At 39.2% G+C, this 144,179-nt stretch overlaps 4 protein-coding genes and 1 long non-coding RNA gene across 5 annotated transcripts; 3 read left to right on the top strand and 2 right to left on the bottom strand.

The window, feature by feature from the left end:
- Nucleotides 1-26,993: 26,993 nt before the first annotated feature.
- Nucleotides 26,994-32,251, top strand: DEFB116 (defensin beta 116). The gene is made up of 2 exons (XM_010811637.4): nucleotides 26,994-27,099; nucleotides 31,927-32,251. The coding sequence occupies exons 1-2, from the start codon at nucleotides 27,042-27,044 to the stop codon at nucleotides 32,169-32,171; spliced, it is 303 nt and encodes a 100-aa protein (XP_010809939.1). The 5' UTR covers nucleotides 26,994-27,041; the 3' UTR covers nucleotides 32,172-32,251.
- Nucleotides 32,252-47,558: 15,307 nt separating this feature from the next.
- LOC100296742 (beta-defensin 29) lies at nucleotides 47,559-58,625 on the top strand. The gene is made up of 2 exons (XM_002692281.5): nucleotides 47,559-47,701; nucleotides 58,320-58,625. Exons 1-2 carry the CDS (start codon nucleotides 47,644-47,646, stop codon nucleotides 58,547-58,549), a joined length of 288 nt encoding a protein of 95 aa, XP_002692327.1. The 5' UTR covers nucleotides 47,559-47,643; the 3' UTR covers nucleotides 58,550-58,625.
- A 9,541-nt stretch (nucleotides 58,626-68,166) lies between these two features.
- Nucleotides 68,167-78,941, bottom strand: DEFB115 (defensin beta 115). The gene is made up of 3 exons (XM_025001373.2): nucleotides 78,820-78,941; nucleotides 76,145-76,311; nucleotides 68,167-68,699 (listed from the first exon to the last, which is right to left on the bottom strand). Exons 1-3 carry the CDS (start codon nucleotides 78,911-78,913, stop codon nucleotides 68,523-68,525), a joined length of 438 nt encoding a protein of 145 aa, XP_024857141.1. The 5' UTR covers nucleotides 78,914-78,941; the 3' UTR covers nucleotides 68,167-68,522.
- A 14,274-nt stretch (nucleotides 78,942-93,215) lies between these two features.
- Nucleotides 93,216-141,282, bottom strand: LOC112449323 (uncharacterized). The gene is made up of 3 exons (XR_003037866.2): nucleotides 141,205-141,282; nucleotides 140,198-140,259; nucleotides 93,216-93,296 (listed from the first exon to the last, which is right to left on the bottom strand). It is a non-coding gene; the product is annotated as an uncharacterized lncRNA (long non-coding RNA).
- Nucleotides 117,560-123,705, top strand: DEFB125 (defensin beta 125). The gene is made up of 2 exons (XM_025001183.2): nucleotides 117,560-117,645; nucleotides 123,331-123,705. The coding sequence occupies exons 1-2, from the start codon at nucleotides 117,588-117,590 to the stop codon at nucleotides 123,636-123,638; spliced, it is 366 nt and encodes a 121-aa protein (XP_024856951.1). The 5' UTR covers nucleotides 117,560-117,587; the 3' UTR covers nucleotides 123,639-123,705.
- Nucleotides 141,283-144,179: the final 2,897 nt, after the last annotated feature.

Here is a 144,179-nt window from a genome sequence, read left to right as displayed (position 1 = left end):
AGATTTATTTCCACTTGGGTCTTACAAACACTGTAAAGAACCATTTCCCAAGAATCTATAAAGTCACTGGAAAGTTTTTTAAAATGTTGTAATTGTTGCTGATTGCGGGTTTATGACTTTTGCCCCACGTTTGTTTGTGGCATATCGGTAGAGTTTTACGTGAGAAGCCATCAACAATGGCCTTAGAGAAGGATTCCCTGTTTCTGTTCTCCTGCAGTGAATGTTTGTAAGTTTGAGCACGGATTAGTGTTGCATTTTATTTTCCTCCAAGCAAATAAGTTTTCTTACTTTGTGAGAATACCCCTCTACTGTTGGGAAACAAAGTTTGGAGTACGGACCATCCCAGCAATGAAGCCCTCAACCTGAAATGTCGCCTGTCCTCAGTATTAGGGAACTGCTGCCCCCTAGAGGCCACGTTTTAATTCACAGGAAGCTCAAAGCAGAAAGTGAAGAACTAAAGAGCCTCTTGATGAAAGTGAAAGAGGAGAGTAAAAAAGTTGGCTTAAAACTCAGCATTCAGAAAACTAAGATCATGCATCTGGTCCCATCACTTTATGGCAAATAGATGGGGAAACAATGGAAACAGTGACAGATTTAATTTTGGGGGGCTCCAAAATCACTGCAGATAGTGACTGCTGCTGCTTCTAAGTCACTTCAGTCGTGTCCGACTCTGTGCAACCCCATAGACGGCAGCCCACCGGGATTCTCCAGGCAAGAACACTGGAGTGGGTTGCCATTTCCTTCTCCAATGCATGAAAGGGAAAAGTGAAAGTGAAAGTGAAGTCGATCAGTTGTGTCCGACTCTTAGTGACCCCATGGACTGCAGCCTACCAGGCTCCTCCATCCACAGGATTCTCCAGGCAAGAGTACTGGAGTGGGGTGCCATTGACTACAGCCATGAAATTAAAAGATGCTTGCTCCTTGGAAGAAAAGTTATGACCAACCTAGACAGCATATTAAAAAGCAGAGACATTACTTTATCAACAAAGGTCCGTCTACTCAAGGCTATAATTTTTCCAGTAGTCATGTATGGATGTGAAAGTTGGACTGTAAAGAAAGCTGAGCACCGAAGAATTGATGCTTTTGAACTGTGGTGTTGGAGAAGACTCTTGAGAGTCCCTTGGACTGCAAGGAGATCCAACCAGTCCATCCTAAAGGAGATCAGTCCTGAATGTTCATTGGAAGGACTGATGTTGAAGCTGAAACTCCAATACTCTGGCCACCTGATGCGAAGAACTGACTCATTTGAAAAGACCCTGATGCTGGGAAAGATTGAGGGCGGGAGGAGAAGGGGATGACAGAAGATGAGATGGTTGGATGACATCACCAACTCAATGGACATGAGTTTGAGTAAACTCCGGGAGTTGGTGATGGACAGGGAGGCCTGATGTGCTGCAGTCCATGGGGTCGCAAAGAGTTGGACATGACTGAGCGACTGAACTGAACTGAACTGAACTGAAGCTCAAAGCAGCTTTGTGTGTTTTTTCTTCTGAATAGATGTTCATTTTTTCCCCTTTTCCTTGAAAAATAGGAGTTGCTCTACAACATCCAGCTTGCCAATAATTTATATCTTCTTCTGTTGTTCGTGAGATTTTTTTTTCCCCCATATGTGAGATGATGTGAATTGAGAGACCAGGAGTGGAGAATCCAATAAGATTCTTTAATTTTAGAGTCTTTCTGATACTTTCTGACGCTACCTCAGTATGCACAGTTGTAGAAGCCACATATATTTAAATGCTGACGTAGATATGACATGACTGAGAAAAGAAGGAAGTTTCCTTTAAGATGTTAGACATTAGACAGGTGAGGTTGCCCAAGGAAGTTATTGGAAAGGGTATAAAGGTTTTTGTTAACACTGGGGAGGAAAAATCTATTGTGTTAAATCTGCTAGCACTTCAAGATAAAGCTCTCCAGCCTAGGAGAAAGTGGCAAGTGCTTGAGGAACTGAGACATCAGTTAAACCTGTAACATGTGGGTATACATTAAGTACATTAAATACTTACGAAATCTATCTTTGAGGACTGAATCTCATAATGGATTTCTTCTTGAAAATGTTCTTTGCAAGTGAAGAAATTAAATCATTGAGTTGTTTAAAATATTTTGGCCAAGAAGGATAATATACTGTTTCAGGAATAAATTAAAAAAAAAAAAAAACAAATAAAAATGTATGAAGAAATGTGCAAAATCACAAAGTTCTTAAAAATGATTTAAATGGTTTTCTTGTGTTCTAATATAAATACTTTCACTTAACTATGTTTTTGGATGAGAAAAGGGGAAATCTAATTTTAGTTAAATGATCTAAGTGTTCCTGCTGAGTACAATATTCGGAACAAAAGATATGCAAATTGACTTTAGCCTAATAATGAGTAACCATAAAAAGGCATTATGAAACCTTCTGTAAAGTTTTTTTTTTAGTTTAGCTAAAGAGTCTTTTTTCCAAGAGATTCTAATCTCATTCAAAGCAAAAAATTACGTCAATTCAAAATAACATTGGGAATACTTTGAATTATCCACAAAGTACAGTAGTATAATATCTTGCAATAAATCCAACACAGCGAAGGATATTTTGTAACGTGGAAGAGTTTGCTGTTTTCAGCTGAAATCAGTTGAAGTAGCTTGCCTATGTTTAGGAACTATGCTGTGAGAAAAATATCTATTATATTTGTATAAAGAAATCATAAACAATTTGCTTCCCTCCTCCCTCAGCATTACAAGATTCACCACCTGTAAAGTTTTTAACACTGCTTAGTTAAGAGAGAGATTTTTATAGTTACATCCAGTTCCCATCAATACTCCCAAGCCAGGAAAATATTTTTATTTTTTGATAAGTTTTGGTTTAAAAGAACTCAATACTTATTCTCTCTGAATTGTTTCAGTGGGAAATGAAAATACAAAAATGAAATTTTTAGTTTATCTAAGACTTTTTATTATTTTACTAAATACCTAAATTCCTTATACTTTGTAGATCAGTTTTTATTAATTATAATAACATTTAAAGATATGAAATGTAAACCTAGGTCTTCAATTAAATAAGTCATAGACAGTAAAGAATCTGCCCAAAATGTGGGAGACCTGGGTTTGATCCCTGGATGAAGAAGATCCCCTGGAGAAGGAAATGGCTACCCACTCCAGTATTCTCACCTTGAGAAGTCCCTGGACAGAGGAACCTGTGGGCTACAGTCCATTGGATCGCAAAGAGTCGGACATGACTGAGTGACTAATACTTACTTACTCATTTAAGCATATAGTGTTTATAAATTTGTCTTTTGTAAACTTAAGATAACATTCCATTTATGTGGATTGATAGTTTCACCACTTACAGCATCTGGGTATAGTTTATGATGTCCTTATTCCTTTGTCAAATTATGAACTATGATTTAAAGTTAACTTAAATATGTTTCCTGAAATCTGTTATTGAATTAGGATCTTTAGAATTATGGCAATTGGGTAGGTACCCTTGTTTATCTTGATACTTAAAAAAAAGTTAACATTTGGAGAGAGAGGAAATAGAGTCTATAGTTACCACACAGTTCTAATCTTTTAAAACTTATGTATTTTTACTGATATAAATAAATTTGTTCTTCAAACCATTCAAGTTGGGGTGGATATCATAATCAAAGTATTATATACATTGTTGTAAAATATACTTGATAAGATAGTTTGTTTTAACATTAGAGTACACATTGTCATGCAATGCATTGTTTGGTTAGGTATATACTGTATATCTACACATAAGTATATATTAACGTATATTAAAACTAATGAAAAAAGACATTTGAATTCAATAAAGGAGGAAGACTGGTAGACTTGAGAAGAGAAAGTTGAACTCCACATCCATAGTCTATTCTGAATATGAGTTAGCAAATTTTGCTACCTGGGTGTTTTGTATAGGTGACAGCCTTTCTCCCTTCATCAAATGTGTTTTCTCTGATTTCAAAAGAGCAATGACTCATTATGATTCAGAGCATCTTATGACTTAGACAATTGTAAAAATAATAAAGTGTCCCTCACTTCTGGTGAAGTTGAAATTTCCAAAGATCCTTCTCTTAAAAACCTATGCTTTTACGTTCAACTAACAAACCTCCTGTGACGGTGCTCACAGGTATTACCCTCGCCCAAATCAGGACTCAATTCAGACCTTCAGAAACTGACAGGCATCTTTTGTATGCACATCAGCTTTGGTATTTATAAGTAACTAACTGCTTGTTTGCACCAAAGATTTACTCTCTCACTTTGCTTATGTAATCTATAACATGATACACACAGAGAAAGAATATCTTAGCATTTAGTCTTGATTAGTATGTTTCAGATTTCTTTCAGAATTGCTCAACCGTATTGTATATTTATTTTATTTAAAACGTGGTTAATTTTATAGTTTTCAGGTAAAGAAAGCAGTTCATACTTACATTTGAAGTGAAAGTCTCTCAGTCATGTCTGACTCAGTGACCCCATGGACTGTAGTCTACCAGGCTCCTCTGTTCCATGGAATTCTCCAGGCCAGAATACTGGAGTGGGTAGCCGTTCCCTTCTCCAGGGGATCTTCCAAACCCGGGGATCAAACCTATGTCTTCTGCATTGCAGGTGGATTCTTTACCGTCTGCAGCACCAGGGGAGCCCCTACATTTGAAGGCCTATTGTTAATATTTAGACAGATTTTTAAAAATATATACATGAAGTATGGCCCAGATAAACATTTTTTTTTAATTGTACAAAAGCCTCTTTATTAGAATAGCTTTCTATTTTCCCTTTAATCAATCAATCAATCAATCAATTTTATTGAGGTATAATTGACATATAACCTTACCTTGTGTATGGCAGCTTCTTTCCATAGCGGATAAGGCCAGAGAGAGACTCAGCTGTTGGCAGCCAACACTCTTGGAAGCTAGGGGAATTATGGCTTCAGTCTTGATGGGGATTCTAGATGGTGCAACAGAGTATACACCAAGAGATGTATGCTTTGAGATCTTTCTGGACACCTCTGCATGTTGACCAGTTAAATCAAAAAAGCTGTGGGTAACCAGAGTTGCTAGACTTGTGCTGTCCAGGAGCCTGAAAGAAGACTAAGAGGAGAAATTGATTCTCAAAGATTAAACTCTATTTTCTTTTCAAAGGCAAACAGTAATTTATTAGGTAACAATTTATTGGCTGGACTGAGGTATCAGTCTTGCAGGTAAGAGTTAGCTTTGAAGCCTTAATTTATAAATTCTTACTCAAAATGGGTTTCTTGAAGGGGAATTGAGGCTTGCCATTCATTGATTTCTTGTACAAATTCATGTATAAATGATAGATAGCAATGACTCTTATCATTTGGTTAAGAGACAATTAAGACATTTTCAGAAACGTTTGAGTGTATAAAAGGGAAAGTGGAGGAGGAAAAGAAGTGTAAGGGAGCCTGAGTGAGGATATCTGGAAGTCTGGTAAAAGGAAAGTATATACAGAGGGTAATCCCTTAAAAAAACAAACAAAAAAAAAGACCCAATACTTGAAGGATGGTAATGGTGCTGAAAGAAACACTTTCTATTAAGCAACGACATTTATGGAATGTTGCATTATTTGCAACCTTAACTAATAGGTAACAAATGTTTTCACATGGATTCCAATACATTCTAGAAAAAGAAGGCCTGTAAAAAGATGCTAAGGCATTTACTGCAAATTCAAGGCTAGGGTAAATTTTGTGGCAACAGAGAATGGAATTGTGAATGTAAAACATTATATGCTCCATATTTTACTTATTAAAAAACTTCTTTTGTCTCTGTCTGTAAGTTTTAAACTTGCTTTTCCCTCCCTTCCTCAGTAATCACTGAGGTTCCAGCACTTGTCCTGGCAACCGTAAATCCTACTCACTGTTGGTGAAATAAATTTCAACAAAATAAGAAGAAAATGTTCCTTCCTCCCTCACAGTCTACTAGGAAAGCAGATAATATCCAGTTTGATAAAGCTATTCTTATGAGGATTAATGCTAACAAAGAAGTTTTGTAAACCACCCGGACTTCTAAGTTTGTTGCTATGTCCTGTGAAATTAACCGTAACCTCCATGAGGTCTGTAGTTCCAATTGGTTACATTTATGATAGAATTCCAGTTGAGCTATTTCAAATCCTAAAAGATGATGCTGTGAAAGTGCTGCACTCAATATGCCAGAAAATTTGGAAAACTCAGCAGTGGCGACAGGACTGGAAAAGATCAGTTTTCATTCCAATCCCAAAGAAAGGCAATGCCAAAGAATGCTCAAATTACTGCACAATTGCACTCATCTCACACGCTAGTAAAGTAATACTCAAAATTCTCCAAGGCAGGCTTCAGCAATACATGAACTGTGAACTTCCAGATGTTCAAGCTGGCTTTAGAAAACGCAGAGGAACCAGAGATCAAATTGCCAACATCCGCTGGATCATGGAAAAAGCAAAAGAGTTCCAGAAAAGCATCTATTTCTGCTTTATTGACTATGCCAAAGCTTTTGAGTGTGTGGATCACAATAAACTGTGGAAAATTCTGAAAGAGATGGGAATCCCAGACCACCTGACCTGCCTCTTGAGAAATCTATATGTAGGTCAGGCAGCAACAGTTAGAACTGGACATGGAACAACAGACTGGTTCCAAATAGGAAAAGGAGTATGTCAAGGCTGTATATTGTCACCCTGCTTATTTAACTTATATGTAGATTACATCATGAGAAATGCTGGACTGGAAGAAGCACAAGCTGGAATCAAGATTTCCGAGAGAAATATCAATAACCTCAGATATGCAGATGACACCACCCTTATGGCAGAAAGTGAAGAGGAACTAAAAAACCTCTTGATGAAAGTGAAAGAGGAGAGTGAAAAAGTTGGCTTAAAGCTCAACATTCAGAAAACGAAGATCGTGGCATCCGGTCCCATCACTTCATGGGAAATAGATGGGGAAACAGTGTCAGACTTAATTTTGGGGGGCTCCAAAATCACTGCAGATGGTGATTGCAGCCATGAAATTAAAAGATGCTTACTCCTTGGAAGGAAAGTTATGACCAACCTAGATAGCATATTAAAAAGCAGAGACATTACTTTGCCAACAAAGGTCTGTCTAGTCAAGGCTATGGTTTTTCCTGTGGTCATGTATGGATGTGAGAGTTGGACTGTGAAGAAAGCTGAGCGCTGAAGAATTGATGCTTTTGAACTGTGGTGTTGGAGAAGACTTTTGCGAGTCCCTTGGACTGCAAGGAGATCCAACCAGTCCATTCTAAAGGAGATCAGTCCTGGGTGTTCATTGGAAGGACTGATGCTAAAGCTGAAACTCCAATACTTTGGCCACCTCATGCGAAGAGTTGACTCATTAGAAAAGACTCTGATGCTGGGAGGGATTGGTAACAGGAGGAGAAGGAGACGACAGAGGATGAGATGGCTGGATGGCATCACCAACTCGATGGACATGAGTTTGAGTGAACTCTGGGAGTTGGTGATGATCAGGGAGGCCTGGCGTGCTGCGATTCATGGGGTCTCAAAGAGTTGGACACAACTGAGCAACTGAACTGAACTGATGATACTTGTCATAGCTTCCCTGGTGGCTCAGTTGGTAAAGAATCCACCTGCAATGCAGGAGACCCTGGTTTGATATCTGGGTTGGGAAGATCCTCTGGAGAAGGGATAGGCTGCTCCAGTATTCTTGGGCTTCCCTGTGGCTCAGCTGGTAAAGAATCCACCTGCAATTTGGGAGACCTGGGTAGCTCAGTGGTATAGAATCCACCTGCAATGTAGGAAATGCAGGTTTGATCCCTGGGTTGGGGACTATCCCCTGGAAAAGGAAATGGCAACCCACTCTTGCCTGGGAAATCTCATGGACAGAAGAGCCTGGTGGGCTACAGTCCATGGGGTCACAAAAGAGTTCTATTTTATATTTTCTTAAAGATAAAAAGTCAGAAGGGGATCACTGGATCTTCCAACTCCTCTCATACAATGAAACAAAAAAAATAAAATGACCCCACTGGTTTCTTACTAAACCCAAAGTTGGATATATTTGGATTAATGATGGCTATTAATAAAAATTGGCTTAGACGGTAAAGAATCTGCCTGCAAGGTGGAATATCTGGGTTTGATCCTTGGGTCAGGAAGGTACCCTGGAGAGGGAAATGGGTACCTACTCCAGTATTCTTGCCTGGAGAATCCCATGGACAGAGGAGCCTGGTGGGCTATATAGTCTATGGGATCACAAAGGGTCAGACATGACTGAGCTACTAACACACACATTAATAATTGATTCAGCAGTATCATTTTATAAATATCTCTTTCACTCTATCTCTATGAAGAAAATATACTTTGTTTAAGACTTCAGAAATATCTGCATTCTCATTCTTATTCTCAGGAGCTGATGACCTTGGGAAAGTTAATACCCGTCTCTGAACATCCCCTCCCTTATCTGTATCTACTGCACATGTTGTTTAGAACAAAACCTGACAAAAAATAACTGCTTGATAAATATTAATTGACCTTCTCACTTTCCCCCTTTCCTTTTTTTCCTTTTTCCCACAGTTTTAATTCCCGCCTCTCTGTCTTCTTGGCTCCTACGTGCCTAGCACGAGCCTGAGTACATATGAAGTCCTTTATAGCTCTCTCCTTTCAGGTGGACAAAGACAATTTATTATTAATACTTAAAATTCTTTTCTTTAAAAAATACTTCCATTATTATTTGTGTCTCACATAAAGGACAGATGGTTTCCATTTCTCAGTTTGCTTTAATAAGAGGGAGAGCCTCCTTTTGTTAGGGATGTTGGCCAATGTCCAGCTCTTTCCAAATGGGATCTAGCAAGGACATATATTAAATGTTGTCTGTCTGCTAGTCAGCCTCAGATAAGTTTTCTCCCTCTCTGTACTTCACTGACACAAACCCAGCTTGCTTCAGCAGTTAATAATGCCAGAGTTCAGCTTTTCCACAGAAACAATTTTCCATCCTTCATGAATCAGCCAACTACTTCTGGGGTCCTGCAGTCATGGAATTTCATATCCTGATTTTTGTCATGGAAAAGTCATGGAAAGTCATTTTTGTCATGGAAAATTGCCCATGAAACTCAAATAATATGGGACTGTCTCAGTAGTGCTGTAGTCCTGATCTGTTTTAAGATACTAGTCTTATATTAGGATGGCAAGCAACTGAAGCCTGGTTTCAGGCATCTTGATGAATTTCCCCCCATATTCATTACATGTTAGCATCTCTTTCTGATTCTTTCCTGCCAAATTAGATTTATTGGTGCAGCTGCAGTGGTGGAATGGTTGAAGGTTTGAGCATGTGTCAGAGTCAAGGCTAGCACTGGTGTGTCTGCTCTGCATTGCGGAGGGTAGCACGCTGCAAAACATTTTTCTCCTTTGCTAGTCACTTCTTTAAGCTCTGCCAGGAGGGGTTGCTAGAGGGACACTACCAGGTGGGAGAAGGAAGAAGGACTTGCTCCATCCTCTTTGCTTCCTCAGGGCTTCCTATGTATTTCCTGTTGCCACTGGCATTACCCTAGCCTTGCTTCTTCACCCCAACACTGGCAGGGCATTCCCTCAGCAGCAGCTGGACTCAGTTTGTAATTTCCAACATTTACAAAGCCAGTCTTATTATGCCTCACAGAGATATCAGCTCTAGCTAAGCAGAGCTCTTGCCTTAGAGGTTTGAGTTTCAGCTCTGCTCCAAGTTTCAATTTCTCCTCCAAGTTTCAAAGCTTTAATGCTTCCAATCTCCTTTCTTGTTATCTCATCCCTGGGAGTGGTAACGGATTCCTGCAGTTGCCGTCTCTGCAAAATTTTATCTTTTTAATGTTTTTCAATTTTTAAATGCTTAGTTAGCAATTCTGTATATTACATTTAAAATTAAATTAGCTAATATTAATGTTCTATTTAAGTATTACATTTTCTCTGTCAAAATAACAGATAGGACTTTGACTGATTTAAAATTTAATTAGATTTATGGTTCAGTTCATTCGCTCAGTCGTGTCTGACTCTTAGTGACCCTATGAATCGCAGCATGCCAGTCCTCCCTGTCCATCACCAACTCCTGGAGTTCACTCAGACTCACATCCATCGAGTCAGTGATGCCATCCAGCCATTTCATCCTCCATCGTCCCCTTCTCCTCCTGCCCCCAATCCCTCCCAGCATCAGAGTCTTTTCCAATGAGTCAATTCTTCACATGAGGTGGCCAAAGTACTGGAGTTTAAGCCTCAGCATCATTCCTTCCAAAGAAATCCCAGGGCTGATCTCCTTCAGAATGGACTGGTTGGATCTCCTTGCAGTCCAAGGGACTCTCAAGAGTCTTCTCCAACACCACAGTTCAAAGGCATCAATTCTTCGGCACTCAGCTTTCTTCACAGTCCAACTCTCACGTCCATATATGACCACTGGAAAAACCATAGCCTTGACTAGATGGACCTTTGTTGGCAAAATAATGTCTCTGCTTTTCAGTATGCTATCTAGGTTGGTCATAACTTTTCTTCCAAGGAGTAAGCGTCGTTTAATTTCATGGCTGCAGTCACCATCTGCAGTGATTTTGGAGCCCCAAAAAATAAAGTCTGACACTGTTTCCACTGTTTCCCCATCTATTTCCCATGAAGTGATGGGACCAGATGCCATGATCTTCGTTTTCTGATTGTTGAGTTGAGATTTATGGTTAGGGGCAAGAAATTGAGTCCAGGTTTCAAAGGGGAGGGATCTCTGAGAGATGATATTGTATATTAAGGGATGAATTGAGGTGGACAGTGGGTGGAAGAGCTTACAGTTAAGGGAGATAGAGTCAGGATGATTCTTAGGTGGGGAGCTGTATTAGGGAAGATAGGATTGGGTGGGGTGGTCTGGAGAAAGGATGGAATTTTAGGACAAATGAATCTGGGTGTAGGTGTAACAGGAGGGAAAGGGGCGGGGCACAACTTTGGAAAGAATGACATAGCCCAAGGACACAACATAAAACCCATTAGAATCAAATGGGACCAAGATGGCAGACAAGACAAGACCTTGATCCTCAATCAGCAAGTGAAATGACACACCCAGAGGTGCCAGGACAGTTCCAAGGAGTGGGTGGTGGCCCAAATCCTGGAAATCTCCACCCCTTCTCCAAAATAGTTGGAATAATCCTCCCACTCATTAGCATATGAAATTACACAGCCTATTAAAACTAACCATGCCAAACTTCAGGGCCGCACTCACTCTCTGTGATGGCCCACACTCTGTCTGTGGAGTGTGCTTCTCTCTGTATCTGAATAAATCCACTCCTTACCTATCACTGTGTCTCTCACTGAATTCTTTCTGCGATGAGACATCAAGAACCTGAGCTTCATTAGGTCCTGAAACCAGGCACTGTGTGTTCAAGTCCCAATCTGTGGTAAACGGTTTCATAAGGATTAGGCAGGGTAGTGGGTTGAATTGGGGCTAGATTGAAGGCAGGAGAAGGGGGTGACAGAGGATGAGATGGTTGGATGGCATCACTGACTCAATGAACATGAGTTTGAGCAAACTCCGGAAGTTGGTGATGGACAGGGAAGCCTGGGGTCAGACACAATTTAGCGTCTGAATGACAAGGGGATCTTCCCAACTCAGGAATTGAATCTATCTCCTATATTGGCAGGCGGATTCTTTATCCACGAGCCACCAGGGAAGCCTGCATTATGTTGAACACCTTAAACTAATGCAATGTTGTATGTCAATTGAATCTAAACAAAAATGGCGGGGTGGGGGGGTGGGGAGAGAGAATGTGCAGCACTAGATTGCCAAACTAAGTTTATTTTTTCACTCTGAGACCAAAGTTTTTCCCACTGGTACATTTTCATAAGTTGAGAGTTATGTACATGAATGGAGAAATGATGTCTTTATTATCACTAATCTCTAATTACAATATGAGCATTTCCTTGATTTATAAATATGGTCAACAATTTTTTTAGTTATTATTTATTCTCTTGACTCTATCACCAAAAGAAAAATAATTTTATATCATATTAAAAATATTGCATATACCTTGAGATATCATTTATGTTCACCACTATTTTGAAATTGCACTACTTATTAGACTTACTGTTTGGACTTATTTAAGACACTAATAAATATTTATAATTTTATTTCAATAAAAAAGTAAAGGGATCATTTAAGAGGACATAGGAGCCAGCTGGAAGAAATTTTACTTGTTAAAATTATGACGATTTGAGCTTCAAAAATAAAGCCAAATATAATGGGTTGAAATACATTTAATCAATGAAGAGACATGAATGCCTAGTGATGCCCAAAGATAAACCAGGAAAGCTCATATTTTATGATTTGAAGCAACCACGAAGCAAACTTCTTTGGAAACTGGTAACTAATTTGAATGAATTATGTGTTTATCCTGCCTCTCTAATAGGAGCTGTATTTCTAGTAAACAAATAGCTCTAGTTCGTAAGGGAAAGTTCTATTTTACTGAGTTTTATCTTGCAAATTCTAAAGAAACTATTGACTCCGTCAAGGACTAAAATTAGCGTTAAAACCACAAAGTGAATGATTGAGATGGAACCAGACATTTGTAAATACAAAAGTAGCACCATATTGATTATGTTGAATATAAAGGGAGAAACCAGCACTGTTCAATAAAAAAATTCGTTATCAATTTAATTTCATTGTGAATCTGAATATTAGATGATGTTCAGATGTCAAATCCTGATGAAGAACATAGCTTCATCTCTGATGCATTTTTGCCAAACATATTAACTTGACTTAATAAAGCCCCTAGAACTAGCCTCCAATTTACCTGATATATTGGTGAACAAGCTAAAGAAAAATAAATAAAACAGAAGGTGAGTCACTGTTAGGACAACTGGCCCAATGTTTTCAACAAATTAGTGTGTGACAAAATGTGCTAGCTTGAAAGAGATTGGAGGAATATGAAACTTACATACAGTGCTTTGGGCATGCCAACTTTACAGAACATCTTGCTCTATGATAAGCGAACATGCATAATAAGTATTAAAAAATACTTCAAAGAAAAGCGATCCATCAAGAGTAGTACTGAAAGAAACGCAAACCTGCATAGATCAACCAAGCATGAAGACATTGACGTGGTACGAAGAGGCCTCTTCTCCCACGAACTCCCATACCCATAAAGTATTAACATTGAGTTCTAGTTTGTTTTGCTTAGACTAGTCTTTGTTCACGCTCTTTTGCCCTGGCATAATTATTAATAATGGTCTCCTTTATTCTTGAATGTGTCCTGTTCACATTAATTATGGATGAATTTTACGGCCACCTCAGATCTTGCAAACCTGAAGGAACAGTCAATTCCTCTCTTACACAAGTTGTTCCAGAAAATAGAGGAAACATAAGAGTTGCTTGGATGATTTTAGGAGCTTAGTGTTATCTTGATTTCAAACCAGATAAGAATAACAAAGGACAGAAAATAGACCATATCTCTCTGTATCTCTGTATGTGCCAAAATTCCAAATAGAATTGTAGATAACCAAATTTAATAATGTGTTAAAATATAAAATGAACAATTCAGTTCAGTTCAGTCACTCAGTCGTGTCTCACTCTTTGCAGCCCCATGGACTGCAGCACGCCAGGCTTCCCTGTCCATCACCAACTCCCAGAATTTACCCAAACTCATGTCCATTGAGTTGGTGATGCCATCCAACCATTTCATCCTCTGTCCTCCCTTTCTTCTCTCACCTTCAATCTTTCCCAGCATCAGGGTCTTTTCAAATGAGTCAGTTCTTCACATCAGGTGGTCAAAGTTTTGGAGTTTAAGCTTCAACATCAGTCCTTCCAATGAACACCCAGGACTGATCTCCTTTAGGATGGACTGGTTGGATCTCCTTGCAGTCCAAGGGACTCGCAAAAGTCTTCTCCAACATCACAGTTCAAAAGCATCAATGCTTCAGCACTCAGATTTCTTTTATAGTCCAAATCTCACATCCATAGCTGGAAAAACCATAGCTTTGACTAGTCAGACCTTTGTTGGCAAAGTAATGTCTCTGCTTTTGAATATGCTATCTAGGTTAGTTATAGCTTTTCTTCCAAGGAGCAAGTGTCTTTTAATTTCATAGTTGCAGTCACCATCTGCAGTGATTTTGGAGCCCCCCAAAATAAATTCAGCCTCTGTTTCCATTGTTTCCCCATCTATTTGCCATGAAGTGATGGGACCAGATGCCATGATCTTCGTTTTCTGAATGTTGAGCTTTAAGCCAACTTTTTCCACTCTCCTCTTTCACTTTCATCAAGAAGCTCTTTAGTTCTTCTTCATTTTCTGCCATAAGGGTAGTGTCATCTGCATATCTGAGGTTATTGATATTTATCCAGGCAATCTTGATTCCAGCTTGTGCTTCATCCACCCCAGCGTTTCTCATGATGTACTCTGCATATAAGTTAAATAAGCAGGGTGACAATATACAGCCTTGACGTACTCCTTTTCCTATTTGGAACCAATCTGTTGTTTCATGTCCAGTTCTAACTGTTGCTTCATGAACAATTAGGGTATATCTAAAAATGTGAGGATGATATGTTAATCAGAAAGTCTAGCAATGTAATTCTTTATGTTAATAGATAAAAGCAGAAGGACTATATGATCACATTCAATGATCCAGAATAAAGTGTTTTATAAATTTCTAAAACCGATTGTAGTAGAATATCTTAAGAAATTGGGAGGAGAAGGGGACTTACTAAATGCATTAAAGATTATATGCCAAATTCTTGGGACAAATTGTTGTTATTTACTCAGGGAACTTTTAGATACTTTCTCTTTAAAATTGGAAGGAAACAAGGATTCCTACTAACATTGAAAACATTGTAACAGTGGAAGGTCTGGCTCATGCTGTTGGGGAAAAAAACCATCACAATATTGTAAACTAATTATCCTCCTATTAATATAAATTAATTAGTTAAAAAATAAGAAACATGTGCAAGGACTGAAAAGGTGGAGATAAAAATTGTCATTACTTGTGGATGATACAATCATTTAACCTGGAAAAACCATAGAATCAAAAGACAAACTAATAGAACTCAAAAAAGAGATTAGTAGGCTTGCTAGACATAAAATCAACTTACAAAAATCAACAGCATTTCTCCATGTTACCAATGATCAAGTGGAAAATACAATGTAAAATAGACATAATTTTCAATAGCAGCAAAAGTGTAAAGTCTATCAACTTTATTTTGATTATACATATGTAAGACTTGCATGGGGAAAACTTTAAAATACTAATACAGGAAACAGACGATGAGACACCTGTGTTCCTGGATAAGATGACACAAAATGTCCATCTCTCCCAAATATTCTATGAATTCAATACATTTCTAGTAAAAATTCGAGTTAGTTTTTCTGGGCAAGCTCAAGAAGTTTTCTCTAAGATTTGTTTTGGAATAGTACAGATTCATGATTAGCTAAGTCAAGTTTGAGAAAGACGAGGGAAGACGGGGATTTTTCCTTACGAATATTGTCTCTTCAGCACACATGGTTTACACATGTAACATATTTATGAGCTATATGATACACATATATCTATATTCTCCTTCTTTGCATTGTATCATAGGTATTATCAATATCTATACCAAGGTGTGATACTATAAATATTTAACAATAAGTACAGCAATATAAGGGGTTCCCAGGTGGTGCTAGTGTTAAAGAACCTGCCTGCCAATGCAGGAGATGTAAGAGACACAGGTTTGATCCCTGGCACAGGAAGATCCCCTGGAGGAGGGCATGGCAACCCACTCGAGTATTCTTGTCTGGAGTATTCCATGGACAGAGGATCTGGCTGGCCACACTCCATAGGGTCACAAAGAGTCAGACGCATCTGAAGCAACTTAGCTCACTCACTTTAAATATCAGATTAAAGAATTTGGATTTTAGGCATAAACAATACAAAGTCCCAACACTGAGGGGAAAAGCGGTTCAGTGGAAAGAGCATGGACTTTTTGTCCACGTCTCTTGTGTCTCCTGGATTGGCAGGCAGGTCTTTACCATTAGTGCCACCTGGGTTTAAAGTCTTCCACAATTCATGCTTCCAACTGCTTACCAACCTATATTTAATAGCACTTAGGCTCTATCTCTGTCTGGCCTTACCTATCCTGCTAGGCACACAGAGATGCTCAATACCCAAACTAGTTAATGAATCAAATGCAAAGTGAGTATGTAGCATTCACATATTCCTCATAGTAGTTTCTGCAATTCTCCTAATTTAATAGAGAAAACGAGTTTGCTTAAGCCAAACAAAACAGGAAAGAGGAGGAATAATGTTTCTCTTTGATCTTACCCACAGATGGATAATGAGTGCTTTTGTACCAGAGATCCTCTACTTACAAGTTTGGATGGACAAATCTCTAGAGTAACCCTGAAATGCAGCTTGCTCAGCTGCTGGCCTCCTGGTGACCCCCAGAAATAACTCATGATCAAAAAATGTTGATCATGCCTCTCTGTTTTAGTGCCACAATCTCACTGTATCTTTCTCCAAATCTCACCCAGGGGGAGATTTGATAACTACAATCTGTTATCAGTGTCCTTCTTCCTCTTCACTCCTCTTACTAACATAGAGAAGAGAGAGAGATGTCTGGTGGTTTCTACAGAGTGAAGATTGCATCTACTCTTTTTTAAGTAAGACCATTTTTTTCTTTTTCTAGGAATTTCCTTTTGAAGTATGTGACCCACAACCTTATGTTATTTCCTGTGACACAACATAGTGATTTGGTATTTACATATGGTTCAAAATGACCACCAAGAGAAGTCTAGTTGCACTGTCATCATACCACAGAGTTATTGACTAGATTCCCCACACTGTTAAGTAAGACAATTTTAAAAACTATTTTTATTTCTGGCTCTTCCCTGGTGGCTTGGTTGGTAAAGTATCTGCCTGCAATGCAGGAGACCCAGGTTTGACCCCTGGGTTGGGAGAAGGGAATGGCTATCCACTCCAGTATTCGTGCCTGGAGAATTCCACAGACAGTAGAGCCTGGCAGGCTACTATCCATGAGGTCACAAAGAGTCAAGACACGACTGGGCAACTAACACTTTCACTTCACTTTCATTTTTATTTCTAAGATTAAGCATCCTTATTAACAACGCAGAAACAATTCTTGCAGACTCTTTGGACACATATGCAAAAAAATTAAAAATAATTCTCCAATTCTAAATCACAAGGGAAGAAAAAATAATGATTTTATGACCAGAGCTGAATTTCCTTCTCTTCTTTTTCAAAAAGTCTTTCAACCAAGCCACTCATCAAATCATAAGGAAAGATAGTTTTTCAAAATGCCAACAAAACCCAGCAAAAGAGATCTAGATATAAAGCCAAAGTTATACCTCAAAACCCTCTGTTGCAAAAAACAATAGGAAACCAACCCCCATAGCTCATTAGAGAAGACCTTTAGAAAGAACTGAGAAAGTTAGAACTAGAACTACAATGGTGGGAATAGGTTCAAAAAACAAATAATTAAAGAATGTTCAGCTTATTCAGCTTGAGAATATATTAAGCTTTCTCTTATTCTAGTAGAGGAATTAAAAATATGAGTTGATAGAGTTAATATTAGAATTATTGTTACAGGAAATTCCTTGATGGTTCAGTGGCTAGGACTCCGTGCTTCCAATGCAAGGAGCTGGGGTTCAATCCCTGGTCTGGGTACTAGATCCTGCATGCCACAGCTGAAAGATCCGGCATACTGCAACTAAGATTGGCACAGACCAAAAAAAAAAAAAATATATATATATATATATATGTGTGTGTAAAATTTATATATCATTATCAACCCTACCTTCTTGTTGGTAATGATATATAAATTTTACATATATATATTTCCTGCTCAGGAAAGTTGAATAGGGTAAAATTCTTCCGAGTCAGTATCATTATATCCTAGACTCAAAACCAGTGGACTATACACCATTAATAAATATCAAGTAACCCACAATTTTTGTGGTAATAAAAAATTTTTAATTATCTATAAAATTCTATTCTGAAAAGCAGCAGGTCAAAATGACACCAAGTTATCCAATCAGTTATAGAGGGAACCCTCCAAAGAGAACTACCTTAGCGGAAATTTAGATTGGAAGAACTATAACATGGAGTAGACGACATCAGGCTCTCAGTACCATTCTAGTAAGGCTTCTACCTACCTCAGCTTTGAGGAGTAGTACTAGTGGGGATCCCACAGAATATCTTAGAGGGATGTTCTCAGAGATAAAATAGTCTGTAAATTTAGCTCTGAATTCTCCCTTTAATCAAAGCTTTGGGGAAAATATATAATTTTTAACTACTCAGAGCTTCAGACATGTTTTAATATTTAAGTATAACATCTAGTTTTCATTTTCTGAAATTTTTTTGTCTTATAAATTTCTCAATTATGTTACATTGAAAAATGTATGAATGTGTCAATTAGTAGTGATGCATGAAAATATAAACCTACTTCTTTCATATAATCTACATCTGAAGAGTGAATAAATGCCACCTTAATATCCTGCAAAGTTGCTTTGTGTGCCTGACAAAAAATTAAGGCAAATCATTTTACTTGCACATATTTTTAAAATTGTTATATAAGTTTCAGGTATACAGAATTATAATTCAACATCTGTATGCACTACTCCATTTCCACATCTTAAGCAGTTGGAGTTAACTAGTCTTCAATCTCACCTTCCCAAATATCTCCATTAACATCCAGCTTGTGATTCATCCAGCCCGGCATTTCACAAATTCCGATCTTTTTAAAATTATTTTCTCATATAAACCAGGCCTCAGTGGCTATGAAAGATGAGCAGTGGGAGTCCTGGCTTATATTGATGACACTTTATCAGGGGGAATATAATTTGAGTATAATTATAATCAATTCCTCCTAGTTGGTATATTTAGTAATACGATAGGAGGTGATGCTTAACATTAAATTATTTATTATTTGAGTAATATTGATTTCAGTCTGTGGAAAATTTGAAATTTTCCATTTCCTTTACATTTCAACCACCCAGTTCGTAGGTCTGAAGTGTTACAGACAAATGATTTGTTGAGCTTTTACTTCATATTTGGGACAATTGTAGTTAGTACAAAGTTTCATGATGTTGAGCTGCTTATTTTTAAAAGAAGGAGGAATAAAACTATAAGCTTCAAGTTTAACTGGTACAAAATAAAATATTAAAATTATAAAAGATAACTAAAAAGAAAGTAACACTAACCTGTCTCTTTTACCATAAGTCCTTTAGAGACTTTTTTCCTTCATCTTGTATATTATGATAAATTACTGCTGGAGAATATAACCTTGGTATGTAATGAGAGTTACAAGCCATTCAGTCTTGGGTGCTGGTCTCACATAGGAAGCATGTATTCAACTGTGCTTCTTCTTCACTTTGACAGTGTGAGCTATCAGCAATACCTGGTGGGGTGTCATTATACTCCCCAGCATAAATGACAATCTAGCCTGCCACTAGAACACTTTATGCACGCGTTATCTCCTGGCTTATGTTGATGACACTTTCTCAGGGGGATCCTTCCATCATCTGGCCACATGATGGCAGAATGAGCCTAAGGAAGCAAGCAAACCCATTATGTCTCTGATCAGGGGTGTTTACCATTGTTATCAGATAAGGGCTTAAATACCATGCTAGCTAAAGGAAATTAATTTTCATTGAACCAAAATAAGTCTGATGGTCATCTTAAGCAAGTTGTGCAATTTAGCCAAAGAATTCTTTAGGGTAAAATTCATTTTACTTGTTCAGGAAACTGGGAATAATAAGGAGTATGATAAGCACTGGTATCTGTAAAGTGTTATAGAGTCCCCGATTTACCATTGAAACAAACCTTGTCTCAGATTCTAGATGTTCAGGAATTCCAAGGACTGGGATGGTATAATTCAGTAGGGCTTTGATCACCATTTGAGGATCTGCTTTAGCCAATGGGAACACTTCTCATCATCTAGATACCACGCATTCTATTACTGAATAGTATTTCTTACCCTCTGATGGCAAAAGCTCGACAATGTTCATTTGCTATCAGGTCTGAGGTGATGTGGGCCTCAGTATTCCCTGTAAAGAAAAAATTTTTTTTTTAATTTCTAACAATCAGCACATCTTTATATTATTTACTGAAACATTTGGTCCTTATATAGAAGTGGTATGATTCCAAGATTTTCATTATATTCATTTCACTTAAAAGATATTGCTGCTTAGGTTACATGAAAAGCCATGGATGCATACACTTGGGGCACAGGGAAATAATGCCAACGGGTAAATCCTACATTCCTATGCTCTTTTTAGTTCCCCTTGAATTCCAACTTTCCAATTTGGGAGGAGTTAATTATGTAATTCTTAAACTGTGAATATGAGTCCCTGGATAGAAGTAATGGAACTGCAGTTTCCTCAGTCCAAACCTTAGACATTTTGGTGCAAATTCATTTCCTTTAGATATTTTATCTAGTCCTATATGAGTCTGCAATGAACTATGTAAATCTGAATGGGAAATATCAATGACTAATAAATCAGCAGTCAATTCCTATGTGATACTATAGTTCTTATTGACGTTAGATAGTCTCCATTTTTCTAAATTTGGTCTTTAGTATTCAGGACCCTCACTCCTATTGGCAGTCAGGATAAATACTCACTTTAAGACTGGAGGCTAATTCAAAAGTTCACGTAATAGCCATGAGTGCTGCTGCTTGGCTGATTTTATGTTGGTGAGAACATAAGCCTCTAAAACCTCATGAGGACTGACTATTGCATAAATGCTTTTATATTTCCCTGTGTTTCTCTCATACAAGATCCATTAATGAACTATATTAAGTCAGCCTTGGGAATACAAGTATCAGATTTAGCAGACTGAGGCTGAGTATCTTTTAGAACTGGAAGGCAGTCATGTTTACTGCTTGTTTAGGATCTGGCAATTGAACAGCTGGATTCAAAAAAGTTACCCCTAGTAATCAGAACAGCATAGTATTGGCACAAAAACAGACATATGGATCAATGAAACAGAACAGAGAGCCTAGAAATAAACCCACACACCTACAGTCAATTGATCTTTGACGAAGGAGTTAAGAATATACAAGGAAAAAAAAGAGTCTCTTCAGCAAGTGTAGTTGGGAAAGTTGGACAGCTGCATGTAAATCAATGAAGTTAGAACACTCTCTTACACCATACAAAAAATAAACTCAAAATGGCTTAAAGACTTAAACAAAAAGTTACTTGAACCAGCTTTTTGGCCAACCCAACATAAATCATGACTCCATAAAACTTTCAAAAGGAAACATAGGCAAAATATCCTCTGACATAAATCATAGCAATGTTTTCCTAGGTCAGTCTCACAAGGCAAAAGAAATACAAGCAAAACTAAACAAATGGGACCTAATCAAACTTAGAAAAAGCCTTTGCACAGCAAAGGAAAACATTTTTTTATTTTTTATTATTTTTTAAATTTTATTTTATTTTTAAACTTTACATAATTGTATTAGTTTTGCCAAATATCGAAATGAATCCACCACAGGTATACATGTGTTCCCCATCCCGAACCCTCCTCCCTCCTCCCTCCCCATACCATCCCTCTGGGTCATCCCAGTGCACTAGCCCCAAGCATCCAGTATCGTGCATCAAACCTGGACTGGCATCTTGTTTCATACATGATATTTTACATGTTTCAATGCCATTCTCCCAAATCTTCCCACCCTCTCCCTCTCCCACAGAGTCCATAAGACTGTTCTATACATCAGTGTCTCTTTTGCTGTCTTATACACAGGGTTATTGTTACCCTCTTTCTAAATTCCATATATATGCGTTAGTATACTGTATTGGTGTTTTTCCTTCTGGCTTACTTCACTCTGTATAATAGGCTCCAGTTTCATCCACCTCATTAGAACTGATTCAAATGTATTCTTTTTAATGGCTGAGTAATACTCCATTGTGTATATGTACCACAGCTTTCTTATCCATTCATCTGCTGATGGACATCTAGGTTGCTTCCATGTCCTGGCTATTATAAACAGTGCTGCGATGAACATTGGGGTACACGTGTCTCTTTCCCTTCTGGTTTCCTCAGTGTGAATGCCCAGCAGTGGGATTAGGAAAACATTTTTTTAAAAAAATGAAAAGACAACCTGTGGAATGGGGAAAAATATTTGCAAAGAATGTGACTGACAAGGGCTTAATTTCCAAAATATGCAAACAGCTCATACAGCTCAATATAAAAAAAACAAACAACTCAGTCAACAAACAGAAAGGACTTCCTTGGTGGTTGGTCCACTGGTAAAGTATCCACCTTTCAATGCAGGGAACGTGGGTTCCATCCCTTGTTGGAGAACTAAAATCCCACATGCTGCAGAGAAATTAAGCCCATTCACCAGAACTACTGAGCATACAGGCAACAACTAAAGTACCTGTGTGCCACATCAGGAGACCTGGCATGATGCAAGGGAGATCCCGTGTGTGGCAACCTAGACCCGATGCAGCTAAACTAAAAAAAGAAAAAAGAAACAGAAACCCTAGATAGATGTTTCTTCCAAAAAAGACATAGAGATGGCCCACAGGCCGGGGAAAAGATGCTCCAGCATTGCTAATTATTAAAGAAATGCACGTCAAAACCTCATGCTAGTCAGAATGGCTGTCTTGAAAAAGTCTAGCAACAATAAATGCTGGAGAGGGTGTGGACAAAAAGGAAGGGAAACCTCCTACACTGTTGGTGGGAGTGTAAGTTGGTGTAGCCACTATGAATAACAGCATGGAGTTTCCTTAAAAAATGAAAAATAGAGTTACTATATGATCCAGCAATCCCACTCGTAAGTATGTGCATGCTCAAGTCGCTCAGTCATGTCCAACTCTTCGCAACTCTATAGACTGTAGCCCGCCAGGCTTGTCTGTCCATGAAATTCTCCAAGCAAGAATATTGGAGTGGGTTGCCATTTCCTCCCCCTGGGGATCTTCCTGACCCAGGGATCGTTGGCAGGCAGGTTCTTTACCACTAGCGCCACCTGGGAAGCCCTCCCAAAGTCTGCAGTTGCCCTTAAAACCCAGTCTCAGGCTAGCTGCAGGGATTTAACCACTGCACCTGCAACTCAGGAGTGATTTCCCCTTCTCTCCTTTGGTCACACATCCCCTGGTGCTCTACGTTGGTTCTGGCTGTGCCTCTGCTTCTAGGCCGCCCTCCAGTGTCACTTGCTTAGTTGGGGTGAGGAGAGGGAGGGGTACAGCAGACACAGTTGGGGTGTGTGGGGAGAGTGCCTGCTGTGGCTGAGACCTGTGGGAGGGAGGTCGCCACAGTCTGAGGCGGGTGGCCAGCTTCCCCAGGGGAGTTGACCCTGGGTTGTGAGTCCCTTGGCAGAACCAGGCTGCTCAGGCTCCCAGGAAGATGTGAGCAGTGACACGTGCCTGCTCACAGCTTGGTGACAACTGTGGCCCCTGGGGTTGAGGCTGTAGCAGCCTCGTGTCCTCACCTCTGGCACTTCCATGGCTTTTCTACCTCTGGAGCTGCAGACCACAGCTGACTCATCCCCCTAAGGCCGTCAGCCAAGGCAGGGTCCCAGGTTCTGCAAGCACTCAGAGTTAGAGCATTCCTATGGCAAGGATCTATTGCTTCTAAGGGAGGCCCAGGCTTCCCTGTACTCCCTCAGCTGTGTCCTACTAGCCGCCTCAGAGCATCTTCAGGGCAGTCAACCAGGTCCTTTCCCTGGGGTCCGATCCCTGAAGCCTGAGCCTTAGCACACTGTCCCCACTCTCTGCGGTGGTGTGGCCATGTAAGCTGCTTCTAGACTGAAGTGCTATTTGGTAGTGACTCTATGGTGAATTCTCTCCATTTTGCCTTCTGAGCAGCTTCCCTTTTGGCTCAGCTGGTATAGAATCCGCCTGTAAAGCAGGAGACCTCGGTTCGATCCTTGGATTGGGAAGATCCCCTGGAGAAGGGAAAGGCTACCCACTCCAGTATTCTGGCCTGAAGAATTCCATGGACTGTATAGTCCATAGGATCGCAAAGAGTCGGACACGACTAAGTGACTTTCACTTTCTGCCTTCTGAACACTTGTTGCTGTGCTCCCCTCTGAGGTTCCGATGCTCTCCCCTGTCCCCTCCCCTGAGGGGGTTTCTGAGTGTACCAAAACTTTTCCTCCCTCTCAAATCCCGCTCTGGGTGCAGGTTGAGTTCAGTTCAGTCGCTCAGTCACGTCCAACTCTTTGCGACCCCATTGACTGCAGCCTGCCAGGCATCACCAACTCCCAGAGTTTACTCAAACTCATGTCCATTGAGTTGGTGATGCCATCCAACCATTTCATATTCTGTCGTCCCCTTCTCCTCCCGCCTTCAATCTTTCCCAGCATCAGGGTCTTTTTTCCAGTGAGTGAGTTCTTCGCATCAGGTGGCCAAAGTATTGGAGTTTCAGCTTCAGCATCAGTCTTTTCAATGAATATTGAGGACTGATTTCCTTTAAGATTGACTAGTTGGATCTCGTTGCAGTCCAAGAGACTCTCAAGAGTCTTCTCCAACACCACAGTTCAAAAGCATCAATTCTTCAGCACTCAGCCTTCTTTATGGCCCAACTCTCACATCCATACACGACTATTGGAAAAACCATAGCTTTGACTAGATGGGCCTTTGTCAGCAAAATAATGTCTCTGCTTTTCAATATGCTGTCTAGGTTGGTCAGAGCTTTTCTTCCAAGGAGCAAGCGCCTTTTAATTTCATGGTTGCAGTCACCATCTGCAGTGATTTTGGAGCCCCCCAAAATAAAGTCTGTCACTGTTTCAATTGTTTCCCCATCTATTTCCCATGAAGTGATGGGACTGGATGCTATGATCTTTGTTTTATGAATGCTGAGTTTTAAGCCAGCTTTTCCACTCTCTTTTCACTTTCATCAAGAGGCTCTTTAGTTCTTTGCTTTCTGCCATAGGGTGTTGTCATCTGCATGTCTGAGGTTATTGATATTTCTCCCAGCAATTATGATTCCAGCTTGTGCTTCATTCAGCCCAGCATTTCACATGATGTACTCTGTATAGAAGTTAAATAAGCAGGGTGACAATATACAGCCTTGATATACTCCTTTCCTGATTGGGAACCAGTTTGTTGTGCCGTGTCCAGTTCTAACTGTTGCTTCTTGACCTGCATACAGATTTCTCAGGAGGCAGGTAAGGCAGTCTGGTATTCCTATCTCTTCAAGAATTTTCCACGGTTTGTTGTGATCTACACAGTCAAAGGCTTTGGTATAATCTATAAAGCAGAAGTAGATGTTTTTTTGGTATTCTCTTGCTTTTTTGATGATCCAGCGGATGCTGGCAAGTTGATCTCTGGTTCCTCTGCCTTTTCTAAATCCAGCTTGAACACCTGGAACTTCATGGGTCACGTATCCTCTGTCTCTTTTTTTATCATTATCTTTTGCCCTTCCTCATTCTGAAGAGATTGGCTTGTCTTTTTGGAAGTCTGGGGTCTTCTGTCAGCATTCAGAAGGTGTCCTGTAGAATTTGTTCCACATGCAAGATGAATTTTGATGTAGGGGAAGGTCCTCTCTGTCTCTTGTTCCTTTGCCATTGAAAGTCCACTATTTTTAATTTTTTAAAGGAATTTCCATATTGTTTTTCACAGTGTCTAAAGCAATTTATATTCCCACTAGCAGTGAACAAGGGTTCCCTTTACTTCACATCCTAGACAGCACTTGTTTTATCTTTTTAATAATAGCCATTCTCACAGGTGTGAGGTGATATCTTATTGGAGTTTTGATTTGCATTTCCTGATCATTAGTAACTCTGAGCACCTTTTCACGTACCTGTTGGCCATTTGAAAATTTTCTTTGGGAAAATGTCTATTCAGGTCCTTTGTCCATCTAAAAAATTGGATTATTTTATTGCTATTGAATTCCTTATATGTTTTGCATATTAAATTTTATTAGATACATGGTTGGAAAATATTTCCTCACATTTCGTAGGTTGCTTTTTCATTTCTGCTCTGTCTTTAATTCAATGAAGCACAGTTATTCTTTCTATATTTTTTCCTGTGTAATAATTGCTTACAGTGGGAAGAGTACTACAATTCCATTTGCTTTTGGGAGGGTTAGTCCAGTTTCATTTGCCTTTTCATGTCAAGCTGTGGAAATCCTATCCTAGGCTTTTCAAAGAACATTTTCCCTTATTTCTAAGCTTTTGTTCAAAACACTAGACTTTATCCATTCATCTTCCACATGACATATTGGAGTAAAAAGTCAACGTGACCTCCTCTAGAAAATCCTTTCGTTCCCATTTCTCAAGGGAAGAGCGTTGAATTCCTCAAACTAAATTTGTATTGTCTAAAACAGCGATTAGTCTGTTTTTAGCAACTTGCATGTGCTTTTGCTTTATTTCTCATTTTCTGCCCTTCCACTCACAGATTCAGAATTTCAAAAGCAGATATTGTTTCTAGACTCTATGCTGTTTTAGATATGAGGTCTTGGGATCTTACAACATCTTTTCAAATTTTCTTGTCCTCATCTGTGAAGTGGAAAATGCTATCTAACTTCATAGTGTTGTAGTAAGTGTTCATGTCTATACCATGGTATTTTGTATAGAAACTGGCACATGGTAGATTCATGGTAAATATGCCTCATTATTTTTGCCTGATTTCTCTTCCTTTCTTCATCCATGTATACTTCCCGTTCAATTTTTCCTCTCTATCTTTTCTTTCTTCATTTTCCTTCCTTCTTCCATGATGCCTAGTATAGGATTGGGTATACAGTAAGTATAACTGATAGAGGGGGACATACTACTATTAATAAAATAAAGACATATGTTTAAAAAAGGAATCTTTATTTCTTAGAGTGATGTGTCAATTTTCTCATTGATTGCTTGTTTAATTGACTCATTCATTCATTTTAATTTATCTCACACAAAATGCCAGCTGGTTCTCATTTGCCTTTATTTTTTCTGACTGGAAAGGAAATCCCAATTTGACATGGGTGCTGCTGGCAAATCTTCCACATTTACACAGAGTGCTCAGCCTAGACATGGGATATGTGTGATCCTTCTGCCTGGCTAACCCCAGGTATGTCTCATCTCTTTTACTTCACTGAACACAAACCTGGCTCATTTCCAAAACTAATAAAGGGAGGGCCTTGTCCTACTGCAATGATATCTATTCAGTCCCCTGCAACACAACCCTCCATTCTCTCTGGATATATCAGTCATGAAGCCTTGTTTAATGACCATTTCCATCCTTCTGATCTTGGTTCATAAGACTCCAGGTAACTCAGACCTCTCTCAAAGGTTCTGGGGTCTTGCTTGTGCTGTTGGTTTCTTGGTAACTTCTGAGATGACTCCTACTCACATATAATAGGCACTACCTAAAGCCTTTTCTGGTCTCAGGTTTAGAATGTTACTCCCAAGATTCATCTCATGTCAAGATCACCCTGGTTTTGTTCTGCCAAAACAAATTTAAGATTGTTGTTCTTGTTGTTCCTGGGATAGTGAAGTGTCAAACAAAGCATTTCAGATAATGCTGTAATTGGGATGGAAGTTTGATTCATGGATTTAGTGTGAGAGATTAGATCCAAGTTGGGGAGCTATAGGAGGAATCAATGATAATTTGGAGTTTGGAGAGTGCATTGTAGTGGGGATAGTATGTGACCTTAGAGATAGAGGAATGTTGAAAAAATAAGTGGGGATCAGCAGGGGGTGAGCAATTCTATAAATTCTATAAGTGAATTGGGCTGGACTAATATTTTGCTGTAGGCTGGAGAAGGAATGGTGGTTTTTTGTGGTTTTATTATTATTATTAATTTTTTTTTTTTTTTGAGCTGGGATGAAGTTGGGTAGAACTGGGAGCTAGGGTAGAGTGAAGTTCATAGTTGAGCTATATTTTGGATTGACACTGTGAATTGGGGTTGAATGGCTTGGCCAGTGTTATGTTTGTGTTAAGTTTTTTGTGTGTGTGTGTGTGTGTTAAGTTTTATAACTGAACCTTAGATCAGTATTCAGAAGAGACAGGGCTGGGAGTTTTAGGTAAGTGTTTGGTTCATGTAGGTGTGTTATTCAAGCAGAGTGTATGCAGGCTTTATCTAGGAAGAGGTTGGCTTAGCCTGAATTTGGCAATGAATAAAGTTGAGTAAGACAGTCAAATTTATCACAGCAGAGCTGCATCTGTTTAAATGGGGAGGACAGATGCTGGATGGAAAATAGGCAGTAATATTTTCAAACTCTTTTTTAAAAAGTTTCTTGCTTATGATTTTTCAGGGGCACTGAAGAACAGTAGATATAACTGTAGGCAGTGAGGGGATAAATGAAATCAGGAGGCTGGAATGTCTTCAAGGCTCTCCCGTAAAACTTTGGACGGTACAGAGAGACAAAGCAGTAGTCTCAACCCAACCCTATAGAATACCAAGGCTGTCTCTCGTTTCTTGGGATTGAATTCAGAGTCAATGTGCTTAGTGTTTTCTCCTCTTCCTCTTTTCCTCCCTCTCCTTTTTCTTTCCCCCTTCTCCTTCCCTTCCCCCTATTTTTCCTGTTTCTCACTTACCTACCCCTTGTTCCCGTCCTGTTTCATCCTACCTACTTGAAATACACTTCTTCTCATGTTTGTTAAAGCTCAGTTTCCATGTTGTAATAGCAGAAACCACAGGTGGGTTTGCCCCCAAAAAAGCAACAAAAAAGGAAGGAAGGAAGACAGCCTGGAAGACAGGACTCTATGCTTCAAAAGTTGTACATAGCGTTGTTTCTTTAACTGTTTAAAACTTTCACCTGGCAGAATTAATGGGCAGGAACAGTTCTGTACAAACTTTTCTGGAATAATCAAAGTCATGTTTTCCTTTCATCACCCCCAAACATATGCATCTGAAACTGAACTTTGTGAAAGCTAGGACTCTGTTTTAAAATTCTGTATTATTGGTATTTATCTGAGTGCTTTGTACAGAGTAGATCCTGATGAATGTTTACTTAGTGAATGGACATATAAATGACTTATGTCTAAAAAATATGTATTAGTAGGAAGAACATTAGAAGATGGATGGAAGAGGGATGTTTAGGGAGCACACACGGCAGAGAAATCATTTATCATATTGATTTTAACTCCGGATGGAGTTCTTCAGAAGAGTTAGGAACATAAGTGGTGTTTTTTAAATTTATAATATTTAACTTGCTCTTAAAACAAGTCCAGTGTAGGAAAATGAGCTGGGCAACATCTATGGGTGAATGTGAGGTCAGCAGGGTTGTGTCCCTCACTTAAGGAAGAGCCCTGAAGAGTGTTTTCTGGGAAACTCTAGGTTATTACAAAGTATGACACATCTAATTAACCTCCTTCTGCACAAACGCAGTTGAAATTTCTTGATCAGGTGCAAACTCTTCTGTTCCCATTTCTTTCATGGGGAGACTCAGGCTAGAGATCCAGAGATCAGGGACAATGCTGGCATTTAAGACCAAGTCTCTTCTGACTTCAATTTGAAGATGGAAGGATCATCAACAGTGACATTAACTTGACGTGAGTGTTATTATGCTTCAGGGCAATACAGAGTCAGAACAGCTGAAGGAGTGAGAAGCTATAATGGACTTGAGTTTGTGCAAGCTCCAGGAGAAAGTGAAGAACAGAGAAGCCTGGTGTGCTGCAGTCCATGGGGTCACAAAGAGTCAGACACAACTGAGTGACTGAACAACAAGTAGAATTCTCCTGGGGCTGCCTTGACCTGATTTTCATAGGAAACATCGGCTTGCCTGATCCTCTTGATATCTATGTCCCTATCCACTCTGGTGACTAGAAAGAGAAGATCTTGAGTGTCTTGCCTTCTATCCAATGGATTTGGGAGAAGCAGGAAGTCCTCCAGTTCAGATGTTGGACAAAAGAGGGTAGATGTAACTGGAAAGAACCCCCAAAGCACCTTTCCTCCTATAAGTAGGATGTGCCAAAAGAGAGATTTCATGATGAGTGTGAGGGCCACTGTAGGAAATACATTGGTACCATAATGCTGGAGCATGGATGAAGGGGGGCCATTTTTTATCTCCTTCCTTTGGTTAACCAGCAAGCTGGCTGACGTAGCAGCAACTGAGTGCCTTCTCTGGGTTAAAGTGCCCATTTCTGGTGCAGTTTATACATATGCCAGCACCCCAGTGCTATGGGAAATCTGCCACTGAGGCATTTTTCTTCATTCCTTCCCCTTCCATTCTCTTACATCACCTATACCTGGAAAATTTTACTTTTTCTTGTCAAAAAATTAATAAGAAACTTTTCTTTGCAGGAAATAACATCAAACTTGCTTTTCCTGATTTTTATTAATGTGGGTGGGCATTGGACCTCTGCATACATAGCACTGAATGAGTGCCTTGGTGCACAGTGAGTGCTGATAAGCTGATGTAGAAGAGGATAGGTGAATGGTTGCAAAAGTCCTTGAATGCTAAGCTATGGATTTTGAACTATCTGTTGAAAGCTGTGGAAGGCCTTCTGCCTGCAGATGTCATGCAGGAAGATGCTACCCTGTCCTAGAAATCCTATTATAAAAGAGGCAATGTAATACAGAGAAGGAAGAGCATGGTCTATCATGTAGACCAGAAATTGGAGGCTTCCCTGATGGCTCAGTGGTGAAGAATCTGCCTGCAATTCAGGAGACCCAGGTTTGATCCCTGAGTTGGGACGATCCCCTGGAGAAGGGAATGGCTACTCACTCTAGTATTCTTGCCTGGAGAATTCCATGGATAGAGGAGCCTGGCAAGCTATAGTCCATGGGGTTGTAAAGAGTTGGACATGACTGAGCGACTAACACCATGAATGTGATACAGAGAAGAAAGAGCATAGTCTATTGTGTAGACCCGAAATTGAAGTACAAGCTATGGAAATGTGGACAGAACAATGGTCTCTTTGAGCCTCAATGTCTTCATATAAATGATGGCGATAACAGAAGATTTGATGAGGGTTCAGTGAAATGTGATTTGCAAAATGCTTGATATATTGTAGATGCTGAACATATATGATCGTGATCGTTAGTATTCTTTCTAGCAGTTCCTTTGTCCTTGGGAGATCCAACAGGTAACTAATTCTGAAAGTCACTCAGCTGGGTCTGACTCTTTGTGACCCCATGCTATACAGTCCATGGGATTCTCCAGGCAAGAACACTGAAGTGTGTAGCCATTCCCTTCTCCAGGGGCTCTTCCCAAGCCAGGGATGGAACCCAGGTCTCCCACATTGCGGGCGGATTCTTTACTGTGTGAGCCACCAGGGAAGCCCTAATACCACTTCATGACTTATATTTACAGAATGCTGACAAAGTGTCAAGAACTTTCTCAGCTGAAGAGCCTATATACACGTGCACATATCTCAATGACTAATACATAGCTATCACTATTCACAAATGGGCTTTAGCCATATGTGCAAAGTGTGTGATAGATGCTCACGTGTATCCACACGTGTACATATACATGTGTACATATATGCTCAATTTATGTGTGAATGTGGATGTGTGAGTAAAATGAATTGTGCAAGTGTGCCTCTGTGTGTGCTGCCCATGTACATACAGTATCTATTTCTGTGGGGCCAAAGTACAAAGAGAGACATGTATATATTTGCTCAAATGTTTCAGACTACAAAGGTGTGCAGCTGCTCAAATAAGTGTTCTTTGCCTCAAAGTAGGTGCTGGTTAACTCTGATGAGACCTGTATGTGAGGAATATACATCCAAATGAGCATTTGAAAACATGTCCAATACATGCTCCCAGTGGCAGTCTTGAAATCCTGGACCCTCAAGAAAAGACTTTCATATCAACCACACTACCTAATGTTTAATTCCTTCTTATTATGTGCCTGATACTTTTCTGAGCATATGATGTATGTTAATTTATTCATCATAAAATTATTAAGAAGTTGGCTCTGTTACTATGCCCATTGTGAAGATGATGCAAGCGTGAGCCAAAAAATGGAGGTAACCTTGCTCGAGGATGAAAAGCCACGATGAAAGAGTCCAGATTTGAACTGAGATGGTTTTGACTCCATATCCTATGCTCTTAATATTTGCAGGTCTTGTCTTTAAATTACGCCTCTCTACTCCTATTATTACCACTGCTGCATAGAAATTAATATGGCTGTGTTTTTCCCAGGTGGCCTGTTCAGACCCTATTATGGCAAGAGCCAAGAAGAGTCTTGGAATCCATGCCAGCTTCACCAAGGCACATGCCGAAATGCCTGCAGAAAAAATGAACTTCAATACTTAACCTGTCTAAATCACGAAAAGTGCTGCCTAAAATTTTTTGTGAAAGTGCAAAGTGCAAACAATGTGAAGCAGGAGTCTAACTCCAACCCCAGTTTGTCAGTTACAACGCTTTCAAACTATTCTCAGATTTGAATGTCACCAACTTTACCCCCTCCTGGGGTAGTTCTTCTCCCGTCTGGAACATGCTTCCCATAAAAATGCATTCCTTCTCATGCGTGTGTCTTTCATCTGTGAGCAGTCATTATTGGACAGGGGAAGGTTAGGCTGGGGGCTGGGGAGACATGTAGTGTAGGAAAGCGCACTGACCCAAGAAGCAAATAGGATGCTAGGGTAGCTCGGTAGATATTGAAGAAGGGAGGGGACCACATTTCTGGTCTTCTTTGGTACCACGAGGAAGGTTATGATTTGTTCTAGAGATTGCAAGAGGGACGATAAAAACTGGATTGAGTCTGGATGATCCAGTGAGCATGTAAGGGAGATCACTGAGTCCCCTGAGTAAACACTTTAGGAATATCCTGTTATGTCTGGTATTACATGATGTCTTCAGGAAAACCAGAATCAGGCAAATGGATGGTTAGAATTGAGTGTAGGAATCCTTTGAACAAATTAGGACAAAATTCTGTAAGTGGTATAGCAGTTGGAAAGTGGAATAAGCAAGCTTGTCCCTGGGCACTTTTCCAATTTTGAGGCTGGAGGAAAATTTCTGGTTGTGGGGCAGAGATGAAGGTAGTTGTAGCATTAGAGAGGGATTTGGGATGAACATTTTATTTGATGACCTTTAAGATCTTTCATTCTTGAGAACTGAGGAATATTGTTTTCCCACTCTAAACTTAGTCACAAATATTTGACATGCTGTGGCATTTTCCTTGTGTTTGGTATACTAATCTTCTTTGGGTGTCTCATCTCGTTTCTTTTTTCTTTTTTTTAATTGGAGCATAATTACTTCACAATATTGTGATGGTTTCTGCCAAACGTCAACATGAATGGCCATAGGTATACATGTGTCCTCCCATCCTGAACCCCCTCCCACATCCCTCCCCACCCTATCCCTTTAGGTTATCCCTGAGCACGCTTTGTTTCTTTTTTGAATCTAAACTTCTAGAACAAGTGTTCTCAACTAAATTCTCTAAGCTCCAGATTCCTAGCTTCACCTCAGCTGAGAGTAATTAGGCTTTTGTGCTTACCACATCACTGGAATGGCACTGGTTTTTCTCACCAATGCCGTTCTTGTTGAAAAACTTTAATATTTTTAAGGTTTTACTGTTTACTTTGCCTCTAGACATGCTTTCACTGCATTGCCCTTAATCCTTCCTTGAAACCCTTGTTAGCCTTAGCTTCTGATTTCTGGGTGTTCTTTTGGCCATTGTTGGAGGTTTCTTCTTCCACTCTCTGCCCCATAATATGTTGCCGTCTTGCCTACTCTCTCTCTTTTTTACCATAAACACTTTACCTGTATTTCTCATTATTAGACAAATGACAATCCCAGCCCAAACCAATGGATCAAAGTCCATATACTCACTAAATGACCATTTTATACAGCTGAATTTTTAACTTTTATGGGACCTAGAAGTCGATAGAAAAATTTAAAAATGTTTCTATTTTTGAGATTCAATGACATTTAGACATGTTTGTAAGAAGGGATAGAGGCTCAGCAGAACCAGATTTCAAGAAGGGATGCAGAAAATTTTTGGTATAAGTAGAGTGATTAAAAACAAGTTTCATTATTTGGAAGAGAGTGTTGGTCTTGGGTTTAGCATGTACTTGAAATACAATATATTTAGACTTTCTACTTTCTACAATATCTGTAGAGGGAAAATTGTTGTGGAATTCTAGGTTTAAAGCCCAGATTCCCATTTCTCTGGTTTATACATATATTAATGAAAGAAACATGAATTTAAAGTCAGAAGGGTTTGTCCCTTGTTCCCCATCACTGCTCAGAAGCTGTGGGATCTTGGACAAGTTCTGCATGTATATGTTCAACTCAGACAACTCTGAAGTCTAGACTTATGTATTAAATTACATATTTATTTTGTTCTCTTAGATTTCTCAATCATTTCAGACTCAAAACGTCCTAAGCTGAATTCTGAATCTGTTTGCCTGGCTTTTCTTTTGTCTTTCATCTTCAGTAATTGGCATCTACAATCCCTTCTGTTGTTCAGTTCAGAAACTTGAGAGTCACTTTTGATCCCCCACAATTCATCTCAAGTCACCATGTACAAACCATTAAAATGTGTGTGAAGTAATTTTCTGTCCCTGGCTAATGGGCATGTTTCTCCTTCCTTCCTGAAAAACATTTCTAATAAATGGCAAATACATATTTTGACTTTTTGAGTCTGGTCATTCTTGTGCAACCATTTGGCATAGTTTTAAGACCCTAAGGAAAGTGGAGGAGGAGTACAGAATGTGGACTGAATTCCCACATGGCCTTCCTTGCTTTTAGATCCTCCTCCGTATCTCCCTTCTGGATCCAGAGATTCCATGGTTCCACACCTGAGCTCAGAGAGCATTTGTATTTCAGGTAGGAATTGAGTTTGACCATTTTTTTTACCTGTCTGTTAACCCTTATTGCCTATACCTGAGAAAAATCATGTCTACTGTTTTCCAGGATTGACTCCACTCTGTGTGGTCCTTACTCAAATGATCAAGCAGAAAGTTCCATCACTGTTTTAGCTTATTTTAAACCACTGTGATATCACTTAGTATAATTCAGAATTGGTGATTAGATTACTACCTCTAATCACTGTAAGGCAAGTGCAGAGAAAAAGAGAGGGAGCTGGGCAGTCAAGCAAGAAAAGGAAATTTATTAGTGGGAAAAGAGAGGGTGACTGGCTCTTAAGAGAATCAGCGTTTTCCCTTTCTGACAGTCCTTCTTATACCCCACCAATGAAAAATTATCTGAAGGGACGGTCACGTAGCTGGAGGTCTGGAATCTGGTGGTCTTGCAGCTTTGAAAGATAGGCGCCAGTGAGATAACAGGATGCCATTTGGGCAATTTGGTCAGTTTCACAGATCACTGTGATTTATTCTTTGTTTGCAAGATCGACATAATGAGCCATATTATCAATGAGACCCCATGTGGGCCCTATCAATCATCAATTTTCCTGCTTTATTCTAGGGGAAAGATGTTCCAAAATATGTAAGACAAAAATGTGGAAACTTTCCATTTTGGCCAGAAAGTAGTCACGATATTATGGGAAGAAGAGACTTACAAAAGGAAATAAAAATTTGAAACTCTCTCCTTTACAGATATGTCTATGAGAGATTGAAAAATATAATTTATGAATTCTAAAGGGAAAAAAAAAACCTTTTCAGATACACATTGCTCAAACTCCCCTCACCAAAAAACCCCCCATTTGTATTGTTGACTTAAAAATAAGTCCATCACCAAAGTTTCTATATTCCTCCAGATTTTCTACAAAGATTTCAGAAACTATGAAGTTGCTTCAATATAAGATTAAGCCCTCAAAGCATTCTTACTATAATTTCTTAGTGTTTATAAGAATACACGCTAGAAATAATAGGAAATAGATGTTATTCCACTTAGATTAAATACATCAGAGACTTTTCACCAGATTCACTCTGTTTTAGGGAAACTGACTCTTTTGCTATTCAAAGCATAATAGATCAAAAGACAGAACTCTTTACAAAGTATGTCTAGGATTACCAATTATTAGGAATTGACTGTATTTTAAACAAGACTGAATCTAAAAGAAGGCATTGAGTGGATGCAACAAGCCTGTATGTTAACATGTAAAGTAATCTCTAATTCATAGATAAAAGGATTTGTTCCTTTCAAAGATGAAAAAAAGCAAAAACATTTTGGAGCATTACACATGCATTTTAAGCTTTTTTTAAATTTATTTTTTAATTAGAGAAAATTTGCTTTACAATGTTGTGTTGGTTTCTGCCCTACAGCAATGTGAATCAGTCATAATTATACATATACCCTCTCCCTCTTGAGCCTTCCTCCCCTTACCCTATCCTACCCCTCTAGGTCATCACAGAGCCCCAGGCTGGGCTCCCTGTGTTACATAACAACTTCTCACCAGCTACTTTTACACAAGATAATGTCTGTATGTCGATGCTCCTTCCCCCACTGTCTACAAGTCCATTCTCTACATCTGTGTCTCCATTTAAAATTATATTATAATTTATAAATGAATAAAATTATATTCATAAAGGCACCATTATATCAAATAATTGTTAAGAAAAGTCCAAAGTTTGGAAATAAGTAGGGCTTCCCTGGTAGCTCAGCTGGTAAAGAATCCACCTGCTATGCAGGAGACCTTGGTTTGATTCCTGGGTCAGGAAAATCCCCTGGAGAAGGGAAAGGCTACCCACTCCAGTAATCTGGCCTGGAGAATTCCATGGACATTATGGATGTAAAGGACATTATGGCTGAATAAGACATTATGGGTGTCCTTTCAATCGTGAGCTGGACATGATTTTGTAGATTCTCCTGGGACTATAATTTTATAAGGGTGTGTATCTTTGAACCATTTCCCAATGACTAGGTTGTATCAAAACTTGGGTAAAGGTTAAGTTGAAAAAAAAAACTAGTATCACTGCAAAAATTCTTCTTTCAGAGTCATGCAAACCATTCCCATGCATAACAATGCAAAGAGACAAGATGCAATTAGATGCCCTTGATTTTTGTTTGACGGGAGAGTTAATACTGAATGTTATACTTTATTACCCTTTAGGATATTAAACAGATGAAATCACTGCAGATGGTGACTGCAGCCATGAAAATAAAAGACGCTTACTCCTTGGAAGAAAAGTTATGACCAACCTAGATAGCATATTGAAAAGAAGAGACATTACTTTGCCAACAAAGGTCCGTCTAGTCAAGGCTATGGTTTTTCCTGTGGTCATGTATGGATGTGAGAGTTGGACTGTGAAGAAGGCTGAGTGCCAAAGAATTGATGCTTTTGAACTGTGGTGTTGGAGAAGACCCTTGAGAGTCCCTTGGATTGCAAGCAGATCCAACCAGTCCATTCTGAACTGTCCATTCTGAAGGAGATCAGCCCTGGGATTTCTTTGGAAGGAATGATGTTAAAGCTGAAACTCCAGTACTTTGGCAACCTCATGCCAAGAGTTGACTCACTGGAAAAGACTCTGATGCTGGGAGGGATTGGGGGCAGGAGGAGAAGGGGATGATGGAGGATGAGATGGCTGGATGGCATCACTGACTCGATGGACGTGAGTCTGAGTGAACTCCGGGAGTTGGTGATGAACAGGGAGGCCTGGTGTGCTGCGATTCATGGGGTTGCAAAGAGTCGGACATGACTGAGCGATTGAACTGAACTGAACTGAGACCAATTTGCAAATTTATTTTTAAATTTCTTTCATCACTGATCCTCTAAACCAATCTTAATATCTTAGTGGTTTGTTCATTATTTATGAGTTGAATGAAATAATTTACATTTGTTCATTGTATTCTTACATGTATCAGGTTTTTAACTTTGCAAGTTTTCTATATAGTTTATTCTTTATCACAATAAATATATATATATGATGAAAGTATGAAATATATAAAATTTGTATTTGTGGTTTGGTGATATTTTGTAAGAGTAATACTGAATGTCTTAGTATGAAAAATTATGCAAATTAAGCTGATTTTAGATTAATAATATTTTTTTCTGTAGAGTTATGAAATTATAAAGAAAAGTTTAATTTTGCCCTGAATCTATCAAGCTACAGGTCAATAACTGACAAGGTATTAGATCTTAAATCAAGGTGCACCCAATAGTTAAATTTATCAACCTTTTTTTCCCATAATGAGGTCAAAAGACATTAACCAATATTTTCTGAATATTTAAATTTGTATTATTTGTAGCTCCAGCTTTCCCAAGTTCAGTTCAGTTCAGTTGCTCAGTCGTGTCTGACTCTTTGTGATCCCATGGACTGCAGCACGCCAGGCCTCCCTGTCCATCACCAACTCCTGGAGTTTACTCAAAATCATGTCCATTGAGTCGGTGATACCATCCAACCATCTCATCCTCTGTCTTCCCCTTCTCCTCCCACCTTCAACCTTTCCCAGCATCAGGGTCTTTTCCAGTGAATTGGTTCTTTGCATCAGGTGGACAAAGTATTGGAGTTTCAGCTTCAGCACCAGTCCTTCCAATGAATAGTCAGGACTGATTTCCTTTAGGATGGACTGGTTGGATCTCCTTGCAGTCCAAGGGACTCTCAAGAGTCTTCTCCAACACCACAGTTCAAAAGCATCAATTCTTTGGCTCTCAGTTTCTTTATAGTCCAACTCTCGCATCCATAAATGACTACTAGAAAAACCATAGCTTTGACCAGATGGACCTTTGTTGGTAAAGTAATATCTCTGCTTTTTAATATGCTGTCTAGGTTGGTCATAGTTTTTCTTTCAAGAAGCAAGTGTCTTTGAATTTCATGGCTGCAGTCACCATCTGCAGTGATTTTGGAGCCCCCCAAAATAAAGTCTGACACTCTTTCCATTGTTTCCCCACCTATTTGCCATGAAGTGATGGGACCAGATGCCATGATCTTCATTTTCTGAATGTTGAGTTTTAAGCCAAACTTTTATCTTCTCTTTCACTTTCATCAAGAGGCGCTTTAGTTCTTCTTCACTTTCTGCCACAAGGGTGGTGTCATCTGTATATCTGAGGTTAATGATATTTCTCCCGGCAATCTTGATTCCAGCTTGTGCTTCATCCAGCCCAGCATTTCGCATGATGTACTCTGCATATAAGTTAAATAAGCAGGGTGACAATATACAGCCTTGAAGTACTCGTTTCCCAATTTGGAACCAGTCTGTTGTTCCATGTCCAGTTCTAACTGTTGTTTCTTGACCTGCATACAGATTTATCAAGAGGCAGGTCAGGTGATCTGGTATTCCTGTCTCTTTAAGAATTTTACACAGTTTGTTGTGATCCAAACAGTCAAAGGCTTTGGTGTAGTCAATAAAGCAGAAGTAGATGTTTCTCTGGAACTCTTGCATTTTTTATGATCCAATGGATGTTAGCAATTTGATCTCTGGTTCCTCTACCTTTTCTAAATCCAGCTTGAACATCTGGATGTTCACGGTTCATGAACTCTGAAGCCTGTCTTGGAGAATTTTAAACATTACTTTGCTAGCGTGTGAAATAAGTGCAATTGTGTGGTAGTTTGAACATTTTTTGGCATTGCCTTTCTTTGGGATTCGAATGAAAACTGACCTTTTCCAGTCCTGTGGCCTCTGCTGAGTTTTCCAGATTTGCTGGCATATTGACTGCAGCACTTTCACAGCATCATCTTTTAGGATTTGAAATAGCTCAACTGGAATTCCATCACCTTCACTAGCTTTGTTTGTAGTGGTGTTTCCTAAGGCCCATTTGACTTCGCATTCCAGGATGTCTGGCTCTAGGTGAGTGATCACACAATCGTGGTTATCTGGGTCATGAAGATATTTTTTGTATAGTTCTTCTGTGTATTTTTGCCACCTCTTCTTTATATCTTCTATTTCTGTTAGGTCCATACCATTTCTGTCCTTATTGTGCTCATCTTTGCACGAAATATTCCCTTGGTATCTCTAATTTTCTTGTAGAGATCTCTAGTCTTTCCCATTCTGTTGTTTTCCTCTATTTCTTTGCAATGGTCTCTGAGGAAGACTTTCTTTTTTTAAAATTTTATTTTATTTAACTTTACAATATTGTATTGGTTTTGCCATATATCAAAATGAATCTGCCACAGGTATACATGTGTTCCCCATCCTGAAGACTTTCTTATCTGTCCTTGCTATTCTTTGGAACTCTGCATTCAAATGGGTATTTGTTTCCTTTTCTCTTTTGCCTTTAGCTTCTCTTCTTTTCTCAGCTATTTGTAAGGCCTCCTCAGACAACCAGCTTTCCTTTTTGCATTTCTTTTTTTGGGGGATGGTCCCAAAAGGTCTGGAAACAGTTGGTATTCAGTAAATATTTGAAAATAACTAGGAAATTTCAGCTTTACTTTCATCACTTACAAGTTTAAATTTTTTATTTTTTGTACTAAATTTTTAAACTAGGGGCATATTTTTCTTTGTGTGTGTGTACGGCGAGTGGGGGGTGGTGGTAGGAATATAATTGCATCTTCCTAAGTATGACCAAATTTTACAGCTCCAATCATTGGCTAGTCTCTTTTTCCTCTACCAATTTTCCACCTATGTCAATCATATATAAAAATTCCTTGTATAAACAGTTTATTTCTGGGCTTCCTATTTTGTTCTATTGGTTATCTCTGTATCAACATTGGTTATATATCCATTGGTTATGTTTATCTCTGTATTAACATTTCTCTGTCTTGATGACTGTAGTGATATAAATAGCTCTAACATCAAGAACCTCAGATATGCAGATGACACCACCCTTACGGCAGAAAGTGAAGAACTAAAGAGCCTCTTGATGAAAGTGAAAGAAGAGAGTGAAAAAGTAGGCTTAAAGCTAAACATTCAGAAAACTAAGATCATGGCATTTGGTCCCATCACTTCATGGCAAATAGATGGGGAAACAGTGGAAACAGTGACACGCTTTGTTTTGGGGGGGCTCCAAAATCACTGCAGATGGTGATTGCAGCCATGAAATTCAAAGATGCTTACTCCCTGGAAGGAAAGTTATGACCAACCTAGACAGCATATTAAAAAGCAGAGAGATTACTTTGTCAACAAAAAATCCATCTAGTCAAGGCTATGGTTTTTCCAGTGATCATGTATGGATGTGAAAGTTGGATTATAAAGAAAGCTGAGCATGGAAGAATTGATGCTTTTGAACTGTGGTGTTGGAGAAGACTCTTGAGAGTCCCTTGGACTGCAAGGAGATCCAATCAGTCCATCCTAAAGGAAATCAGTCCTGGGTGTTCATTGGAAGGAGTGGTGTTGAAGCTGGAACTCCAATACTTTGGCCACCTGATGCAAAGAGCTGGCTCATTTGAAAAGCCCCTGATGCTAGGAAAGATTGAGGGCAGGAGGATAATGGGACAACAGAGGATGAGATGGCTGGATGGCATCACCGACTCAATGAACATGGGTTTGAGTAGACTCTGGCAGTTGGTGATGGACAGGGAGGCCTGGTGTGCTGCGGTTCATGGGGTTGCAAAGAGTCAGACACGACTGAGCAACTGAACTGAACCGAACTGAACGTATGGTAGGTTAAGTCACCATCCTGATTATTTTTCTTCAGAAGTTTCTTGGCAATTTTTGACCTTTTAGCCTCTGTATAGTTTTTTATTCTTTTTTCTCTCGATTTTGTGAAAATTTGTTGAAATTTTGATTGACATTATGTAAAATGCATAGACGAATTTGGGAAACAATAATACCTTTCAAAGTTATGTCAACATTTATAACCATGGACTATTTCTCCTATTCGGAGAAGGCAGTGGCACCCCACTCCAGTACTCTTGCCTGGAAAATCCCATGGATGGAGGAGCCTGGTAGGCTGCAGTCCATGGGGTCTCTGAGAGTTGGACACGATTCAGTGACTTCACTTTCACTTTTCACTTTCATGCATTGGAGAAGAAAATGGCAACCCACTCCAGTGTTCTTGTCTGGAGAATCTCAGGGACGGGGGAGCCTGGAGGGCTGCCATCTACGGGGTTGCACAGAGTCGGACACGACTGAAGTGACTTAGCAGCAGTAGCAGCAGCATTTCTCCTATTATTTATGGTCTTTCAGTGACTCTCAGTGGAAACCCAACTTAAGACTTAGCTTCCAAGTTTGATCCTGCAATTCTGTTCCCAGATGTATATCTGAGAAAACCAAAAAATCCATGCACCCCCAATGTTCATAGCAGCATTATTTACAATAGCCAAGATATGGGAGGAACCTAAATATCCATCAATAGATGAATGGATAAAGAAGATGTAGTATATATCATGGAACATTAGCCATAAAAAGAATGAAATAATGCCATTTGCAGTAACATAGATGGGCCTAGAAATTATCAGATTAAGTGAAATAAGGTAGAGAAAGAAAAATATATGATACAACTCATATGTGAAATTTATTTTATGTGAACTTATCTGTTGTATGTGAACTTATTTACAAAACAGAAACACAGACAGACATAGAAAACAAACTTACGGTTACCAAAGGGGGTAGCAGGTGTGGGGTGGGGAGGAGGACTAAATTAAGAGTTTGGGATTAACATACACACACTACTATATATAAAATAAGTAAACAAGGACCTACGGTATAGCACAGGGAATTACACTTAATATCTTGCAATAATCTACAATAGAAAAAATTTGAAAAAGAATATATATGGCTGAATATGTGTATGCATAATTGAATCACTTTGCTGTACACTTAAAACTGACACAAAATTGAATAGTCATTGGAAGGACTGATGCTGAAGCTGAAACTCTAATACTTGGGCCACCTGATGCGAAGAACTCACTCATCGGAAAAGACCGTGATGCTGGGAAAGATTGAAGGCAGGAGGAGAAGGGGATGACAGAGGATGAGATGGTTGGATGGCATCACCAGCTCAATGGACATGAGTTAGAGCAAACTCCGGGAGTTGGTGATGGACAGGGAAGCCTGGCATGCTGCAGCCCATGAGGTCGCAAAAAGTTGCACACAACTGAGGGACTGAACTGAACTGAACCAGAAAAAAAAAAAAAAAAAAGCTTACCAAGCTTAACACAAGGGTTTGCAGTAACTAACATCTGTGGCATCAATATGTCTCCAGTCAATAATGTGTTAATAAAGAGAAAAATGGTAGGACCTTTCATGGTCAAACCTGGAAGTGTTGATACCACTGATTATATTTGCATTGCCGAGAAACTAAAGTTTTACTGAAAATTTTTTGACTTTCTGAGAATTAGAACAACCAATGGTCCCCCTCTTTGAGCAGGAGGCAGGGTTTTACAGGCTGTACCTTTAAAGTTAGACAGAGTCTAGCTCCCTAACTTCAGATTTGGCCAGGAAGAATACTGGACAAGGTAAAGACTCCTAAAGTGTGGATCCAGGGGCCATACAGAACAATGATGAAAAGCTCTCTCCTCTGAGAATTTGTGCTTCATAAGAAAAACATCCCCACATTCACAGTAGAGGCCTTGACCATGCCTGAGCTATTTGGATTCAGAATTTGCATTGCCATGGACCAGTGACTGCTGTGTGTCTTCTAAGCTTCCTTTTCTTGAATTGGAGTTTTTGCTGCAGTTGTCTTGTCTCTGCTTTATCATTTTAAATTGAGTGTGTGGATCAGGGTAAGGAGCAGAGAACTTGTCTTTGGTTTATAGGTTACAGGACTAAGAGGAAGTAATTGCACAGAAGTGGACTAAGAAGTAATTGTGAAGGCTGATTACCTAGAAATCCTGTTTTTTTTCAGCTGGAGACAGTGAGTGGTGAAGACCCTGGCTTGTCCTCTCTGGGGAGGGAGAGGACATGTTTAATTCATGGCAGGAAAGACTTAAAGATGGCACTGCCACAAAATGGGAAGAATGAAGATACCCGAGTCATCACTTGGTATCACCATCCTAAGTTTTCCAGGGCTCTCAGATGACCAGCAAGGGAGTGTGATGTGAGAAAGAAACTAGCTTTTGTTTTCTTGAACCAACAAGATTTGTGGGGATTATTTATCACAGTAACTAGTATTAATCATCCTAATCCATGTAAATTAAATAGCCAGTGGAGGAGATTCTAAGCATCCCAATCAAAGGCAGAGACACTGTCCCTCATCATCTGGTCCATTCCAGATGGCTGGTGTTCCATTTCCATTTAGAGGTGTATTCTGGTGAATGTGGTGAAGGTGAAAGTGTTAGTCACTCAGTTGTGTCCGATTCTTTGTGATCCCATGAACTGTAGCCTGCCAGGCTCCCTTGTCCATGGGATTCTCTATGCAAGAATACTGGAGCGGGTTGCCAATTCCTTCTCCAGGGGATCTTCCTGACCCACGGATCGAACCTGGGTCTCCCACATTGCAGGCAGATTCTTTACCAGCTAAGCCACCAGGGAAACCCCAATGAATGTGGTAGATCACTTTTAATTTACATTTTCTTGTAGGAGTTGCCTATTTGATGGGAGGATGCACAGGGGCAGGCTAGTGGATTTTACTGGGAAATAATGGGGTTATTGGGGAGCAACCCATGGTTTCTCTTGCTAGAAAAATTTCCCCTTTTCACGCCATTTTTCCTTTCTTCACCAAATTTTCAACATTTTCTACAGCCTTCATATTTGTTCAGCTAGTTTTCAGTCTCTAATGCCTTGAAATAGAGGGAAAACCATGTTGACTCAAACTTATCAATGAGAGTATAAAGAGTAACTGTGGGCAATAAATATAATATGTATGTAAGATATCTAACCCCAAGTCTGGTATATATATAACTATTTCTTTGTATCTCCTACACATACTTCCTTGCACATTTTAACACTTGCGAAATTTGGATGCTTTGTGCAATCAATGTTAAAGATGCATTGTACCATCAATTTAAGAGGACCCTGTTAATCACTACACATTGAAATAAGTTGTAAGTTTCATGCTTAATCAAATTGATAGGTACCACCAGCACTGTGGTATTTTAATATGCATTGAAATTGTATTGTCAACCTCAAATTTGTTAAAGAGGTCAAAGTCACTCATAAAAGTTCTAAACAGAAGGTTGGGGACATGATCTTATGCATGAATGCCAAGGGCTAGAAGCTTCTTAGTATTTTAATGAACTATTATATACTTTCAAAATGACATGAGGAAATTTAGGAATGAGATTGTTCTGAAAGATTTAATTTTCTTTATAGACACACAGAAAATAAGATGCACTGGAACTAAGCCAATGGATAACTGAGTAAAAATATGCAGTGTATTAAATTTCGTTGCATTATTTTTGGCATTTAACTGAACCAAGGGAAACGGACCCACTTTTATATGCCTCCTGTGGTTTTCCTGACCCCATCTACTTCTTAGGACTTTGGTCGCTTGCTCATAGGACAGCCCTGCCATCACTTCAGCGCCTACATCTGCCACCTGGAATGAGGCTTGGCTGCCGCATGATGCCGGTATCATGCCAATGTGATGGGAACACAGCAGCGTCAGCACATGAGCCTGACGTGAGCAAGTTTGTGGAGTCTCTGACTGCTTTCACTGTTTCTGGAGAAGTGATACATCTTGGGCAATCAGAACTGGTTTCTAGGGGCTGCTAGGGGGGCAGGTGCTATCTGATGCAGCTTGGAAAAGCAGAGGAGTAACTGTCCATGAGGACAACTTTTAGCAATAAAGGCCTTGCTACAGGAAGAGACCAGCAGATATGCTCCTCTCTTCTCGTCCCCTCTCCCACCCCAACTACCAATATACTGTCCTGATGACCAAACAATTGATTAGTTTTTTTCTTGAAGCTGTGGACAGCTTGGTAATGTACCTCCTTGAATCCATTTCTGTTCTGGGTTAACATCCCAAATGAAGTGTTAGAGTGCTTTCCAGGGCAGTGGTTCTCCAACCTGTTAAAACACAGTCTGCTGGGCCCACCTTGAGAGTTCCTGATTAGTAAATCTGGGATAGAGCCCAGGAATTTGTGTTTATAACAAGTTCCTAGGTAATGCTGATACTACTGGTTCATCAGCCACACTTTGAGAACCAGTGTTCTTTGGAGTCCAAAGTAAGACAGCTGATACCAGGAGTAGTCCTAGAAAGCAGAGGTTTGGATGTTATTTAGAGTTGGATTTTCCACCTTTTAGAAAGGAATGGGGATCTTATTATTAATGATAAGCAGAGTGGTACTACCCTGGCACATAATGGTACCACTATTACTAAAACTTCCACCTGTTTACATGGAATGAAATACAAATGAACAATAAAACATTGCAAGATCAAGTGGCTGCCATACTAGATTAGCATGGGGACAGTAACTAGAAGGATTAGAAAGATAATTAGAAGGATTATGGTGCAGGGTTGCTGACTGAAATAATAGTTTTGAAAAAAAATGCCATAGGCTTAAGGCAACTAATGGTCAAACTAAGCCATGTTCTAAAAACCAGATTTAAAGGACACTCCCTTCTGTTGTCACAGACACTGCACTGACATTCAGGCTTAGGATCTGACTATAAAGGTAGCAGAGTTGCAAAGGAGACTAAATGCATGAACTCCGTGGGACTCATGTCAAAGCCAGGGCTCTGATAGGGAAAGCATTGAATTCTCTGATCTGGCATGAAACACTTGGAGGGGTGAGCTGAGAATCCTAAAGCCCCAAGTTCTTCTAAAACTATTCCAGTCAGCAGAAGCAGATGATGGTGGGGTCTTGCTCCCAAATCTTAAAGGCCTGTATGAAATCATCTATTTTAAAGGCTCCAAACAGCCTCCCCACCTGCCACTGACACTTATGACACACTGAATCTCCTGGACCACAGAGGGCAAGTGACAGGCAGCTTGCCCAGGAGCTGGGACTTGCTGTGGAGCCTTCTCCTGTTTGGGACCCAACTCAAAGCTAGCAACTTTTTAGGTCACTTGGTAAGTAGGCCAGAGAAACACACCAAAATAAGGAACATTTGCCTCCAACTTCTACAGAGATCCGCTAAAGCATGTACCTCTTTTGTGGTTATAGGAGGGGCCAGATGCAACAACTTATCCTTCACCTTAGAAGGGATATTTTGACATGCCCCCATATCCCTAGTCTCCTAGAAATTACTCTTTTTCATTTTTAGAGACTTTTGCTGAGGACAGTATTCCTGTAGCAGTATGAGCTCTGGGCAGTTCTGTTGGCTAGGTTTATCATTGGCAGAGACTGCAGGAGTCCTCAGTAGTAAAACATTTAGGTGTGGGTGGTTTTTGTTTTTATTTTTTTGGTGGTGAAGGCTGCTTTCTTCCTTGATGACAAAGGCTTCTGGGGTCCTTCTTCTCTCCTTTTCCTCTGGAGACAGGTTGCTACTAAAAGACTTTTTTTCTGCTAAACTTTGCTAGGCTGGGGGATATGGTGGTGCAAGAAACTACCTGCACTTTTCTATGATGATATCCTTTGTTTTTAGTCTCCACTGAGTTGTAGCTGCTTCATTGTACTCTGGAGCTCTCCCAGAGCTGTTTTTGTTAGGGGATGAATACTATTACTATGATCGCTTAGTCTGCCATCTTACTGTATTACTCTCTGACTTTTATTTTTTTATCTTTCATATTTCCCTCCCTTTTCTTTTCTCTCTCCTTCAACTTCCCCCCATCTTTTTTCTTTTCTTTTATCTTGATGGTTTGTATAGTGCTGTATATGAAGTAAGTGCTGTTGATTAATGTGATAAACTCTTTACAGGAATATAAAGAAATATGTATTTTTAGAGTCTTTTTTAAACCCTTATAATTATTTACTTTATTGTTTTGTTGTTTGATTTATTTTCTCATTCATTCCAGTTTGCCTTACACAAAACACAAATTGGCTCTAATTTTACTTTGTCTCTTACTGGGAAGGAAGTCTCGCCTTATCATGGGTGCTGGCAAAGTTTCTAGGCTCACACAGAGTGTCCAGATAAAATGTCATACACATTATCTTTCTGCCTCAGTGACTTCAGGCATGTCCCATCCTCCTCAGTTAACTGCCCACAGCCTTGGCCTACTTTTGAAACTAATAAAGCAGGACACTTCCCTGCTACAAAAATCTCTATTCTATCCACTGTGTGTACCTTTTATTCTCTGAGAACTTGTCAGTTATGAAGACTTATTTAATGACCATTGTCATCCTTCTGATCCTGGTTCATAAGACTTCAGGTAACACGAGCTACTCTCAAAGGTTCTGGGGTCTTGTATATGGTTTGTAATTTTGGTGACCTAGTGTCAGACAGCTTAGGGTGTTAAGTCCAAGTTCATGTAATACCAGAGACAATACCAGTCTTACTGGCTTTGTACTGCTATGTTTAACTCAAGGATTTTGTGCTCCTGGGTGGTATAATGGTGGAGAAAATTGGGCATGGAGTATATTAAGATAGCATTGTCATTGAGATGAGCGTTTGGGATGTGGGTTAGGTGTGAGGAATTGAGTCCAAGGTGAGAAATTATAAGATCAATCAAGAGGTTACTTTGGAGATTGGAAAGTAGATTGTGTTGCACAGAGGATAGGACCTTTTGGTTGGAGTGATGGTAGAAAAATAAATAATGATTAATTGGAAGTGAGGGATTGTATCTGATGCAATGCACATGAACTTGGGCAAACTCCAGGAGATGGTGAGGGACAGGGAGGCCTGGTGTGCTGCAGTCCATGGGATCACAAAGAGTTGGACATGACTGGGTGACTGAACAACAACAATTAAGCTGGGCTGATGGTTTGAGATAGGTTGGGTTGGAAATTATATTTGTGATTTAATGGATCTTTCAGTGAAGTTGGGTGAAGCTGGGAGTAGACGGTGTTTCTATGTGGGCTGATTGTTGAGTTGAAGCTAGATATTGGTGTTGGTAGACGTATTAAGTGTTGCGTTTGTTGAGTTGGTCAATGTTGTGTTTGTCTTCAGAATGGGGTTAAGGATAAATATAGAGCTGGGGTTTGGAGTTAGTTTTTTTTTTTTTTTTTTTTACCAGTGTTTGTTTCAAGGAGGATAAATGTAAGGTTGATATGGATAGAGTTTGCATTAGTCTGGGGTATGGGCTGGGTGGATTTGATGGAGAATCCATGAGTTGATTACAGCTGGGCTGTTACTAAAATATCAGTCATTGAGCTCTGGATTAAATGTATTCAATGTTACTTTGCTGCTGCTGCTGCTAAGTCGCTTCAGTCGTGTCCAACTCTGTGCGACTCCATAGACGGCAGCCCACCAGTCTCCCCCGTCCCTGGGATTCTCCAGGCAAGAACACTGGAGTGGGTTGCCATTTCCTTCTCCAATGCATGAAAGTAAAAAGTGAAAGTGAAGTTTCTCAATCGTGTCCAACTCTTAGCAACCCCATGGACTGCAGCCTACCAGGCTCCTCCGTCCATGGGATTTTCCAGGCAAGAGTACTGGAGTGGCGTGCCATTGCCTTCTCCACAATGTTACTTTACCATTCAAAATCTTCCCTGACTGTGAGTCTCATTAACCATAAATAGACGTCTAGGTAGGAGAAGGCAGTGCAAGTAAATAAAACAAGGAATCTCTGATGTTTCCAGATTCCTTCAAGCCTCAACATGTCAAGTAGCCCCTCCCTTCACACACACACACACACACACACACACCAGTTTACAACAAAAACATAGGAGAAGCTTTAACTATTCTAAGACTGTTGGAATAGTTAGACAACCAAGATTGTTACCTATTTCTTGGGCTTGAGCTCAGAATGACTATGTTTAGACTTTTCCTTCCCCTCTTGCTACATCTCCTACTCCAACATTTCTTCTTTACCACCCCTTTCTTTTTCTCTCCATCCTCCAACTCCCTATTCCTTGATATATTTTACCTTTTTCCTTGAGGTATACTTGTTCCCGTGCTTAGTACATTGAAATAGTAATGGCCATTGCACGTGGGTTTACAAATAAAAGGAAGGCAGAGCTTTATTCATCAAGAATTATAAAGAATTATTTCCTTAATGATTAATATGAAATTGAAAGTCATCCAGTCATGTCAGACTCTTTGCAACCCCACGGACCCATGGAATTCTCTAGGCCAGAATACTGGAGTGGATAGCCTTTCCCTTCTCCAGGGGATCTTCCCAACCCAGGGATCGAACCCAGTCTCCTGCATTCCAGGCAGATTCTTTACCAGCTGAGCCACAATGGAAGCCCAAGAACACTGGAGTGGGTAGCCTATTTCTCCAGGGGATCTTCGCAACCCAGGAATTGAACCTGGGCCTCCTGCATTGCAGGCAGATTCTTTACCAACTGTGCTATCAGGGAAGCCCAATGATTAATATATCCATCTGGAATAATTCATCCCTAGGAACTATTTTAAACAATCTACTTCAATAAGAAAATTGAAACCTACTTGATCTACTTGAAACCCAAGTGAATGAATGAGTGAGTGAAAGTTGCTCAGTGATGCCCAACTCTTTGCGACCCCAGGGACCAGGCTCCTCTGTCCATGGAATTTTTCAGACAAGAATACTGGAGTAGGTTGTCATTTCTCCAGGGGATCTTCCCGATCTAGGGATCGAACCCGCACCACTTGTGTCTCCTGCATTGGCAGGCAGGTTCTTTACTATTAATGCTGATGCCCTGTAAATGTCAATTAGGTCCAACTGGTCCAATGTATTGTTTAATGCTTGTGTTTCCGTATTAATTTCCTATCTTAATGATCTGTCCATTGTTGTGAGTGGGGTGAAAACAACACTCAAACACCCAGACTCACATACTTACTATGAGAAAAAAAAAAAAAAGAAAAAATTATAAAAACAGGAATCAAAAAAAAAAAAAGAGCTCCATTCTAAACACAGCCTGTCCCCAACTCCTTAACTAGCCCTTCCTCATAAGTCCATTGTCTGTCTGTGAGTCTTGTTCTGTTTTGTAAGTTCATTTGTATTTATTTTTTTAAATTCCATGTATAAATAAACAAGGACCTTGACTAGTTTTATTCACATATGAAATAAATTAGGATGTGACTAAACAGTCAGATTGTTTATTACTCAGAACAAGTCTTAAAGGTGCTATTATTATCTAAATAGTGGATAATTGTGGTTTGATTTCAATAAGGAAACCCCCTTGTTTCTTGGTTACATTATTTGTATGTAATAAGTTGGGAGATGACTCGAGGTAATTATTGATATTATAAGGATTACAAAGCACATATACATGAATATATGTGTATCCATCCATTATTGACCTAGTTTTGTGATATATATATATATATATCCATAATTAACAAATATAAATACAACTGAAAAAAAGACCTATTATATAACACATGGTTCTCCATTCAATGTTAAGTGGCAGCTTGGATGGTTGTGAGGTTTGAAGGAGAATGGATACACATATATATATGGCCAAGTCCCTTCACTGTTCACATGAAACTATTACAACATTGTTAATTGGCTATACCCTAGTATAAAATAAAAAGTTCAAAAAAGAAAAAAGAATGGAGCAATCAAGCCAAAACAAAGCCCTAAGTGTAAATGAATACTAAAAACTAGACTTGCAAAAATACAAAATCCAAAAACATGGGAAAAAATGCAATATGACTAAAGAGTACTGTAAAAAAATAATTTTATTTAAAAATAAAATGCTTTTTAAAGAAAGGAATAATAAAGGGAGAACTACATTAGAACAATATGAGAAAGAAAAATATATATATATATTTATATATAGAGAGAGTGGTAGTGAGAATATCTTCCTAAGTCCTCCCTTGAAGTCTCCACGCAGTGAGCACCAGCCAGTCTGCCTAGTCAGGAAGCCTTCCAATATTTCTAGGAAGGTCTCTGGGCCTGCTGTGAACACTGTGGAGTCAGCTCCTACTCAGATCTGGCCTTACTCCAGCTTGTTCTTACTTCCAGTGCCCACAATTGCCCTTAAAGTCCACGATCTTAAGCTAATGAAGTGTTAGTTGCTCAGTCGTGTCCAACCCTTTGCAATCCCATGGACTGTAGCCCGCCAAGCTCCTCTGTCTATGGGATTCTCCAGGCAAGAATACTAGAGTGGGTTGCCATGCCCTTCTCCAGGGTACCTTCCTGACCCAGGGATCGAACCCAGGTCTCCTGCATGGCAGGCAGATTCTTTACCATCTGACCCCACTGGGAAGCCCTTTTTTTTTAAAGCTAATGGTGGATGGGGGATTTAATCCACTGCACCTGCTGCTGCAGGAGTGAATTCCCTTCCTCTTCTTCGGTCACACAGCCCCTGGTGCTCTGCTTTGGTTCTGGTCCTGTCTCTGCTTTTAGGCCGCCATCTGATGTCTGTTCCCTGCCCAGACAAGAGGGTTCACTCATTTGGGCTGGAGAGAGGGAGGGATACGACTGTCACATGGGGATGTATAGGGGAGTGCCCGCAGAGGCAGAGTCCTGCAAAATGTTGCTACAGTCTGAGGCAGGCCATGCACTCTCCCAGAGGTATTGGCTTTGGGTCGTGGGTCCCTAGGAAGAACCAAGCTGCATAGGCTCCTGGAAAGGTGTGGGCAGTAACATGTGCCTTCTCATGGCTTGGTGGCAGCTGCTACCTCCGGGTCAGGGCCACAGTGGCAGCCTTTCGTTTGCTGCCTCAGGCACTCTACCTGGCTTTGGCAGTGGCCTGTCTGCTTGCATTCTCTGGGAATAGAAACTGTAGTTGCATCTATTTACACTTCTGGCACTCCTGCTACTTTGGCACTGGCTTTGAACAGGAGTGTCTACTTCTGGTGTTGGCAGTCCATAGCCATTGCTCATCCCACCTCTGGGATTCACAAAGGCAGCTTTCTGCAATTTGTGAGTGCAGGGAGCTAGAGGGTCCCCGTGGCAATCATCTCTTGCCTCTCTGGGAGGCCCATACTTTTGCTTGGACTCCTTCCACTGTGTCATACTAGCCCCCTCAGAGTATCTTCATGACAGTCAACCTTGGTCCTCTCCCTGGGATCTGACCCCTGAAGCACAAGCCTCAGCACCCAGCCCCCACTCACCATGGTGAACATGCAAGCTGCTTCCTGGCTGGGAAGTGCTGTTTGGCAGCTATCTCTGTGGTGAATTCTCTCTGTTTTGCCTTCCAGGCACCTGTTGCGGTGTTCTCCTTTGAGGTTTTGAAGGGTTCTCCCCCATCCCCACTGATGAGGGAGTTTCTGAGTGTGTGGATACTTTTCCTCCTTCATGACTACCTCCTGGGGGCACAAGTCCCCATTCTGAAATCCTTTGTCTCTTTTTTCCATCTCTATCTTTTGCCCTACTTCATTCTGAGGAATTGGCTTGCCTTTTTGGAAGTCTAGGGAAATTATGAACAATGTGAAAAGGCAGAAAGATACAAAATAATAGCAAAAGAAAAACCAACAAAGATGAAGCAGGTCATACAGGTCAATAGCAGAAAAACAAGCAACCCAATCAAAAAGCAGACAGAAAAGGACACTACATAATGATCAAAGGATCACTCCAAGAAGAAGATATACCAATTATACACCCAACATAGGAGCACCACAATATGTAAGGCAAATGCTAACAAGTATGAAAGGGGAAATTAACAATAAAAGAATAATAGTGGGAGATTTTAATACCCCACTCACACCTATGGATAGATCAACTAAACAGAAAATTGGCAAGGAAACACAAACTTTAAATGATAAAATGGACCGGTTAGACCTAATTGATATCTATAGGACATTTCACCCCAAAACAATGAATTTCACCTTTTTCTCAAGTGCACACAGAAGTGCACACATCTTCTCTAGGATAGATCACATCCTGGGCCATAAATCTAGCCTTGGTAAATTAAAAAAAAAAATTGAAATCATTCCAAGCATCTTTTCTGATCACAGTGCAGTAAGGTTAGATGTCAATTACAGGAAAAAAGCTATTAAAAATTCCAACATATGGAGGCTAAACAACACGCTTCTGAATAACCAACAAATCACAGAAGAAATCAAAAAAGAAACCAAAATACGCATAGAAATGAATGAAAATGAAAACACAACAACCCAAAACCTATGGGACACTGTAAAAGCAGTGCTAAGGGGTAGGTTCATAGCAATACAGGCTTACATCAAGAAACAAGAAAAAAGTCAAATAAATAACCTAACTCTACATCTAAAGCAAAATGACTTCCCTGGTGGCTCAGACGGTAAAACGTCTGTCTACAATGTGGGAGACCCGGGTCTGATCCCTGGGTCGGGAAGATCCACTGGAGAAGGAAATGGCAATCCACACCAGTACTATTGCCTGGAAAATCCCACGGACAGAGGAGCCTGGTAGGTTACAGTCCATGGGGTCGCAAAAAGTCGGACACGACTGAGTGACTTCACTTACTTACTTACACCTAAAGCAACTAGAAAAGGAAGAAATGAAGAACTCCATAGCTAGTAAAGGAAAGAAATTATAAAAATTAGGGCAGAAATAAATGCAAAAGAAACAAAAGAGACCATAGCAAAAATAAACAAAGCTAAAAGCTGGTTCTTTGAGAAGATAAATAAACTTGACAAACCATTAGCCAGACTCATCAAGAAAGAAAGGGAGAAGAATCAAATCAACAAAATTAGAAATGAAAATGGAGAAATCACAACAGACAACACAGAAATACAAAGGCTCATAAGAGACTACTATCAGCAACTATATGCCAATAAAACGGACAATTTGGAAGAAATGGACAAATTCTTAGAAAAGTATAACTTTCCAAAACTGAACCACGAAGAAATAGAAAATCTTAACAGACTCATCACAAGCAGGGAACTCTAAACTGTAATCAGAAGTCTTTCACCAAACAAAAGCCTGGAACCAGATGGCTTCATAGCTGAATTCTACCAAAAATTTAGAGAAGAGCTAACAGCTATCCTACTCAAACTCTTCCAGAAAATTGCAGAGGAAGGTAAACTTCCAAACTCATTCTGTGAGGCCACCATCACCCTAATACCAAAACCAGACAAAGATGCCACAAAAAAAGAAAACTATAGGCCAATATCACTGATGAACACAGATGCAAAAATCCTTAACAAAATCCTAGCAAACAGAATCTAACAACATATTAAAAAGATCATACATCATGCCCAAGTGGGCTTTATCCCAGGGATGCAAGGATTCTTTAATATCCAGAAATCAGTCAATGTAATACACCACATTAATAAATTGAAAGATAAAAACCATATGATATCTCAATCGATGCAGAGAAAGCCTTTGACAAAATTCAACATCCATTTATGATAAAAACCCTCCAGAAAGCAGGAATAGAAGGAACGTACCTTAACATAATGAAAGCTATATATGACAAACCCACAGCAAACATTATCCTCAATGGTGAAAAATTGAAAGACAGGATGCTCACTCTCACCACTACTATTCAACATAGTTTTGGAAGTTTTCACCACAGCAATCAGAGAAGAAAAAGAGATAAAATGAATACAGATTGGAAAAGAAGAAGTAAAACTCTCACTGTTTGCAGATGACATGATCCTCTACATAGAAACCCTAAAGACTCCACCAGAAAATTAATCAATGAATTAATAGAGCTAATCAATGAATATAGTAAAGTTGCAGGATATGAAATTAACACTCAGAAATCACTTGCATTCCTATACACTGACAATGAGAAAACAGAAAGAGAAATTAAGGAAACAATTCCATTCACCATTGCCAGGAAAAGAATAAAATACATAGGAATAAATCTACCTAAAGAAACAAAAGACCTATATATAGAAAACTATAAAACACTGATGAAAGAAATCAAAGAGGACACAAATAGATGGAGGAATATACCATGTTCATGGATTGGAAGAATCAATATAGTGAAAATGAGTATACTACCTAAAGCAATCTATAGATTCAATGCAATCCCTATCAAGCTACCAACAATATTTTTTACAGAACTAGAACAAATAATTTCACAATTTGTATGGAAATACAAAAAATCTCAAATAGCCAAAGATTTTGAGAAAGAAGAATGGACCTGGCGGAATCAACCTGCCTGACTTCAGGCTACACTACAAAACTACAGTCATCAAGACAGTATGGTACTGGCACAAAGACAGAAATATAGATCAATGGAACAAAATAGAAAGCCCAGAGATAAATCCATGCACCTATGGACACCTTATCTTTGACAAAGGAGGCAAGAATATACAATGGAAAAAAGGCAATATCTTTAACAAGTGGTGCTGGGAAAACTGGTCAACCACTTGTAAAAGAATGAAACTAGAACACTTCTACCACCATACACAAAAGTAAATTCAAAATGGATTAAAGATCTAAATGTAAGACCAGAAACTATAAAACTCCTAGAGGAAAACATAGGCAAAACACTCTCTGACATAAATCACAGCAGGATCCTCTATGACCCACCTCCCAGAATAATGGAAATAAAAGCAAAAATAAACAAATGGGACCTAATTAAACTTAAAAGCTTTTGCACAACAAAGGAAACTCTAAGCAAGGTGAAAAGACAGCCTTCAGAATGGGAGAAAATAATAGCAAACGAAGCAACTGACGAAGAATTAATTTCAAAAATATACAAGCAGCTCATGAAACTCAATACCAGAAAAATAAACGACCCAATCAAAAGATGGGCCAAGAACTAAACAAACATTTCTTCAAAGAAGACATACAGATGGCTAACACACATGAAAAGATGCTCAACATCACTCATTATCAGAGAAATGCAAATCAAAACCACAATGAGGTACCATCTCATGCCGGTCAGAATGGCTGCTATCCAAAAGTCTACAAACAATAAATGTTGGAGAGGGTGTGGAGAAAAGGGAACCTTCTTACACTGTTGGTGGGAATGCAAACTAGTACAGCCACTATGGAGAACAGTATGGAGATTCCTTAAAAAACTGGAAATAGAACTGCCATATGACCCAGCAATCCCACTGCTGGGCATACACCCTGAGGAAACCAGAATTGAAAGAGACATGTGTACCCGCAATGTTCGTTGCAGCACTGTTTACAATAGCCAGGACACGGAAGCAACCTAGATGTCCATTGGCAGATGAATGGATAAGAAAGCTGTGGTACATATACACAACAGAATATTGCTCAGCCATTAAAAAGAATACATTTGAATCCATTCTAATGAGGTGGATGAAATTGGAGCCTATTATGCAGAGTAAAGTAAGTCAGAATGAAAAACATCAATACAGCATACTAATGCATATATATGGAATTTAGAAAGATGGTAATGATGACCCTATATGCGAGACAGCAGAAGAGACACAAATGTATAGAACAGTCTTTCGGACTCTGTGGGAGAAAGTGAGGATGGGATGATTTGAGAGAACAGCATTGAAACATGTATATTATCATATGTGGAACAGATCACCAGTCAGGTTCAATGCATGAAACAGGGTGCTCAGGGCTGGTGCACTGGGATGACCCTGAGGGATGGGGTGGGGAGGGAGGTGGGAGGAGGGTTCAGGATGGGAACACATGTATACCCATGGTTGATTCATGTCAATGTATGGCAAAACGCACTACAATATTGTAAAGTAATTAGCCTCCAATTAAAATAAATAAATTAAAAAAAAGAAAGTAAGAAAAAGCAGAGAGAAGACCTAAACAGACATTTATCCAAAAAAGACATACAGATGGCTAGCTAACAGACATGTGAAAAGATGCTCAATATCCCTACTTATTATAGAAATGGAAATCAAAACTACAATGAGATATCACCTCACGCCCGTCAGAATGGCTGCTATCAAAAACCTACAAACAATAAATGCTGGAGAGGGTGTGGACAAGAGGGAACTCTCTTGCTGTGTTGGTGGGAATGTAAACTGATACAGCCACTATGGAGAACTGTATGGAGATTCCTTTAAAAATTAAGAATAAAAATATCGTATGACTGAACAACCCACTACTGGGCATATAACCTGAGGTAAACATAATCAAAAAAGACACATGGACTCCAATGTACATTGTACCACTATTTACAATAGCCAGGACACGGAAGCAACCTAGATGTCCACTGACAGATGAATGGATAAGAAAGCTATGGTGCATATATACAATGGAATATTACTCAGACATAAAAAGGGACGCCTTGAGTCAGTTCTAATGAGGTGGATGAAACTAGAGCCTATTATACAGAGTGAAGTAAGTGAGAAAGAGAAAAATTAATATCATACATGAATGCATATACACAGAATCTAGGAAAATGGTACTGGTAACATATTTGCAGGCCAGCAAAGGAGATGCAGACATAAAAACAGACTTGGGGGCACAGTGGGAGGAGAAGGTGGGATGAATTTAGAGAGTATCATTGAAGCATATACATTACCAGATGTGAAATAGATAGCCATTGGGAATTTGCTGTATGATACTCGGAACTCAAATCTGATGTTCTGTGACAACCTAGAGAGATGGAATGGGGTAGGAGGTGGGAGGGAGGTTCAAGAGGGAGGGGACTCATGTATACCTAAGGCTGATTCATGTTGATGTATAGCAGACACTGAAACAATATTGTAAAGCAATTATCCTCCAATTAAAAAAATAAAGTAATAAAATTGCAAGAAAAAAATAACAATAGAAACAACAACAAAACCTAAAGTTTGTTTCCCTTTTAGTAAGTGCCAGACAGCATTCTAAGCATTTTAAAATATTAACTCATTCAATAATCACAAAACTTCAAGAAGTAGCTTACTATTATTGACATTATAGAGCTGAAAGCAATAGATAGACAGAGAGACAAAGTTACTTATTCAAAAACCAAGGTGTAGCAAATAACAGAGCCTGGAATTGAATCCAGATGATGTCTATTATAGCTCCTATGTCCTTAACATTTTATGTCTTGTTATCATGGTTGTATAGCGATTAACCATAGTCATATCTTTCTCAGGAAGCATGAAGAATTTACCAAGAAGACAGACGATGGAGAAAGAAAAGAAATGTGAGAATAACGAAGGATTCTGCAGAAAGAAATGCAAAGCCGAAGAAGTTGAACTGCGCTACTGTTTAAGTGGCAAAATGTGCTGTATAAGTACATATTCAACCCTAATTACTTATCTAGAAAAGGAAACTGTTCACATGAAACATTTCCATACCACCTCAAGTCAACATGTTTACTGAAGATTATCAACTTTGCCCCTTTTGAAAACCTTCCTGTCAAAATGTCAAATTTTTTTCATTATAAAATTTCATCCCAGCCTCCTCTGTCTGTCTTTTATCCTATGAAGATTCATGATTCGAGGAGGAAAGCTGGGTTGGAACCATAGAATTTACTAAAATGCTCCAGTCAAAAAAGCAAAGAAAATGATGTGATAGTTCAGTAGATGTAGAGTACAGAGGATGGGAATTTATATCTTGCTTGCTTACCACAGAGTGTGAAAAAGGCATGAGCAAGCACGTCATGAAATCGGGTATCTAGATGGCCACTAAAAAGGGTGTCAATACTCATTAACTATCAAGTCAATTAAACCGTCAGTGACATGTTACTTCAGTTCAGTTCAGTCGCTCGTCGTGTCCAACTCTTTGCGACCCCATGAATCACAGCACGCCAGGCCCCTCTGTCCATCACCAACTCCCGGAGTTCACCCAAACTCATGTGCATTGAGTCGGTGATGCCATCCAGCCATCTCATCCTCTGTCATCCCCTTCTTCTCCTGCCCCCAATCCCTCCCAGCATCAGGGTCTTTTCCAATGAGTCAACTCTTTGCATGAGGTGGCCAAAGTATTGGAGTTTCAGCCTCAGCATCAGTCCTTCCAATGAACACCCAGGACTGGTCTCCTTTAGGATGGACTGTTTGGATCTCTTTACAGTCCAAGGGACTCATAAGAGTCTTCGCCAGCACCACAGTTCAAAAGCATCAATTCCTCAGTGCTCAGCTTTCTTCACAGTCCAACTCTCACATCCATACATGACCACTGGAAAAACAATAGCCTTGACTAGACAGACCTTTGTTGGCAAAGTAATATCTCTGCTTTTTAATATGCTGTCTAGGTTGGGCATAACTTTCCTTCCAAGGAGCAAGCGTCTTTTAATTTCATGGCTGCAATCACCATCTGCAGTGATTTTGGAGCCCAGAAAAATAAAGTCTGACACTGTTTCCACTCTTTCCCCATCTATTTGCCATTAAGTGATGGCACCAGATGCCATGATCTTCATTTCTGAATGTTGAGCTTTAAGCCAACTTTTTCACTCTCCTCTTTCACTTTCATCAAGAGGCTTTTTTAGTTCCTCTTCACTTTCTGCCATAAGGGTGGTGTCATCTGCATATCTGAGGTTATTGATATTTCTCCCAGCAATCTTGATTCCAGCTTGTGCTTCTTCCAGCCCAGCGTTTCTCATGATGTACTTTGCATACAAGTTAAATAGGCAGGGTGACAATATACAGCCTTGATGTACTCCTTTTCCTATTTGGAACCAGTCTGTTGTTCCATGTCCTGTCTAACTGTTGCTTCCTGACCTGCATACAGGTTTCTCAAGAGGCAGGTCAGATGGTCTGGTATTCCCATCTCTTGAAGAATTTTCCACAGTTTATTGCGACCCACACAGTCAAAGGCTTGGCATAGTCAATAAAGCAGAAATAGATGTTTTTCTGGAACTCTCTTGCTTTTTCAATGATCCAGCGGATATTGGCAATTTGGTCTCTGGTTCCTCTGCCTTTTCTAAATTCAGCTTGAACACCTGGAAGTTCATGGTTCACATACTGCTGAAGCCTGGCTTGGAGAATTTTGAGCAATTACTTTGCTAGCATGTGAGATGAGTGCAATTGTGCGGTAGTTTGAACATTCTTTGGCATTGCCTTTCTTTGGAATTGGAATGAAAACTGACCTTTTCCAGTCCTGTGGCCACTACTGAGTTTTCCAAATTTGCTGGCATATTGAGTGCAGCACTTTCACAGCATCATCTTTCAGGATTTGGAATAGCTCAACTGGAGCTATTCCATCACCTCCACTAGCTTTGTTCTTAGTGATGCTTTCTAAGGCCCACTTGACTTCACATTCCAGGATGTCTGGCTCTAAGTGAGTGATCACACCATTGTGATTATCTGGGTCGTGAAGATCTTTTTTTGTACAGTTCTGCATATTCTTCCCACCTCTTCTTAATATCTTCTGCTTCTGTTAGGTCCATACCATTTCTGTCCTTTATCGAGCCATCTTTGCATGAAATATTCCCTTGGTATCTCTGATTTTCTTGAAGAGATTTCTAGTCTTTCCCATTCTGTTGTTTTCCTCTATTTCATTGCACTGATCTCTGAGGAAGGCTTTCTTATCTCTCCTTGCTATTCTTTGGAACTCTGCATTCAAATGGGAATATATTTCATTTTCTCCTTTGCTTTTTGCTTCTCTTCTTTTCACAGCTATTTGTAAGGCCTTCTCAGACTGCCATTTTGCTTTTTTGCATTTCTTTTCCATGGGGATGGTCTTGATCCCTGTCTCCTGTATAAGGTCATGAACCTCCATCCATAGTTCATCCTGTACTCTGTCTATCAGGTCTAGTCCCTTAAATCTATTTCTCACTTCGACTGTATAGTCACAAGGGATTTGATTTAGGTCATACCTGAATGGTCTAGTAGTTTTCCCTACTTTTTTAAACTTAAGTCTGAATTTGGCAATAAGGAGTTCATGATCTGAGCCACAGTCAGCTCCTAGTCTTGTTTTTGCTGACTATATAGAGCTTCTCCATCTTTGGCTGCAAAGAATATAATCAATCTGATTTTGGTGTTGACCATCTGGTTATGTCCATGTGTAGAGTCTTCTCCTGTGTTTTTGGAAGAGGATGTTTGCTATGATCAGTGCATTCTCTTGGCAAAACTCTATTAGCCTTTGCCCTGCTTCATTCCGTATTCCAAGGCCAAATTTGCCTGTTAGAAGTTGAACAGTTCTATGAAGACCTACAAGACCTTTTAGAACTAACACCCAAAAAAGATGTCCTTTTCATTATAGGGGACTGGAATGCAAAAGTAGGAAGTCAAGAAACACCTGGAGTAACAGACATGTTACTTAGCATACACCAAATGGTTGAACATGATAGTTTCACATGTTGCTAAGGATGTGGAAGAACTGGAACATTTATATGCTGCTGGTAGGTAAGTTGCTCAATCATGTCTGACCCTTTGCAACCCCATGGACTGTAGCCTGCCAGGCTTCTCTGTCCATGGTGATTTTCCAGGAAAGGTTACCAGAGTGGGTTTCCATGCCCTCCTTCAGGGGATCTTCCCAATCCAAGGATCAAACCTGGGTCTCCCTCTTTGCAGGAGGATTCTTTACTGTCTGAGTCACCAGGGAAGCTGGTAGGTATATAAATGAAAAATTCAACATATGCATTTCATATGCTTCACCATATACAGATACATAACAGAAAGAAGTACAAATGTGACCCAAAGGCCTGTATAAGAATGTTCACAGAAGCATCATCTTAGCTGTATAGTACATTAAGAAGAGAACAAGTACACTACATTACAGTGACAACTAATAAACTGTTTCCCCACACGATAACGTGGATCAATCTTGATAATACAGTGAAGAGTAAAGGAAACTATAACTCCCTTTTATAGAGAGTTTAAAAAAAGAAAAATAGTTTTATGGTATTAGAAATCAGGATAGTACTAACTCTGCAAAGGAAAATGAAGTATTTATATGTTAGTAGTTTTATTTCTTAACCTGTGTTTTTGTTACATGGACTTGTTACTTTTGTGGTAATTCATTAGACTATATGCTATACTTAGGACTTTTGCACTCTTTTATAGGTATGTTGCACTTCAATTAAAATGATTTTTAAAAGATTCAAGAAGGACTTCCCAGGTGGTCCAATGGTTAAGACTCTATGCTCCTAATGCAGGGGAATGCGGGCTCAATCCCTGGTTGGAGAACCAGGATCCCAGGTGTCATGTGATGCAGCCAAAAAATAAAAATAAAAAATAGCCAAGAGACTTAGGGTTACGGCCAGAATTCTCTGCATGACTATTCATATCATGCTGACTTCCTATTCTTATGGCTCTATTCTTTAAGGATGTAGTTTTCCTTCTGAAGTTCAGTCCAGTTCAGTTGCTCAGTCATGTCCAACTCTTTGCGACCCCATGAATCGCAGCACGCCAGGCCTCCCTATCTATCACCAACTCCCGGAGTTCACACAGACTCACGTCCATTGAGTCAGTGATGTCATCCAGCCATCTCATCTTCTGTCGTCCCCTTCTGCTCCTGTCCCCAATCCCTCCCAGCATCAGAGTCTTTTCCAATGAGTCAACTCTTCACATGAGGTGGCCAAAGTACTGGAGTTTCACCTTTAGCATCATTCCCTCCAAAAGAAATCCCAGGGCTGATCTCCTTCAGAATGAACTGGTTGGATCTCCTCGCAGTCCAAGGGACTCTCAAGAGTCTTCTCCAACACCACAGTTCAAAAGCATCAATTCTTCAGCGCTCAGCTTTCTTCACAGTCAACTCTCACATCCATACATGACCACTGGAAAAACCATAGCCTTGACTAGACAGACCTTTGTTGGCAAAGTAATGTCTCTGCTTTTCATAATTCTATCTAGGTTGGTCATAACTTTCCTGCCAAGGAGTACGCGTCTTTTAATTTCATGGCTGCAGTCACCATCTGCAGTGATTTTGGAGCCCCCAAAAATAAAGTCTGACACTGTTTCCACTCTTTCCCCATCTATTTCCCGTGAAGTGATGGCACCAGATGCCATGATCTTCGTTTCTGAATGTTGAGCTTTAAGCCAACTTTTTCACTCTCCTCTTTCACTTTCATCAAGAGGCTTTTGAGTTCCTCTTCACTTTCTGCCATAGGGATGGTGTCATCTGCATATCTGAGGTTATTGATATTTCTCCCAGCAATCTTGATTCCAGCTTGTGCTTCCTCCAGCCCAGCGTTTCTCATGATATACTCTGCATATAAGTTAAATAAGCAGGGTGACAATATACAGCCTTGATATACTCCTTTTCCTATTTGGAACCAGTCTGTTGTTCCATGTCCAGTTCTAACTGTTGCTTCCTGACCTGCATACAGGTTTCTCAAGAGGCAGGTCAGATGGTCTGGTATTCCCATCTCTTTCAGAATTTTCCACAGTTTATTGCGATCCACACAGTCAAAGGCTTTGGCATAGTCAATAAAGCAGAAATAGATGTTTTTCTGTAACTCTCTTGCTTTTTCGATATACAAGTTAGTTACACATCTGTCTAAGAGAGGAAGGCTTTATCCTACATCTTCTCAGTTAAGCCAAAAAAATAACTTTGAAACTTCAATGTGTTAATATATCAAATATTTATCTCTCAGAAATTAAGGCCCCAAAGTGAATTATTAATAAAAATAGTGTATTTTTCAAGGTAAAAAATGGTCTGTAAAGAAAACGTTCTCCTCCTACACAAGACTATATAAAGCCTACAAATTCTTTCCCTCCTAGCAGTCATGCTTTTGCAGTGGGATGTTGTATATCCTCTTATTTAGAGGGACCTACCAGACTGTGGTCTTGGTCAAGCGACTTACTGAGGCCAATGGGATGTTAACAAAAACAATGCAAGCGTAGGTTTGAAAAGCTTTTGTGTACCGAGTCTCAAGTTATTGCTGCACCCAAGACCCTGAAAGCACTCAGTAGAAGAATTCAAACAAATATGATAAACTATCATCATAGTTTTTTATATTATATAAAACATGGTTTGTTTTAGTTATTTGAACCTACTTACAATAACTGCATGGAAGTCCCCCTTTGCTAAGTCCAATATTTTGCCTACTGTCTTATTTTTCTAAGGGTGCTTACAATAAACTTAGTAACTTAAGGCAATAAAAATTCTTTTTTTACAGTTACATTTTTCAGAAGTTCACAATGAATCCTACTGGGGTGAAATCAACCAGGGCTGAATTTCTTACTGGAACCCCTAAGAGATGCTGTTTCCTTGCCCTTTCCATCTTTTAGAGGCTTTCTACTTTCCTTGTCTTTATTGAATCTTAAAGGCATTAACAGTGAATCTTACCATATACTATTCTAAATTCTTATTCTGCTTTCCACTTCCATGTTAAAGAACACACGACTATGTCAGTCCCCCACTCCAGATAAACTAGGATTGTTTTCTTATTTTAAGATTGACTTATTATCAATCCTATTTCCATCTTAACTTTATTTCCATTTTTCTATGCCATGTAACATATCCACAAGTTACGTGGATTAAGCCACAGACATCTCTGGGAGAGCACTTTTCTGCCTACTAAAGTCCACATTCTAATCCCCAAAGATTTCATCTCACAGGGAAAATAATTGAATTCCATATCAACCTCTTCCAAAATCTCAGCCCAATAAAGAATCAACAAAAGTTCACAAGTCTCATTACATACATGATCTAAATAATGTGTCATTGAGACTCTGGGTATAAGACATCCTAGGGTGCAATTCTTCTCCACCTATAAACCCATAAAAGTTAAGAAAGAATTACCTACTCCCCAGATACAGTGATGGGGCAGGCATAAGATCACAGTTATAAACATTCCAGTTCAAAGAAGAAGAAAATAAGAGGAAAAAAAGGAGTCAAAGATCCCAACCAATTTTGAAATCTCTCCAGGAAATCCATTTGTTTCAGTTCCTGGGAATAATCTTCAGGGTTTCAGCTCCTCTTTGCTAAAATCTCCACTCTTAAGATGGAGAAGGCAATGGCAACCCACTCCAGTACTCCTGCCTGGAAAATCCCATGGACGGAGGAGCCTGGTAGGCTTCAGTCCATGGGGTCGCAAAGACTTGGACATGATTGAGAAACTTCACTTTCACTTTTCACTTTTCACTTTCATGCACTGGAGAAGGAAATGGCAACCCACTCCAGTGTTCTTGCCTGGAGAATCCCAGGGATGGCAGAGCCTGGTGGGCTGCCATCTATGGGGTCACACAGAGTCGGACACGACTTAAGTGACTTAGCAGCAGCAGCAGCAGCCACTCTTAAGAAGGAGAGAAGATGGTGGAGGTGAAGGTGGATGTGGGTTACATCTCTCTTCACAGATGCATCAGGAATACACCTTCAGACACAGAAAATCTTAGCAGAATGCCAGCTGAGAGTGATCAAGAGTTCCTTCTGATCATTGGAAAGGAATATATAGATCCACGCAAAACTCAGTAGGATGAAGGGAGGAGGGGAAAAACAGCAGAGTGACCAGGACTTGATCTGCACCCAGGGAGTGGGAGAACTGAAGCAGGGGTCAAATCCCCAGACTGGGGCAATTGTTTGGGACAGTGCTGTGCTTAGTCACTCAGTTGTGTCCCACTCTTTGCGACCCTGTGGACTGTAGCCTGCCAGACTCCTCTAGCTATGGGGATTCTCCAGGCAAGAATACTGGAGTGGATTGCCATGCCCTCCTCCAGGGGATCTTCCCAACCCAGGGATTGAACTCAGGTCTCCCACACTGCAGGCAGATTCTTTACCATCTGAACCACCAGGGAAGCTCTTGGGACAGTGGAGAAGGACTTGAAGCCATTGGAGAGTGCAGCAGCTGATCTGTGACAATCTGAATGGAACAAGAACCACACAGACAATTCTTGCCAAAGCCCTACATGCCCTGGACAGGGACAAAAGTCCTTGGAATGCACAGCAGCTGGGAGCTGGAGTATAGGGATTGGAGAGCAATCCCAGGGAGAAGTCTGCTATTGACTGTGGGGAGATGGCCCAAGGGGGCATGAGGGAGGAGATGGCAGTGGGAAATGCCTTTGGAGGAAAGCCAGGCAAGGCAATAATGCTGAGTCATGTGCCGGAGGTGGAACCATCATTATATTCTCTCTCTCTCTCCACAGCCAGCACCAACAGGTGACCAATAGAGAAAGACCCCAGAGAAGGTGGCCCTTTAAATGCCTGACACACTGAGCAATAGAAAAGGACCCCAGCCAGGGGTTCCCCTTTAAGTGCCTGATGCACAAAGCAACAGAGAAGGCCCGGTCAAAGAGGCCATTTGAACGCAACCTGCCAGAGGTTAGAAAAAAGATTCTAATGATGCTATAGCTCCTGTGACAGAGGCTGCCGGTGTCCCTGCACACTTGGTGCCACCAAGGTCCCCATGATCCAAACAGCTGTACCACCTGCACACTCAATCCTCACTGGGACAGAGCTGCCAGGGGCTGCATAAAAACTCTAATAGCATTACATGTCCTGTGAGAATTGCCACTGGCTCCCCGGCATACTTGACATTGCCAGGGTCCCTGTGATCCAAGCAGCCATGTCACCTCTACACTCAATCCCCACTGGGGCAGAGCTGCCAGAGCCTAGAGAAAGCCCTCAGAGCACCGTTATCTCCTGTTCCCCTGGACATCAGCTCGCCTGCATACCTGGCACGGCTAGGGTCCCCATGATCCAAGCAGCTGTACCACCTCCATACCCAGTCCTCACTAGGGCAGACCCAAGCCCTCCAGCATAGCCTCAGGAGCAAACTCCTGTGGAAGACCCACATGCACAGGTGGAGATAAAACCACAATTGAGTCCCAGGGGCAGTGTGGCTAAAGAAGAGGATCAAAAACATTACCACCAGCTGTACAAGTTGCGGGTTCAACCCACACGATCAACTACTACTTTGTGTCTATGGAATATATAAAAAAAGACAATGAGAGTTCCCACAAAAGAAAACACACTAGCTCTCACAGCTGTGGGTGTTGGAGGCAAGAACATGCAGTAGTAGGGCCAGATTGGAGTTGAGCTGTCCCCACAGCAGGTCCAGAGACCAGCCGAGTATTGGAGGGCATCCTAGGAAGGTGGAGGTAGACTGTGACTCACAGTGAGGGAAAGGATGCTGACAGCTGAGATGCCAAAAAAATTATTCTTCTTCTTATATTTTGGTTTATTCTGTAGTTGGCTGTGGATTTTTTTTCTTCTTTACTTTCCCCCCTCTCTGTTGCTGTGGTTGTTGATTTTATGATGACTATTAACTCTATGCTGTTGAGAACTTTTTAAAAAAATTACACTCTTTATTCCCTTTATATATATATATATTTGTGTGTGTGTGTGTGTGGTTCCAAGAGTTTTTTCTTCTCTTTATTTAAAAGCATTTTTTGCTTTGTTTTTCTTATTGTTCTATTCTTGCAATAGTAACTCTTTAATACATATAAATCTTTGTTTATAATTCTATTTAACTTTGCTTTTCTGTTTTTTTCTTTCTTTTCTTCTTTTTCTTTCTTCTTTTCACCATGTTTGTTAGTTTGTTCGGGTTTTTTGCTTTGTTCCCCAGTTGGCATTCTGCCTTGGTTTTGTTTTCTGGTTTGTGTTTTAGTTAGTTTTGTTTTTACTTGGTCAATATCATTTTCAGTTCCTTTTGCTCACTGGGTAACTCTCTTGTACTTTCTTCTCTTTGGATTGTTTTATGTAAATGATACATATAGCATATATATTTTAGAAAACTTACGAAATTTTGCCTAACTAAAAAATTTATGACATTTTTATTCTACTTGTTTGACTTAGGATGAATAGAATGTTAGATATCTAATTCTAAAAAAACAAAACAGATCTACAACAAGCAACAAAGGTTTACTGTACAGCACAGGGAGCTATAGTCAATATCTTGTAATAACCTATAATGGAAAATAATTTCAAAAAATAATATATGTGTATATGTATAACTGAATCACCTTGCTGTGTACCTGAAACATTGTAAGTCAACTATACTTCAATAAAAGTATATATATTATATATAAATAAAATAAAGAATAAATATATATATTAAGAAAAAAATACACATAGGCTGAAAGTTAAAGGCTAGAAAAGATATTTTATGCAAATTATAACCAAAGACAGTAGAGATGGCTCTATTTATATTAAAAAATATTAGACTTATAGTAAAAATTAGTCAAAGAGACATAAGTGTTCATTACATAATGATAAGGGATAAATTAGTCAAAAAGATATAACGACTATATATAATCACCCAACGTTGTATTACACAAATATTATCCCAACTGAAGGAATACAGCAATACAATAATAGTAGAGATCTTAAATACCTCACTTTTTTCTGGCCATTAAATGTAATTTTATTTTTCTGTAATTCAACACATTTATTTTGTCCTTCAGTTCTTCCAGGGGTAAACTCTTAAACCCAGACAATTTAGGTTCCTCTTGCCTCCCAGGGCTGTGCTTAATTACAACTTGGGTCCATCTGCCCAACCTAGTTCTCTGGAAACAGGTTTTGCTTCTGTGTCCACGGCCTCTGTAGCTCTGATGACTCTGCAAGGCACAACAGTCCCAGACATACTTGCGTACTCCTGGTTGGGGTTTTCTGACACTTCTGCAGTGGGTGCATCTTTGTCATGATGGCTCTGCCAGGAGGAAAGTCTTTATAAATACCTCACTTTTAATAGATAGATCATCCAGACAGAAAATCAATAAGAAAACCAAATTTTATTAACATGATAGACCAGATGGACCAAACAGAACATTCCTTTCAACAACAACAACATAAATATTCTTTTTTAAAGGATTAACTAATTAATTAATTTAATTTTTGGCTGCACTGAGTTGTCATTGCCATGTGCGGGCCTTCTCTAGTTGTAGCAAGTGGGCACTACACTTCATTGCAGTGTGCAGGCTTCTCGTTATGGTGGCTTCTCTTACTGCAGAGCACAGGCTTTAGGCCTGTGGGCTTCAGTAGTTACAGCACTTTGGCTCAGAAGTTGCAGCTTGTGGTTTCTGAGTGCTGTCTCAGTAGTTGTGGCTTAGTTGCTCTGTGATATGTGGGGTCTTCCCAGACCAGGGATCAAACCTGTGTCCCCTACACTGGCAGGCAGACTCTTAACAACTGGACCCACCAAGGAAGCCCCAATAAATATTCTTTTAAAGTGCATGTGGCATGTTGTTGTACAGCAGAAACCCTTACAACATTGTAAAGCAATTATCCTCCAATTAGAAATTTTAAAATAAGGTTCATGTGGAACTTTCCCATGACAGATCAGTCATATGTTGGACCCCAAAACAAGGTTCAACAAATTCAAGAAGACAGAAATTATATCAAGTAGCTTTCTTGACAACAATGGAATAAAACTAGAAATAAGTAACAGGAGGAAAACTGGAAAATCCACAAGTGAATAGAAACTAAATACACATTCCTGAACAATCAATGGATCACAAAAGAAACCAAAAAGGAAATTAAAAAGTACCTAAGATAACCAAAAATGGAAACAAAACTTACCCAAACTCTTGGAATGCAGCAAAAACAGTATTAAGAGGAAAATTTATAGCACCAAGTACTTACAGTAAGAAAAAAATATCTAAAATCAATTATATTCTTTATGGCTCATGGAATTGGGGGGAAAAAAACAAACTAAGCCTAAAGCTAGCAGAAAGAAGGAAATAAAGATTATAGCAGAAATAAAAAGAGACTAGCAAGACAATAGAAAGTATTAACAAAATAAAGAGTTGGCTTTTTAAAAAACATAAACAAATATACCAAAGCTTTAGCTAAATTTAACCAAGAGGAAAAAAAGAGAAAGAGAAGACATATTACACCATACACAAAAAATCAACTCAAAATTGATCAGTGACTTAAATGTAAGATCTGAAACTGTAAATCTCTTAGAAGGAATAGTGGAAAGCTACATGAAATATTCTTGCAATAATTTTTTTGGATTTGACTTTAAAAGCACAGGCAACTAATGCAAAAATAAACAAGTGTGACTACATCAAACTAAAGAGTTTCTGCATAGCAAAGGCAACAATCAACCAAGTGAAAAGGCCATCTCCAGAATGGGAGAAGTATTTGAAAATCATATATTCTTACTAGTAGCTGATATCCAAAATATGCAAAAAGCTCAAAAAACCTATCAAAAAACAAACAAGACAATCAAAAAGTGGGCAGAAGACCTAAATAGACATTTCTCCAAAGAAGGCATATAGATGACCAATAGGCACAGAGAAGATGCTCAACATCACTAATGATCAGAGAAAGGCAAATCAAAACTACAGAGAAATGTCACCTCATACCAGTAAGAACTGCTGCTGCTAAGTCATTTCAGTCGTGTCCGACCCTGTGCGACTCCATAGATGGCAGCCCACCAGGCTCCCCCGTCCCTGGGATTCTCCAGGCAAGAACACTGGAGTCGGTTGCCATTTCCTTCTCCAATGCATGAAAGAGAAAAGTGAAAGGGAAGTCGCTCAGTCGTGTCTGACTCTTGGCGACCCCATGGACTGCAGCCCACCAGGCTCTTCCATCCATGGGATTTTCCAGGCAAGAGTACTGGAATGGGGTGCCATCACCTTCTCCACCAGTAAGAACAACCATCATCAAAAAATATAAAAATAATAAGTGCTGGAGAGGGTATGGAGACAAGGAACTGGTTCTGCACTGTTGGTGGAAATGTAAACTGCTGCAACCACTATGGAGAATGGCATGGAGGGTCCTCAAAAAATTAAAAATAGAGTTACTGTATGATCCAGCTAGTCCACTCCTGGCCTATATCCAGAAAAGATAAAAATTCTAATTCAAAAACATATATGCACCTCAATGTTCATAGCAACAGTATTTACAATAGTGAAGAGTTGGAAGCAACCCAAGTGACCATCAATAGAGGAATGGATAAAGAAGATGTGATATATATATATACACACGCATACACATATATATATATAATGGAATATATATCATAGAATATTATTCAGTCATAAAAAGAATGAAATATTGGCATTTGCAGCAACATGGGTGGTCCTAGAGATTATCATACTAAGTGAAGTAAATCAGATAGAGAAAGACAGATACATGACATCATTTATATGTGGAATCTAAAACATGGTATAAATGAAATTACTTACAAGATAAAACAGACTCACAGACATAAAAAATAAACTTATGGTTACCAAGAAGAGAGTGTCAAGGAGGGATAAATTAGAAGTTGGGGATTAGCAGATGCACTCTACTATGTATAAAATAGACAACCAACAAGGCCCTACTGTATAGCACAGGGAACTCTAGTCAATATCCTGTAATAAACTATAATGCAAGAGATTATGAAAAAGAATGTATACAATGTATAACTGAATCACTTTGCTATATACCAGAAACTAACACAACACTGTAAATCAACTATACTTCAATAAAAAAATGAGGTGGTGGATGTGTTAATTAACTTGATTATATAAATATATATCAAATCATCATGATGTTATCTTAAATATATATAATTTTTACTCATAAAAAAGTAAATAAATAACAAAATTCCTCTTGAGGGAAAAAACAAATGAATATATATGGCTTAGAGAGGGTAGAAGAACTGTTTAGGTGTTGCTTAGAGAAGCATAAGTCTGGTTTGCAAAAAGAACCTTCTCAGCACAAGGGGACACCTATGAAAAGGGCAAGAAACAGATTAATTTCCAAGAACACAAGTTGCTCGTGAGGTCCATGGGAGGAATTGAAAGGGAAACTACAAAAGTGAGCAGCAGATTATCATAAAGGGTGTTTAGAATTGATTCTTGCAATCACTGTACAGCTTTTGACAGTTTGGGAGGAAAAACAAAAATGTCAGATTTGGGTTTTAGAAACAATTTCCTGGGGCTTCCCTGGTGGTCCAGTGGCTAGGACTCCATGCTCAGGTTTGATCCCTGGTTAGAGAACCTCTAGAGCCCATATGCTGCAACTAAGACCTGGCGCAGCCAAATTAATTTTTTTTTTTTTAAAGAAATGATTCCCTGGCAACTGTATGGAAAGATTGGAGTGAGTCAAAGGCATAGTGGGAGACAAAGAGGTCAATAGGATGTAAATGTTATACCATGTGTTCATTAATCTAATAGGGCTGCCATAACAAAGGACTACAGACTATGTGGTTTAAGCAACAAAAAATTTATCTTCTCACAATTCTGGAAGCTAAAAGTCTGAGTTAAAGGTATCAGTGGGATTGCTTTCTTCTGAAGTTTCTCTCCTTGATTTGTAGATATCACCTCCCTTGGAAGGACTGATGCTGAAGCTGAAACTCCAACACTTTGGCTACCTGATGTGAAGAACTGACTCATTGGAAAAGACCCTGACTCTGGGAAAGATTGAAGGCAGGAGGAGAAAGGGACCACAGAGGACGAGATGGTTGGATGGCATCACTGACTTGAAGGACATGAGCTTGAGCAAGCTCTGGGAGATGGTGAAGGACAGGGAAGCCTGGCATGCTGCAGTCCATGGGGTCACAAAGAGTCAGACACGACTGAGTGGCTGAACTGTACTGAATTTCCTTTCTGTATCTTTTCATGGTTTTCCTTCTCTGGTGTGTCTGTTTCCTAATCTCCTCTTCTTATAAAAATGCCATTCATTTGGATTAGAACTTGGCCTGTGGTGGTTTAGTTGCTAAGTAGTGTCTGACTCTTGTGATCCCCCAAGGCCATGTAGCCTGCATGTTCCTCTGTCCATGGGATTCTCCAGGCAAGAATACTGGAGTGGGTTGCCATTTCCTTCTCCAGGGGATCTTCCCTACCCAGGAATCAAACCCAGGTCTCCTGCACTGCAGGCAGATTCTTTACCAACTGAGTTTTGAGGGAAGGCCCAGGACTTGGCCTAAGGATCTCATTTTAACTTAATTAGCTCTTTAAATTACCTGTTTATCTCATCTCCAAATGTGGTCCCATTCTGAGGTACTGGGGATTAGGACTTCAACATATGAATTATGAGGGGACAGGATTTGGCCCATGACAACGGTCAAGGAAAAATGACGACTGAATTAGAATGGCAGTGGCAGGGATAGAGAACAGGCACTATGGAGGCAGACTTGGAAGGTCTTTGTGGCTGACATGATGAGGAGGGGTGGGGAGCAGTGAGGAAGAAGCAGATATCTAAGATGTATTTTAGGATTATGGTTTGAGAACTTTTGTTGAGAGCACTTTTCTGTTTCTCAGTCTCTTTTCATGCTTTATGTCTTTGCTCTCTAAGATGCCTCTTTTGAAGTCAGGAGTAAAGAATGGATTTTCATCATAATTTAAAGAGTGAAGAAGGCTTTAAGAGTTGAAAGGCATATAAAGTTTGAAAGACAGTGAAAGTATTAATCACTCAGTCGTGTCCCACTCTTTGTGACCCTATGAACTGTCGCCCACCAGGCTCCATTGTTCATGGGATTCTCCAGGCAAGACTACTGGAGTGGGTTGCCATTCCCTTCCCCAGGGGATCTTTCCAACCCAGGTGTCAAACCCAGGTCTCTTGCATTGCAGGCAGATTCTTTACCATCTGAGCCACAGGAGACCTGGGTTCAATTCCTGGGTTGGGAAGATATAATCAAATAAATCCATTTGGGGGATGAACAAAGTGAGTAGTAAGGCGACTTAACACACTTGCATTTCCCCACAACCTTTTCATTTCTTTGGGACTGTGGATATGGAGTCATGTTTAATGTAACTCTCTAAGACTCCTGGGTCTACTTGTGGGCATAATTTCTCTCGTCAAAAAATGAATAAAAACTCTTAGTTCAAGAACAGGTAGCTTGTATTATCTGCAACCATTGGTGTAACCTGGGTTAGAATTAAAGTGTTTATTGGAATCATTGTGCCTGAGTAATCTGAGATCCAGTCACTAAGCCACTCCCCAGATATCACAAGCACATCCTTTAAGGTTTGAGACATCAGTGTTATACTATTAGAGCGGGAGAAACTGAGAGAATTGAAGTGAAATTACTCTGAGAAACGAGTTGAAGGATTAGAAGCTGCCATTATTTGGTGATTGATGTACCGTGTCTTCAGACTGCATTCTCCAGATAATTACTGTCAACAGAGGCTAGGGATAATTTTCAGCTCTAGAACTGTCTGACATTGGCCTCCAAACTAAGACTGCCTGTACATAGGGACAACTTCCTCATTTACTGCAACTGGAAATTATTTCTATTTGTGTCTGGATATACCATTTTGGGGCTTCCCAGGTTGCTCAGTGGTAAAGAACCTGCCTGCCAAAGCAGGAGACTCAGGAGACTCTGCTTCAATCTCTGGGTTGGGAAGATCCCCTGAAGGAGGAAATGGCAACTCATTCCAGTATTTTTGCCTGGAGAATCCCATGAACAGAGGAGCCTAGTGGTCTACAGGCCATGGGATTGCAAAGAGTCGGACACAACTGAGCAACTAAGCATGTAGGCTCACATACCATTTAGGGTTGGGTTTGTTGCACATTTTTAACCACAAAGTGAGTGAAGTGAAAGTTTCTCAGTCATGTCCAACTCTTTGGAACTCCATGGACTATACAGTCCATGGAATTCTCCAGGACAGAATACTGGAGTGTGTAGCCTTCCCCTTCTTGAGGGGATCTTCCCAACCCAGGGATTGAACCCAGGTTTCCTGCATTGCAGGCAGATCCTTTTCCAGCTGAGCCACAAGAGAAGCCCAAGAATACTGGCGTGGGTATCCTATCCCTTCTCCAGCGGATCTTCCTGACCCAGTAATCCAACTGGGGTGTCCTGCATTGCAGGCGGATTCTTTACCAAGTGAGCCATCAGGGAAGCCCCTTTAATCACAGGAGGCTCACAAAGCTCTTCCTTTCATGACACCTTCCATATTAATGAAGTAGATTCTGGGTGGAAAGAGGAAAGGCAAGCTTTCCTTACTGCAGCAAAGATTTTTCCATCTTGAGGAAGCATAATGTCTGAGTTCAGGTATCATGGGTTCAAAGTCTTGCTACTAAACTACTTTTTTGTGCCACTTGGAGCAAGTCACTTAAACTGTCTGTGACTTAGTTTCCTCTTCTGGCCAAAGGACACAATACTACTTCTTACTTCATGGAGCTATTGTTAGAGCAAATTGAGGTCATACAGTAAAATGTTTAGGATAAGCTCTTGCACACAGTTGTTCTCAGTAAACTTTGAGGCATTTTGGTTGGTGTTGTTTAATTAGTTTTCTTTTTCTTTGTTTTTTGTTTGTTTGCTTGTTTTTTACTATTTCGCCCTTCCACTTGGTTGGGGCCTGAGTAGTTATCTCTTGTGCAGAGGGCATTCCAGTCTGTTGACAGCCAAGTGTGATAAGGGGGTTGGAGTAAGGGACAAATTCCAAGAGAGAGACAATGAGACAGAGCCTTAGGCTAAACTTCGAGCTTCCCTGGTGGCTCAGAGAGTAATGAATCTGCCTGCAGTGCAGGATACCTGGATTTGATCTCTGGGTCGGGAAGATCCCCTGGAGAAGGGAATGTCTACCCACTCCAATGTTCTTTCCTGGAGAATTCCATAGACAGAGGAGACTGGCCAGCTACAGTCCGTGGGGTCACAAAGAGTCAGACACGACTGAACAACTAACACTTTCACAAAGAGGCAAAAGACTTCTGGATCACACTGGCCTATCTCAACAATCCAGGATGAGACATTAGATAAGGATGTGTGATCAAGGTGAAATTTGCCTTAACCTGGAACACTTCCACATTCAGAGACCTATAGCACTTGGTCAGAGGCTTAGGAATTCAAGATTCAGATTCTATAAAACTGGTTTACCATGAGAACTGATTTCCAGTAATATCCTGTGACAGCCTAGGGAATGTTAGGCTATAGAAACAAATGATAGCTAGAATGAGCATATATATTTTTAATGGATCATGTAAGGACCCAGTCTCCTTAGATACTAAGGATCTAAGGACCATGTAGGTGACCTGGATACCCATCTTACCTAGAATGAGCATATATATTTTTAATGGATCATGTAAGGACCCAGTCTCCTTAGATACTAAGGATCTAAGGACCATGTAGGTGACCTGGATACCCATCTTACTGCCTCGTTAAAATGCTGCCAAAATCCTCTTGTCACAAGTCATAAATTCATACTTAGTGGTACTTGCCATAACCCTATATGCTGTCTCTTCTTTTCTGACAAGTTTTGATGATTTATGCTTTATAGGGATGCAGCAAAGCTTTCTTAACCCACATTTTTCTTTCTTCTTCTCACTTTTTTTGCAATGTTTCCTGCAATTGCCAGTTCCATAACCACACTTTCTGGTCCATCCATCTATCAAAATAAACAAAGAGATGAATAAGCACATACATGAAAAAGTAAAGACTATTATACTAATTGGTATACGATTACACATTGGTAATTGTAGCAGTAATGGTTACAATGAACTATTGAAATGTAATGGCATCCTTGGGACTATCAAGCTTTTATTGGACTTTATTTTTATGCTTAGGATATTTCTATCTCTGTCATTTTTCAGTATCATCAACACTAGTTCCTCATTTTCCCCAAATCTAGATATTTGTCAAGGAAAGAAACTGTGCCTTCAATTAACTGTTTTTTTCTTCTTCTTCTTCTTCTTCTCTCCATTCATTATTCACTCAACAGCGATTTTGTTGAGCGCCTATCATGTGCCAGACACTTTTAGGTTCATGTCTTAGATGATGTCTAGAGCAGTACATTGAGCACTGAACGACCAGTTTATGTGGATGATCAGAAAACAGTTCTTCTAAGCTTTACATAGGTCAATGGAACACAGAGTATAGACTCAGCTTCCTCAGCACATTAAGTTCAGTTGAGAGATCATAGTATCTTGTTTCAAATTATGATTACCTCTACTTTTTTTTCTCCCAAACTCCTCTATTAGGAGATAACTCTGAATTATTTCTTTCTCACTAGAACATTTGGACTGGAAAAAAATTAGGATCAGGATGACTATACTCCCTCGTCTATTCTAATTGCCTTCACCAGAGTTTAAGCAGGCAGAAGCCAACTCAGGGTTCAGTTCAGTTCGGTTCTGTTCAGTCACTCAGTCGTGTCCGACTCTTTGCCACCCCATGGACTACAGCATGCCAGGCTTCCTTGTCAATCACCAACTCCTAGAGCTTACTCAAACTCATGTCCATCGAGTCAGTGATGCCATCCAACCATCTCATCTTCTCTCATTCCCTTCTCCTCCTGCCTTCAATCTTTCCCAGCATTAGGGTCTTTTCAAATGAGTCAGTTCTTTGCATCAGGTGGCCAAAGTATTGGAGTTACAGCTTTAGCATCAGCCCTTCCAATGAAGATTCAGGACTTTCCTTAAGGATTGACTGGTTGGATCTCCCTGCCATCCAAGGGACTCTTAAGAGTCTTCTCCAATACCACAGTTCAAAAGCTGCACTCAATATGCCAGCAAATTTGGAAAACTCAGCAGTGGCCACAGGACTGGAAAAGGTCAGTTTTCATTCCAATTCCAAAGAAAGACAATGCCAAAGAGTGTTCAAACTACTGCACAATTGCACTCATCTCACATGCTAGCAAAGTAATTGCTCAAAATTCTCCAAGCCAGGCTTCAACAGTATGTGAACCATGAACTTCCAGGTGTTCAAGCTGAATTTAGAAAAGGCAGAGGAACCAGAGATCAAATTGCCAATATCCGTTGGATCATTGAAAAAGCAAGAGAGTTCCAGAAAACATCTACTTCTACTTTATTAACTATGCCAAAGCCTTTGATAGTGTGGGTCACAACAAACTGTGGAAAATTCTTAAAGAGATGGGAATACCAGACCATCTGACCTGCCTCTTGAGAAATCTGTATGCAGGTCAAGAAGCAACATTAGGACTGGACATGGAACAACAGACAGGTTCCAAATCAGGAAAGGAGTAGGTCAAGGCTGTATATTGTCACCCTGCTTATTTAACTTATATGCAGAGTACATCATGTGAAATGCTGGGCTGGATGAAGCACAAGCTGGAATCAAGATTGCGGGGAGAAATATCAACTTAGGGCTAGCCCATGATTATCTGCTTTTGCTTCTACAATAACTGAGTGGTTGACAAACACTTTCAGTTTGAAAAGCTGATTCAAGAGAGGATGCAACTTCCAATAGCAATGACCAAAAGAGAAATCATGAGATTAAAATCATAAACTTTAGAATCCCTTGGAAGCCCAAGAATAAAACTTTTTTTGTTAGAAAGTCATTCACCACTTGACCATAAAGTCTGTTGTACTACTATTAGAGTGCTTTGGCCATATTCAATCCAGAATCCAGGATCTTCTGTCCTAGTCTAAGCTCCACACCTTGAGCTTATTTTACAAATCTGTAGACATTCAACATCGACCTACAAAATTTATACTATACACACTAAGACAAGAGTAAGACGCCTCCTCTGATTGATTCAAATGAGCATTCAAAGCCAAACAACAGTGGAGAGACAAAGGAAAAGGACTGATTACTGCAAGAGGTGGTATAAAAGTGATAGATACCTAAGATACGAACCTGTTGACATTTGGGATAAGGATATTAAGGACATTAGGGATTTGGGGGTTGGTTTTGCACATGGAAGGGACTTCATTCAAGAAACATTGGCCTCTATTGATATTTGCCAGGTTCCCTAATGAGATGAACCATCATAGTCGAGGTGACAGATTGTCCTTATCATAGGGCATATTCATTATATGGCTTTTCACTGGATCTAAGCCATCCCTGTCCTCACTCCCACACAGATTTAGTTTTCCAATGGTTCTATGAGTTGGACCCATTCTTACTCCCTTTTCCCTCCTCTTCATGGTCTTGTTACCTGGGGAAGCCTGATCCAGGACCACAAGGACAGCTACAGCCAGGAACAAGATTTTAATATGTCCTGAGAGGGATGAGGAATGATCCAGCAGCATACTGAATGTGCTAAGGAAAGTCAATTTTCACTCTGTGTTTTATTGACTTGGGTACAGCTAAGTCATGGACAATAAATCAGACAAGGACAGCATGTTCCACTACCCGGACATCAGCCTATAAGTCAACAGTGCCAGTTGATCATCCAGTGTTCAGAGTCCTTCTCTAGACACCATCTGGGAAGGTGGAAGGCATTAGCAGAGGACATATAAGTCCTACAAAAGACTGAGGCATTGTGGAGACAATGGACCTGCTTTCCAAGAAGCCTTTCCCACTCCTTTACTTGAATAGTTGAGCCTCCTCCCTTACATTTTCACAGCCTCTCTGCTTCCTTTTTTTTTTTTTTTCCTGAAGAAGTGGAATCAGTTGGCACTAAGTATTTTTCTAATTCATCTTTATTGGACAGCACTGGCAAGTTTTAACAGACAGTGAGAACCCTAAAAGTAGGGACTGGTTGTGATTTCTGTTTGTCCAGACTGTACAGTGATCATTTGTTGAAAACAATGAATGGATAAATTCATTATAGTATTCACTTGTAGCCTGAAAGATCTTAGGACTTCCCTGGCAGCTCAGCAGTAAAGAATTCACCTGCAATACAGGAGACCCAGGTTCGATCCCTGTATCAGGAAGATCCCCTGGAAAAGGGAATGGCAACCCACTCCAGTATTCTTGGCTGAAGAATCCCATGGACAGGGGAGCCTGGCAGGCTACAATCCATATGTTGAGTTGCAAAGAGTCAGACACAGCTGAAGCAACTGAGCATACATGCACACTGATAGATCTTAAAATTGGCATTTCTCAGCTAAGAAAATGTACATCCACTAAGTGGAAGAGAATTGCCTAGGGTACACTATGGGCAAGAAAGAAAAAACTGAGGGCTCTTATAACCCACTCATGGTCCAGGACTTCGTAATTCGGCATTTTCCTCCTTATTTCCTACTCCAAATCCTTGACGTTAACTGCTTCTGGGCCTTTCTTGGACTCTGGCCCTGAGTAGAGACCAACAAAGAAGGTATTTCCAAGGAGTCTCTGTCAGGAAGTCTGCCTGTGAGTCCACTGGATTTTCTTTTTTGAGTCCTTGGTGTGCCTTATGGTTATTTTACAACTTTTGATGGATCCAGTGTTCTTCTAGTATAGTCTCTGTGCAGTTGGCAGGTATTAGGAACAGCCTGATGGGGCTCAGGAAGTCTGTTTCCCCTTTATATCCAGATGGCATGTTCTCCAGGAAAGCAGTGAGCATGAAGCCATCCATTGAACTCTCGCTGTCTATGACTGTGAAAAGAACTTTAATCCATGACCTGTTAGAATCCTCACAGAATCCCTAAAAGTAGATGGAGTTTGTTCAGGTAGCTTCTGTGGTGGCTCAGATGGTAAGGAATCTGCCTGCAATATGGGAGACCTGGGTTCAATCCCTGGATGGAGAAGATACCCTGGAGAAGGGAATGGCTATCCACTCCAGTATTCTTGCCTGGAGTATTCCATGGACAAAGGAGCCTGGTGGGCTACAGCCTATGGGGTTGCAAAGGTCAGACATGACTGAGCAACTAACAATTTCACTCTTCACTTTTTCAGTGCTTAGATTGAGCTATGGATTTAGATCCAGTTTACCTGTCCGCAGAGCATATGTTCTTCCTATATCCCAGGGGATCAATGCCCAAGTAACAAAGGAAGAAGATATCTGTTCAACCTGAAAAGCAGTAATGGGTTGAAGAGAGTTATAGTTGTTATCTTCTGAAAAGGCATGTTCTGTGCAAGCCTAGAGGGCAGAACTCAAAGTCTTGGGTGGAAATTGCGGGGGAGCAGCAGCAGGTTTAAACTAACTGGAAAGATCTCTGATGATTGAAACCATCTAGAAATAGTTGGACAGTCTGGGAGAAGTGGTGGTTCCTAGTGTCCAAATGCTGCAATCTGAGTCAGCATGATCTCTTCTCTCAGATTATCTAGGGAAGACTGGTATACTGATCAGCTGAATATGGATCTGTTTACTAGGCACAGTGTCTAAGAGGAGAAGAGAGCAATGTTCTGCCACTCTGTTTGGGGAGAGAGACAACAAACATATAATACAAGATGGTGACAAGTACGATAAAGAAAAACAAACCAGAGTTAGAGATAGAGAATAACATGATATACACTGTGTGTGTGTCTGCTTTGAACAGGTTATCCAGGGGAGGGCTCTCAGAGGAAGAGACATAGAGAAGAAAACTGCCTGCACTGGGGAAGAGAGCCGCATGAATCAGAATCTTCCAGGCAGAGAGAACACCAAGAACAAAGACTCTAAGGAAGGGAGGTACTGGGTGTTTTAAGAAGAGCAAAAATTCAGTGTGCCTGGAGTACAAGAGTGAGTGAGGGAATAAACAAAAGCGAGAATGATAAAGGCAGGCAAAGCTATAGTATGTCAGATCATACAGGAATCTACTAAAGACCTTGTAATTTATTTGATATGTGATAGGGAATTGTGACTTACATTTTGAGAGGTCATTCAAATCTGAAAGTTTGTTTTTGTCTCTTTGCCTATAAAATATCACTGAACAGAGGAGCCTGGCAGGCTACAGTCCATGGGGTCCCAAAGAGCCGGACATGACTGAGCGACTTCACTTTTACTTTTCTCCAGGAAAATGATGAAAATGTCTTTTAATTTCTCCGAGTAATGTATTTGGGCTAAATAAGTGTTTTTTGAATGTGTCACTGCCCATGTACTGGCAGTATGTGTTTTACATAATTTTAATTTTAATACTCATTTTAGAAAAAAATCACTAGAACTTGACCTGGTAATTTTACAGATAACATCACTTAGTATGTGATCAAATATAGATTTAAGAAAAAGGTCTGTTGGTTTCTACAGAAATATGAAGTAAATAATTCTACATTCTGTAGACAATAAGGCAAAAAAAATTGTAAGATAACATATAGAAAGCTAAAGTTTGGGCTACAAAATAGATAAAGAACATTCTTTGAAAGAGAAAACCAAAGCCTAAAGAGGTCAGTTGACTTTCTGAAGGCCACACAGCTGGTAAGCCATGGAGTCAGGAATGGGACTTTAGTCTATCTGACTCTAAATCCACAGCTCTTGACAACAGAGAATATTGTCTCACCAAATACATAAATCTTCAGGCTTTATGTTTTTATTTATTTACTTCATTAAATTTCTACTTTGGAATTGCTATAGATTGACAGGAAGTTGCAAAGACAGTAAAGAAATCCTGTATTTCTGCAAAGACACTTTTCTGGGCAGGATATTTTAAGGGTTCAGAGGTTATTTACCACATGCTTGTCATAGACTGGTTCCAAATAGGAAAAGGAGTATGTCAAGGCTGTATATTGTCACCCTGCCTATTTAACTTATATGCAGAGTACATCATGAGAAACACTGGGAGAAGCACAAGCTGGAATCAAGATTGCCGGGAGAAATATCATTAACCTCAGATATGCAGATGACACCACCCTCATGGCAGAAAGTGAGGAGGAACTCAAAAGCCTCTTGATGAAAGTGCAAGAAGAGAGTGAAAAAGTTGGCTTAAAGCTCAACATTCAGAAAATGAAGATCATGGCATCCGGTCCCATCACTTCATGGGAAATAGATGGGGAAACAGTGGAAACAGTGTCAGACTTTATTTTGGGGGGCTCTAAAATCACTGCAGATGGTGATTGCAGCCATGAAATTAAAAGACGCTTACTCTTTGGAAGGAAAGTTATGCCCAACCTAGACAGCATATTAAAAAGCAGAGAAATTACTTTGCCAACAAAGGTCTGTCTAGTCAAGGCTATGGTTTTTCCAATGGTCATGTATGGATGTGGGAGTTGGACTGGGAAGAAAGCTGAGTGCCAAAGAATTGATGCTTTTGAACTGTGGTGTTGGAGAAGACTCTTGCAAGTCCCTTGGTCTGCAAGGAGATCCAAACAGTCCATTCTAAAGGAGACCAGTCCTGGGTGTTCATTGGAAGGAGTGGTGTTGAAGCTGAAACTCCAATACTTTGGCCACCTCATGCAAAGAGTTGACTCATTGGAAAAGACCCTGATGCTGGGAGGGATTGGGGACAGGAGGAGAAGGGGACGACAAAGGATGAGATGGCTGGATGGCATCACCGACTCAATGGACATGAGTTTGAGTAAACTCTGGGAGTTGGTGATGGACAAGGAGGCCTGGCGTGCTGCGATTCATGGGGTCGCAAAGAGTCGGACACGACTGAGCGACTGAACTGAACTGTCATAGACCAATTCTGATGACTTTTACAATGGGTAGATTTGGGCAACAAGTCATCGAAACAGAGAGTAGACAGTGGTTACTCACAGAAACAGAGCAGAGCATGATTACCAGGGTCTGTGTGGAGAAGGAAATGAGGAAATGTCGGCCAGTGGCACAAAATTTTAGTTTTGCAAGATGAATAAGTACTGAAGATCTATTGTACAACAGTGTTTCTATAGTTAACAGCATTGTTAATATACTTCAAATTGGAGAAATCCAGTTTCTCCAAATGTAGCATTTTGAATAATTATCATACAATATCAAAACAAGGAAACTGACATGGCTACAATATACATGTATATTTCAACCTCATTTTATCATATGTGTTGATTAGTGCAAGCAATCAGTATACAAAACTATTCAATCAACACAGAAATATTCCTTGTACTGCCCCTTTATAGTAACATTCCACCCCCTATGCTATGCTATGCTAAGTCACTTCAGTCGTGTCAGACTCTGTGTGACCCCATACTTCCTTAGAATTCCTAACCTCTGCAATAAACAATTTGTTCTCCATCGTTCTAATTTTGTTGCTTTTGAGAATGTTCTGTAAGTGGAATCATACAGTATATGACTTTTGAGATCACTGTTTATAGCAATAGTTTGTGCCTTTTATTGCTGCACAGTATTCCATCTTATGGATATACTGCAGTTTATTTCACCATTAACATATTATAGAACATTTTGGTTGTTTCTAGATTTTGGTTATTATAAATTCTTAGCAGCAAGGTGTGAGGGAGTCAGTCTCCCTCATCCGCATGTGCTACTGTCATGGTTTTTAATTCTAGCTGATCCAGATATGTAGTACTACCTCATCCTGGTCTAAAATTGCATTTTCCTAACTGCTAGAGATGTCAAACATCCTTTTGTGTACTTATTTGCCCTCCACAAATCATCTTTGGTGAGATGTCTCTTCCTTTCTCCATTTTCTAAATGCTACAAACTCTGTATAGGAGGTTTTGTTGGATACTTGTTTGCAAATAATATCTTTCAGTCTGTAGTTTTTCTCCTAATCCTTTTCTTTTTTTTTATTCATTCCCTCATACAGTTAATTTTTTCTTTTTTGTGGTGATAACAAGATCTCTTTCTCACAAATTTGAAATATATAATGCTGTTCACTATAGAAACATTGTTGCATAATAGATCTTCAGCACTTACTCATCTTACATAACTGAAATTTTGTGCCACTGGCCAACATTTCCTCATTTTCTCCTTCACACAGACCCTGGTAACCACTCTCTACTCTCTGTTTCTATGACTTGTGGTTGCCCAAATCTACCCATCGTAAAAGTCATCAGAATTGGTCCATGACAAGCATGTGGTAAATAACCTCTGAACCCTTAAAACATCCTGCCTGAGAAAGTGGTCTTTGCTTACCTGAGACTTGAGCCTTGCCAGGTATCTTATGCTGACCATATGATACATGATGAATACCTGGTTTCTATGCTTTTAGGCTAAGGTGTATCAGAACTCTAAAAGCAGAGCTTGAAGATTATGAAGCTAAGTTCATTCATGTGAGTGCTCTATGCTTACATGATTGATTTCCAATAAAAACCTGGACACCGAGGTTCCAGTGAGCTTCCTTGGCTGGCAGCACTGTGCACTTGTTATCACACATTATGGCTGAGAGAATTAAGCTGCATCCATATGACTGTACTAGGAATCTCATATCTGGTTTTTTCTAGGCTCATTTATCTTTTTCTTTTGCTAATTTCAGTCTTTATTCTTTAAATGTAATAAATTGTGCACGTGAGCTTATCCAGGTCCTTCTGGTAAGTGATCAAACCTGACAGGTCATGGGGATCATCCAAAACAGCTAGACATATGTAACAATGGAATAGAATTGAGAGTCTAGAAATGAATCTTAATTCTTGTGTCAACTGACTTTTTTATGAGGGTTTCCAGACAATTCAATGAAGAAACAATCATCTTTTTAACAAATAGAATTGAGAAAATTGGAAGACCACATGCAAAAGACAAAATTTAGACTCCTATGTTAGATCACGCAAAATTAAATTAAAATGGATCAAAGAGATAAGTGTCAGAGTTAAAACTAAAATCTCTTAAGATGAAAACACAAGAGTAAACCTTCATGATCTTGAATCACGAGAAGTTTTTAGACACGACACCAAAAGCAAAAGCAACAAAAAAGAAAGTTCATCAAAAAGTAAAACTTCTACTTTAAAAGATAAATATAAAGTGTCTAACACATCAAATCATATATCTAACAAGCATAACTCAAGAGATGGGGTATTTCAGACTGGAGCTGGAACCTATGCAAAAATGAAGCAAATGCGAATACTATCTTTCTAACATTTTATAAGAAGTTAGCAGCAATTTGGAGGTCAATTCTCATTTAGAGAATTGATGGACTATTAAGTTACAGGGGACCCTGAGCAGCAATGATAAAAAGAAAGCAAAAGCTAGCATGCTGCCTGATAGTGAAAGTCTATAATAAAGGAAAAGGAATATATAGGAATTTTAGAAAGACATAATGATCAGAGTAGTGGAAAAACCACCATCAGTCTGCACCATGTAGTGTATGAAGAGTAACTTGAATTTTTTACAATTTTGAGCATGTGTTTTTTCTAACACAAAATATTTCATTGTAAACTTATATAGTAAGATGCTATGAATACTGGTGTGCTATAAAAATTGACATGTAAAATTGCAATTTAATATGAATGCATAGAATTTGTTATTGACAATAATCCATTTAGTGAATATGCAAAGAATCACTCACTTAACAATCATTCAGATCAGATCAGTCGCTCAGTCATGTCCGACTCTTTGTGACCCCATGAATCGCAGAACGCCAGGCCTTCCTGTCCATCACCAACTCCCGGAGTTCACTCACACTCACGTCCATCGAGTCAGTGATGCCATCCAGCCATCTCATCCTCTGTCGTCCCCTTCTCCTCTTGCCCCCAATCCCTCCCAGCATCAGAGTCTTTTCCAATGAGTCAACTCTTCGTATGAGGTGGCCAAAGTACTGGAGTTTCACCTTTAGCATCATTCCTTCCAAAGAAATCCCAGGGCTGATCTCCTTCAGAATGGACTGGTTGGATCTCCTTGCAGTCCAAGGGACTCTCAAGAGTCTCCTCCAACACCACAGTTCAAAAACATCAATTCTTTGGTGCTCAGCCTTCTTCACAGTCCAACTCTCACATCCATACATGACCACTGGAAAAACCATAGCCTTGACTAGACAGACCTTTGTTGGCAAAGTAATGTCTCTGCTTTTTAATATGCTATCTAGGCTGGTCATAACTTTCCTTCCAAGGAGTAAGTGTCTTTTAATTTCATGGCTGCAGTCACCATCTGCAGTGATTTTGGAGCCCAGAAAAATAAAGTCTGACACTGTTTCCACTGTTTCCCCATCTATTTCCCATGAAGTGATGGCACCAGATGCCATGATCTTCATTTTCTGAATGTTGAGCTTTAAGCCAACTTTTTCACTCTCTTCTTGCACTTTCATCAAGAGGCTTTGAGTTCCTCTTCACTTTCTGCCATAAGGATGGTGTCATCTGCATATCTGAGGTTATTGATATTTCTCCCAGCAATCTTGATTCCAGCTTGTGTTTCTTCTAGCCCAGCGTTTCTCATGATGTACTCTGCATATAAGTTAAATAAACAGGGTGACAATATACAGCCTTGATGAACTCCTTTTCCTATTTGGAACCAGTATGTTGTTCTATGTCCAGTTCTAACTGTTGCTTCCTGACCTGCATACAAATTTCTCAAGAGGCAGATCAGGTGGTCTGGTATTCCCATCTCTTTCAGAATTTTCCACAGTTTCTTGTGATCCACACAGTCAAAGGCTTTGGCATAGTCAATAAAGCAGAAATAGATATTTTTCTGGAACTCTCTTGCTTTTTCTATGATCCAGTGGATGTTGGCAATTTGATCTCTGGTTCCTCTGCCTTTTCTAAAACCAGCTTGAACATCGGAAAGTTCATGGTTCACGTACTGCTGAAGCCTGGCTTGGAGAATTTTGAGCATTAATTTACTAGCATGTGAGATGAATGCAATTGTGCAGTAGTTTTAGCATTCTTTGGCATTGCCTTTCTTTGGGATTGGAATGAAAACTGACCTTTTCCAGTCCTGTGGTCACTGCTGAGTTTTCCAAATTTGCTAGCATATTGAGTGCAGCACTTTCACAGCATCATCTTTCAGGATTTGGAATAGCTCAACTGGAATTCCATCACCTCCACTAGCTTTGTTCATAGTGATGTTTTCTAAGGCCCACTTGACTTCACATTCCAGGATGTCTGGCTCTAGGTGAGTGATCACACCATCGTGATTATCTGGGTCGTGAAGATCTTTTTTGTACAGTTCTTCTGTGTATTCTTGCCATCTCTTCTTAATATCTTCTGCTTCTGTTAGGTCCATACCATTTCTGTCCTTTATCGAGCCCATCTTTGCATGAAATGTTCCTTTGGTATCTCTGATTTTCTTGAAGAGATCTTTAGTCTTTCCCATTCTGTTGTTTTCCTCTATTTCTTTGCATTGATCGCTGAAGAAGGCTTTCTTATCTCTTCTTGCTATTCTTTGGAACTCTGCATTCAGATGTTTATATCTTTCCTTCTGTCCTTTGCTTTTGGCTTCTCTTCTTTTCACAGCTATTTGTAAGGCCTCCCCAGACAGCCATTTTGCTTTTTTGCATTTCTTTTCCATGGGGATGGTCTTGATCCCTGTCTCCTGTACAATGTCACGAACCTCATTCCATAGTTCATCAGGCACTCTATCTATCAGATCTAGGCCCTTAAATCTATTTCTCACTTCCACTGTATAATCATAAGGGATTTGATTTAGGTCATACCTGAATGATCTAGTGGTTTTCCGTACTTTCTTCAATTTAAGTCTGAATTTGGCAATAAGGAGTTCATGGTCTGAGCCACAGTCAGCTCCTGGTCTTGTTTTTGCTGACTGTATAGAGCTTCTCCATCTTTGGCTGCAAAGAATATAATCAATCTGATTTCGGTGTTGACCATCTGGTGATGTCCATGTATAGAGTCTTCTCTTGTGTTGTTGGAAGAGGGTGTTTGTTATGACCAGTGCATTTTCTTGGCAAAACTCTATTAGTCTTTGCCCTGTTTCATTCATTATTCCAAGGCCAAATTTGCCTGTTACTCCAGGTGTTTCTTGACTTCCTACTTTTGTATTCCAGTCCCCTATAATGAAAAGGACATCTCTTTTGGGTGTTAGTTCTAAAAGGTCTTGTAGGTCTTCATAGAACCGTTCAACTTCAGCTTCTTCAACATTACTGGTTGGGGCATAGACTTGGATTACTGTGATATTGAATGGTTTGCCTTGGAAACCAACAGAGATCATTCTGTCGTTTTTGAGATTGCATCCAAGTACTGCATTTCAGACTCTTCTGTTGACCATGATGGCCACTCCATTTCTTCTGAGGGATTCCTGCTCGCAGTAGTAGATATAATGGTCATATGAGTTAAATTCACCCATTCCAGTCCCTTTCAGTTTGCTGATTCCTAGAATGTCGACATTCACTCTTGCCATCTCTTGTTTGACCACTTCTAATTTGCCTTGATTCATGGACCTGACATTCCAGGTTCCTATGCAATATTGCTCTTTATAGCATCGGACCTTGCTTCTATCACCAGTCACATCCACAGCTGGATATTCTTTTTGCTTTGGCTCCATCCCTTCATTCTTTCTGGAGTTATTTCTCCACTGATCTCCAGTAGCCTATTGGGCACCTACTGACCTGGGGAGTTTCTCTTTCAGTATCCTATCATTTTACCTCTTCATACTGTTCATGAGGTTCTCAAGGCAAGAATACTGAAGTGGTTTGCCATTCCCTTCTCCAGTGGACCACATTCTGTCAAATCTCTCCACCATGACCCGCCCATCTTGGGTTGCAAGAGGGTGCCTCATGAGATGACCGCAAATCAAGAAGACTGTCATTTTAAAGGGTTATCTTCTCTTATTCTACACAACAACAATGAATCATTTCTTGATCAGATTGTGAGGTGTGATGAAAAGTGGATTTTATACAATTAGTTCAGTGGTTGGACCTAGGAGAAGCTCCAAAGCACTTCCCAAAGCCAAACTTGCACCAAGAAAAGGTCATGGTCACTGTTTGGTGGTCTGCTGCCAGTCTGATCCACTACAGCTTTCTAAATTCCAGTGAAACCATTACATCTAAGAAGTATGCTCAGCAAATTGATGAGCTGAACAGAAAACTGCAACTACTGCAGCCAGCATTGGTCAACTGGAGGGCCCAATGTTTCTCTGCCATAATGCCCAACAGCATGTCACATGACCAATGCTTCAAAAGTTGAATGAACTAGTTTGAATGAGGTTTTGCTTCATCAACCATATTCATCTGACCTATTGCCAACCAACTACCACTTCTTCAAGCATCTCAACAACTTTTTGCAGGGAAAATGTTCCCACAACCAGCAGGATGCAGAAAATGCTTTCCAAGAGTTCGTTGAATCCAGAAGCATCGATTTTTATGCTACAGGAATAAACAAACTTATTTCTCATTGTCAAAATTGTGTTGATTATGATGGTTCCTATTTTGATGAATAAAGATGTGTTTGAGCCTAGTTATAATGATTTAAAATTCATTGTCTGAAACCACTGTTACATTTACAGTAACAGAAATATTAGAAATATTTCATTACTAATAGAGATATTTCATCATTTTCCTCTTTAAACTTTAATTCCAGTAGCTTATTTTTATTCTACCATACCCATAAAATTAGAACTTAATATAATAAATTTTTATTTTTGAAAGTCTATATTGATAATTCTATCATATTTCTCTGCAACAAAGCATAATTTTTATTGTGAAATCTGTGTAAATATAAAGTTATAAATATTTTAACACTTCAAGATTGAACCGTTGTTGTAATACTTGGAACAAAACTGATTAGAACCACATGAATGTATTATAAAATGTGAAAAACAATTATTGATGAAGAAAACTTTTTTATTTTACTTAGAGGCATCCTCTTAGTAAATAGATAGTGCTTTCTTTATATTAGTTTATATATACATAGATAAATATTACTTTTACTAATGAGATGAAGGTCAGTATCAACTGTCTTCCCACTTTTTATTTTTAAAAATGGAATTACCAAGAGACCTTATTCAATCAAAAGTAAATATGAAGGTTGAAAGATTAGGTGTCAGATATATAAGTGATACATACACACAAAGAGAGAGAAATGCAGTTCATTTCAGTTCAGTTCAGTTCAGTCGCTCAGTCACATCCAACTCTTTGCAACCCCATGAACTGCAGCACACCAGGCTTCCCTGTCCATCACTAACTCCTGGAGTCCACCCAAACCCATATCCAGAGAATCTGTGATGCCATCCAACCATCTTATCCTCTGTCTTCCCCTTTGCCTCCTGCCCTCAATCTTTCCCAGCATCAGTGTCTTTTCCAATGAGTCAGCTCTTTGCATCAGGTGGCCAAAGTATTGGAGTTTCAGCTTTAGCATCAGTCCTTCCAATGAACACCCAGGACTGACCTCCTTTAGGATGGACTGGTTGGATCTCCTTGCAGTCCAAGGGACTCTCAAGAGTCTTCTCCAACACCACAGTTCAAAAACATCAATTCTTCTGCATTCAGCTTTCTTTATAGTCCAATTCTCACCAAAAATCCCATCGTAAGCTATCACTAAAGTTTATCTACAAAGATCTATCAAACACCAGCTGATTTACTCTGCTGTCCCTGCTTTGGGAAACAAGAATTGAAAATCACTTGAATTTCCAAAGGATTTGTTGTCCAAAGTCTATGATTACTTACTTTCTGAACACCAGCACCAATCTTTCAATTATCCACATTTGATACCTGCAGGTTTTTCCACTCTGAATAATCCACGATTGTCAGAAAAAAAGGGGAGAGGGGTAAATTTTCATTCAAGAGTGAGAGAAATTTAGAAAGTGGAGATAGAAAAGAAGAACATGTTAAGAATGGTTTGAGTATCACAACACATTAAAAAACTGAGGGTCAAAAAACTATTTCCCTTAAATTATCAATATGAATATGTTTGAAAAAATGTTATATCCAATATCCAAGATTGATGATTACTACTTTGTATTGTCCAGCCTTCTCATATTTGTTGAGATGATTACAGGAACAGCAAGTGCTCAAGTTTTCACTGAGCATCCACCTTGCACAAGGCACTGGTCCACCAACTTGGGACACAGTCAGGAACCAGAGCATGGGATAAGGACTCTGTGTACATTAGAGTGCTGATGACAGGCTATATGTACATAACTAATGAAATAATGCAGAAGGACAGCAAAGAAATCTACAAAATATTTCAAAGAGTTCAGGCGACAGGAAGAAGATGATGCAAAGTAGAGTGAGGAGTGGATTATTTCTAAGGAGGTGACATTTAAGGGAAAGGCATAGAAGAAGAATACTCTAGGCTGAGGCAGAGTGGTGGCCTCAGGATGTCTTCATAGTGAACGACTGCCTCTGTGAAGTTGATATGTGACCTGTGTGATGGGGTGTTTGCCATACAAAAGAAATGGAGAAGAGCAACTCGGGCCAAGGTAGTACACTAGAAAGAAGGTGATCAACTTGCCCAGGCTTGCTAAAGACTTTCTTAGTCTTGGTACTCTAACTCTCATGTTCTGGGAAGACCCTCAGTCCCAGGCAAAGTAGGATATTTGTCAGCCTAACAGGAGGCCCAAGAGCTATTGCAATATGAGGTCTACTTAAGGGTCAGTGGCCTGAGGCCGAATACCTCTTCTATAGCTAGGATCCCTGGCAACTTGACCCAGACAAACTAAAAAGAATTAGAGAGTAAACCTTCTTGATTCTGAGACCTTTAGGCATCTGAGACTGTGGCTCTCAGTAACACCCCAACCATAGCTCAGCACATGACTAATCAATCAACTTGGAGTGAATAGCTGCTCCTTTGTGATATCAGAGAGTAAAGTTGCAGAACCACTTGTTGCTGTACAAACAGCACGTGCATGACAGAGGCAAATGAAGCATAGGCACCCTACAGGTGATCAGTATTCATGGACAAAATGGACATCTGGACACGCACGCAATGAGACAACCACAGTTGGAGGTTTTGAGTAGACATTTGAGTGGAAAGAACGTTGGAAAGATAAGTAGAACTTGTGACGTAGTTCTTAATAGGATGTGTTCTCAAGGCATGTCTGACTTGCGTCTCTGTCTAGTTAAATAAGTGTTTGTGGTGGGTGTGGTAGTTTCTAACTATAACTGGATTTGTTTCTGGTTGAAGCATTAAACAAAATTCGACCTCGTGATACAAACAGGGGTTTAAAGTCAACACTTACAAAAAATGTTGGTAGGGACAAGGAAGGGAAAACTTGTTTGGAAATTTTTATGTGACTGCATAGGTTCTTCATATATGATAGTGGGGTTTCAGGTGTTAATAAAATCAAATTTTCTGTCTCAACTATTGAGGCAACTCAAAACTGTGACGTTTGTTTTATTTATTTATTTATTGTGGAAAAATATTCAGACACACAAATATCACTTGAAACCCAATATTAGCACATATACATTAGTATATCAGAGGAAAACAGGAAAAGAATTTAAGCCCAATATGAAGAATCTTTGTATCTTCTATACACTTATCTTTATATAGTTCTAATTATAAGGTTACTCTCTTCATTCTTGCCTTGGCAGTTGCAATAAGTCCGTCTCTATGGCATCCGATCCCCGATAGAACTGTCCCCCGTAAAATAATATCAGTAGAATTGGCTCCCTGCATATTAGTCCCAGCACTTATATAGATCTGCTGTCTCAGGCTCATCAGAAAACGTTGTATCCTTAGTGCTCTCAGGAGTAGGTGTCAAAGTCTAGGAAGAATCTCTCTGGGAAGCAGTGGCCCCAGTTACTCTGCTTTCTTGAGTCATAGTTGCTTTAACTGTTACCTCATCAGTAAACCCAGAATCGGGGGAAAAAGGAAAATCATCATGAGTAATATATTCAACATTTAGATCTTTGAAGAAGGTACGATGGATTGGCCATTGAGTGTACGGATCATAACTTCTTAGGGGAATGCAGCATGATTGCTTGTTCACACAAAGTAATTTGTACCTTTCAAGAAGTAAACATCGTTTTCTACAGTATCCTATATCATTCTTCCAACATCTTTCAACAAACCAGCCAGCTGCAGGGAAAAAAAACAAGCAGTCAATTTTTAAATTCTAGCAAAAGATTACAAACAGCAATTCAAAAATTTGACAACCACTACTATTGCCATCTAAAATAATATGATAAAAATACTACAAGCCATTTGGAGAGACAAAGAAGAAAGCTAAAACTTTATAGTAAAAACTGTGACATGTGCCATTAAGGAAATTGCTATGGGTGGGAAGAGGGACAGAGTGAAGGAGGGGAAGGAGGCAGGAGAGAGTCTGGAGAAGGAAAGAAAAGGAGGGGAAAGAAAATAAGACAGAGGACACATATGTAAAGCTGATATTTAAGCCATGGAAGGCAAGAAAGATGAAAGGAGATGACAGGATTACACAGGAGCCAAAGAGTGTTTTAGAATGCATGCTAAGTCAATTCAGTCATGTTCTACTCTTTGTGACCCTGGGTTCCTCTGTCCATGGGATTTTCCAGGCAAGAATAACAGAGAAGGTTGCCATTTCCTTCTCCAAAAGGACCAGCATATACTCAGCCCCAGTATTAAAAAACAGCATAGTGTCTTTAAGGTATTGAGAATCTGAAATATAACGTGCAAGGAGCAGAGGAGACGAAATGAACTTAAAGTAGCAATCCCATCACCTAGTCCCTACAGGCCATTTTGAAGCATTTTCATTTATTTCAAACCATCATATGTTCTAATTTACTTTAAATTTTAGACTGTTAGCTAGGATAACACACAGAAATTAGTTAAGAGAAAAGGAAGAATAGAATTTGGGAAACATGTTCAGACAGATAAAACTTGATGGCAGCTGAAACTGAAGCTGTGAGAACTGTGGAATGAAGAGGACAGATTTCAGACACTGATTCTTTGAATAAAAAGGTAAATGGAAGATGGAGAAATCCAAGTACATTACTACATTTTTTAGTAGATATAGGGGAGATTCTTGATGCTTGCCATTCATAGCATAGTAAATTGAGGAAAGAATATGAGTTGGAGGGAGGAGCAAAAGGTGGTTACAAGTATTTGTTTTGGGACATTTAACACAATACGGGCTTTCTCTGGTGGCTCAGTGGTAAAGAATCTGCCTGCCAATGCAGGAGACATGAGTTTTATCCCTGGGTTGGGAAGATTCTCTGGAGAAGGAAATGACAACCTGCCAGGGTCCAGCCCTGGTGGAGTCAGGGGTTTCGAAGGGGAGATGGCATTGGCGATCAGGAAACAACAGCTTATTTAAATGTTAATTAAAGATATAAAGAGTGGTTAAATAAGGATAGCTCAGTGAGAAAATTTAGTGGAGAAAAGAGGCTGGATAATTCAGCCAGAAGGTGAGAGAAAGAACGACATGGGGAGACCAAGTTTCGGTGAACAAGGCCCGCATTTTATTTTCCAAAGTAGTTTTTATACCTTAAGTTATGCATAGAGGATAATGGGGGAAGGGGTAGAGACATGCAGTAAGCCAGGCCTTCTTCCTGCAAACTTATCATATGCAAAAGTTTAGGTGATTTGCATCATCTTCTGGCTCGGAGGCCTCTTAACATTTTAAGAATAAGTTTCAGAAAACTTATTTTTCTCTAAAGGTGATTAGTCAGGTGCCACCCTCCAAAAGCATTAGATAAAGTTGCATTCCTATAGGGCAAAGGTGTGGTGGGCTATAACAAGAAAAAGAATTAACTCAAGGGTCCCAGGTTACAAACATTAAAGCTACTACTTACACCAATTATATTAATCAATACACTGCCAGGGACACAGCAGGTAAGGGATATGGAGACTTAGCAGCAAACATTGGCCTAAGAAGTGAAAAACCCTTCACCAATACAATTTCTAATCAATCTTTTAACTGCTCAAAGGAATCTGTATTTAGACAGTTTAGAACATCTCATGCCTGTCACAGTTGGGAGGCTCTGAGCAATCACATGTGGCCGGAAAAACCTATTCAAGCAGGCTAGAGGACTTCCAAAGGAGTTTGTAGGTTGAAACACTATCACACCCAGGAACTTTATTAACTGGAGCTATAAGTTAACTCTTTTTTTCAGAGAGAGGTAGTGGGGGACAGCCCCCTGTAAAGTCAGAGGTGTAGGTGACAGCACAAAGCAGAAAGTAGGCAGACTCTGGTTTTGGGGGTAGATGCTCGAGAATTTCCAGGGGGACTCCTGAGGCTCGATCCTGCCTTTGCGTATGCCGAGCCTCCTTCCTCATGACCTTTGCTACAGGCGGAGCTCCTCACACCGGCTCCCGGCAGCAACCCACTTCAGGATTCTTGCCTGGGAAATCCCATAGACAGAGGAGCCTGGCGGGCTACAGTCTGTGGGTTTGAAAACAAGCTGGACAAACAGTGATTAAACAATAACAACAACACAATATAGCTCAGAAGTACAAAGGGCAGTGGGATATAACTGTAGCAACTCAGTAGAGAAGTTTACACTTCAGTTGTAAGTTTTGAAATCATTGCTTATGGCCAGTATGTAAAGCTACAGTTATAGATTAAGTGTAGTGCATGTTGGAATAATATGACATAAAAGAGGACCATGATTAAATTCTGATTAGTGTCAATATTGAAGGCTCAGATAAGAGTAAAATGTTCAGAAGGCACAGCCAGATAAATTGGAGCAGAACAGGAGAATGAGGCCCTAGAGAATTAGATTAGCATACCCAAAAAAAGACCTTGGGAAAAATTGTGAATGATGTATATAATAATTAATTAAGAGGCATTCAGCACAACTCCGCTCCCCCCACCCCTGACCCCATTCCTAAAATCAGTTTGGAAATGGGGAAGTTAAGGAATTAAAACAGCAAAAATAAAAAGAAAGGTGAGTTATACAATTAATTACCACTGTGGTTGACTAGAGCTTAATCCTACATGGAACTCTGGCAACAAATGTATGGCTAGGGCAAAACTATCATTCTTGAGGGTCAGAGGAGCTGGAATATTTCTTCCCACCACTCTGCCAGCCAGTAGTTAATAGATGATCCCAGAGTGAGCTGAAAATTCCATGACATTTCTGAAATGCCCACTATAGGGCTGATTTGCAAGCAATCAACCATGCTTTGAGGTACTGATGGTGAAATCAGGCTGGTGTGCATGAAAATGGCAAATGCCACAGTGACACAAGAAATGTTGTATCAAGTATGACTAGATTATGGAAGTGAGGAAAATGTTTCCTAAAAGAACACATGGACATTTGTAGGTAAATACTGCTGTGAGGTTGAGCAAGATAAGTCAGATGTCTCTATTGTATTTAACACAATGAGCATTACTGGCAATCTTCAGAGTGGTAGTGAAATGAAGCAGGACACTATGGTCCTTGCCTCCACCACCCATGTCCTCTGCCTGCCTTTTGTCCATGGAAAACTTTAGTCAAAGAATAAGTTTAATCAGAGAAGTGAGATATGCAGAAACAAAGGAAAACAGCCAAAGGAGACTAAATAATAATAATGTAATCATTAAGCATAGTCAAGGACCTTTAGTTCTTTCTCAAGGGCTAAAAGATAATAGTCTAGGCCATATCCTGTGAGTTGTCTTATATATAATAAAACACCAGGTGGAGAAGTTAATTATATGATGACCAGACTGTACCCATGATGTGAGCTGCCACAATTCTTAGAACTGGTCTCAAAGAAACAGGAAAAAATGGACCCTGGGACTGAAGATTAACTGTACCTAAAACAAACATGATGATGCTGGCCAGACCACTGATGACGAGTTTGAACATGACTATTAGAGATGACAGTGTTGTTTCTGCATGCAGCCATCCCCCACTTCTGTCTATAAAAGTTCGTGCCCACCTTGCTTGTGTGGGGAGAGGGTGGGTAGTCAGCCTTTGGACAGATGTCTGCTACCTTCCCCTCCAGTTGCTGGCACCTGAAATAAAGCAAGCTTTCCTTTCCACCAACCTGGCTTTTGAGCGGCGAGCAGCTGGACACCACACACACTCTTTCAGTAACAGCAGGAAATGGAGAAACAGAAGTAAAGTGATTGACATGTGAATGAGAGAAGTAAAAGTAGAACCTGGAGACCAAACTATTAGGAAGTTTAACTGTGAGAAAGAACAGAGAAATAGATAAGTACTTGGAGGTCAATATAAAGTCAAGAGAGGGTTTTTCAGGTTTGTTGTGAAGATTAGGAAATAACAGAACACATCCATAAATATTAAGAAAAAAAGTAGTAGAAAATGGGAGATTAAAGCAGAAGAGAGAAATGAGGGGAAAAGGAAGGGTATAGTCCTTGATTAGGTGACAAAGATCAAGACCACATATAATACTTGGCTGATTTGGAGAAGGCACACTACCTCAGCTATGTCAAGAGGAAAAGAGAAGATGGATGCAAAGCCATACTGCACATTAACTTTAAAAATACACAACACATAAAAGTTGAGTTATGTTTTATGTGGTAGAAAGTTTCAGGACTTAAGTCCAGGGAGCAGCATCTCAAGTAGCCCCAAGGGAACTGCTCCAGGAAGGCAAGGCAGGGAGGCTGGTTTTACAGAAGTTTTCCAACAAAGGCTAGGTAGTCAGAACATCAAAAGATTATTGCAAATTAAAGGAAAACCAGATATCTCAAGGAAGTTGTTATTTTTCTATGCATGGGAAGAGGCATGAGTCTGGACTCACTGAAATCATTCCTTTGATATCCATTTCACCTATCTGGGGCCAGTTCTTCTGGGTTTTTACATCTCGAGTTTCCCCAGTGCTCATTATGGGGAGTGGCTGCAGTCTAATGACTGTTAAATGGCAGATATTCTTCCTGAGTTCCATCAGGGCTCACCATCATGGTGGCTGCAATTGCTGATGATTGTGGCATCGTTTATTTACTTATATGGCAGGGAATTTTCCAATTCTCACTGGTATGAGTGTTGGCAATGGTAAAAATAAAAGTGTTATTTGAATTCTTAAAACCTTGAGATGTGGGATAAAGTCCTAAGATGGGGTAGGAGGGAGACACAGACAGGAGTGGAGCAGGAAAATTGAAGAGAAAGAATGTCAGTGCAAAATAGTTAAGAAAGAATGATCGGCTCAGACAAGCAATATAGTAGGCTTTCTAAGAAGCATCAAAATTCATTGGAGGGTGAGGATATGCAGACAGATTCTTTACCAGCTGAGCCACCAGGGAAACCCAAGAATACTAGAATAGGTAGTCTATCCCTTCTCCAGGGGATCTTCCCCACCAAGAAATCCAGTGGGGGTCTCCTGCATTGCAAGCGGATTCCCTACCAACTGAGCTACTAGGGAAGCCAAAGTGAAACTAGTCTGTTCCATTTATCAAGCAACTACATGACCATCTTTCTCAGCAAACTGCCCAAGAAACACCAATGTCGGTGTATTCTAGGAAACAAGTAGTGCAAAAGCTGTATGTTGGAGGAAGACAATGATGTATGAGGAAGGTCAAATAATTCTCAACACAACCTTTTTTGGATTTTATTTGATAAAGTAAGAAAAGTACCATTTGTGGGTTGAGATAGAGAAAGAGAGCACAGTGAAAATTTGGCTCCTATTTCCTCCACCAGGATATCATTTCTCCAGTGATTTTTTCATATTTTGTTAATTATTTTTACTGGCTCCAATTCTTTTCCCTTGGTAAAATTTCCTGTAGATTTCAAAGGTAACCATTCCATCTTTTTTATTACTTTACTTTGTTTTTGCTGGACAAAGTCTAACACTGCTTCCACATTCCTCACTTCTATAAAGATTACTTCGCCATGTGTCTTTTCCTCCAGAGTGTCCATCCTTGAAACCTGTGTCCTCTCAGCATTTCGCTTCCATTCCCAAACTTGTTAAACCATCTTGTTCTGTCCACTCTTCTTCACTCTTGCTTCTCACTTCATTCCTCACTACTCCTTTTCAACTATTCCCTCCAGAGTTGGAATTTGTGTACAGCCCCTCATTCAAGAGAAGTTTGAGCCCTAACTATGGTACAGACTCTATTCTAGACATTTGGGATATATTTGTGCACCAAGCAGACAAAAACACAAGGCAGACTTTTTAGCAAGGGAAACAGACAATAAAGAAACAAAGTATCCTGTATGTGAGAGGATGATAAGTGGTTTTCAGAAATAAGAAAGAATAGATTGAAGTGGAACCTATTTGGTGTGTCATAGGGGTAGATGACAGTTTCTTCAATAGCAGTTGGCATAGGTCTTGACAGACGGTGACAAAAAACAATAACTTTAAGATGGTGAAGGAATTAGCCATGCCAGTATATGGGGCAAGCCCATTATAAGCAGAGGAAACAAACAGGACTCTGTGGGTTGAGCAAGCCTGGCATGTTAGAGGAAAGGTCTTGAGGTCAATGTAACTAGAGTAGTGGGAGATGAGGTGAGAGAAGTCATAAGCATCAGACCATGGAGGATCTATCTGGTGGGCCACTGTAAGGACCCTGGCTATACCTTGTTCTGAGAGAAGAGGGGGTCACTGCAGAGATTTGAACAGAAGAGGCACAGAGTCTGACTTCTATGTGAGCAGATCACACCCTACGTTTTCTTGACTGAAGACTGCAGGAGGCAATAGCAGGACAGAGACCTGTGAGGAATCCACGGCAGCAATGGATGAGAGAAGACAGTGGCTTGAATCAGAGTGGTAACACTGCAGGTGGTGAGATGGGTTGATTCTAGGCATAATTTGCAGGTAGATGTAATAGATTTCCTGATAGAGATGGATTTCACAGCTTAGAATATCAAAGATAATTCCAAGAATATGGCTTAAGCAATACAATGATGATGACTGGGAATAATCTTATAACTTGGTAAACATTGTATATGTATGTATGTATATATATATGTATATAATTACAGCAGTTATTTATTTCAAAGTTTCTCAGCCTGGAATTATTATGTCATTAGGATTTGTGACCTTCATCACCAATATTTCAAAATCATTCATCTAAAATATGAATAACAATGACGCTAATACAGGCACAATAAGCCATCTTGTCAAAACATTGAACCATGTGTGAATTCTCCTGTAAGAAAAAAAACAGATACAGAATCAGATAGCATTAACTTAAATATAGCTATTAAAAGTAGTCCACTGATGGACAGTTTGGCTTGGTAAAAAGTTTCTTTACAAACCCTCAGATGCAGCCTCACTGTAAAACACAAAATACACTCAAAATTTTAAATTGGTTGCAAAATAGAACTTATAAGTGGAAAATCTACAAATCAGCAGGAAAAACTACCATCCTCAACATAAAAGAGAGAAACAAGCAGAACCACATGCTTTGTAGAAAAATCAAAATACTTAATAAATATATGTATATATTTTAAGTTTGATTTGAAGTTGATTTCTTCATAGTCAAATAATGGAAAATATTATAAACGTAAATATTTTCTTTTATCTAAAAGTTTGCAATGTTCATAAATTGACAGTGCACTAAGTAGACAGGAATAAGTTGTATTTCTAGGAATATTATGTTGAATGGTTTACGTCTATGAATGATTATAAAGAATATACTTGTATATAAAACATAAACATACTTAGTAAAAATAAAAAGGGCATAAATGTCAAACTATGAAAGTGGATTTTAAAAAGATACAGAGCACCAATTACATGAAATTCTATGTAGTAATAAAAAATTCAGTTTTTAGAGAATACTTAATATATGAGAAAATACTCATAATGTAATAGAAAATTTAAAGGGATGATATACATTTTCCCCACATGGTATCCAGGAATCTCAGAGAGAGCAATAAGGCAAAACCATATTGCTCCTTCTTTATTATTTCAAAACTTTCCAAAATTTCAGCTAGTAGTTCATAATCAGAATTGAGTGAAGATGGTAATTCTTTACCTCACTGTCTCCATGCGAATCGAGATATAGACTCATAGGCACATTCATGTCCATTTCAAGGAAGGGAATACTTTTCTAAATGAGATATAACATCTCCGAATTTTTAGTCCATTTTCTTAGTACATAAAGAACTCTTAAAAATTACTAAGAAAGAATTCAGAAATACAATGGAATGAATGAACGAATGTCCAAACATTTTGCAAGTAAAGTGTGATGAATTTAAACAAAAGTGAGAGAACAGTTTCACTCATTGAAATATATGAAAGAATGTGATAAAAATGGAGTGATCAGTGTTTGGGGACGGACATTCTCACACGCAAGTGATAAGAGTGAGGAGGAGTGTAACCTGTTTGGTCAGTTGTTTGACGGTCTTCTCAGTATGTGTGTGTCTGTGCATTGCCATAAGTGGAAAGACGTGCATTTGCTTACTAATTTTCTTTGCCAAATTGTTCTAATAATTAAAGACTGGTTTTCAGCTGTTGTATAACAAAGGGAGCCCAGGTCTTTGCTCTGTGATGGATGAGATGGAGAGTGTGAGGGAGGCTCAGAAGAAAGGATATATATGTATATCTATAGCTGATTCACATTGATGTATAGCAGAAAGTAACACAACACTGTAAAATGATTAGACTCCAAGTACAAAAATAGGAATATTCTATTCTATTATTATTATTCTATCATTCCAAAAAAGTATGCATTGGATAAAGGAAAACATAAATAAAAGATGGCAGAACATTTTTTAAAAAGAAAGGAAGTTTACAACCCCAGCCATATATTCGGTGTATAAATTAAAAATAATGAAGTAGGTTCATGCACTGATAAGTCTCTGAGATACAATGCTGGTACATTGCAGAAGAATCCATATGATTAATTTATATTGTGTTTTTAAAAACATGAGACATATAAATTTTGCATCTGCTAGGATACACAACTAATTTATTAGATTACTTCATTGATTGATTCAGTGATTCTGAAAGAGAAGACTGAAGAGCTGTTAACCTAGGGTAGGAAAGACCTCTTTCTTAAACTTATATAAACCTATTGATTGCTTGAAACTTTTTAATCAATTGAAAATATTATTTTTAATACTTCCAATCAAAGTAGATATGTTTCCAAAGTAGCATTATTAAAAAGAAGGAGTAAGCTCATTCATTACTGATCAGTTAGCAGAAGGTCCCTATTGATCACTCATCTTTTTACTGTCTTAACTTATCTCCACTTCTAACTTAAATTTGTGTTATCCTTCTCATGACAGGTCTGCCAACTACAAACAGCGTGCTGAACTTGTCCACCTTGCCTCAGAACATAAACAAATGAGGGCCTCCCTTGAAAACCCTTTCACAACAAAAAAGAATTCTTTTGGACTCTGTGGCAGAGGGAGAGGGTGGGATGATTTGGGAGAATGGCATTGAAACACGTATAATATCATATATGAAACGAGTCGCCAGTCCAGGTTCGATGCACGATACTGGATGCTTGGGGCTGGTGCACTGGGACGACCCAGAGGGATGGTACGGGGAGGGAGGAGGGAGGAGGGTTCAGGATGGGGAACACGTGTATACATGTGGTGGATTCATGTTGATATATGGCAAAACCAATACAATATTGTAAAGTTTTAAAATAAAAAAAAGGCAAAAAAAAAAAAAAAGAATTCTAGATGGTGGTAAGAGTTGGACTAACAGGACACAACTATAAAATAGGTGCAGCAATGAAATTGTTAAAATAGAAGCAAAGTGAAGTTGAGTTAACAATGGTTAGTTATAGACAAAGAAATAGAGGGCTACTCAGAAGACTGGGGAAATTCCTGCCTTTGGAGAAATGTTTCAGAAGTCACCCCAGATTAATAGTTGCCTGAGTCATGCTGTGCAGGGCCACCCAGGACAGGTCATAGTGAAGACTTCTGACAAAACATGGTCCAGTGAAAAAGGAAATAGCAACCCATTCCAGTATTCTTGTCTGGAGAACCCCATGGACAGTATGAAGAGCCATTGATTGGAAAAGACTCTGATGCTGGGAAAGGTTGAAAGCAAAAGGAGAACGGGGCAGCAGAGGCTGGGATGGTTAGACAGCATCACTGACTCAGTGGACATGAATTTGAGCAAACTCTGGGAGATAGTGGCGGACAGGGGAGCCTGGCAGCCTGGCATCCTGGCATGCTACAGTCCATGGAGGTCACAAAACGTCAAACACAACTTAATGACAGAACAACCACAGCAGATTCTTAGAGAGTAGGACATGGAGTTGTTATCAGGAAAGCACTTTCACTGCTCTTTTTTGGCCCAAAGCTCTTCCTATGGACCCTCTTTCTCCCTCAAGACACCTGGGAACTCAGGGTCAACAACTTATGTTAGTTGCATCTTCTCTGCACTGTAGGGTTCCATTACCTTTGGTCACCAGGGTTAGTAACCCACATAGCATGAAGGTCAGCATCAAGAGATTCATGGCTTCTGGGAGAGAGGAAGGCCTGTGTCCTGAGGAGTGCAGAGCACTTTGCACAGCTAGGACTCTGAGTGATCACCTTTACTGGCCTATCATGGGTGATGAACCAGAGAGGGGGAGAATGCCATGCCACCCAGAACACAAGATGATTAACTTGCACCATTGAGTATGCATGACAAAGTAATGCTTTGTTCTAGAAACTGCAAGAGGAAACTGAGGCCTTATGACATGAGTCATAATCCTGGGAATGTGGAAGTTCTGATGGGAAGAAACAATTCCCCCCAATGTCCTCTTAACCCTGGATGGGGCTCATTACTTTTCTCTCTGTATGCAATACTGTGTATATACCCAACAGAGCAGAACGCTATATCAAGATCCAACTTGTTTCTAACCAACATCTTATGACAGCTCATGACATCCAGTATATTATTGTCCTTTCCATCCAAGTGATCTCTCCCATCCTATTGTATTAAATTTTAAGTTGTGAAGTTTAGTTTGAATGGATTTTTTTAACTATGGATATCCAGTTTTTGCAGTAACTATTTGTTGAAGTACTATCCTTGCTCCTGGAGTAGGAAATGGCAACACAATCCCATATTCCATGGAGAGAGGAGCCTGGCAGGTTGCAGTCTACGGGGTCGCAGAGAGTCCAACATGACTGAGCAACTGAGCACATCCTTCCTCCACTGAATTGCTTTGGCAGGTTTATCAAAATTTAGTTGGCTATAGTTGGTACTCTATTCCATTCCATGGATTATGTACTTCTTCCTCTGCCAATACAACACATTCTTGACTACTGTTGCTGTATAATATGTCTTGAGATAGTACAGTGATTCTTCCTGTTTTATTCTGCTTTCTAAAAACTGTTACAGCTACCCCAGTTCCTCTGCCTTTCAATAACAATTTTAGAAGATTCTTGTGTATATCTACAAAAGATCTTCCTGGGATTATGATAACAGTTAAAGCTGTGTTTTAACTTGGAGAGAAGTGACTTGTCTACTATATTGAGTCTTCCAATCAAAGGACATGGGTGCCCATGCCACTTCAGTTAAGTCTTCTTCATATATCTTTCATCAGTATCTTGTTAAGTATAAGCCCTAATTTTTTTTCAGTGTACACCTAAGTGATTTTTATGATTTTATACCCTTGCTTTCAGTGTCCACATACCCTGCTTGTTATTAAGTGTGTGCATGCATGCTAAGTTGCTTTAGTCATGTCCAGCTCTTTGTGACTCTATGGACTCGTAGCCCACAAGACTCCTCTGTCCATGGGATTCTCCAGGTAAAAATACTGGAATGGATTGCCATGCCCTCCTCCATAGGATCTTGCTGACCCAGGGATCCAACCTGTGTCTCTTATTTCTCCTGCATGGACATTCAGATTCTTTTCCACAGAACTACCTTGAAGGCCACTAGTTAGTGTATAGCAATACAATTCATTTTTTATATGTTGATCTTGTATCCCGATCCTTGCTTAAATCACGTATTTTTTCTGGTAAGATTTTTGCAAATTCTTTCATCTTTTCTCTGTAGGCTATCCTATCAACTACAAATGGGACAATTTTCTTCCTTACTTTCCAGTCTACATGACTTCTATTTCCTCCTCTTGTCTTGTTGTGCTGGGTAGAATGTTCAGAATATGCTATATAAGAGTAATGAGAGTGAATACCCTTGCATTTTTGTGATCTTTGAGGCATTCATTCTTTTACCATCAAGCATGAAGCTAGTTATAGGTATTTTGTAAATGCTTTTTTTATGAAGTCAAGAAAGTTTTCTCCAACTCTAAGTTTTCTGAAAGTCTTTGTCATAAATGCATATGGTACTTCTTCAAGTGCTATTTATGCATCTCTTGAAATGGTCATGATTTTTCTCCTTTACCATGTTGATTTGATGGGTGATAGTTATGATTTTCAAATACTTAATCCTCTTTCCTCCTGCAGTAAATCCAACCTGGTCATGGTTTTAATTCTTTTCATATATTGCTGAATTCAATCCCCAGTGGCTCAGTGGTAAAGAATCTACCTGCAGTCCAGAAGCTGCAGGAGACTTGGGTTCGATCCCTGGATAGGGAAGATCCTCTGAAGAAGGGAATGGCAACCCACTCCAATATTCTTGACTGGAGAATCCCATGGGCAGAGGAGCCTGGCGGGCTACGGTCCATAGGGATGCAAAGAGTCGGACACAACTGAAGCAACTTAGCACGTGTGTGTATATGTGGCTGTTTGCATAGGTAATAATGGATATACTACTGTATTTATTCTTTTAACAAATATTTATGGAGCACCTACTCTCTTCCTGTACTGGAAGGTAGAGTACTGAGGAAAAAAAGAAATAGTTTATGGTCTTGTGAAGTTAAAACATAAGTATATTAAAATCTAAAACTACAACCTCAAGAAATGTACCCCAGATAGACTTCCATATCTAATTTGTATTTTGGGAATTTTGTGTGTTTGTTTTTCAAATTGAAATTTGAAGATTTCACCCTTCTGATAGTTAGCAGGTAATTTTTCTCCAGTCATTGGAGCTTTAAGTCAAGATACCCTGATATAATTGATTACTTCTCATATCTATCTGGAGACATAAAGAGAATGAAAAATAAGGAGGAAAACTACATGTCTATACCATTAAGAAAGGACTATATTCCTCAATTTCTAATTCATTTCTTTCAGTGTCTAACACACGACCTGCTGGTTAGAAAATACAATAGGCTATATTGTGAAAAAAATCATGCAAAAAAGATATCATACAAATTAGGGTTTTTGTCTTCTCATATGACATAAAGGCAAGGGAGGCTGTAAGAGCTTCACAATGACACTGGGCACCTGGCAATGTATCTCCTCTTTTCACAATTCCTAGTATATGCCCTTGCTCCATAGTTACAAGATGGCTGCATTGCCACCAGGCCTATGATCATGTTTCATGGACAATGAAGTCACACAGCAGAAGGTAATGGGTACATGTAGCTTGAATCTTTGGCCCCTCCCTTTTAAAATATCTTATCAGATACTCCACCAAAAATATTCTGCTTAATCTCACTGACCATAATAACATCCTATTCCACCACTGTATGTTAGCAAAGTTTGGAAAAGTTGTTTATGTGGACATATGGCTGCACCTTAACTATGATTCAGACATGATATGATGTAATAAGAAGCAAATAAGTACAAATGCCCAGAGAACACTCACTCCTCAGCAGATTTCAGGCAGTACACTCAGTTCTCCAAGAAAGGTGGGACACCCTGGAGGGCCGACGTAATGATCCCTTTCTTCGAACTTCAAGATCTAATTAAGCTGATAGCTTGCAGGCATACCACGAGTTTTGTGTATTATCACAGTGCTCAGGGAAGAACTGTGTGTTCCAGTCACGATCCACAAATGGAGCAGCTAGAGATGGGCCAAATAGAAGAACTCTGTTGACAAGTGACAAGTGTCACTAATGTTGACTGAATCAGTGGACAAAATACGAAACAAAGATAGAGAGAAATTTAAAGATATATGTAGAAAACCGAGTTCTCCAATTGAAGGTGACCATTAAGAGTGTAGTAGGAAAAAGCAAAACAAAAGTAAATAAATAAAATTGAAGACACTATCTTTCCAACATTGTTTAGTATTCCCTCTTGTTATAGGTTAGGTGATCATAGGTGCATGGGTTTGGGAAAACTGGACAGCTGCATGTAAAAAAGATGAAATTAGATCATTCTCTAACACCATACACAAAGGTAAGCTCAAAATGCATTAGAGATCTAAATGTGAGACTGAACACTATAAGACTCCTAGAGGAAAATATAGACAGAACACTCTCTGACATAAATTACAGCAATATCTTTTTTGATCCATCTCCCACAATAATGGAAATAAAAACAGAAATAAACAACTGGAACCTACTTAAATGCAAAAGCTTTTGCACAGCAAAGCAAACAATAAACAAAAACCCCGCAGATTGGGAGAACATATTTGAAAATGATGTGACCAACAAGGGATTAGTCTCCAAAATTTACAAACAGCTCATGATGCTTAATAGTATCAAAACAAACAATACAATAAAAAAATGGGTAGAAAATTTAAATACACATTCTCCAAAGAAGACATACAGATGGCCAAAAGGCACATGAAAAGATGTTCAACATGGCTAATTATTAGAGAAGTGCAAAACTACAATGAGATATCACCTCACACCACTCAAAATGGCTATCATCAAAAAAAATCCAAAAAAATAAATGCTAGAGGGGGTGTGGAGAGAAGGGGACTCTCCTACAGTATTGTTGGGAATGTAAATTGGTGCAGCCACAGTGGAGAACAGTATAGGTTGTTTAAAAAAAAAACAACCTAAAAATAGAGCTACAATATGACCCTGTAATCCCACTCCTGGGCATATACCCAGAGAAAAACATGGTCCAAAAGGATACATGCAGCCCACTGCAGCACTGTTTACAATAGCCAGGACGTGGGAGCAGCCTAAGTATTCACTGACAGAGGAATAAAGAAGATGTGGTACATATATATAATGAAATATTACTCAGCCATTACAAAGGATGAAATCATGCCATTTGCAGCAACATGGATGGATCCAGAGATTGTCATGCTGAGTGAAGTAAGTCAGAGAAGGAGAAACATCATATGACATCCCTAACATGAAGAATCTAAAAAGAAATGATACAAGTGGACTTATTTATGAAACTGAAACAGACTCACAGACTCAGAGAATGAACTTATGGTTGGCAGCAGGGGAAGAATGGGGGGAAGAGATATGGAATTTGGGATTGACATGTACACACTGCTATATTTAAAATAGATAACCAATAAGGTCCTATTGTATAGCACAGGGAATACTGCTCAATGTTATAACACAGTCTGGATGAGAGGGGAGTTCGAAGGAGAATGGATACATGTATATATAGGGCTGAGTCCATCTGCTATCCACCTGAAACTACCACAACATTGTTAATCAACTATACTCCAATATAAAATAAAATTTTTTTTAAGTAAATAAATAAAATTGACTTCCAAGTCCACTAAACTGGAGTATCCCATTCCTTCCTCTCATCCAACATTTTTGGACTTAATACAACAACCAGGCATCACAATAGTCTGAAAGGCGGGGAGAAGAAAGTGGACTTCAGATACTCCCCAGGACTTGAAAAACTACACAGGGTTGAGTTTCCTGGGTTTCCTTTGTTTTCACACATACTCCAGGTGAGTGCTACAAAATATTCCAACTTAGGACAGGGAAAAAAATGTGCCTCTCTGTGAATGTTGTCCAGTGGAATATTAACAAAAGAGCTAATATTTGAATCATTATAGTCAAGAAGGAGTGGGTAAGAAAGAGTTGGACTGAAAAAGTATTTCAGGAAATACTCCCAGTGTGATGAAAGATATAAACCTACAGATTCAAGAAGCTGAGTAAACTACAAATGGATTAAAACCAAAGAAATCCACACCAAGATACATTCCAATTAAACTTCTGAAATCTGAAGACAAGGAACAAAATGTTTAAAGCAGGCAGAGAAGCAAATCATTATTTACATTTGATTACAAATTTCAAATGACAGTTTGATCATTTAAGAGATATGTATTTTGCCTTTTAAACCATGTAGGCCAAAACAAAAATAAAAACAAAAAGCACAACATTTAAAAAATATTGAAAGAAAAGAGGAGTCAACTACAAATTCTGCAAAATCTAACGAAAATATCCCTCAGGAATGAAGAGAAAAGAAAGATATTCTCACACAAAGGAAAACAAAGACAATTTGTTGTTGGCAAATCAGTCTTCAAAGGAAGTTCTCTAATGAGAAAGGTAATGATTAAGAAATAGGTACCTACCTTAAGAAAGGAAAGAAGATGATCAGTATGAGTAAAATTAAGGTAGCTATAATATGCTATCCTTCTCATGAATTTCTTATATAATGTTTTGAGAGAGTCAATTTCTAGGTAGGTTAATAAGATGTCCAGGATCCCCAAGGAGGAGAGAGGGGTCTGGGGCTCTTGAAGAGGAGATGGGGTCTGGAATTCTCAAGGAGGAGAAAAGGACAAACATCTTTTTTTTTCCTCTCTACATTCCTTGGTCTTAGTCACATAAAACATTTTTTTCTTTAATCCTGGAACTGATGATTACACACACAAAAAACTCTGTTTAAACTCTGCACTAAGGATTATAGTAGACTCATCAACAGAAAATTGGATTTAAGATTTACTGAGCATGACCCCGCCCATCAGAACAAGACCCAGTTTCCCCCTCAGGCAGTCTCTACCATCAGGAAGCTTCCATAAGCCTCTTATCCTTCTCCATCAGAGGGCAGACAGACTGAAAACCACAATCACAGAAAACTAACCAATCTGATCACATGGACCACAGCCTTGTCTAACTCAATGAAACTATGACCCATGCTGTGTAGAGTCACCCAAGATGGAAGGGTCATGGTGGAGAGTTCTGACAAAATGTGGTCCACTGGAGAAGGGAATGGCAAGCCACTTCCAGTATTTTTGCCTTGAGAACCCCATGAACAGTATGAAAAGGCAAAAAGATAGAACACTGAAAAATGAACTCCCCAGGTCGGTAGCTGCCCAATATGCTACTGGAGATCAGTGGAGAAATAACTCCAGAAAGAATGAAGAGACAGAGCCAAAGCAAAAACAATACCCAGTGTGGATGTGACTGGTGAAGGAAGCAAAGCCTGATGCTGTAAAGAGCAATATTGCATAGGAACCTGGAATGTTAGATCCATGAATCAAGGCAAATTGGAAGTGGTCAAACAGGAGATGGCAAGAATGAATGTAGACATTTTAGGAATCAGTGAACTAAAATGGACTGAAATGGGTGAATTTAACTCAAAGACCATTATATCTACTACTGTGGGCAAGCTTCCCTTAGAAGAAATAGAGTAGCCATCATGGTCAACAAAAGAGTCCAAAATGCAGTACTTGGATGCGATCTCAAAAATGACAGAATGATCTCTGTTGGTTTCCAAGGCAAACCATTCAATACCACAGTAATCCAAGTCTATGCCCCCACCAGTAATGCTGAAGAAGCTGAAGTTGAATGGTTCTATAAAGACCCATAAGACCTTCTAAAACTAACACCCAAAAGAGATGTCTTCTTCATTATAGGGGACTGAAATGCAAAAGTAGGAAGTCAAGAGATGCCTGGAATAACAGGCAAATTTGGCCTTGGAGTGCAGAATTAAGCAGGGCAAAGGCTAATAGAATTTTGCCAAGAGAACACACTGGTCATAGCAAACACCCTTTCCAACAACAGAGGAGAAGACTCTACACATGGACATCACTGAATGGTCAATACCAAAATCAGATTGATTATATTCTTTGCAGCCAAAGATGGAGAAGCTCTACACAGCCAACAAAAACAAGACTGTGAGCTGACTGTGACTCAGATCATGAACTCCTTATTGCCAAATTCAGACTTAAATTCAAGAAAGTAGGGAAAACCACTAGACCATTCAGGTATGACCTAAATCAAATCCCTTACGATTATACAGTGGAAGTGAGAAATAGATTCAAGGGATTAGATTTGATAGACAGCGTACCTGAAGAACTATGGACAGAGGTTCATGATATTGTACAGGAGGCAGGAATCAAGATCCCCAAGAAAAAGAAATGCAAAAAGGCAAAATGACTGTCTGAGGAGGCCTTACAAATAGCTGTGAAAAGAAGAGAAGCCAAAAGCAAAGGAGAAAATAAAAGATATACCCATTTGAATGCAGAGTTCCAAAGAATAGCAAGGAAAGATAAGAAAGCGTTCCTCAGTGATCAATGCAAAGAAACAGAGGAAAACAACAGAATGGGAAAGACTAGAGATCTCTTCAAGAAAATTAGAGATACCAAGGGAAGATTTCATGCAAAGATGGGCTTGATAAAGGACAGAAATGGTATGGATCTAACAGAAGCAGAAGATATTAAGAAGAGGTGGCAAGAATACACAGAAGAACTATATTAAAAAGATCTTCATGACCCAGATAATCATGATGGTGTGATCACTCACCTAGAGCCAGACATCCTAGAATGTGAAGTCAAGCGGGCCTTAGGAACCATCACTACAAACAAAGTTAGTGGAAGTGATGTAATTCCAGTTGAGCTATTTCAAATCCTATAGGATGATGCTGTGAAAGTGCTGCACTCAATATGCCAGCAAATTTGGAAAACTCAGTAGTGGCCACAGGACTGGAAAGGGTCAATTTTCATTCCAATCACAAAGAAAGGCAATGCCAAAGAATGTCCAAACTACCACACAATTACACTCATCTCACATGCTAGTAAGTTCAGTTCAGTTCAGTTGCTCAGTTATGTCTGACTCTTTGCAACATCATGAATTGCAGCACGCCAGGCCTCCCTGTCCATCACCAACTCCCGGAGTTCACTCAAACTCATGTGCATCGAGTCGGTGATGCCATCCTGCTATCTCGTCCTCTGTCGTCCCCTTCTTCTCCTGTCCCCAATCCCTCCCAGCATGAGGGTCTTTTCCAATGAGTCAGCTCTTCGCATGAGGTGGCCAAAGTATTGGAGTTTCAACCTCAGCATCAGTCCTTCCAATGAACACCCGGGACTGATCTCCTTTAGGATGGACTGGTTGGATCTCCTTGCAGTCCAAGGGACTCTCAGGAGTCTTCTCCAACACCACAGTTCAAAAGCTAGTAAAGTAATGCTCAAAATTCTCCAAGCCAGGCTTCAACAGTACATGAACAGTGAACTTCCAGATGTTCAAGCTGGTTTTAGAAAAGGCATAGGACCCAGAGATCAAATTGTCAACATCCGTTGAATCATCGAAAATGCAAGAGTTCCAGAAAAATATCTATTCCTGCTTTATTGACTACGCCAACGCCTTTGATAGTGTGGATCACAACAAACTGTGGGAAATTCTTAAAGAGATGGGAACACCAGAGCACCTTACCTGCCACCTGAGAAATCTGTGTGCAGGTCAAGAAGCAACAGTTAGAACTGGACACGGAACAACAGACTGCTTCCAAATCAGGAGAGGAGTACATCAAGGCTGTATACTGTCACCCTGCTTATTTAACTTATGCAGAGTACATCATGAGAAATGCTGGACTGGATGAAGCACAAGCTGGAATCAAGATTGCCAGGAGAAATATCAATAATCTCAGATATGCAGATGACACCACTCTGATGGCAGAAAGCGAAGAAGAACTAAACAGACTCTTGATGAAAGGGAAAGAGGAGAGTGAAAAATTTGGCTTAAAATTCAACATTCAGAACACTAAGATCATGGCATTCGGTCCCATCACTTCATGGGAAATAGATGGGGAAACAATGGAAACAGTGGCATACTTTATTTTTGGGGGCTCCAAAATCACTGCAGATGGTGACTGCAGCCATGAAATTCAAAGACACTTGCTTCTTGGAAGAAAAACTATGACCAAGCTAGACAGCATATTAAAAAGCAGAGACATTACTTTGCCAACATAGGTCCATCTAGTCAAGGCTATGGTTTTTCCAGTAGTCATGTATGGATGTGACAGTTGGACTATAAAGAAAGCTGAGCACCAAAGAATTGATGCTTTTGAACTGTGGTGTTGGAGAAGACTCTTGAGAGTCCCCTGGACTGCAAGAAGATCCAACCAGTCCATCCTAAAGGAGATCAGTCCTGAATGTTCATTGGAAGGACTGATGCTGATGTTGAAACTCCAATACTTTGGCCACCTCATGTGAAGAGCTGACTCATTTGAAAAGACCCTGATGCTGGGAAAGATTGAAGGCCACAGGAGAAGGGGATGACAGAGGAGGAGATGGTTGGATGGCATCACTGACTCAATGGACACGAGTGTGAGTAAACTCCAGGAGTTGGTGATGCACAGGAAGGCCTGGCATGCTGGAGTCCATGGGTCTTTGGATTTATTGTAGTAACTAATTAAAAAAGTATATGGCTGTCTTGCTAAGACTAGCAAGTGGGATATTCTCTGCCCCTTTCTGATGTCTGTGTCAGAAGATTTCTCTGTCCCTTTTCATTGTAATAAAATTTCTGCCACACAAGAGCCCTGAGTGGTCAAGCCTGGTCTCTGGTCCCAAAGCTAAATCTTCAGAGATCTCAAATCTGAATCTGACATCATTCACCATAAACTATCAATCTGATGCTTAAAAATCATAATACCATTAAATATAGTGTTCAATGTGTGTAGAGGAAGTATTTAAAACAATAGTATTTTAAAGGCGAAGGGATAATAGAGACCTAAATAGAAGTAAAATTTTTACAGTTCACATGAAGTGGCAAAATGTGTGTACCAGTAGGTGATGGTAAGTTACATATGTGTCTTCAAATACCTAAAACAAACACTAAGACAGCTATACAAAATGAAATACTAAAAGCACTGTAAAATAAATCAAGATCCTTAAAAACCTCAATTAACTAGCAAATGAGCAAGAAAAGAAAAACAGGGAAATAAAAAATAAAAGGAAGAAAGAAAACAAATAATAACTATGGTGACCCAAGGGCAAAAGAGCAGATAAAACCAAAGATGGTCTTGGAATACAGGAATGGAGAAACCAGACCCTTATCGTCCTCCCCTCCCCCATGTTGTAACTATTAACGGATTTCAGGTCCTCCTGAGCAATATAACCTGTCTCCCCTCCTACCCCATAGGGAGAAGGCATTTGTGCCCTACTCTCCCCCCACCCAGTATACATGGCTCATCCAATCAGCAAATGACCCGCAAGACCCTGATCCCACTCCTTGTACCTGGGTATAAAAGTGGACTAAAGACCCCTATTCAACATCAGTTCTCCCTTGAGCTGGCCCACTGTTCTAACAGTGTCTCCCACTTTAATAAACTTTATTTCCCTCCCATTTTGTCTCATGTCTGGAAATTCTTTTCCAACCTGCGCCCGGACCACAACAATAACCTGGCAGATCTGAGCCCTCGTGATGCCAGTAATACACACACACACACACACACACACTACACACGGTGAAAGTCACTCAGTCGTGTCCGACTCTTTGAGACCCCATGGAATATACAGTCTATGAAAGTCTCCAGGCCAGAGTACTGGAGTGGGTAGCCTTTCTCTTCTCCAGGGATCTTCCCAACCCAGAGATCAAACCCAGGTCTCCCTCATTGCAGATGGATTCTTTACCAGCTGAGCCACAAGGGAAGCCCAGATATATCTGAAGTGAATGAATGAAAAGTAAAGCACAATCTATCACGGTATGTGGGCTGCATCTAAAGTGATAAAAGAGGTAAGATCTCAATCATCCAAGATCCTACTTCAAACTAGAAAAAAAAAGAGTAAAACAAACCCAAAGTAAAGCAAAAGAAAGGACAGAATAAAGATAAGAGCAGGAAAAAAACCATAAAGGTTCTTATCCAAAAACTATAAAAATTGCTAAATCTAATTTCAAAGTTGATAAAGATAAAAAGAAAGAATTCTCAAATCAACAATAACACTGAAGCAAAGGATAACATTACAATCTTATAGGTATTAAATAAGATTAAAAGGGAATACTATAAGAAACTTTTCACTCATAAATTTTACAACTTAGAAGAAATTAACCAGTTCTCATTTTGTGATGTCAGCATTTCTCCTAATGCTAAAACCAGAGAAAGACATTATGAGAAAGGAAAACTACAGACTGATAGCTCAAATACCTCAGCAAAATGTTAGCAAATAGAATCCAGCAATGTACAGAAATAATTATACACCAGGACCAGGACGAATTTATTTCAAGTATGCAAGACTGGTTTAATATTCCAAAATAAGTCATTGTAACCCACCATTTCAACAGGGAAATAATTAAAATAATAGGTGGATAGCAATTGTTGTAGAAAAGGCAATTTACAAAATCCACCAAATCATGGTACAAATCATCAGCAAGTTAGGAAGAAAAGGGAATTACCTCAATTTGATAAAGAGCATCTACAGAAAAAATCCCTCATATTTAATGGTCTAAGACTGAATGCTTTCACCTTAAGACTAATGGAAGTTGTAGTTGTTGCAAGAAAGCAAGTAATAAAAGGCATACAGAATGAAAAAGAATAAAGAGCTGTCTCTGTTTGCAGATGACATGATTATCTACACACACACCCACAAATCCTCCCTCCAACCCACCTGATGAAATAAAATGTATATTTAAGGCAGGATAAGAAAATTTAAACTTCAAGTTCTCTCTCTCTCTGTTTGTTTGGGCCTCCTCTCTCCCACTTTGGTGGGCAATGTGCATTATACATTAACCAGACCTCAAACAGGGAAATGCCTGCCCAACCACAAAGAACAGTTTCTTTTATTTTTTCTGATGCTAGGAATGTTACTTATTTGATTAACATTCTTTCCCAACTCTGTAAGGGATCGGAACAACTCACTGCTTGCTATCTACATGTATCTTTGGTGAATTATATGCAAAAGGTCAATGTTTCATTTTGATGTATGATCCTTTGTCTCACAACTCGATATGACTGCATCCTTGACGTCTAGAAGGTAGAACAGTTTTCAGAGCTGCTGAGAGGAGAGTCTATCTCCCAGGTTATAATCCTCAGTTTAGCTTGAATAAAACTATGTTTTCTTCTTAACTTGATTGATAACTTAATTTTCATCAGTAAGCCCACAAAAATTGACAAACAAGTTCAGATGAGTTGCAGAATAAAAGACTAAGGCACAGAAGTAAACCACACTTCTATACAGTGGAAACAAACATGTGGAAATGGAAATTTTAAAGCAATACTAACTCTAGCCACTCCCAGAGGAAATGAAATCCTTAGGCATACACTTAACAACACATGCTTAGTATCCATATGCCGAAAATCACAAAAGTTCTGGTGGAAGAATCAAAGAAGACCCAAATGTGCAGCAAATCATACTGTGGTCATGGACTGGAAGACATAACATTGATCTATAGGCTTAACGAAATATCTATCAAAATCTGAGCAAGATTTTTGTGGTCATAGAAAATAAGAATTGAAAGCAAAAATATAAAATCATAAAAATCACTTGTAAATTACAATAATTAAGTGGACCTTGAAAAAAATTAGGGCTTATACTTAAAACAACAAGATGCTGATGAAAGATATATTTTAAAAAAAGACTTAAATGAAATGGTATGAACACCCATGCCCATCGATTGAAAGACTCAACATAGTAGGCAAGTCATTTCTCCCCAAGCTAAAACAAACCTGTAATTCAGTTGCTATCATAATCCCAGTAAGATCTTTTGTAGATAGCCACAAGACTCTTCTAAAATTGTTATTGAAAGGCAGAGGAACTGGGGTAGCTACAACAATTTTTAGAGAGCAGAATAAAACAGGAGGAATCACTGTACTATCTCAAGACATATTATACAGCAACAGTAGTCAAGAATGTGTTGTATTGGCAGAGGAAGAAGTACATAATCCATGGAACAGAATAGAGTACCAACTATAGCCAGCTAAATTTTGACAAACTTGCCAAAGCAATTCAATGGAGGAAGGATGTGCTCAGTCCCTCCATTGTGTCAAACTCTCTGCCACCCAATGGACCTGCCAGGCTCCACTATCCATGGAATATGAGATTGGGCTGCCATTTCCTACTCCAGAAGCAAGGATAGTACTTCAACAAATGGTTACTGCAAAAATTGGCTATCCATAGTTTTTAAAAAATCCATTCAAACTAAACTTCACAACTTAAACAAAAATTAATACAAAAGGATGGGGGTGACTTGGATGGAAAGGATGATAATCTACTGGATGTCATGAGCTGTCATGAGCTGTAGGTTTGAAACAAGTTGGATCTTGATATAGCATTCTGCTACTTGGATATATACACAGTATTGTATACAGAGAGAAAAGTAATGGGCCCCATCCAGGGTTAAGAGGACATTGGGGGGAATTGTTTCTTTCCATCAGAACTTCCACAATCCCCAGGATTATGGCTCATGTCATAAGGTCTCAGTTTCCTCTTACAGTTTCTAGAACAAAGCATTACTTTGTCATGCATACTCAATGGTGCAAGTTAATCATCTTGTGTTCTGGGTGGCATGGCATTCTCCCCCTCTCTGGTTCATCACCCATGATAGGCCAGTAAAGGTAACCACTCAGAGTCCTAGCTGTGCAAAGTGCTCTGCACTCCTCAGGACACAGGCCTTCCTCTCTCCCAGAAGCCATGAATCTCCTGATGCTGACCTTCATGCTATGTGGGTTACTAACCCTGGTGACCAAAGGTAATGGAACCCTACAGTGCAGAGAAGATGCAACTAACATGAGTTGTTGACCCTGAGTTCCCAGGTGTCTTGAGGGAGAAAGAGGGTCCATAGGAAGAGCTTTGGGCCAAAAAAGAGCAGTGGAAGTGCTTTCCTGATAACAACTCCATGTCCTACTCTCTAAGAATCTGCTGTGGTTGTTCTGTCATTAAGTTGTGTTTGACCTTTTGTGACCCCCGTGGACTGTAGCACGCCAGGCTGCCAGGCTCCCCTGTCCGCCACTATCTCCCAGAGTTTGCTCAAATTCATGTCCACTGAGTCAGTGATGCTGTCTAACCATCTCAACCTCTGCTGCCCTGTTCTCCTTTTGCTTTCAACCTTCCCCAGCATCTTTTCCAAACAATGATTCTTCATATTGTCCATGGGGTTCTCCAGACAAGAATACTGGAATGGGTTGCTATTTCCTTTTTCACTGGACCATGTTTTGTCAGAAGTCTTCACTATGACCTGTCCTGGGTGGCCCTGCACAGCATGACTCAGGCAACTATTAATCTGGGGTGACTTCTGAAACATTTCTCCAAAGGCAGGAATTTCCCCAGTCTTCTGAGTAGCCCTCTATTTCTTTGTCTATAACTAACCATTGTTAACTCAACTTCACTTTCCTTCTATTTTAACAATTTCATTGCTGCACCTATTTTATAGTTGTGTCCTGTTAGTCCAACTCTTACCACCATCTAGAATTCTTTTTTGTCATGAACGTGCTTTCAAAGGAGGCCTTCTGAGGCAAGGTGAACAAGTTCATCACACTATTTGTAGAACTGGCAAAGCTGTCATGAGAAAGATAACACAAATTTAAGTTAGAAGTGGGGATAAGTTAAGACTAAAAAGATAAATGATCAATAGGGAACTTCTGCTAACTGATCACTAATGAATGAGCTTATGCCTTCTTTTTTAATAATGCTATTTTGGAAACATCTACTTTGGTTAAAAATAATATTTTCAATTGATTAAAAAGTTTCAAGCAAATAGTAGGCTTATATAAGTTTAAGAAAGAGGTCTTTCCTACCCTAGAATAACAGCTCTTCAGTCTTCTCTTTCAGAATCTCTGAATCAATCAATGAAGTAATCTAACCAATTAGTTGTATATCCTGCTGCTGCTGCTAAGTCGCTTCAGTCGTGTCTGACTCTGTGCGACCCCATAGGCGGCAGCCCACCAGGCTCCCCCGTCCCTGGGATTCTCCAGGCAAGAACACTGGAGTGGGTTGCCATTTCCTTCTCCAATGCATGAAAGTGAAAAGTGAAAGGGAAGTCGCTCAGTCGTGTCCAACGCTCAGCGACCCCATGGACTGCAGCCTTCCAGGCTCTTCCATCCATGGGACTTTCCAGGCATATATCCTAGCAGATCCAAATATATGGGCTTGCCCCGTATACTGGCATGGCTAATTCCTTCACCATCTTAAAGTCATTGTGTCTTGTCACCTTCTATCAAGACCTATGCTGACTGCTATTGAAGGAACTGTCATCTACTCCTATGACAGGCCAAATAGATGCCACTTCAATCTATTCTTTCTTATTTCTGAGAACCATTTATCATCCTCTCACATACAGGATACTTGTTTTTTGTCCGTTTCCCCTTCCAGAGAGTAAGTGCCATGTGATTTTGTCTGCTTGATTTACAAATATATCCCAAGTGCCTAGAATATAGTCTGTTACATAATTAGAGCTCAAACCTCTCTTGACTGAGGGGCTGTACACGAATTTTAACTCTGGAGGTAACAGTTGAAGAGTAGCAGTGAGCATTAAGTGAGAGGCAAGAGTGAAGCAGAATTGACAGAGCAAGATGATTTAACAAGTTTGGGAGCAGAAGAGAAATACTGCTAAGAGGACACGGATTCCAAGGATGGACACCATGTAGGAAAAGACACATGGTGAAATAATCTTTGTAGACGTGAGGAATGTGGAAGCAATGTTAGACTTTGTCCAGGATGAAGGAGGTGGAATGGTTACCCTTGAAACTTACAGAAAATTTTACCAAGGGGAAAGAATTGAAGAGAATAATGAATCACTGGAGAAGTGGCATAATACCAACATGTACCAGGGGAGGAAATAGGAGCCAAATTTTCATCATGATCTCTCTTTCTCTCTATCTCAACCCACAAACAGTACTTTTCATACTTTACCAAATTAAATTGAAAAGTTGTTTTGAGAATTACTTGACCTTCCTCACACATCATTATCTTCCTCCAACATACAGCCTTTGCATTAGTTGTTTCCTAGAATACATCAACATGGGTGCTTCTCGGGTAGTTTGCTGAGAAAGATGGTCATGCAGTTGCTTAATAAATGGAACAGACTAGTTTCACTTTAGATCCGCATCCTCCCTGCAATAAATTATGATGCTTCTTAGAAAGGCTACTTTATTTCTTGCCTGAGCTCATCGTTCTTCTTTCTTAACCACTATTTTGCACTGACATTCTTTCTCTTCTATTTTCCTGCTCCACTCCTGTCTGTGTCTCCCTCCTACCCCATCTTAGGACTTTATCCCACATCTCAAGATTTTGAAAACTCAAATAGCACTTTTATTTTTACCATTGCCAACACTCATACCAGTGACAACTGGAAAATTTCCTGCCATATCAGTAAACAAAGGATGCCACAATTATCAGCAATTGCAGCCACCATGGATGGTGAGCCCTGATGGAACTCAGGAAAAATATCTGCCATTTAGCAGTCATTAGACTGCAGCCACTCCCCATGGTGAGTGCTGAGGAAACTCAGGATGTAAAAACACAGAATAATTGGCCCCAGATAGGTGAAGTGGATATCAAAGGAATGATTTCAGTGAGTCCGAACTCTTGCATCTCCCCATGCATAGAAAAACAATAACTTCCTTAACTTGAAATGTCTGATTTTTCTTTAATTCACAATAATCTTTTGATGTTCTGACTACCTGCCCTTTATTGGAAAACTTCTGTATAATCTGGCTAGCTGCTTTGCCTTCTTGGAGCAGTTCCTTCAGGGTTAGTTGAGATGCTGCCTCCTGGGCTTAAGTCCTGAAACTTTCTGCTACATAAAACATAACTCTCAACTTTTAAGTTGTGTGTTTTTAGTCAACATTAGTATGGCTTTGCACCCATCTTCTCTTTTCCTTTTGACATAGCTGAGGAAGTATGCTTTCTCCAAATCAGTCAAACACTATATATGAACCTGATCCTGGTCACCTAATCAATGTGCTCTTTGCACATTACACTACAGACTCTAGAGTCTTCTCTTACCTTAAAGACACTTTTGTCTCTTTTCCCTCTTCTATGTTAATTTCTCTCTTTCTCCTTGTTTCTTCTTAATACTTGCAAATGTACTCTCTTACTTCCCAGTACTCAAAAGAAGAAAAATGCTCCCTGGACTCCATATTGTCCTCCCAGTACTTTTCTGCTCTTCCTCATAGCTAAACTTCCTAAGAGTTTGGTCTCCAGGTACCACTTTCACGTCTTCTCTCATTCACATGTCAATCACTTTACTTCTGTTTCTCCATTTCCTACCACTCTGAAGATTACTGGTGACACTCATCATGTTAAATACAATAGAGGCACCTGCCTTATTAGCAGTATTTGCCAGCAAAGTGTGCCAACACATGTTTTGCCAACACACATTCACCAACAAGCATTTTCCTTTAGGAAACATTTTCCACGGTTTCACAATCTGGTCGTACCTGATACAACTTTCCTTGTGTCCCTTTGGCATTTGCCGTTTTCCTGCACACCAGTCTGACTTGCACTAGCAGTATCCTCAAAGTACGGTTGATTGCTTGCAAATCAACCCTGTAGGAAGCAGTCCAGAAATGCCAGGGAATTATCAGTTCAGTCTAGGATCATCTGTCAACTATTGGCAGGCAGGATGGTGGAAAAAATATTCCAGCTCCTCTGTCCCTCAAGAATGATAGCTTTGTCCTAGCCATACACTTGCTGCCAGAGTTCCCCATAGGATCATGCTCTAGTCAACCAAATGGGTAACTAACTGTACCACTCACCTTTTTTAGGCCATTTTACTTCCCTAACTTCCACATTTCCAAACTAATAAAGGTGTGGCATGGTGGTGTGAATTGCCTCTAAACTCATTTGTTATACAACACTCACAATTTTCCCCAAGGTTTCTTTTGGGGAAGCTAATCTGATTCTCTAGTGCCTCATTCTCCTGTTTTGCTTCAATGTTTCTGGCTGTTTCTCCTGTATTTTTTCCTCCTTTCTGAGCTCTTATTATTGACATTCACCAAAATTTAATTATGGTCTCCCTTTTTGTCTCATATTTATCCAACACTCACTTTAACTCTAACTTTAATTATAAATACCCTTGGTAAGCAATGACCCCACAGTTTACATCTGGAGTCCAAACTTGTTTACTGAATTACCATAGGTATTTCCCCACTGCTGTTTGGACATCTAAGGTATAACGTGTTATATGCCCCAAAACGAATACTTGTAGCCATCTTTTCCTCATCCCTTCAAATCTTGTTCTTTCCACAGTTTACTATTCTATGAATGGCAGGTAGTGCAACTCTCCAAATCAACTCAGAAGTGTAATAATTTACTTGGATTGCTGCATAATCCTCTGACCTTATATTCAAATAATCAGTGTCTTAAATCCATCCTCTTCTTCTACAACTCTCACAGCCCCAGTTCCAGCCACCATCAAGTTTTTAAAAAATGTTTATTTATTTATTTGCCTGTGACATATCTTAGTTGCAGTACACGAGGTCTTCAATCTTTGTTTCAGCATGCGGGATTTCTAGTTGCAATATACAGGATCCTCAGCTGTGGCATGCCAACTCTTAGTTGTGGCTCAGGGGATCTAGTTCCCTGCCTAGGGATCAAACCAAGGCCCCCTGCATTGGGAGCTCAGATTCTTAGCCGTTGGACAAACAGGGAAGTCCCCGCCATCATGTTTTACCTGGTCAAAGCCCCTAACTTGTTTCCCAGATTCTTTTCCTTCTTTTCCCTTATCCAATTTCCATGTGAAATCCTAATTACCTAAAACATAGGTTAAATTAGCTCATATGATGGTTTCAAATAAATCAAAATGCTTAATAATAATCTAAAGCAACTAGGGGATGGCATCACTACTTCAAGTTCATTTCGTCTCATGCCCTTTTGCTCTTTGCACATTATACAACAGACTCTAGAGTCTTCTCTTACCTTAAAGACACTATACTGTTTCTCAATATTGGGACTGAGGATTTGCTGGTCCTTTCCAGAAATACTCTTTGCCTTCTGTATACCCTGTTGCCTCCTTTCATCATTTTTGCCTTGCCATGGCTTAAGTATCAGCTTTACTTATATCTATCCTCTCTGTCTCTTTGTCTTTCTCTTCCCTTCTTCTCTAGGCTCTCTCCTGCCTCCTCATATGCCTTTAAATGGTAAAGAATCTTCCTGTAATGCAGGAGATCCTGTAATGCAGGAGATCCAGGTTTGATCCCTGTCTCAGGAAGATCCCCTAGAGAAGGAAATGGCAACCCACTCCAGTATTCTTGCCTGGGAAATCCCATGGACAGGGGAGCCTGGCGGGCTACAGTCCATGGGGTTGCAAAGTGTTGGACACAACTGAGCAACTAACACTTTAGATGGTAGCAGTAGTGGTTGTCAAATTTTTGAGTTAGGGTTTGTCATCTTGTTGCTAGAGTTTAAAAATTAACTGTATGTTTATTCACTGTAGCTGGCTGGTTTGTTGAAAGATGCTGGAAGAATAATATAGGACACTGCAGAAAACGATGCTTCCATATCGAAAGGTACAAACTCCTTTGTATGAACAAGCTATCATGCTGCATTCCACTAACCAGTGATGATCCATACACTCAGTGGCCAATCCACCCCACATTACTGGAAGATGTAACTGCTGAATTCATTACACGGGATGATATTCCCTTTACCCCTGTATCTGGGATGGATGATTCATTCACAATTGAAATGACTCAAGAAAGCACAGCAATTAGGGCCAGATCTTCCCAGAGAGATTCTTCCTAGGTTTCGACACCTACTCATGAGAGCATTGAGGATACAACATTTTCTGATGACCCTGAGACAGGATATTTATATAAGCCTTGGGACTAATTGCCAGGAGACAATTCTACTGATGTTATTTTACTAGGGGAAGTTCAATCAGGGATTGGATGACTAGAGATGAACATAATGCTACTGCGAAGGCAAGAACGAAGAGTTACCTTACAAGTCAACATGTATAAAGATAAATGTATAGAGGATATAGGGATTCTTCATATTTGGCTTAAGTTCTTTTTCTGTTTTCATCTGCTCTACTAATATATATGTGATAATATCTGGTCTTTGGTGATATATGTGTGTCTGTACCTTTTTCCCTAATAAATAAACAAATAAATGTCACGGTTTTGAGCTGCCTCAAAAGCAGACACAGAAATTTTGATATAATACCTGAAACACTAATATCATATGTGAAGAACCTATGAATTCACATAAAAGGTTTCAGATAAGTCCTCCCTTTCTTATCTCTCGGTTCCCACCATTTTTGTAAATGCTGACTTTATTATTCTTTAATTAAATTTATTTATTTTAATTAGAGTCTAATTACTTTACAATGTTGATTGGTTTTGCCATACATCAACATGAATCCACCATGGGTGTACACATGTTCCCAATCCTAAACCCCCCTCCCACCTCCCTCCCCATACCATCCCTCTGGGTCATCCCAGTGTACCAGCCCCAAGCTTCCTGTATGAGGCCAAATTTTGTTTAATACTTCAACCTGAAACAAACCTAGTTATGGTCAGAAACTCATTCACCACAAACGTTTAGCTAGATAGAGGAGCAAATAGGACTTGCCTTCAGAGCACATCCTATTAAATTAAGAACTACATCACAAATTCTGCTTCTTTCCAATGCTCTTTCCACTTAGATATTTACTCAAAACCTGTGGTAGATTCATTTCGATATTTGGCAAAACTAATACAATATTGTAAAGTTTAAAAATAAAATAAAATTAAAAAAAAAAAAACCCTCCAACCGCGGTCGTTTCATTGAGTGCCTCTCCAGATGTCCGTTTTGTCCATGAACACTGATCACGTGTAGGGTGCCTCTGCTTCATCTGCCTCTGTCATGCACTGGTGGTTCTGCCATGCACTGGTGGTTCTGCCACTTTACTCTCTGATATCACGGAGAAGCAGTTATTCACTCCAAGGTTGATTAATTATTCATATGCTGGCCTACGGCTGGGGTGTTACTGAGAGCCACAGTCTCAGATGCCTAAAGGTCTCAGAATCAAGAAGGTTTACTCTCTAATTCTTTTTAGTTTGTCTGGGTCAAGTTGCCAGGGATCCTAGCTATAGAAGAGGTATTCAGCCTCAGGCCACTGACCCTTAAGTAGACCTCATATTGCAATAGCTCTTGGGCCTCCTGTTAGGCTGACAAATATCGTACTTTGCCTGGGACTGAGGGTCTTCCCAGAACATGGGAGTTAGAGTACCGAGACTAAGAAAGTCTTTAGCAAGCCTGGGCAACTTGATCACCTTCTTTCTAGTGTACCTTGACCTGAGTTGCTCTTCTCCATTTCTTTTGTATGGTAAACACCTCATCACACAGGTCACATGCCAAATTCACAGAGGCATTCTTTCACTACGAAGACATCCTGAGGCCACCACTCTGCCTTAGCTTAGAGTATTCTTCTTCTATGCCTTTCCTTTAAATGTCACCTCCTTAGAAACAATCCATAAGACCACTCCTCACTCTACTTTGCATCATCTTCTTCCTATCGCCTGAACTCTTTGAAATATTTTGTAGATTTCTTTGCTGTCCTTCTGCATTATTTCATTAGTTGTGTACATATAGCCTGTCACCACCAGTCTAATGTACACAGAGTCCTTATCCCGTGCTCTGGTTCCTGACTGTGTCCCAAGCTGGTAGACCAGTGCCTTGTGCATGGTGGATGCTCAGTAAAAACTTGAGCATTTGCTGTTCATGTAATCATCTCAACAAATATGAGAAGGCCGGACAATACAAAGTAGTAATCATCAATCTTGGATACTGGATATAACATTTTTTCAAACATATTCATATTGATAATTTAAGGGAAATAGTGTTTTGACCCTCAGTTTTTTAATGTCTTGTGATACTCAGAGCGTTCTTAACAGGCTCTTCTATCTCCACTTTCTAAATTCCTCTTCTTTCACTCTTGAAAGAAAACTTACCTCACATCCCTTTTTTTCTAACAAGCATGGATTGTTCATCGTGGAAAAACCTGCAGGTATCAAATCAGTGGATAACTGAAAGATTGGTGCTGTTATTCAGAAACTAAGTAATCACAGACTTTGGACAATAAATCCTTTGGAAAATCAAGTGACTTTCAATTCCTGTTTATCAAAGCAGGGACAGCAAAGCAAATCAGCTGGTGGTTGATAGATCTTTGTAAATAAGTTTTGGTAATAGCTTACAATGGAATTTGTAAATTGTAAGGACTTGAAAGAACTACATTTCTCCCTCTCTATCTCTCTCTGCATATCTATCATTTATATATCTGACATGTAATCTTTCAATCTTCATATTTACTTTTTGATTGAATAAGGTTGCTCATTGATTACATGTTTAAAAATGAAAACTGAGAATGAATTTGGTACTGACCTTCATTTTATCAATAAAAAATAATATGTCTATCTACACATAAACTAGGACTTCCCAGGTGGCTCAGTGGGAATGAATGCTTCTGTCAATGCAGGAGACATAGTTCAATCCCTGTGTCAGGAGGATCCCCAGGAGAAGAAATGCCAACCTCTCCAGTGTTCTTACCTATGAAATTTTGTGGACAGAGGAGCCTGTCAGGCTACAGTCCATGAAGTTGCAAAAGAGTCAGACAGGAGTTTGAAACTAAACAACAGCACATAAACTAATAGACGGTAAACACTATTTACTAAAAGGATGTATTTATAGTAAAACATACAGGTTAATAATTATTTTTCACATGCATATGGTTCTAAACAATTTTGTTCCAAATATTGCACTAGCAACTCAACCTTGAATATGTTGTGAAAGATTTACAGCTTTATATTTAAACAGATTTCACAATAAAAAGTATAATATATATTCATTTTTTGCAGAGAAATATGATAGAATTAATAATAATAGACTTTCAAAAAATATATATTGCATTAAATTCTAATGTTATGGGTATGGCAGAATATAAACAAACTTAAAGTTTAAAAAGGAAAAACTGTGTAATATTTCTAATTGTTAAGGAGACTATTTTTGCATATTTATTAAATGGATTATTGTGAATAACAGATTCTATGCATTCAGATTGAATTGAAAAGAAAATCTGTAATATTTTTACATGTCGATTTTTATAACACACCTGTAATCATATCATCTTAGTATATGAGTTTATTATAGAATATTTTATGTCTCAATTTAAATTGTTTTAGAAAACACTTAACCTTCAAAATTCAAAACAGGCTTCATGCATCACCTGGTGCAGACTGATGATGTTTGTTTATTACCCTGATCATTATGTTTTTTAAAATGTTTCTCTATATTCTTTTTCCATGATTGTAGGCATTCACCATTGTGCAGCGTGATAGCTTTTGCTTGCTTTTCATCATTGCTGTTTAGGATGCCCTGTAGCTTAATGATCCATCAGTTCTCTAAATGGGAATTGGCCTCCAAATTGCTGCTAACTTCATATAAAATGTTAGAAACACAGTATTTGCATTTGTTTCCCTTTTGCATAGATTCCAGTTATAGTCTGAAATACTCTATCTCTTGAGTTATACTTGTTAGACATGTGATCTGGGACATTAGACATATTTTATATTTATACATCCTCCATTCTCAAGGTTTCCTTTTCATTTTATTGATGGTAACTTTTAAAATACAAGTTTTAAATTTTGATGATCTTTCATTTTTTTTTCTGTTGCTTTTGGTGTCATATCTAAAAAATCATTGCTAAACTCAAGATCATGAAGATTTGCTCTTGCATTTTCTTCTGATAACTTTTAATTTTAACTCTTACATTTACCTCTTTGATCCATTTTAATTTTTGTATGATATCACATAAGAATCTAAATCTGGTCCTTTATATATGGTTCTCTAGTTTCCTCAATTCTGTTTGTTAAAAAGATGATTATTTCTTCATTTAATTGTTTTGAAAATATAGAAAATCAGTTGACATAGCATTAAGATTCATTTCCAGACTCTCAATTCTATTCCATTGATACATGTATCTAGTTGTTTTGAATAGTTCCCATCGCCTGTCAGGTTTGATGATTCACCAGGACTCATTAGATCTATATAAGCTCATGTGTGCAATTTATTACATTTAAAGAGTACAGGCCAAAATCAGCAAAGGAAAAAGATATGGAATGCATCTAGGAGAAACTAGGTATGAGATTCTTAGTGAAGTCACATGGACATAGCCTTATTCTCCCAGTCATAATGTGTGGTAACACATGTACGGTGCTCCCAGACAAGGAAGCTCACTAGAGCCTTGGTGTCCAGGGTTTTTACTGGGGATCAGTTACATAGGCTTGGAGCATTCATGTGAGTGAAATTAGCTACTCAGTCTTCAAACCCTTCTTCTAGTGTTCATACAGATACAGCTTAGCTTAAAAGCCCTAGTCTTATAAAATTAAGTATTTATTATTAATATATATCATGTGATCGGCATGGCCCAAGTCACAGTTCTACAGAGACATTTTCTCAGGCAGGATATTCTAAGAGCTCAAAAATTATTTGCGATTCTGGTTTTGGACCAGTTCTGATGGCTTTTGAAATGTGTAGGCTTGGGCAATCACAAATGTGTTGAGTTAGTTATTTAGTTCATAGTTCACAACCATGGCCCTTTATGCAGGCCCTCTTACAGAAAAACGATCCTGATTCTGTGAGCATCCACAATTAGGTTAACAGTTACCTAATGAGCATAAAAATAACAACAGGATACGGGCTTCCCAGGTGGCACTAGTGGTAAAGAGCCCACCTGCCAATGCAGGAGACGAAAGAGATGGGGATTTGATCCCTGGGTCGGGAATTTGATCCCCTGGAGAAGAAAATGGAAACCCACTCCACTTTTTGCCTGAAGAATCCCATGGACAGAGGAGCTTGGTGGGCTACAGTCCAGTGGGGTCGAAAAGAGTCTGACACGATTAAAGTGACTTCGCACACTTGCACGGATATTCCTAACACAGAGAAGCTAACGTGGGTTAGGGATGAACTTCAAGAAGCAAACAATCACTCTGTAAATCCATTACATAAATTTTCATATTTTTGTACTAATTTATTACTTTATTCCCTCTTCATCTATGACTTTTACTTTATGATAAATTTGTACAGAACTATTTAGCATAGAAACTAGCCAATGGTTAACTAAATCCAGTTTTCCCTCAGGTGAGTGAAATTACACTGCTAATTTATTCCCAGGAGGTTTTAACTCTACTCCTCAATATATTTGATCATCAATATCAATATTATCTCATGATTTAATCAATAAGATAATTGAATATTATTAACAATGCCAGTGTTACACCACTTCACAGTAGATCATAATACAATTTAGTTTCGTCTACAGAACAAATTAGTAAGAATTGAAGAAATCTTAACTATGCTTTCCCAACAGAAATGGTACTTGCCCATATAAAACAGATAATTACGGGGACTTCTCTGGTGGTCCAGTGGCTAATACCCCTCAATTCCACCGCAGGCAGCATGGATTTCAACCCTGGTCAGGGAACTAAGATTCTGCATGCCACATGGTACAGCCAATAAATAAAATAAAGATATTATTATGGAGGAATATTGTTACAATTATTTCATTATCTCTGGGTTTGAAGCGACTTAGCAGCAGCAGTAGCAGCAGAGACAACGCCTTGCTTAATAGTGTTTCTCTGACATTATTCAGACATAACATGCATTTCAGATGTCAATCTTATTTTATTTCCCTCATTCTTTGAGGCAGATTCAATTCATGCCCAAAAGTAAGTTAGTTCCTAAAAATGTATACTTATTGCTGTTTCAGGAACTTTTCTTTTTCAATCTATTTTTTTTTATTTTTTTTTAAATTTTATTTTATTTTTAAACTTTACAATATTGTATTAGTTTTGCCAAATATCAAAATGAATCCACCACAGGTATACATGTGTACCCCATCCTGAACCCGCCTCCCTCCTCCCTCCCCATACCATCCCTCTGGGTCATCCCAGTGCACTAGCCCCAAGCATCCAGTATCGTGCATCGAACCTGGACTGGCATCTCATTTCATACATGATATTTTACATGTTTCAATGCCATTCTCCCATATCTTCCCACCCTCTCCCTCTCCCACAGAGTCCATAAGACTGTTCTATACATCAGTGTTTCTTTTGCTGTCTCGTACACAGGGTTATTGTTACCATCTTTCTAAATTCCATATATATGCGTTAGTATACTGTATTGGTGTTTTTCCTTCTGGCTTACTTCACTCTCTATAATAGGCTCCAGTTTCATCCACCTCATTAGAACTGATTCAAATGTATTCTTTTTAATGGCTGAGTAATAAAAATTATAGTAGTTAATATGTAATACTATGTACTCTAGGTGTACAGCAAAGTATTGTTATTTTTTCCAGATTATATTTCATCACAAGTTGTTACAAAATATTGAATACAATTCCCTGTTCTATACAGTATATCTTTGAACTTATCTATTTTATATATAGTAGTTTGTTAATTCTATACTCTTGATTTGTCCCTTCTCCCCTCTTCACTTTGATAATCATGTTTGTTTTCTACATACATGAGTCTCTTTCTGTTTTGTATGTATATTCTTTTGTATTATTTTTAGGCTTCATATATAGAAGATATGATATTTATTACTCTCTGTTTGACTTACTTCACTAAGTAAAAATATTCTCTGGATCCCTCTGTTGTTGCAAATGGCATTATTTTATTATATATATTGTTGTTGTTCAGTCCCTCAGTCACGTCCAACTCTTTGCAACCCCATGGACTGCAGCACACCAGGCTTCCCTGTCCGTCACCATCTCCCAGAGCTGGCTCAAACTCATGTCCATTGAGTCGGTGATGCCATCCAAACATCTCATCCTCCATTGTCCTCTTCTCCTGCATTCAATCTTTCCCAGCATCAGGGTCTTTTCCAATGAGTCGTCGCTTCACATCAAGTGGCCAAGGTATTTGAGCTTCAGCTTCAGCATCAGTCCTTCCAATGAATATTCAGTGTTGATTTCCTTTAGGATTGATTGGTTTGATCTTCTTTCAGTCCAAGGGACTCTCAAGAGTCTTCTCCAACACCACAGTTCAAAAGCATCAATTTTTCAGTGCTCAGCCTTCTTCATGGTCCAACTCTCACATCCATATGTGACTGCTATATGGAAAAACCATAGCCTTGACTATACAGACCTTTGCCAGGAAACTAATGTCTCAGCTTTTTAATATGCTATCTAGGTTTGTCAAAACTATCCTTCCAAGGAGCAAGGGTCTTTTAATTTCATGGTGGCAGTCACCCTCCACAGTGATTTTGGTGCCCAAGAAAATAAAATCTGTCATTGCTTCTACTTTTTTGCCTTCTATTTGCCATGAAGTGACGGGACTGGATATCATGAACTCCATTTTTTGAATGTTGAATTTGAAGCCAGCTTTTTCACTCTCTTCCTTCACCTTCATCAAGAGGCTCTTTATTTCTTCTTTACTTTCTGCCATTAGAATGGTATCATATGCATATCTGAGGTTGTTAATATTTCTCCTGGCAATCTTGATTCTAGCTTGTGATTCATCCAGCCCAGCATTTCACATGATGTACTCTGCATATAAATTAAAGAGCAAGGAGACAATATACAACCTTGTACTCCTTTCCCAATTTTGAAACAATCAATTTTGGAACTTGTTCCATGACAAGTTCCAATTGTTGCTTCTTACTCACAAGCAGGTATCTCAGGAGACAGGGAAGGTGGTCTGGTATTCCCATCTCTTTAAGAATTTTCCAGTTTTTTGTGATCCACACAGTCAAAGGATTTAGCATAGTTAACAAAGCAGAAGTAGATGTTTTTCTGTAACTCCCTTGCTTTGTCCGTGATCCAACAAATGTTGGCAATCTGATCTCTGGTTCTTCTGCCTCTAAAACGCAGCTTGTACATCTGGAAGCTCTCTGTTCACATAACGCTAAAGCCTAGCTTGAAGGATTTTGAGCAAAACCTTGCTAGGATGTGAAATGAGTGCAACTGTATTGTAGCTTGAGCATTCTGTGGCATTGCCCTTCTTTGGAATTGGAATGAAAACTGATCTTCCCCTTCATGGATCACATCCTTGTCATAGCCAAGGGGCTTGCATAACTCAGTGAAGCTATGAACCATGAGCCATGCTGTGCAGGGTCACCCAAAATGGACAGGTCATAATGAAGAATTCTGACAAAACGTGGTTCACCAGAAAAGGAAATGACAACCCACTCTTGTATTCCTGCCTGGAGAACCCCATGGACAGTATGAGAAGGCAAAACAATCTAACCTTATATTTAAAGCAACTAAAGAAGACCAATAAAAACCCAAGTTAGTAGAAAGAAAGAAATCACAAAGATCAGAGCAGAAATAAATGAAGTAGAAACACAGAAAGCAATAGGAAAAAATCAATGAAATTGAAAGCTGGTTCTTTGAGAACATAAACCAAAATTGATAACTCTTTAGCCAGACTCATTAAGAAAAAAAAGGAAAGGACTCAAATCAATAATATTAGAAATAAAAAAGAAGTTACAATGGACACCATAGAAATACAAAGGATCATAAAAGTCTACTACAAGCAACAAAACATCAATAAAGTAGACAACCTGGAAGAAATGGACAAATTCTTAAAAAGGTACAGCCTTCCAAGATTGAACCAGGAAGAAAAAGAAACTACAAACAGATGAATCCTGAGTCCTGAAATTTAAACTGAGATTAAGAAACTTCCAACAAACAAAAGTCCAGGACCAGATGGCTTCACAGGGGAACTCTATCAAACATTTAGAGAAAAGTTAAAATCTATCGTTTTGAAACTCTTTCAAAAAATTGCAGAGAAAGAACCACTCCAAAGCACATTCTATGAGGCCACCATTACTGTGATACCAAAACCAGACAAAAATATTATAAGAGAAAATTACAAGCCAATAAAACAAATGAATATAGATACAAAAGCCCTCAACAAAATGCTAGTAAATCTAGTCCAAAAACACATTAAATGCATCAAACACCATGATCAAGTGAGATTTATCCCATGGATATAAGTATTTTTCAATATATGCAAATCAAATCATGTGATACATCACATAACAAACTGGAGAATACAAACCATATGATCATTTCAATAGCTGCAGAAAAAGTTTTTTACAAAATATAATACTCATTTATGATAAAAACAAAACAAAACTCTCCAGTAAGTAAGCAGAGAGGGAACTTACCTCAACATAATGTAGGTCATATACAACAAACCCAAAGCAAACATTCTCAACAGTGAAAAACTGACAGCATTTCCTCCAAAATCAGACACAAAAAAATGATGTCCAGTCTCTCCACTTTCATTTAACATAGTTTCACAACTCCTAGCAATGACAATTAGAGAAGAAATAGAAAAAAAAAGAATCCAAATAGGATAATAAAAAGTAAAACTATCACTGTTTACAGATGACTAATACATAGAAGATTCTAAAAATACTATCTAAAAATACAAAAAAATGATGTCCAGTCTCTCCACTTTCATTTAACATAGAAGATTCTAAAAATACTATCTAAAAATACAAAAAAATGATGTCCAGTCTCTCCACTTTCATTTAACATAGTTTCACAACTCCTAGCAATGACAATTAGAGAAGAAATAGGAAAAAAAGGAATCCAAATAGGATAATAAAAAGTAAAACTGTCACTGTTTACAGATGACTAATACATAGAAGATTCTAAAAATACTATCAGAAAAGTACTAGAGTTCACCAATGAATACAGTAAAGTTGCAGGAATACACAGAAATACACAGAAGATACACAGAAATATACAAAAGTTTCTTGCATTCTTATACACAAACAAAGATCAGAAAGAGAAATTAAAGAAACAAATCCATTTATCAGTGAATCACAAAGAATAAAATATCTGAGAATAAGCCTCCTAAGAAGGAAAAAGAGCTATACTCAAAAAACTATAAGACACTGATAAAAGAAATCAACAGGCAGGTCAAGAGAGATACCATGTTCGTGGATTGGAGGAATCAACATTATCAAAATAACTGTACTACCCAAAGCAATCTATAGATTCAGTGCAATCTCTACAAATTATCAATGGCATTTTTCCCAGAACTAGAGCAAAAAAAACCAATAAAGTTTGTTTGGAAAAACAAAAGTTCCTGAATAACCAAGGTAACCTTGAGATAGAAAAAGGGAAATGGAAGAATCAGGCTCCTTAAATTCAGACTGTACTACAAAGCTACAGTCATGAGAATAGTATGGTACTAGCACAAAAATAAAAATATAGATCAGTGCAACAGAATAGAAACACAAAGATAAATCTATGACAAAGGAGGCAAGATTAAACAAGAGAAAAACTTCAACAATTGTGCTGGGAACACTGGACAGCTGCATGTAAAAGAATGAAATTAGAGCACTCCCTAACACCATACATAGAAATAAACTCAAAATGGATTAAAGACTTAAATGTGAGGACAAACACTATAAAAATCTTAGAGGAAAACATAGGCAGAACACTCTGACATAAATTAGGCAACATCCTTTTTGACCCATCTCCTAGAGTAATGAAAATAAAAATAAACAAATAAGACCTAATTAAACTTAAAAGCTTAAGTAAAGGAAACCATTAACAAGATGAAAAGACAACCCTCAGAGTGGGAGAAAATATTTGCAAACAAAGCAAATAACAAAGGATTAATCTACAAAATACATAAGCAGCTCATATAGCTCAATATCAGAAAAACAAACAGCCCAATCAAAAATTGGTAGAAGACCTAAACAGACATTTGTCCAAAGAAGACATACAGATAGCCGATAAACACACAAAAAAATGCTCAAATCACTCATTATTCAGTTCAGTTCAGTCGCTCAATTGTGTCCAACTCTTTGTGACCCCATGAATCGCAGCACACCAGGCCTCCCTGTCCATCACCAACTCCCGGAGTTCACTCAGACTCACGTCCTTTGAGTCAGTGATGCCATCCAGCCATCTCATCCTCTGTCGTCCCCTTCTCCTCCTGCCCCCAATCCCTCCCAGCATCAGGGTCTTTTCCAGTGAGTCAGCTCTTCACATGAGGTGGCCAAAGTATTGGAGTTTCAGCCTCAGCATCAGTCCTTCCAATGAACACCCAGGACTGGTCTCCTTTAGGATGGACTGGTTGGATCTCCTTGAAGTCCAAGGGACTCGCAAGAGTCTTCTCCAACAACACAATTCAAAAGCATCAATTCTTTGGTGCTCAGCTTTCTTCACAGTTCAACTCTCACATCCATACAGGACCACTGGAAAAAACCATAGCCTTGACTAGATGGACCTTTGTTGGCAAAGTAATGTCACTGCTTTTTAATATGCTATCTAGGTTGATCATAACTTTCCTTCCAAGGAGGAAGCATCACAAAACTAGAATGAATAATTTCACCATTTGTATGGAAATATGAAAAAAAATTTGTATGGAAATACAAAAAACCTTAAATAGCCAAAGCAATCTTGAGAAAGGAGAGTGGAACTGGAGGAACCAGCCTGCCTGACTTCAGACTATACTACAAAGCTACTGTCATTAAGACTGTATGGTACTGGCACGAAGACAGAAATATAGATCAATGGACCAAAATAGAAAACCCAGAGATAAATCCACACACCTATGGACACCTTATCTTTGACAAAGGAGGCAAAAATATACAATGGAGAAAAGGCAATCTCTTTAACAAGTGGTGCTGGGAAAACTGGTCAACCACCTGAAAAAGAATGAAACTAGAACACTTTATAATACCATACACAAAAATAAACTCAAAATGGATTAAAGATCTAAATATAAGACCAGAAACTACAAAACTCCTAGAGGAAAATATAGGCAAAACACTCTAATATAAATCACAGCAAGATCCTCTATGACCCACCTCCCAGAGTAATGGAAATAAAAGCAAAAATAAACAAACGGGACCTAATTAAACTTAAAAGCTTTTGCACAATGAAGGAAACTATAAGCAAGGAGAAAAGACAGTCTTCAGAATGGGAGAAAATAATAGTAAATGAAGCAACTGACAAAGAATTAATCTCAAAAATATACAAGCAGCTCATGCAGCTCAATGCCAGAAAAATAAATGACCCAATCAAAAAATGGGCCAAGAACTAAACAAACATTTCTCCAAAGAAGACCTACAGATGGCTAACACACATGAAAAGATGCTCAACATCACTCTTTATCAGAGAAATGCAAATCAAAACCACAATGAGGTACCCTCTCACACTGGTCACAATGGCTGCTATTCAAAAGTCTACAAACAATAAATGTTGGAGAGGGTGTGGAGAAAAGGGAACTTTCTTATACTGTTGGTGGGAGTGCAAACTAGTACAACCACTATGGAGAATAGTGTGGAGATTCCTTAAAAAACTGGAACTAGAACTGCCATACAACCCAGCAATCCCACTGCTGGGCATACACACTGAGGAAACCAGAATTGAAAGAGACATGTACCCCTGTGTTCATCGCAGCACTGTTTACAATAGTTAGGACACGGAAGCAACCTAGATGTCCATTGGCAGATGAATTGTTAAGAAAGCTGTGGTACATATACACAATGGAATATTACTCAGCTATTAAAAAGAACGCATTTGAATCAGTTCTAATGAGGTGGATGAAACTGGAGCCTATTACAGAGTGAAGTAAGTCAGAAAGAAAAACACCAATACAGTATATTAACGTGTATATATGGAAATTAGAAAGATGGTAACAATGAGCCTATATGTGAGACAGCAAAACAGACACAGAGATAAAGAACAGACTTTTGGACTCTGTGGGAGAAGGCAAGGGTGGGATGATTTGAGAGAATAGCATTTAAACATGTATGTGAAATAGATGACCAGTCCAGGTTCAATGCATAAAACAGGGCACTCAAAGTCGGTGCTCTGGGACAACCCAGAGGGATGGGATGGGGAGGGAGGTAGAAGCGGGGTTCAGGACACATGTACACCCGTGGCTGATTCATGTCAATATATGGCAAAAACCACCACAATATTGTAAAGTTATTAGCTTCCAATTAAAATAAATCAATTAAAAAATTTTTTTAAATAAATAAATATATATATAATTTTTTTTAATGAGTGGAAGATCTAAATAGACATTTCTTTTTTTTTTTCTAAAATAATGCATTTATTCTGGAGAAAACAACACCTCCAAAAAAAATCCTAAAAGATTTTAAGAGGAGGAAATAAAAGAATACAGCTTCGATAATTCTTATTTTTTTGTTCCACACAGAAGTCAGGGGGGAAAAACCATCTATGCAGCTACACATACAAGGACCTGTTGTTATTAATACATCTCCCCCACTTCCATCCCCCTCCCAACTCATAAAAAGAAAAACATTGATTTTCCAAACAGAGTAATAGCTGATTATGAAGACAAGACAGTCGCATGTGGCTTTTGGAAATGCAAATGTTTCATGGAGTCTTTAGGAAACAAATCACGGCCAACACTGCAGGAACATCAAAGACATACAGATGACCAAAAAGCACATGAAAATATGCTCTAATTATTAGAGGAAGACAAACTAAAACTACAGTGAGGCATCACCTCACATTGATCAGAAAGGCCATTGTCAAAAAATCTGCAAACAATAAATGCCGGAGAAGGTGTGAAGAAAAAGAAACCCTCCTACACTGTTGGTGGGAAAATAAACTGGTACGGGTCCTATGGAAAACAGTATGGGGTTTCCTTAAAAAACTAAAAATAAAGCTGCCATACCATCCTACAATCCCACTCCTGGGCATATACCTGGGGGGAGAAAAACACGTAATTCAGAAAGATACATATATCCCAATGTTCATTACAGTACTATTTACAATAGCCAGAACATGGAACTAACCTAAATGTCCATCACCAGAGGAATGGATAAAGAAGTGGTACATATATACAATAGAATATTACTCATCGATAGAAAAGAATGAAATAATGCTAATTGCAACAACATGCATGGACCTAGAGATTGTCATACTGAGTGAGTGAGTGAGTCCACCTGGCTCCTCTGTCGATGGGGATTCTATAAGCAAAAATACTGGAGTGAGTTGCCATGCCCTCCTCCAGGGGATCTTCCCAACCCAGGGATCAAACCCAGGTTCCCAGCATTGCAGGTGGATTCTTTATGGTCTGAGCCACCAGAGAAATCCAAGAATATGGGAGTGGGTAGCCTATCCCTTCTCCAGGGGAACTTCCTGACCCAGGAATCAAACTGGGGTCTCCTGCTTTTGCAGACAGATTCTTTACTAGCTGAGCTACCAGGGAAGCCCTCAAAAGAGCTGCGGAGAGGGTAAGTAAATGGGGCATTACTTATCGTAGGCGTAAAGTTTCAGTTAAGTAAGATGAATCAGTTGTAAAGATCGTCTGTATGACATTGTACCTGTGCTATATTATACTGTACACTTTTGTAACAATATAATAAGTACACACACATATTTGCTAACAGGGTAGATAAATGCTAAGTATGGCTTCCCTAGTAGCTCAGATGGTAAAGAATCTGCCTGCAATGCAGGATACCTGGGTTCAATCCCTGGGTTGAGAAGATCCCCTGTAGAAGGAAATGGCAACCCACTCCAGTACTCTTGCCTGGAGAATCCCATGGACAGAAGAGCCTAGGAGGCTACAGTCCATAGGATTGCAGTCTGACACAATTGAAGTGACTTAGCACAGCACATTCTTACCACAATAAAATAATTTTTTTAAAGATGTGTTAAATATTTAAATAGAAGAAATCAAATAAGTTTAGATTAAAAAGTCAAAAGTTCTGCATGTAAAAATCATAAATAATGAGCTGCTGTTGGTTTAGGAATAGAAAAGTAGAATCATGAGAATAGATGAGAGAGTCAAGAAACAGACCCAAATGTACATGGGAATCTAATAAATGACCAAGATGGCATATTAAGTGAATGGATTTGGTTGAAAAACACTTAATGGAAAATCAATAAATTTTGATCCATACCTTATATCCTATGTACAAAAAGTTCAATTGGATTAAATGTTTACGTAATAAATTTTGTGAGGGAGAGGAGGTAGGAGGAAGAAACAGAATAGCTCAATTCCTACTATTCTCCCTGTACTTTTAAAAAATAAATTTATTTTATTTTATTTGGCTGCACCGGGTCTTAGTTGCAACACGTGAGATCTTTAGTTGCGGCATGCAAACTCTTAGTCGTAGCATGTGGGAATCTAGATCCCTGATCAGAGATAGAACCCGGCCCCCCTGCACTGGAAGCACGGAGTCTTAGCCACTGGACCACTAAGGAAGTCCTGGGATCAAATATTTAAATGTGAAAAATATCATAGAAGCACTAGATCCCCAAAAGCTATAATAATAAAGAAATTATGATGGCTTTTTAATAGAGATGATAGGTAGATATGTGTATATACATCAGAATAGAGAGTACAGAAACAGACCCACACATTCAATAGGAAAAGGATACTATTATCAGCAATTACACTGAGACAATCGGATAGTCATAAATGAAAAAATAAAGATTCCTGATTCCTACCTCACATCTTTTAAAAATTAACTCAAAAACTGAACGGTGATTTAAAAGAAAGAGAAAAAACTTCTTTCTAAAGTTTTCTTCTGAAAATCTAGATAATGTATGTGACCTCGGGTTTAGCAACAATTTCATAACTATAACACAAAAAGGGACAAAACTATAAAATTAAAAATTAATAAATTGGATTTCATCAAAATAAAAATAATTATCAAAATATAGTACTGATGTGAAAATGATAATACAAGTCACAGACTGGGAAAAACTATTTACATATTATATAACCCAACAAAATTCTTCTATCTAAAATAAACAGGACACTTAGAATTCAATAATAATGAGAATTAAAACCTAAGCAAAATTTGGGGAAAAGATATAAACAGAATTCACCAAGGAAGATATGTAGATGATAAACATTACATGAAAACCTAGTAAATATTTTCATCACTAACTACATACCCACTAAATGGCTAAAATTAAAAAAGAAGAAGAAGAAAGAAACTACGTGTGCCAAGTGTTGATGAAAAATGAATCCTCATATACTTTTGGTGGGAATGTAAATTAGCACAGCTTTTGGAAAACAATTTGGTATTTTAGCAAGTGAAATATGTACCTACCAGTGAGTCAGTCATTCCACATCTAGGTATTTACCAAAAAGAAATAAAAGCATTTGTCCACTGAACAACTTACACAAAAATGATCACTAGTAGCTTTATTTGCAACAGCTAGGAGCTGGAAACAATCAAAACGTCCACTAAGAGATGGCAAACATGGTTATAAAATTGCTATAAAAAGGAATATTAACAATAAAAAGGAAAGACCTATTGATACACACGATGGTGAAAATTAATCTCAAAAAGATTACCTTGGATGAAAGAATCCAGGCAGGAAAAGATGCATACTGTATGACTTCATTTATACAATAGTCTAGAAAAAGTAAACAAGACAGAGAGTAGATCAGAGGGGACTGGGTGTCATGGAGCTGAGAAGAGAAAAAGGTAGAGGAAGGGGTGAATATCTAAGGGACATAATGAAACTTTTGAGGATGAATGGATGTATTATGTTGATTCTGGTGTTGATTTAAGAGTGTATAATTTGTTAAACTCATCAAATTGTACACTTTAAATAATTCAGTTCAACTGTACACCAATTACATCTCAGTAATTTTTAAAAGGAAAAATAAAAACCACAAGAAGAATAAAATCTCTAGGACTTTATGTCTTCCAGTCACAATCCACTGGGCAACCCCCGCTCCTAAAAAAATTCCAACACAAATAAAATCCTCTTTAAACGCCTGCCTTAAACTCAGTCAGAAAACAACTATTATTAGAATATCTGCTTTGCACTCTAGTTAAAGCATTTACGAATACAATGCATACTTTTTCGCATAACGTTTTCACATAAATTGAATCGTGACTATGCATGTTCTCCAGTATTGCTTTTTCATCCAGAAATACAGAGAGAAAACCTGCTGCACTCATGTTACGACATACACAGCATTATATCATATGGATGCACTTCAATTTATGATGCTCTGTTGCCAGACCCAAGTGGGGATTTAAAGAAATCTTAGCATATAATCTTTGAGTATTGTTTATTTCTTTAAAAAATAAAACACTTCATAAATTTCCAGATTATCAACAAAATATCAACTTTTCATCATTCAGGGAACGACTTAGATACTTCTCTATTGCCCAGAACTAATATACAGGAAATAATAATATGTAGTCAGTGTTCAAAAACACATTGCATTTTGGGGAGAGAGACAGATGACAAGATTGTCACAATGTGCTAAAGTAAATACTCGGGCAGAAACAACACAGGAAACTGTAAACAAAACAAAACAAAACAAAACAAAACAGAGAGGGGTACCCAGCCTTAGGGTATCTGCGTAAATTCTTCCTGTGTCTTTCTCTCCTGTCACACATTTCAGCAGCGAGTGCACCTTCTCTTCTGAGTCTTTCTCTTTCCCCCAAGGCATGCCTAGAACAGGACTCTTGAATAGTGATGCCTCAATTAGAGCTGCTGGCCAATGGACTGAGGTTATGTTTGGCACAATATCCTATATCCTTCTGGTACACTGGTTGAGCCCAACCCCACCTTGGGAGGACAATTAAGACCCGTGTTCAGAGTCACACTATATAGAGTGTTCTGGATTCCATAGCACCCACTGCCTACTGTCTTTCAGAAGCAATGAAGTCTCTATTGTTCACTCTTATACTCTTTATCCTTCTGGTCCAGTTGGTCTCAGGTAAAACAGATTCTGTTTGAATCTTGGGGAAGTAGAAATGTTAGTCTGAACCAGGGTCCTGCATGTGGAGTCCCTATTACCAAACATCCATGGGAGTGAGGCAGGGCTTCCACTGTCAGGGGGAGGTGGGCTGAAATTTGCCTTACTTCTTCGGAACACCTCTATTATAAGAGACCTCAAGACTCTCATGATAGAATAGTGTCTGTAATGGAAGCTGAAGGAGGGAAGGATGAAACCTGTCAAGTTGCCTCCAAAGACTAACATTCCAAACTTCCCTTTATTCTATCACTAAGGCCAGTTCGGTCCAGCCCAGTCTCACTTCATTTTGTATGACAACCTCCCAAAGTTACAATTCTGTAATATTACTTCTCTCAATTTTCTTGGTCTTATAAAGAAGACTGCTCTCTCTCTCTCTCTCTTTTTTTTTTTTTTTGTTGCTCTGGATTTGATTAGAACAGGGAAATTCACTCCTAAATATCTATAGGAATATAACGTGGAAAAGGGAAGAAAAATATTCTGAGTGAATATGGGGAAAGAATTCAAGACTGTTGGAAATTGTATGTCTGATTGTAGTTCTATTTGTGTGAACATTTCTTCTTGCTAAGTTCTAGAGTTTATATTTACAAAATTAAGAACACTGAGGGCATTTTAGAGATAAATGCCACCATTTCTTCATTGCTTAAATTTTAAAAACTGAGACCAACTGATGTATAAGTTTAGAACCTGCCCTTTTTTAACTTGATGTTTTTTATCAGGGAAATTTTCACAGATCTTTAAATATTTCTTGAAAGTACAATTGGTAGTAGAAGCCTATTATTTTGTCATATTTCTGTACCAATATTAACTTGGAGAATCCCTTATTGTTTGTCATTTGGATTATTTTTTTCCAATGTGTCACTATTATAGGTGATGCTGTTAACATATCATTGTGAGATTCTCTGGTTATATGGGTAAATTTTAGAAGTTCCATTGCTTGATCAAAAGGTATCTAAATGAGTCCTAGGAAACTAGTATGTAATCTTACTAGTGTATGGGTATTTTCAGTATTTCTATTTCATATTTCTTCCAAATATTTAGCAATATACTGATTATTTCTTAAAAAATTTTTATTGATTTCTGTAAGGAACAAGTTTTTTATTTTCACATGGAATCTATTGGTACTTTTTTGCATTCTCCTATTATCTTCGGAAGTTTTCCTTCATGTTGAGAAGAGTTTGTTCATTCATGTTTACCGCTGGTTTTTTAAGATTTATTTATTTATTATTATTATTTTGACTGTGGTGGGTCTTTGTTGCTGCCTGTGGGCTTGCTCTAGTTGTGGCAAGCAGGGGCTACTCTCTATTGCTATGTGTGGGGTTCTTTTTGCAGTGGCTTCTCTCGTTACAGAGCACAGGCTCTAGGCGCTCAGGTTTCAGTAGCTGCAGTGCGTGGGCTCAGTGGTTGCGGCTCACAGGCTCTAGAGCACTGGCTCAGAGCTTGGTGCACAGGCTTCCTTGCTCCATGACATGTGGGATCTTCCGGAACTAGAGAGGGAACCAGCAGATTCTTAACTGCTGGACCACCACGGAAGCTCCACCACTGGTTTTTCATTCTGGGTTTTACACTGGACTCAGCCCCACATTTTAATTATGACATAGAGTGAGAAACTGACTTTTCTGAGGTAGAATTTACTAGAAGGTAGAAAGTTGTATAACTCTACAGCCTGCCTCTAGAGATAGTGCTTTACGTTCTCTAGATTTTTGCTGAACTATTCAAATTGATGACAGAGAAAATTAGTAACAGTATGACGGTTTCTCAGAAGATGGTTCAGATTTATGGAATCCTTGAAATTCTGGGTTTAGATTGCATGCTTTCTCCCTCTGTCTGTGGGATTTTGATTATGTACAATACATGGTTGCATGGTGTCCTCTTTCTAAACAAACAGCCCTAAGAAAATTCCTCAGTTCCCTTTCTATTAACAGACAAACACAAGCAATTCAGAATTATTCTGTAAAAGTATGCAAGTCTAATCCAAAATCTGAAGGCGTTAGAAAGGCAACTCTTAGGACATTTGGAAGGAAGAATCGACAAACATCAGGGCCCAAAGAAAATCGGGATGGAAAGGAAGGAGCCTTGTTCAGAGGTCTCCATCCGCAAGTCCTAGCTGAAGAAAGCTAAAGAAAAACATTTCCATGGAGATGTTTGGGAGAGTGAGACAGAAGGGGATCACAGAGAGAATGGCTAGAGAGGAAGCTTAAGGCCAAGGACCGTTATGGAAAGACACTGCAGAATACACAAGATAAAAAGAGGAGACAGAGTAAGAAAAATCATGAAAACAAAGAAGTCAAGCAATCTTTCTGTTTCTCAGAAATATCAAGTTCTTACCTGGCCCATGGCTTTCACATTTGTTATTTCTTCTTTAAATACTCTTCTTCTAGCTCTTCATATAGGTGGAAACTTTTGATCCTTTACCTCTGGGTTTGAATGTCATTTCTTGTGGTATAGTTTCCTTAGTGACTGTACGCAGAATTCTGATTTTAGGCATGAGAGGCCCATGCATGCATCTGTACGTCTATGGGTATAAATGTATGTATGTAAATATCATTCATGAGAATCT

Source organism: Bos taurus, chromosome 13, assembly GCF_002263795.3.
Source record: "Bos taurus isolate L1 Dominette 01449 registration number 42190680 breed Hereford chromosome 13, ARS-UCD2.0, whole genome shotgun sequence".
Classification (NCBI taxonomy): domain Eukaryota; kingdom Metazoa; phylum Chordata; class Mammalia; order Artiodactyla; family Bovidae; genus Bos; species Bos taurus.
Note: the sequence above shows the minus strand (reverse complement) of the source record. Positions and strands in the feature narration are given on the sequence as shown.

Excerpts from the sequence above, each read along its gene's own strand:
- DEFB116 (XM_010811637.4), top strand. The coding sequence starts at position 27,042 with ATGAAGCCTTGTTTAATGACCATTTCCATCCTTCTGATCTTGGTTCAT. Across the intron at positions 27,100-31,926 it reads CTTGGTTCATAAGACTCCAG|GTGGCCTGTTCAGACCCTAT; the intron begins GTAACTCAGACC and ends TGTTTTTCCCAG.
- LOC100296742 (XM_002692281.5), top strand. The coding sequence starts at position 47,644 with ATGAAGACTTATTTAATGACCATTGTCATCCTTCTGATCCTGGTTCAT. Across the intron at positions 47,702-58,319 it reads CCTGGTTCATAAGACTTCAG|GAAGCATGAAGAATTTACCA; the intron begins GTAACACGAGCT and ends TATCTTTCTCAG.
- DEFB115 (XM_025001373.2), bottom strand. The coding sequence starts at position 78,913 with ATGCTGCTGGATCATTCCTCATCCCTCTCAGGACATATTAAAATCTTG. Across the intron at positions 76,312-78,819 it reads CCTGGATCAGGCTTCCCCAG|ATGGATGGACCAGAAAGTGT; the intron begins GTAACAAGACCA and ends TTATTTTGATAG. Across the intron at positions 68,700-76,144 it reads AGACAGCATATAGGGTTATG|AGCCATCATGACAAAGATGC; the intron begins GCAAGTACCACT and ends TCCTCCTGGCAG.
- DEFB125 (XM_025001183.2), top strand. The coding sequence starts at position 117,588 with ATGAATCTCCTGATGCTGACCTTCATGCTATGTGGGTTACTAACCCTG. Across the intron at positions 117,646-123,330 it reads ACTAACCCTGGTGACCAAAG|CTGGCTGGTTTGTTGAAAGA; the intron begins GTAATGGAACCC and ends TATTCACTGTAG.